Raw genomic sequence first — 144,179 nt, 5'->3', positions numbered from 1 at the left:
CTGTGACCTTCTCCTTACTCAGTCTGGTGGCGGGACGCCAGTGTGTCTGACTATGGAGTCACCAATGACTAGTGTGTCTGGCATTGTGTTTGGCCTTAAGGGCTGTGACTGTTCGACACTCTGACTGTGAGGTCTATGTGTTGCAGGTGCTGTGTTCTGAGGTGGTGGTTGTTTGGGTGTCTGCTTAGGTGGCCTCTGCTGTTTTGGTAGATTTTTGTTCAGAGCCTGTATGTCTTTGTGTGTTTATGTGTATGATTTGAGGTTGTGATGGTACTATGTGAGACTGGGTCTATAGTGTGTGTGGTAACCTTCTCCTCCTGACTGGTCTTGCCAGTCCTATGTTGAGAGAGCTCAGCCTCCAGTTATAGTTGCATCTCTCGCATGTATTTGTGTTTTGTGGGAGGAGGAGAGGGTTGTCTGTGTACATGAGGCAATTGTAACATTGCCTCAAAATTAGGTTCACCAGCTGAGCAGGAGAGGACACTAGCAACTGATCCGTCGACATGCTAGAAGGAATAGACAAAGACTTGAAAAAGATTCGGGACGTGGGTGACAGAAATGGGGTATCTATGACAAGAGTCACATCAAGGTAATAAGTACTGTAGGAGCAAGTGCTAGGTTTAACAGATAGAGAATATTCTACTTGGAGTCAAGTAGAGAAGATCTTTATAGTTATAGGATACGCTGATTGGATCAGTAGTATAGTCTGAGGAAGGTAGTTTTAAGGGAAAATTTGAAGAGTGGAATTTAGGTAGCACTAAATCAGTACACTGTGTCTATTACCTAAGCAGTGTACAAGGTTGAAAAATGTAAGGCGCACACACACACATATATATATATATATATATATATATATATATATATATATATATAAATGTGTAGATAAATATATATATATATAAATATATATATATACACACACTCACACACATCTATATTACATATATATATATATATATATATATATATATATATATATATATATATATATATATATATATATACACACACACACACACACACACACACACACATATAATAAACATGTGTCTATATACTAGAAATGGCAGGCAACATTCTTACACTCTAAATGTCCTCGTCTATTGACGGATATACCCCTAAAGGAGGATGCAGTTAAAGTCACCAGATCAGTGACACAAACCCATTCACCTGTTTTTGTCAGAAGGCTGGAATGCTAAGCTGTTGCTAAAATTATGTAACTCAGGAGAGATACATATACAATTGAAAACTGGCAGGTTAGGCTTGGAGGGGAGAATAGGCTTGAGTACCCAATGGTCAGCTGGTCTAAGTCAAAGGAGTCAAAGGGACAGCATGTTTTTTTTTTTTTTTAACAGTTCACTGCCCTCTAGCAGAGGCTACAAAGCAGGAAGTGCTAATTTGTAGAATTAAAGGGAAAAATAAGCTTCCTGTACAAGGGATGACCATTCTAAAGGGATGACCATTCTAAACCTTTCAAAGCTTCATTAATTTAAAAGCTTCTCTTCAGCCATATAGTGTAGAAAGCAAAGTGAGAAATCCATGTTGCTGTTGTGAATGTGAATATCTTGTGCAGTCAGGTGACGGGCAGCAACCCCACCAAAAGTTCTTTTTGCACCTGCGGTGATTACTACAGCAAATCTGTCATAAATGAGATCTGAATTGGGGTGACTTAAAATTTTGAAGAAAGGAAGGGTACACGTCCTATGTCCATTTTTTATAATTTTACTGATGACTGCACATACATTTCAACCGTCCAAGAGAGATTATATTTTGGTTGATGATTTTCCTGTTGGTGCTTGTACATAGAAGGAAATTTTACTGAATGGTTGTTTAGGGAAAATCTTTCATTCTGGTGCCTATGCATACATTATATTGAAGGGCTCACTTGGGTGAATGCTTCATTTTGGTGGTTGTACATACTAGGAAATGTTACATGCATTTCGTTTGGGTAAGCATTTAAGTTTGGTGATTGTGCATTCCTCAACATTGTACTGAAGGGTTTGCTTGGGTGAAGTGTTCATGCTGGTGGTAGAACATACTAGGAAATGTTACTGAAGGCTTGTTTGGTGAAACTTTTTATTTAGATGCATGTATACCTGGGCATACTAATGAGGATGTTGCTTGGGGAAATAATTAATTGTGTATCAGGGAAGTGCTTGTGCATACATGGTCTGACTGCTGAAGTGACCGCTGGGCAAAATAGTTTATTGTGCCATTTTGGTGCTTTTGTATACACAATGCAAACAACTGGAGGGGTTACTGGGGAAACATAGAAATTAAGTCTGAAAATTACATATGGTTACATTACTTAGAATACATCACAGAAATGTAATTATACTGTAATATGCCAGCATATAAGACATCAGATACACCACTGACTAATTTTAGATCTATTTTTAAGGATCTGATCCAATGATCTACTGAACTAAAGCATATATTAAAGAAATAAATTGATTCAGCATAAAAAGAACAAGACAGCACAGACATGTACCCCCATACTGGCATTCCCAGTTCCACAATGTTAGAAGGTGCCTGCTGAATGCAAGTCACTTGATTCACTAATTGTGTATCAGGGAAGTGCTTCTGCATACATGGTCTCACTGCTGAAGTGACTGCAGGGCCAATGTGTTTCATTTTGGTGCCTGTGCATACAGAATGCAAATAACTGGAGGGGTTACTGGGGACATATAGAAAGTCAGTCTGCAACTTACATTGGGTTACATCACTTCTGTTTGCATTCTATTTGTGATTATTACTTCTGTTTGTATTATTCTATTTGTGATTATTACTTCTGTTTGTATTATTCTATTTGTGATTATACTGCCTGAGTCAGATAAAGGTCATCACTAGGTGACTACTGACAGCATGGAGCTACCATATTTTTTGTGCATTTCTCCTGGCTTTGTCAGTCATGTGTTAAATTTAGGTGGTAGGAAGGCCTCAGTAATATCCAAGTGATATACTATTTGGCTGAATGACTCAGGTCTTCTCCTTACTGATAATACTGAGCCTGTGTTACATAACAGCTGCACAATATAATATAATGAATGCCTACTCAACAGGTTGTGTGCAGCAATTATCACCTGTGTCTCAGCATGCATACATTTACAGTACTGAAAGGAAGGTCATTATCACATTAGCAATACGTGCAGTTACAATATAGCAGTGAGTCATTATCACTTTTCTGGGAAAAGTCTCAGCTGCTGTCACTGTTATTCACATATGTAGCAGTCGTTATCACTTTGATGAATGCACAAGTCAGACTGTGTTTTTTCTCTGCTTGGAGTCATTGCAAGCAACCCCACCCTCATTCTTCATCAACTGCCTACCCTCCTAAACCCCTGATTTTTTTTCTTGCTGTATATATACACACACACATATATATATATATTTGTGCATGTGTGTGTATATGGATATATATGTATGTACAAAATGTATTTGCACATATATACATTGGTCACACGCATATATATATATAATTTAAGTGATTGTGTGTATCTCAACATTTTCCTGAAGGGGTCATTTGGGAGAATGTGCAACATGTACTAATGAAAATGTTGGTAGGGGAAATAATTCATTTGTGTACCAGGGAAGTGCTTGTGCATACATGGTCAGACTGCTGAAGATCGTAATACAGATACAGTGTAACCGGTATAGGTTATCTATAGCTCAGGTTTCAGTGATGGTTGTTGTTGATGTATTCAGCTTTCAAGAATAATTTATTATCTGTTAACAATATGCATATACTGCATTGAGGAAAACTGAAGGGTCTTATTGTAACCAGAGTGATGGTCGGATGCTATAACTGAAATGATTACTTTTGTGACTAATTCTGACATGGATGACCGAGATAAGTTAGACATTTCTGCTTGTATTACTGTACTTCTGCTTATACTCAGTAGCTGAGCATGTTTCCACGCTTTGTCAGTCATGGGTGGAAATTAGGTGGTAGGAGAAAGGGCCCAGTAACATCCAAGTGTTATATTATTTTGACTTGAATTATAATGATATAGTATTTCTATTGAATGATAATGAATGCCTCTGCACGCCACATTAACATGTATTAGAACATGCTAATGCAAAACCTGTGTGTGTGTATGTGTGTGTGTGTGTAGTAGTTGGTATGTACCTCTGCAGCGTCATCGCTACTTATGTACCTGGGGCTAGGATGGAAGATTTTCATGGGCTAACCAGGTAATGGATATGATATACATATATATGTAGTCTTCTGTCAAACATCAGTAGTAATCTGTTTGCATTTTTTTTCCTGTGCAGGTTTGTCCACCTTCTGACACTGACATGGCTTCACAACCAGGAGAATGACAAGTGAGAGTATGGGTATGTGGCCATTCCTACATTCATTGGGCTGCCAGCCATGCCTTCGAAACTGAAAACCAGTACAACTTGAGCTTCCCCACATCCAGTGTGAAGGTATACTGGATTGCAAGAAGAGGTATGCATTGGAGCAGAGTACTGTAGCTGTTGGAAGAGAAGTGTTCCCTCTACCCTGAGCCTGACATCCTTGTGCTGCACATTGGAGGGAATGATGTCATCAGTCAACCACTTGGAAGGCTACGGTTTCAAATCATAGCAATTTTTGAACACCTGCAGTCGTGGTGGCCACATTGTCATTTTGTGTGGTCTGACATAATTCCTCGACAGATATGGAAAACAGCAGTCAACTGGCAGCACACAAGGCCAAACGATTACAGAATGGGTTCATGCATGGCTTGATGCACAGGGTCGGTGGACCCACAATCTGTCATGACAGCATCACCGTAGAAGATGTTCACCTGTTCAGAAAGGATGGCATTCACCTAACTGAGGAGAGCATTGTGCTGTTCTTGACTGACCTCCACAATGGCGTGAGGAGAGCTATGCAGGATTGGTAATATGCAGCTTGTGAGAAGAATGGAAAGCATCCTTGACCAAGTACGGATCAGTATGGTAAGTAAAACTCTATTATGAAATGTGTTGTGTATAATATATTTTTCTGAGTTTGGCAAATAACTGTGGTAAGGAGCTGGTGAGGATACTGAGAAAGAACAACTGTTTTAGGAGAGTGCTACCACGTGCAATCTAATATGTCAATGACCATCCTGCAATACCTCTGTTTTTAGTCTGCTTTTATCAGGCATGTGTATAGTTTAGATGGCAGGAAGGGCTTAGTAATATTCATATTCATGTTTTGGTAAATAACTTTGCAAGGGAGCATGTCAGTGTGCCAAGTAATACCTCATTTTAAAGACAGTTTTGATAGTTCTAACATGGTAAAAGAATTGTGCCTGTATGATGCACATATGTGCAGATATCAAAGTTTGTTTTGGACTTAGGTTATGGAAATTATGATTTTTTCATATTTTGGTAGATAACTTTGCAAGGGAGCATCTGAATGTGCCAAGTAATACCTCATTTTGAAGACAGTATTGCTGGTTCCAACATGGTAAAAGAAGTGTGCCTGTATATTGGACACATGTGCAGATATCAAAGTTTGTTTGGAATTAGGTTATGGAAATTATGATATTTTTCATATTTTGGTAAATAACTTTGCAAGGGAGCATGCCAGTGTACCAAGTAATACCTCATTTTGAAGACAGTGTTACTCCTTACAACATGGTAAAAGAACTGTGTCTGTGCACTCTACACATGTACAGATATCACAGTTTGTTTAGTCTTGTACGATTATGAAAATTATACATTTACAATACTTTTCATTATTATGCCCATATCTTTTGCAAGGGAGCATGGTAATCACACAAATGATGCATCATTTTGAAGCTGACATTCAGATGCACAACTTCTACACTGATATGTAGGCTCTGTCTGTTACAGGTGATGAGATATTATGCTTTGTTTATTTATCAATTATGAATAATAATATATTAATCATATTTCTGTGAATATCTCAATAAAAGAACATCACACAGTAATGGTTAAGGTATCATTTTAAAGCAGACATTCATGCAAACAAACTACATTAAAATTGTATGTGTCTGCATGGTACATTAACCAAGATATTATGCTTTGTTTTTCCAAAAAGGTAAAAAATATGCACAATATCAGCATTCCTTTCCAAATATTTAATAATGAATTTGATATACACTATCAACATTTACACTGTTGGAAAGGTCAGTGTCTCCTGAACGACTTTCACTTTTACATTTTTAGTCTAGCTCTTATAATTAAAGAGTTATGAACATTTGTTTTCTGTATGGTATTACAAATGGATTTTCTGAAAATGAGCTCAGGCTGCACTGTTGTTCCTATGGTGGAATTAAGCAGGCAGCTTTTCCTGAGCTACTCCGGAGTGAATGAGTTAACACATTCGCCTGTTCAATAGCATATAGTATGCACATGTGTGCATACACAGGGTAGCATACTGTAGTATGCAGCATGTGTGTAAACATACCTTGCATATGATGTTACATTACATACTGTAAAGTGACACATGCAACTTAATGGGATATAATAGTCATATGTGCAGTAGTGACTTACCAGGCAATTCCAGGCTTATTGGTTGGGAGACATCCACCTCCACGATGGCAGCTAGTGTTTGTAGATGCTGTTCTGAGGGTGTCCCCAGGCTGGCCAGTAGCTCCTCAGTGTGTGTGAGTGGGAGCTGGGTTGGTGACCCACCATCTGTTCCACCTTGTTCCCTGGCGATTGCAGTGGCATGCTGTTTCGCATATCGTATCAAGTCCATGCAGTGTCTGCGCACCTGCTGGTAGGTGCGGTTATGGCCACCCACATCATTAACCCTCCTGTGAAGGTCCTGCCACAGGTCGTCATGCTGCTGGGCATGCTGTGGCACATGGCTGAACAACACCTCATAGTTCTCATGGAGGTATGGGATGAGGACATCATCCTCCTGGCGGCTGTACGCTTTCAGGCATGAACGAGGCATTATCTGGAAGACATAATGATGGTGACAGGTCACAGTATCACAGAGATGTACAGAGATACAACTGCACATACATTTGTAGTAAATCTAGTACATCTGCACAGTTATCTTCATCATGACACTGACACAACTGACATGTTTGTGTCACACATATGTAACACCCGTTATGCATTGGATATCATCACCATATATGTGTGTCACCTCTTTACATTGTTCATACTCCATGTGAATGCTTTCTTGATGTGGGCATGTCTGTTTGCCTGTACTGGTGTTCTTACCTATCAGCACATGCCTGGATGTGTCCACAGTGATGCTGTTGACCTTGATGCTGTGTATATGTCACATATCAACACATACACTGCCTTAATGGACATGAGCAGTGACAATGCACACATACGCATGGAACCTTTACATGCATGGGTTTGCCATATACATCTACACGGCACTGTACAGCAGTCCAACATCCTGCCATGGATTGCCTGTGTTGCACATGTGATAGACATGGGACAATGGCTAGCCGGACATCATTTGCAGGGATGGTTATCAACTATAGCATGTACTGGCAAGGTTTCCTAGCTGTATCTGACAGCCATTTTGCCACCGCGAGGTGCATCAGTGCCACATTACTGATCCAGACAGTTAATAATACATCTACCATGCAGTCATCACACCATGTATGACAGAGATATCATGTGCAGCTTTGATGGAAAGGGTTGCATGGTATGGCGGGAGTATGTAACATGTATGGCACAGGGATCTGTCCAGCATGTGGCGATCCTTGTAGTAGAACGGTGGCTGTCCATGATGTATGTCTTTCAGATCAGGATATGTACGTGTAGCATGTCCAACATCACAGTGTATCACATGTCTTTATGCAAGGTAGCCAGCATGCTGCATAGTGGAGGTGAGGATAGTGAAGGCTGGTATCGCCCATTCATGCATGGCCAATATCCCTTAAAGGTGATATGTGATCCGATATTGGTCACCCGAGTGCTGAGTATGCCTGTCCAATGATCTCCATGCTCATGGATGGCACCCTGTCATGACATGGGTGCCTCGTATGACTACCTAATAGGCCTGGAGATGTCACCAACTCAGGGAGGTGAACTGCACAGCACCATCCCTTACACAGTGTCCATAATGTTGACCGCTGCCTAGGTGGTAGTTAATGGGCACAGGGTTATTCACCTAGTGGTGACAATGCTATTATCAGCTGTCAGATTGTGCATATATGTCACACACCTCACCCACAAAGCCCATTCTGTATGTTGTCCACAACACTGAGACAGCTATTGCTCCTAGGTCATGGTGATTCACATCCTTACATACACAGATGCCTCCCATTTGTCTGTGTGGTATGGGCTACAATGAGGGAGGAGTACCAAACATTAACCCTGTTTTACTGTAGCTGCCACTGGTGTGATATGCACATGTCACTCTGACACCTTTTGTAGTGTTGATTCTGTCAACAGGCCACTGGTAGAACACTCCTGTGACATACGAAGGTACATCTAGTATACTCAGTGTAGCTGGAACACGGTATGGGTGATGATATCCTATGACCTGTCACAGGTATGCTATGCAGTGTGAAATCATCCGTACTGTCATCTACTTCTGTACTGCTAACATCTACGTTGATAAAGGTTCATAGACTTGCAGACCATACTCAGCAGGGTAATAGTGCAGTGCCTCCAATTATGACTGTCATCTCCACTTGTGAGTTGCAGTGGGTTGATATTATCCAACACCCTATCTGTATTGCATATTCATGCTCAGCACTTGTTCAGAACTTGTGAGCACTTCATGAGCTACTAATTACTATAACACCCATTCCAACTCATTTCTTACAAGTACACTGTCTGTCCTTACATTTCCAGCTTGCTTACAGTACAACAGCTGTTGTACACACGTAACTCACATATCTTGTGAGACATGGTTGAATATACAGGCATGTCCAACTGTCATGTACCAGTGCTATTGCCTGTCTATATGATGAATATGGTGAACATGTGGCAATAGAGCAATTGTCTCTTGTACACAGTCAATGCTCACCTCCCAACATACGACACTACAGCCTGTGGGAGATGCACATATGTAGCCATGCTGGGGGTAATGCTCTCACCAACCCAGACTGAACCTGACATTCATGTGGGGATGTGTAACATTTGCAACACACCCCACTCATCAGAGTCTCACAAGATCTCCACCACCACAGGCCACACATAGTATGAGTACAACATTTGCAGAACCTCTCCACACTCTGTGTAGGCACCAGAGGCAGCCCCCATCACCAAACACAACAACAATTACTTATAGCCCACAGAATCATGTGTGCCCATCAAATACAGACAATAGGATGATATAACATACCCAACACACCAGTCATAGGTGACTCTGTAGGCGGTCACACTGATATCCCACTCAGCAGGCTACACAAGGTGATAGTCACTTACATCTAGCTGTCGGGTAACTGGTTCTGCAACATAACCTATGCAACCATGCCACACCTCACCAGGTACAATTTGACTGTCATTCTCCATGTTAGTGTGACTGCTCTGAGATGTAACTTCCCAGACTACATGTGCAGGGACATGCAATAGCTCTCCGGTCTTGTAGCCCAGAAGGTATCGGCCAAGCCCTGGAGAGCATTCTGCATTCATCCAGACTAGATACCACTGTACAACAACTGACTGTTTCACTTCAACAGTTGCCTATGCTTCTGCTGTCATTCCACAGGCATCCAGTATCTGTCCGCTTTGAATGACATGGTCAACAAAACACGATGCTTTGGCACAGATGACCTGCACCTGTCAGCCATGGGAGTACAGATAACATGTAAGGCTCTTGCTGCTCCTATACTCCTGTCTTGCACAGTTTCCAATAACATTCACCAGCAGAATGGGAACAGGCAAGCAAAACATGGGGTCATGTGACAATGCTTGACATCATCTCTGACGCACACAGGCAAGACACTCCTTATAATGGACCACTTCAATATCTCTGCAGTGGCTGGGACCTGGCTCTAGGCTCTGCAGAGCACACCTGCACTGACAGGTTATACGCAGACCACACCTTTCAGTCATGTAACCTGGACCGGAACACCCACGACTGAGGTGTGTCCATATTTCACTATGTTGTACACACCTCCTGGCTGATTACTTAGCACAATGCATCAGAGGTGATCCATGTGCAACTAACTGTGGCCATAACTGCTATGCACATTGTAACATGCTATGGATTCAACAACATACCCCACGGTTACCGGCCCTCATTTCTTGGTGTACTGGACAGTAGGTTTCAGACAGGTACTACTGATGTGTGACTGACACTACCCCGCACTTAACTGGGATAGCTACTCATGTACTGACACATTAGGCCAATGCCGTCCAGGATTCATAACCTTCACTCGGCTGGATCAACCCATACACACCACCACCAAGACCAACAATATCCTAGACATGGACATTACCAACATGTCACTGGTGTTCCACACCTGTGGTTATCCCCACATTGGTAGTTTCTGAACATATGCTAATCACCCTTGTTATCCACATCCCTGCGCCACACCCTTCATGGCATACACCGTACAAGATTAGTACAACGCCTACTGCAGACGTCTTATGACAGCAGTAGTAAACATCATGACACCCGTGCATATGGACAATGCACATACAAATGCTGAAAAATACCCCAGTGCACTTCATTAGCACTTACATGACTGCATGGATCATGCTATTCCAAACAGAGCCATGATGGTACCCACCAGATAACGGATGCCACTCTGGGGGTCCAGTTCCATGGACATAATGTACAACAAAAGGTGGAGGCTGTTGCAAAGTTGAGTACAATCCCATGGGTGGGGTAGCTCACTGGTCAGCCTCAGTAGGGCTCCGGGATCCCTTATCACATCCTCCAAACCTAGCTACGTAAAAATTACTGTGACACATTCCAGGATGTGCCACAAAGCATTATGGAGGTATGTCAGTAGTCAATGGCAATACCCGCATCTGCTCTGACATACGACGGTTACTCAGGAACATTACAGAACCGAATGATGTTGGCAACATCCTGACGGATGGGTTCAATGCTAACTTTACACTCTCTCACTCCCTACAGGGCCATAATCCATGCAGGAACATTGCGCGGTCCCTGCGGTCACAACTACACAGTTCCAACCTGCACTCTCTAAGGCCTGGAACACAGACTCCATGTGACCATTCAACATCCCAGGCTGTGATTTACACAAACCTCAGAATGACATGTCTACTCACTTGGCCACCAGATTCACAAATAGCCTTGTATCAGACATTGTGGCCCCTGAATGGCACACAGCAACAGTTATCACATTCCACACAGGTGGCGCCACGATGAACCAGAGGGACTATTGCCCTATACGCCTGACTGGACTGTTCTGCATGGCTATGGGGCACATCATCATGGAAGTCATTCACAGAGACATTGGTGGGCTCCAGACCTTTGATGCCACCCAAGTTGGACTTGTTAGGGCCAGACGATGGCTTCTACACCTGGTGGAATCCTTTGATACAGTTACCAGGGTAGTTGATGATGGTAAGGGGGTCTACACAGCCTACATTGTCCTCTCATTGGCTTTCAGCACTGTTCACCATTCTGGTATTGACAAGATACACATCCACCTGCACATCGACCCCTACGTCTCAGGATGTTATGCAAAGTGGCTCATGGACAAGACCCACACAATGAGGGTAGCATACCATAGTACCTACTGTATTTCAGTTACACTTGGCATACCACAGTCCTCAGTCATAGGGCCCCTCATGTTCGGTATATGCTTCCCTGAGGTACAGGCTAGCACAGAGGGACTTTCCCTGATTAGGTTTCCAGACAACTGCATACAAGGCACCATGATTGATCCACCAGCTGATACAGACTCCTTCCATAAGGGTGTCACTGTGACAGATAGCCAATGTCGATAACATGGCCCCAAGCTGCATGACACATGGTGCATGAACATCCCCTTTGGATTACACCAATCACCCACTGACTATCACATAGGTGGTAGTCCCCTACATACATGTGACATTATACGGGCTCTTAGTACACACGTATGTAGCACCCACTCCTTTGATAACCATATTGCCAATATGGCGTGGATATCCTTCTACGTGGCCTCCCTTATCTCTACTGGGTTTGTAGCTGGAACAAAGGCACCCATTGTACCTCTAAACTCCTGACGTATACACACATTCAAGGGTACAACACCCTGTTTAGGGTGTACCTTACAGAACAGCAATGGCTTTACATACCACAATATTAACACACCATGAGGATTATTAAGGGCCGATGGTTGATGAATGCGGCAGAACTACGGACACCATGACTGTACACATTTGCATACTGCATACTCAGGGCTGACCTCTGCTGAACATACAGGGCCCATGTCCACAACAATATTCATGGATATACTCCACATAAGCAACATAAGCAAAAGCCACTGAGAGCAACATGCTCATGGATATGTGCACAAACGCAACGATGAGTGGGATGTTCTTGAGGATTACATTTCCAAACCAGACACTCACCATGCTTTGGAACATGATTCCTATGTACATCACGCAGGGACACTCAGTAGCACTGTTTATGAGATACCTCACTTGGTGGATGGGAGACACACATGTACGCCAGGGATCACTGCAGTGGCTGTACTGTGCAGAGGTGCAGGTAACACATGGCTCTGCTTTTCACAGACAGGATACTACCCTAGAGAGGTGCCGCTGGTGTAAACACTGTAGTTGGGCTTACACATAGACTTGCCAGACAGCATAGTACCTTACTATGAACCTGTGAAGCTATTACATGTCCTTTCTGCATGGTTAATTGAGTAGCTCTTCCATTTCGATTAGCTATCATGCTATTACAGTGTCCCATGACTACAAGCCATATGTATCCTGTTATTGTGTATTGTATATGCCAATAGACGATACCTTTTGTTTGCATGATATAACTGTTATGCTGTGTAGAATATCTGACATATCTACCTACAATACTGTACATTACACATATTTTACATATTATCCCATAATGCAAAGCATACTTGCACAGCAAGACCACCTTAGGCATGTTATTGTCGTTATATGCCCATACACATGCCTACTGTGACAGTTATATCAACATATACTATCCCCTGCTATGACACGTACTTGTTGGACATACCCTATCACTGACGGTGGGTGGTGTGGAATTTTTCTGTTTAAAGTCCTCCTGTAGCATCCCTTGTGGTGTCTGTGATGTTTACCTTGTGGCCCACAGCAGGACACACAATTTCTACAAGCATTACTATGCTCAGCAAGACATCACTACATAATACCTTTTCCCACTTTATGCATTGCGGACACTTTTAATTAATACAAAACAGGCTATACATACACTAACATACTGAAGTGTTCTACATACCTTGTTAGCATTCCAAACTTTTGTACATATCTCTCTTACACCTTTACTGTTTAAACGGTTCTATGGTATGAGCATACGGTTTGAATGTCTGGCAAGTCATCCTTATATATGTTGATACCTGTAACATGTGGTTTCCTGCCGCCAATTGGTGTTCCTGAGTAGATTATTACATGCACATCAGCTGTGTAGCTACTCCATTCACCAATTACGCGGCAACAGTGGGGTATAATTGAATTCTCCACTTGGGCGTTGCCCTTTTGCCCTACCTTCGGGGAGACGGCCTGTATGTGTTTTGTTGTGTGGAATTGCAACTGCTATTTGTAGAGACACAGATATTTTGGATTCATGTCCCCCGTGGATTGTGTGTGATGGCTAGAGTATGTGGTTCTACATGTGAGTGTACCTGTCATCTCAACCGTCTGATAAGGGACTATTGCAAACAAAATCTGTAACATCACCGTCTGTTCCATTATACAGCAGCTACAATTTCACATGGTGCCTTTACAAATGTGTTTCTCACAGGGTATGTTAATGCTTCTGCAGATGTAATTGAGTGAGTGGATGTTTGTGATGTTATTACAGTCTGTATTGCTATTATTTCATGTGTGGGAGATGTAGGTGGGTGCACATAGCATATACAGGTTTGTGGGGACTGCATTTCTACTTATTCCATATATGTGTGTGGGCTCCTTCCCTAATTGAAGACCTATCAGTTAGTAGACTGAAACTATGGTTGTTACGGGCTTATACATTGGGCTGTTGTTAATTGGTTTCTATATAGTATGCAGGTGAGGTTGATACTTCCATACCTCTGGAAATACAGTGATATGTAAAGGAATGTTACTAAATGACAGCTGTTCCATGTATTTCTGTCACAGATATTTGCACTCATTGCAGTTGTGTTGGTGACTGAACCTCTTTGGCATGGGTTGCCACCTTTTCAAATGGCCATAGTTGGACATTTGCAGGACACACATCAGTGTTTACAGGCCGACACATACCCATGGTCAGTACACAGGATAGCACATACTTATATCCTGAATACATACTTATTATTGTAGCACTTTAGCTACTTATCATGTTTCATGTAACATTTACATTTTTTAGATACAGGCATAACTATTTAATGCAACTATTACATACTATATGGGACATAATTATGTCCTACAATCTCGGACATTTGCCCTTTTTAATATTTCTTGTCAGGACACAACTGCCCAGGGAGGGGCTGTCCCTCTTAAAGTGGGACAGGTGGTAACCATATGCCTATGGCCAGCTATAACCACACCTACTGTAATGATCTACCTCCCAGTGAGCACTAACAGACACACGATGCAAACACACACACACACGCACACACACACACACACACACACACACACACACACACACACACACTACAGTCCCACGGAAATGCACATGGCACCCTCAACACACACATACACAGACTACGGCAATCACAAACACAGTTGAACACAGTACCTACGTGGACCGCAACACCGGCAGCGATAACTAAATGCCTCTTAATATCATGATAATATTACACATGATTCTAGTGTTCCAGTACTGTGTTATTTCGGTCTTTCAGCCTCGTGATTACTCGTGTCGGTATGTGACACATTTCATAGTTGGCAGTATCCTATTTATTTGTACCTCCATGGTTGTGTACATGCCGTTGACCTATCTACATATTTGCAGATATAGATGAATCTGTATATATCAACATATATCTCTCTATCACCCTTTCTATTTCTATTATGCATATGTGTATATATATATATATATATATATATATATATATATATATATATATATATATATATATATATATATGTATAGATAGATATGACAGAGAGAGTGACAGGCAGAATACACCTTTCATTGTGTACATGTCGGTGTATACTGTTACCTGGACTCCGCACGTTTGTGTTTAAACCTGTCACATTACACACCTGCCATTGGTACATCATGGGTAGCTTAGTGTTAGGTGATTGTGTACATGATTGCGTGTTCTACTTCTGGCAGTGGTCATTTTACCCTTCAGAGCAGGCACTATTAGTACAGGGGTGAATAATTCTGGTTTCACCTGTTCTGGACATCACTGACCATGATCTGCGCGATATTCAGAGAAGCTTAGCCCTGTTCCGCGCATATCCGTATAGTGATATTTAAATGATGCTTACCAGCACTGGGCAACGCATATTCCCACTAATATGTGCTAAACATGTTCTGATGACCTGCATCCAACATGCATTATTCGTGCCTTCTGGATTACGTTACATCCCTTGCAGGACGTGGGACCGGGAACATGCACGACAGTCACTGCATTTACCACTTGGGCATCTGGGATTTGTACACATGTTATGGCATTTTGTATGTGGACTGTACTATTGCTGTTACTCCATACTGCCATCAAATGGGTAACTCAGTTAGTTTACATATGGATGAGACCTATTAATGGTATGTCCAAGTGATGTTTAATGGATGTGCTCCAGCATTGGGTATGTATGTCACAGTGAACCTCACACTATAATGTGCTACACCTTCACACAACTGTAGGTGGAGCATGCTGGGGTGACAGATACCTGTCATGGGTACACCCCATGCTTTGCCACTACATCCATGATTACATTATATGGAGCCCCTCATTAACGCACCAGGGAATCCGTGCAGAGTGTGTGGGGAACAGTGATTACACACATGGATCCCGCAATTGGCTCTGCTCCACTGAGCGACAGTTGGTTACTCGATGTGGTGGCAACAGCAGACACTGTTTGCCTTGATTGATGAATGGCCTCTGACAATCAGGCGTGTACCTACCGATGTACCTAGGAACCTATACACAAATTGCCAACATATGCTGATAGGTGCGTGTACTGTTCAGATGTTGACATTTCTTGTTCCAATAGCTGTTCTATGTACAATTGTTGAGGGCTGCCTATGTAGGATTCACACAGTGGGCCACCTATACATTACAATTTACAGGTGGTCGTGTGTGTGTGTCATCCATTTTACTGTGTGTGCAGGTGGAGAGGTGTGTCAGTCCATAGAGGCCTACACTGTCAGAGTATGTGCTATATGTTCCCTCTTTGCCAAGGCATAGGCATATTGGGCACACCTCCGTCTGCCTACTAGGGCTGACACAGGGTGTTCTTGGTCTGAATCCCTCTGTGCCTGTGATGGCCTTAGCAACTGCGATGGGCTGTGAGGGCCTTCACCATTTTGTCCCTGCTGCAGCAGTTTCCGCAGGATCATATTATGTAGCATGGCACATACTATGAGGATGTGGGCACACGTGCCTGGAGAGTGCTGCAAGGCTCCACCAGATATGTCCAAGCAATGGAACCGTGATTTCAGCATCCCAAACACACATTCTATGATGATTCTGGTGTGTGCGTGTGCCTCATTGTGGCGTGTTTGCATGGGTGTGTGTGCATTTCTGATGGGAGTCATCTTCCACGGCTCCAGTGCATAGCCAGCATCCCCCACAAGGTGGCCAGTTGGGATGTCCCCCCTGACAAATACCTGATACAGCTGTGAGGCATGCCAGATGTGGGAGTCTTGGTAGCTTCCAGGGCTGCCAGCACACACATCCATGATAATGCCCTGGGCATTGCACACGACCTGGCAGTTGATGGAGTGGTATCCCTTGTGGTTTATGTAGCGCCTACCATGCTCACTGGGTGGTGACTTGATATGTATGTGTGTGCAGTCTATCACACCCAGTACCTCCGGGTAGTGTGCCACATGGTGGAAGAGACACATATTGCTAGCCAACTCTTCCTGAGTTCAGGGGAAGTATATATGCTCATTGGCATGTGGTAACATGGCATCCAGGAACTGGTGTAGTACCCTGGATGCTGATGCCTGTGAGATCCCCATTATATCTCCAGTTGGCCTTTGAAAGGTGCCTGTAGCTAGTATTCGCAAGCTTACACATACCTTCGTGTCCACTGGGATGGGTTCCCCTCTGTTGTTTCTGGTTCTCAGGCGTTGCTGGCACAGATCAACTATTTGCTGTAAGATGTCCCTGTCCACCCTGTAATGCTCTACTATCTCCAGATCATGTATCCCCTGGTAGGTTACCCTTGGTCTGAACACTCTTCTCCTCCTCCGGGGCCTGCGGTGGTTGCCAGCATCATCCTCTACAACACCGTCAGTCTCTAACACATGGTGATGAATCACAGCTATGGCAGCTCCCAACATGGACATTGTAAAAGTTCCCCGTATGTTTACACCTATGGTGCAGTGTTTGGGAATACACAGGTGTGTGTGCGGTGCTTTCACGCTTTATACTATTGTGCTGTGAACACCGATGATGTCATAGGGAGTGTATGTATGATTGTAGCTACAGGGTATCTTATGTGTTTTATGACAGGAGCTACTATTGTGGTGCCTTTGGTGTTGAATTACATTTGGCTGCCATGGATTACCTCTTGCCCTTCCCTTTACATTTCTTCACGCTTCACCTCCCGTTTTCTGGCATGCATCCAGCAGCCTGCTTTCATTTATACTTTCCTACACCTGGTTTATCTTGCGTAATGTGTTCTATGGCCGGTCTACTGCAGGTTTGCTTTGCTCTGCTATGACAGTTCTCTTTTCTTTGCAATCCAACACCTCCCCTATCCTGTTTTGCAGGTTTCTGCGAGCAGACTTGTCAGCTGCCGTCAATTGCCTGCTGTTAGTAAATAGGTGTTAATTGCTCAGTTGTACTCCAATTACCCTACTGTGGCATTTCCCTCTTTGAGCTATGATGTGTGATGTGTGCGTCTGCTTACCGGCTTTTGGGCACATTTTCCTCCCCGTACACATGCGCTTTTGGGAATCATATGTGCTCTCAGCTAAACGATGCTATACCTACCTCCCAACCCCTGTCCTGCGGCTTTGCTTAGCAATGGCCAGGCTGGATTTGCATTGCTCCAATGTGCTTACAGCTACAGTGGCACACCCCACTGCTGATGTCATGTATACCTCTAAGCCACTCCTCAGTGTTGTAGCGCTGCGCCGTATGGTACATCCTTAGTCTGGCGGGACGTTTGCGATTCACTATTGCCTTCCTCATTTGCATGGCATTGACTACTAATTCTTAGTTACCGTGCCGAACACTGTCACACACCCTTAGCAACCCTTGCAGCTTGGTTGTGGTGTACCATGCATACCATTGAGTATTATGGTGAAATCATGATTTGTATTACATTGCAATTTTATGACATTTGTATACATTTTCTTTGTGTTCCCATCTGCACACACATGCCCTGCGGTTGTATATTGCGTTACTGTGGACTTGATATTAAATGTTGTTTTTTAGGTGTTGTGCATCTTTTCTTATGCCATTGGCTGTATATTTAGCCATTGGCATATGTTAACTTTGTAATACATGAGTCTGGTCTGCTTTCATAGCTCCGATGTTCTGTTTGGAAAAATGTAAACCCTGTTTTTTGGTTTACATTTCTGTGGGCTTACGCTACGCCTGCACCATTTCATGAATCGCTATGTAGCTTCATTTGCATGGTGTGGCACTGTGCATGGGGTGATTAGCATACCTAAGCTGAGGGCTGCGCAGATCTGGCATACGCCTGTAGTGCACGTGGAATTGTATCGTACCTGAATCACTCGGCGGCCATGTTTGTCGTTATACCGCCTACACTACGCCTGCACCTGGCGCATGCTTCATGAATCTCGGGGATTATGTTTTTATAAGGATTGTGACATTATGAACCTTTGAGATTCATGCAACAGTGTGTGTTAGATCAGAGTTTAAAGTATGTATTTTATAGTTCAACAATACATTTTTTTAAAGTATGTATTTTATAGTTCAACAATACATTTTTTAAAGTGTAGATGTGTATAGCTTTAATTAGTTAATTAAATATACTAATTGATTAATGAAAATGTAGGTGGGTGTAAAAGTGTGTGAATATATACTGTTGGAGTGGGTTTGAGATATGTTATTTTCTGAAGACGTCTGTACATTAAAGACGAAACCTAAGTAAAATTGTCATTTTAATTTGTGTTGGTGCATCTTCGGTTCCAGAAATCCAGGTCTTGGCCAGTGGTTCTCTGTCTATTGTTCAATCTTGTAGACCTTCCTTTTCAGTGGAATTGGTCTGTCACACATCACTCCTTACATTCTTCTAAGTCCACTGCACCCTGCATGCACTGTCTTCTTTACTGCCCTTCCACAATCACTGTTGCACTGAACTTTGCTCCTGAGTATTTAACATATACACCTTTGCCAACACTGCTTCTTGCAGTCTCATCATTCCTCTGTCTTCCCTCTCATTCACACACATATATTCTGTCTTTGTTCATATACCATTCATTACTCTCCTCGGTATACAATAACAACACCTTTCTGGGGTTTCCTAAACATGTTTCTTACTGTCAATACAGATCACAATATCATCATCAGAAATCATAGTCCATGGGTACTCCTGTGTGATCTCCTGTGTCAACCTATCTATTACCATTGCAAAGAGATATCATTATGTTTGTGCATACAATAAAGGGAATCTCACTGTTGTTGGTCCTATACTGCATGAGGTGACATTTACCTGTGTTCCAAGCCAGTGTGTGCCCATGGCTTCTTGTAAGGAATATATATCCAATTATCTGATATAGCTGATGACATAAGCAGTGTCTGTTAGAAGACATGGGGACTGTGTCCCATAGGCTGATTTAAAATGCTCTGTATAACATCCACCAACAGCTCACATACATACATCAAGTTGACTGCAGTGAGATTAGACCCCTACCCAAGTTTACAGACTAGAGAACACAGTACTTAATGCACACGACATTGAACAAGTTTAACTTTAACATGACTGCAGGTGACAAGAGGTTGCAGGGCTGCTATGAATGGATGATTTTGCAAGCATAAAAAAAAACAAAACAAAACCATGCCACTTTCCAAGGAATTGTTGGATACATACCCACCAGGTTGACTGCAGTGAGATTAGAATCCCTACCTATCAAATTTACAGACTACAAAATACAGTACTTAATGCATGCACCACAACACAAGTCTAACTTTAGCAAGACTGCAGGTGGTCCTATAGTAGTTGACATCATCAGGCCCTGTGAGGGACAATAGGTTGAAGGACTGCTACACATGGATGATTTGGCAAGCACAAAAACAATGCAAAATCATATCATTTCCATAGGAAGTGTTGAATAAACACCCACTCTTCTTCAGGGAAACACACCCACACCAGGTTGACTGCAGTGAGATTAGAAGCCCTATCTATCTATGTTTGCAGTTGAAGGACTACTACACATGGATGATTTGGCAAGCACAAAAACAATGCAAAATCATACCATTTCCATAGGAAGTGTTGAATACACACCCACTCTTCTTCAGGGAAACACACACACACCAGTTTGACTGCAGTGAGATTAGAACCCCTATATATCTACATTTACAGACTACAGATCACAGTACTTAACCTACACACCACAACACAATTTTAAGTAGGGCTGCAGATGATCTTATAGTAGATGACATCAGCAGGCTGTGTTGGGGGCAAGAGGTTGGAGGACTGCTACATGTGGATGATTTGTCAAGCACAAAAACAATCCAAAACCATGTCATTTTCTAAGGAAATGTTGGATACATACACACACCAGGATGACTGTAGTAAGATTAGAACCTCTACCTATCGAGGTTTACAGACTACACAATACAGTATTTAATGCACATAGCATGACAAAAGTCTGATTTTAACAGGACTGCATGTGATCTTATAGTAGATGATATCAGCAGGCCCTGTGGGGGATAAGGGGTTGCAGAGCTACTACAAATTGCTGATCTTGTAAGCATAAAATAATTCCATTTGACAAGGAAGTGTTGGATACACACTTACAGTCATCTTCATGGAGATAGACACACACACACACACACACACACACACACACACACACACACACACACACACACACACACACACAGACACACACAAAACAAGTTAACTGCACTGAGATTAAAACCCCTACCCAAGTTAATAGACTAGAGAGCACAGTATTTAATACACATACCATGACACAAGTCTGATTTTAACATGACTGCAGGTGATCTTATAGTAAATTACATCAGCAAGTCCTGTGGGAGGCAAGATGTTGGATGACTGCTACACTTGGATGCTTTTCCAAGCACAAAAACAATGAAAAACCCATGCCATTTGACAAGACAGTATTGGGTACACAGTCCCACTCTTCTTTATAGAGACACACACACTACTACAGTCAGAACCAAACTCCTACCTTTCTAAGTGTACAAACAACAGAACATGGTTATTAATGCAAGCATCATTACACAAGTCTGATGTAAACAAGATTACATGTGAACTTATAGCAGATGACATTGTTAAGAGATGTAGGAAACATCAGCTTGGGAGGCATGGATAGGCACATTGCTCCTTAGTGTCATCTGAAGCTAGTATGCTAACAGTAGTATACTGTTTAGAAGCCATAGCTATGTAACACGAGTCCCTTATTGAGCATATTTGGATGTTTGACTTTGGCGGTACAAGCCTGTGAGCACAACTATATGGCCATGTCCATGAGAGAGCACACAACATATATTACACCTTTGTTTTCTGTTAGATGTATGTGTTGTAGAATTAAGGAGATCCCATGGTTGTACTGATTGTTGTTGAGGGTGGTTGTGAGGAAACACCTGGATGGTTATTATGTTTCTGTACAGATAGTTATACTGTACCCTCAGTTTGCAATACTTCCACATGTAGTCTTAGGTCACACAAAACATCTGGGCAATATAGAATAGTAAGAACACATATCTATGTATGCAACATAATAGTTAGCATACCTCTCAACCTTGTAGAGTAATAAATATGCACAAAGCCATAATCAGTGTAGGTGTAAAGTGAAAAAAATAGGGTCAATGTTTAAATATTGTCCTTACAAACCTAAAATGTTAATGGAATATCAGGTTTTGCATTAGCATGAGTTTTCTGAAGGGTATGACATCAACAAATGAAGCATACAGTATGTCATTATTTTCTGACTTCATTCTCAATGATTTAACAAGACTTTTGTAAAAATCAACATTTTATGGGGAACAGACTACAAATATCATGTAGAAATATGGGCATTCTTCATAAATATGGACAGTTGAGAACTATGATTGTTTGGCATAGTGAAAATGCTATGATTATTGCACTAAGTGCAGTACTTCTTTTACCTGTTTGTGAGTAGGTAAGCAGTGTGCAAAAGCAAGGTGCATTGCTAACATCCAGCCATCCTATTATGTAATGCATATATCCTACTACAGCTCACTCTATCACCACTCCAGACTGTGATTTCACAATTGCTATGGGCAATAATTGAACGCATCTGGCTATTGCCAGTCTGACATAACTCTTATCTACTTATTTCCTTTTTCTGCATTTTTGCACTTAGCACAAAATATTTAGGCACTGTTAAAACTGTTTTCAGCATGCGACACATCATATAAATTTGTACTAAAAATATGAAGATTAAAATATTATGGGAGATAGAGTCACAGTCTGTAAAAAACACTAATTATTGCAAAAAAATCTGAAACTTCAACATATATGAGGATTTGAACCATAAGCACCAGTACATCTTCACCAAGCAGAATGGCTGCCTTAGTCCTTTTGGTCACAGAATCTGCTTTCCAAAACTGGAGTCAATTGACACACAACCACCTTCAAAAAATGTACACTGCTAGCAAACCATGCACTGTATATTGTACAAGTACTCCTATGATGTATATTTGGACACAAAACCAGTTAGCAGACACAACACGTGTCATAATTATAACTATACATCTCTCTGTCTTACAATCCTGTTTTTGTGTGTGGGTGAAAAAACACATTTACTATTAGGATACAAAGTAGCCTGAAGTCAGAACTTGCAAAGGAGTAGAGTCACTTCCTAATTTTCTCTTGCATGATGTAACAGTATTAAGCTGTGGTTGGACTGTGTGAGTGTATCATGCCTAATGCATGCAAACTACATATGGTAACATAGTAGCAATATAAGTGTGTGCACTCACATGTTAACTTAAGTTATATACAATAGCACCACTATATACTTGCATATAGTGTTCAACACTACAGTCTAGGTTCAGGCCTTATCTTGCAAATATGGCAGTTGACATAGTATTAGCTCAGGGCTGATTCTATTTGATGCAAGCAGTACACAGCCAATACATGTGTGAATAAAGGTTGTGTGAGTTGTTTGGCATCAGTTTTAATATATGTATGTCAGTAGGAGGAAGGTAGTAGACCCTAGGTGGTCAGTGCATGTGCTATGCATTGTCTGTTAGCCAAAGCAAGGGCATACTAAGCATGCCCACATCTACCTACATGGACAACAGGTGAAGGTTCATCCTCTGATTTCTCCTGTGAGTGTGGCTATGGTGACCTAGGCATTGGTGGGGGGTGGGTCTGTTCCTCTTGCTGATCCTGCCTCAGCTGTTTCTGCATGATTAGATGGTGCAGCATAGCACAAACTGAATATTTGTGTACATATGCATGGATTATACTGCAAGGTTCCACTGGATATATCTAGGCACTGAAACCGTGACTTCAGAAGCCCAAACACACACTGTATGATGTTCCTAGTTTGTGCGTGAACCTCATTATGGCATTATTTCATGGGTGTGTGTGCATTTCTGATGGGTGTCAACATCCACAATTCCAGGATGTAGCCAGCATCCCCCAGTAAATGGCTCTGTGGGATGTCCTCCCTAGCAAACACTTGGTACAGCTGTGATGTGTGCTAGATATGGGAGTCGTGATAACTGACAGGGTTGCCAGCACACACATGCAAGCTAATACCTTAGGCACTGCACGTGACTTGGCAGTTGATAGAGTGGTATTCCTTGTTGTTAGTATAAATTCTACCTGCTCATCAAGAGGTGCTAGTACTTCAGAGTAGTGCACTACACAATAGAAGTGTTGCATATTGCAGGTCCTCTCCTCAACATTAAGGGGATAATATAAATGTTCACCGGCATGTATCAGTATAGCATCTAGGAACTGGTGGAGTATCCTGGATGCTGATGCCTGTGATCCCCACATAATTTCCCCAGTTTGTCTTTGAAAGTACCAGTAGCTAATATTATAAGGGCTACACATACTTTAGTTTTCACTGAGATGGGTTCCCCTCAGTTGGCTCTGTCTCTGAGTTGAGGCCAGCAGAGCTCACAGAGTTCTTGTAATGTGCCCCTGTCTACCCTATTGCACTCTATAATCTAAACATTATCTAGCACCTGGTAAGTTACCCTGGTCCTGAACACTTTTCTCCTTCTGTGCTTAGGCCTATTATCATCAACACCAGTAGCACTGACTACAGCCTCAAGCACATATAGATGTAGAATAGCTGCAGCAGCCCCTAGCATTTTGTTAGTTAAAATTTCCAAGTCTCTACTCCAATGTTGAAGTATTGAGGGAAAATCAGAATGTAGGCTGTAAGCATTCTTTATACATTTCTTGATTAGGAACACCATCTGACATTTGCAGATGACATTGTGATCTGTAGTGAGAGTACGGAACAGGTGGAGAAGACCCTGGAGAGATGGAGATATGTTCTAGAGAGAAGAGGAATTAAGGTCAGCAGGACTAAGACAAAATATATGTGTGTGAATGAGACAGAGGATAGAGGAATGGTGAGGATGCAAGGAGTAGAGGTGACAAAGGTGGATGAGTTTAAATACTTGGGGTCAATAGTTCAGAGTAACAGTGAGTGTGGAAGAGAAGTGAAGAAGAGAGTACAGGCAGGATGGAGTAGGTGGAGAAGAGTGTCAGGAGTGATTTGTGACAGACGAGTACCTGTAAGAGTGAAAGAGGAGGTCTACAAGAGGGTAGTGAGACCAGCTATGTTATATGGGTTGGAGACAGTGGCATTGACAAAAAGGCAGGAGTTTGAGCTGGATGTGGCAGAATTAAAGATGTTAAGATTTGCACTGGGTGTGACGAGGGTGGACAGGATTAGGAATAAATATATTAGAGGGTCAGCTGAGGTTGGAAGGTTTGGAGACAAAGCCAGAGAGGCACGATTATGTTGGTTTGGACATGTGCTGAGGAGGGATGCTGAGTATAATGGGAAAAAGATGCTAAGGATGAAGCTACCAGGTAACAGGAAAAGAGGAAGGCCTAAGATAAGGTTTATGGATGTGGTGAGAGAGGACATGCAGGTGGTTGGTGTGACAGAGCAAGATGCAGAGGACAGGAAGAAATGGAAACAGGTGATCTGCTGTGGTGACCCCTAATGGGAACAGCCAAAAGAAGATGATGATGATGATCTGGCATTGGTTGCTTTAATTGACATTCACCTGCTTAGGATGTAATCACCAGGATTTATAACTCTTGCTGTAGTGCGCAGTATTGCGTTCTGTGCACAGACATGCAGCAGAGCACAGCTATGCATAATGACAACACCTTATGTAAAACATTTTATAATATCATCTCTATTGTCATGATACATACAGAATATGCTAAGTACCAATAACGGTGCTTCATTTCTATAACCTACAATGTCAGCACAGTATGATTAAAAGTTGACATATCCTGTACTTGAACCCACAACTATCTGCACCCTAGTCCAACAGCTAGCAATTATCACCACAGCAGTATTCAAGAAAAGGTCTGTAACTAGAGGGAATTACTGGAGAGCAGCCCAGCTTACCAGGTTTGCATGATGCTTAGCAAGTCTCACCATTATTGATTGGATGCATCTGGTTTCTATTTTTGAATGTCTGGGCTCTGCTCACACAAATTGGGATTCCAGTAACACTGCTGTTTGCACAAAGTGGCGTACTGTACACACATGAAAAATACCCTATAAAATCATAACAAAGTTACCTGACACCCCCACCCAATGTCATCAACACCCATGGAAAGCATAAACACCATGTAGGAGCTTACATGGCATGAACAACCCTACACGGTCCCTGATTTTTTGTGATTCAACAAATCCATTGCTTTGGTGCATCATTTACATAATAACCATGCTGACAGCCTGGAAACTACATGGATAGTAGCCATGTAACGTGGGCAACAGCCAGGAGCATAGAGTTAAACACACATTGCAGGTTATTACTGTACCTGTTGTGGCAATACATCATACCCATCTTTTAAATTACACTTTTATTATTCATTTTCAAGCATTTTGCAACACTTTGCACCAATTTGTGGTAAAATTAAAAGTATATTTATAGTGATGTGCTTTTACTTTTTCATGGGCATTCTGTCCATTTTTCCAGACTTCTACATGCCCTTGCTTCCTTGTAGTCTCCTGTATGTGGAAAATTTTCATGTACACTTCCAGCATGGACACGGAACCTACATGGTTGTGTGTAGGGTTGTTGGATTGCTCCACCATGTTGGTTTGCTTCATTAGCATAAAATTCAGCTACTCATGCCAAAATATGCACCCTACAAAACTTTCTGTTGATGCGGGTGAATGCTCATGATGGTGTGGCACTACACAGGCTTCATTTATCTGTTAATAAATCTGTCCATTGGTCTAGTATTTATATAAGTATCATTTACAGATAGACAGAACATCATCCTATGCCTTGCACTTCTTAGTGAAGCATATGTTGGCTACCAAAATATCTCATTAATAATAATTATAAAACCAGCTACAAACAGTCTTCCCATAAATGGAACAGAAACATGTGAGATGTATATAGATTACTATGTCAGCATGGGAGATGAACAACCAAACTCAATACTTAAATCATGTTTATAGAGTATTATGTCATTTACTGAAATCCCCCAAGTCTTTCTCAGCTTTTCATATAAGACAAAAACTTGAGATGATAACGAGAAAAGGGCTTTAAATAGTAATATTACAAGAAGAGAAAACAAGGAAAACCATATTAAGTGGAAAAGAATAGGGGGTGAGAGAATTTCAAATAATACTGAGCACCCAGAGAATGATAAATAGCACTTTGGATTGATGTGGGTTAAGGTATTTTATTTATCTTAAATCATAATTTTCTTCAGAAAATTTTATTTTCTCTAGATAAAAAAAGAAATAGTAAATTAAAAAAAGCACAATTATAGAACAAATGAAAACAGTACTTGGGATTCAATAAACTCTGTGTAGGCTTTGCACGATGCCTACATGGAGTTTATGTGTTTGCATGGTGAGCAGCACCGGTAATTAAATATTAATGCTGCATACTGTGTATAAATGTAAACAAGTGTGGTTTTGTGGCTAGCAACCGTGTCGCTTGCAGAAAACCATGTAAATCAACACAGATAGCAGCAGACATGTAGACATGTTTACCTATGGGCAAACTAGGTGTGTGGGATTGTGCATTATGCCACAATGATTACCATGGTTAATAATATAGCAATGTATTTGCTACAAACACATTACACAACAGTGTATACCATGCAGAGTATTGTGGAGTACCATTTCAGGCATTCTGAACAAATGTTGTTTAAATGATCTGTAATGGTACATGGACTGACATTTAAAATAAACAGTGAAGGGATGTTTGTGTATCGAATAGGGACACACTTATGAATTATAGGAATGAACACAAGGAAAGAGGACAGGTGAAACATCCTGATGTACAGCAGATGAGGGCTTGTAAATGGAAACAGTTGTAGCAGGAACTTTAATTATATATTGCCATGGTACAGTATGGACTGCACAGTGAATGTATATTATGTGTTTCTCACACAAAGTGACATAACAATGGAGAAGATGTCTTTGGGATATAAGCAACCTGACATGAACAATGGAGAGGACATCTATGAGGGCTGTTATATATAATCGGGCTTAGGTACATATTGAGAATCTGTGCAAAATGATTTGCCTGAATATGACTGTAATGTCAGCAGAGGTCTCCACCAAGTGGGACACAGTTACAGACTCATAGACAACAGTAAACAAAATCATGCACAATCATGGACAATATAAGAATAATACTACCATTAATCCCATGTCTATGACATGGGAGAGTGGGTGGCTTAATGACTAACGTGTTTGCCATACAAACACACGGTGCAGGGTTTGAGTCTCACAAGGAATAATTGGCTAGGCTTAAAATGGCTTGCAAGGGTAGTTAGCTTAGTACTAAACTATGAACTATAACATACGCAATACTAAGTTATCATAGATGGTTCTGCATGAACACACATGTACAACTATTATGACATGTTCGCAATCTGTGACGATAATCAAGCACACCGTCCTGACACTGTACCATCTGCTGGAGGTGTTAGGAGAGACACTGCTATACCTGTATGTGACATTATGATAAATCCATGCTAGTTGACTGGTGTGCATGGCATATATATGTCAAAATCCACACTGTCTCAAATGTAACCCATAGCATCAATGTTGTCAAACAGCTAAGTATGTACTGTGTGCATCACCGGAATAGGTATTACACATGCATCTGGTATAATACCTTGATGAGGGTTTTGCACCAGCATACAATAATGTTTATGCAACAAAAAGAATACTTAGGTATGGCCAGTAAGATGTGTGGGAGCTCACTGTAGCAAAGGTGACACACTTCAGTTAAACATAATTTGAAGATGTGTAGGGAGATACATGAAGAAGTGTGCATTGTACTTAGTTATTAATGCGATAAAGGCTGTGAACTATGAGGTATTATGGCATTTGATGTGGATGTTCCACACATACTTAGGAGTTGTGTTACATACAAGGAAATAGCCACCACTGTGGGCACATGCTGGTGAATGTTCCACTTACCATCTACCTCAGGACACAGGTCAACTACCAATTGATCTGCTCATAGGTATATGATGTCTACATCATCACTGGGTTGTGCATTTGTTTTCATAATGTAACCAATTCCCCCATGTATCTGTTTCATCTCATGTGTTGTCATGGCTGTGGCAGCATTCTTTGGTATGTGTTGATGCTGTCTGTATTATACTAATATCACAATTGGAGTCAATGATTGCCCACAATCTTTAGTTCTCCAAACAGCTGTTTGTAGTTTGGACACAGGATGTGTATATCATTGTTCACATCTGTGACTTAAATATTTGACAGGAAAGGGCATGGCAGACAGTCCTGATGTACAGATCTGACTATTGAACTTGAGATATAGGTCACATTACACATATCAACATATTTAGACACAATGCATATGATCCAGTGGTCTACCCACTTGGTGATCGAGGTATTTATAGCCACTTGTGACAGTGGTGAGTTAATACCTCAGTGTGGGTTTGTGTCAAATGCAGTGGCCTGGTCAAATTCCACAGGATGATAGTGTTGTCATCATCCATGCCCTTGATGACCTTTTTGAGGGCATCTAACAGATGTAACAGACATGGATGTAGCTTTAACAACTCACACATGTATTTTGTACACAGCTGGGATATTACCAGTGTCCATTTAGGAAAAGTCCATTATTACATGTTGGTCTACCCCACTAATGAGGAGAGTCAGGATGTGTCAATACATGCATGCATCAGGTGTTGCCCCCCCCCCCACACACACACACACTCAGATGGATGCATTTTGATGTACACTCTTCTATGGGAACATATTCCATCTAGAGGGTGTGTTGAAGTGTGGATCCAACTCTGTCAGGTGTTATGTTCTGTGTCATGCTATAGATCATCTGTAATGTTGTCACAGCCCATTGATTCTGTGTGATAGGCATTGATGAAGGTAAGACCATGCATACTGCTTATCTTGATCTGGCTTAGGGTTTTGGCACAATTCCTCACTGAGATATCCTTGAGAAACTCTCCCAGCTAGGAATTAACCCTTACATCACTAGATAGTTAACTGACTGGCTCACTGACAGAACACATACTGCAAAAGTTGGTGAATCAACCTCTACCAGTAGAGCTGGCACCAGTGGTGTTTCTCAAGGATCTGTCCTGACCCTTCACCGTTTGGAATCCATTTCTCGACAGTCCAGGCTAAAGTGTATGGCCTTTGGCTTATCAAGTTTCCTGATTATTGCATATTGGGTGCAATCATTAAGTCCACTGATGATGTTAGTATATTACAGGAGGGGCAAACACAAACAAATGTTTAGTGCCAAAGCCACATGGTTTACAACAACACGCAAATATTTGTCATTATGTGTGCCTTCTATAAAGTGGAATTCCCCACTAATTACAGCATTGACAACACCCCCTGCATGTTAACACCCAGTGGTGCAAGATCTGGGAACACAGATAGACAGCAATCTGAACTTTGGCCACCAGGTTTCCACAGTCATATGGAAAGGTTATGTCATGTACCTCATAAGTCAGGCCATCATATCCAGATCTGAAGATGTTATAATAGCACTGTACTCGACCCTCATCATAAAACTAATAGAGTACAATGCTTCCTTTTGCATGTCCCTCACCAGACAACTGGAGCAGCTGGAGAGACCATTTCTCACCAAGAAAATAGAGGGCCATGGCATATGTGGATAGACTGAAAGCCCTGTCACTGTAATATGTATCATACAGAATGAGGTGATTTGTGCCTGGCTTACAGGCCAGTCTCTAAGCCTGCCCTGATGGAAATACTGAACATCTGCAAATCAGCTATAGCTGATGACATCAGCAGAGTCTGGTGAGAGGAAGATGGTAATAACAGTGTCCAACAGCTGGTGTAAAATGTCAAGCAAGTGCACAAACACACACGAACATACCCCAGTTGACTGCAGTGAGAACAGAACTACTACCCATCTAAGTACACTGACCAGAAAACTCAGCATTTAATGCAAGCACCACAGTGCAAATCTGACTTGGAGAGTGTCAGATGACACTTTATAGGTAATGACATCAGCAGTATCTAGTGAGGAAAACATGGTAATAGCAGTGTCCCACATGCTGGTGTAAAATGCTCTCTCTAATGTCAAGCAAGTGCACAAACACATGCACACACACACACACACACACACACACACACACACACACACACACACACACACACATTTAATTTGGAGTCTAGATGATATAGGGTTCGAATCCAGGTGTAGGTAATACTTTCAAATAAGTAGTGACAATGCAATGAAATAATTCCTTAGATTACATTCACCATGCATTAGTGGGTGTTAACGTAGCATTGCTTGTTTAATAGGCATTGCATAGAGGTAACTGCACCATTGAAGAGTGGTTCATCATCACATAACATCGGTGTGCAATGCCAAGCTCCACATAAACATAGAGGCCAAAAAGTGAAGGGCTCCATTTTTTTGTTACTTATGTGATTCTATTTTTTGACCAGATTATAGGTGTTAAAATGGGGTAGATATGAAAGTATTGAAATGGTGGGCAAGCAGGGGAAGACCAAAGGGAAAGAAATATAGAAATGTGCAGGAAGGAGGTAGGAAAGAACTATAGCTATCCATTTCTTCAAAAGTATAAAATGAAAATGTGTACAGAATATTAGCTGAATTTGGACTGTCACCACCACAAAGAGGGGTGACAACAACACAGTCATGTTGTATACTCAATTGAACAGGATCAAGTGTGTCACGAAGACATGTATGCAAAGTGGAGAGCTATGTATCGGACTAAGTATTTTGGTGGGTCAGGTGGCTTTTCTAACTTCAGTAAGAGAAGATTGCTGGGTAAGGGACATTGGTACTTCTGGATAAGTAAATTGGGTAAGGGAGGAAGCAAATGCAAACAAACAGGACAAACAAGACAAGACACAGTGATGGTGAAGGACATAAAAGGTTGGTAAACATCATGATTGGGGTGAGGGAGGGGACAACAGAAGCCCATGCCCATCAAACATGAGAACAGTGAGAATCTAGTCCTCACTTTCAGGACTGTCATCACTATCCACTTACTCTGCTGGCTTTTGGAGTGCTTGATGTTGCCTCCTCCTCCTCCTATGGGTCATGAAGGAGAGCAGCCTCTGTATCTAGTGTAGGCATACACCAATGGTGCTATGCATGCCCTACACACTGAACCTGACATCTTCTGGCTGGTGATGAAATCCCCACCTCTGCCAGTACTCCCAGAGGGTACCACAGCACCAGCTGCTGGGGTAGTTTGACCAGAAGACACAGGTATTGCAGAGGAAGCAGAGGTAGTACTTCCAGGTTGGGTCCCAGCTGTGCTGGGCATCAATGCTGGACCTGATAGAGTGGGGATAGGCTGAGCCTATAAGGTTGTCCTACCTCCCTGTGCTGTGAAGCATTTAGTGATTTGTTAGAGATGGATGACATGGAGACATTTTGATAACACATAATAAAAAATAAAAAACAAGAGATAAGGGTTGGGGTGAGGGAAAAAAAAGAGACAAAATTAGTACCATCATATGTGACATACAATGCATTATCACAATAATATAAATATTTTATGTAAAGTTTTACATTTAAGTATATTTCTTAACAACTACAAAGTATAATTATGGATTGCTCAAAGTAATTCTTGCAATGTGCCGATATTGCACATATGCTTGGTCCAGTTATACAGATTAAAGTTAACAGCAGGGCATTTATGCCGCTTGTGTAAAATTTAATTTATGTACTATTATTATAGGATTGCACTATTTTATACATATTGCTACAGTCTTACACTTGACTCACAAAGTTGTTTTGTGCTACAGACTGATGCATGCATACTTGCTTTTACACTTAGGGTATGCATGCTTAAGCTACAATAATACTTTTCGTGTGCTGTATACATGCCACTTGCTTCCCTCAGTCTCTCTCGATGCTCAGCATGGGCTTGCCTATTTGCATCTATTTCAGAATTAGGTGTGAAAAGAAAAGACTAGAAGAGCATTATGCATACCAGTATTGCCTATATTTAGCTTTGTATGTGTTATAAATTCTCTTTATTAGCATACTTACACAAGTGCGGGATGTTACTAGTTCAGAAACCATCCAACTACTGGTTGAATGTGTCCATTTTGCACCTTTTTTGGTCAATAAAGTGCTGCCTTCACTGTTCTCCGGTGTGTGTGGGATGCCAGTCACACTAGATAGAGCCTTGGTCAGATTATTCCAAGCTTCAGAATTGTACTGGGAGCCAGTATATTCCCTCTGTAAAGGCCTTTGGTTGTGGAGCTTTACCAGGTCCAGTAAAGTTTCTGGACTCCTCAACACCTCACGTACGTGCCCCAAATTGGGCACCTTCCCCTATAACAACAGACATGTCTAACCCAAAAGCAGTGCAATAACAAATAATTGTTTCCTGCCAATTACTGATAACCCATTTATTGGTAGTGCACAAACCCAAGCACTGATGGCAACTACATTTGCACAATGTTAAGCAGAGAGCAGCAGTGCAAACAGAGAAGAAAGCTGTTTTGGAAACTGGAAGGTTAGTCTGATACTTGATATTAATTTGAGGGGTGTGTGCTGCTGTAACTGTTAGGTGATTTAATTTTGCAGACATACACATGGGGCATTCATTTTCTGACCTGACACATGTTTGGTTTGGCTTTATATACTGATTAAATTGATTTTTACAGTGTGAGATTCAAACTTATGGATAAGGGACAAAACATTTTCTTTCTCAGCAGTGCTTTTTCCATCTTTGCCACAGAAGAACTGCTTCTCAGACATAGTCATAAAATATTTATAAATACAGATGACAGATTGAGGTTTTAACCATGTATGTGTGTGACATGATAAGGTCCTTGAATATATGAAACTTCAATACACAGTAATGGTGTCTTATCCCTCATATATATAATTCATATCAGCTCCACTGCTATGCATAATTATTGCTATTTATTATATATGCAATTATTTGTTTCACTGAATATTGATTGAATATTGGTGGTCTCTATCTCTCTCTCTCATCAGTTTGTTTGTTTCCTCACCCTCCTGCCTAAGTGTTGTTATATTCTTAAACCTGGTGGCTTTGGAATTGCCCAACCATGCTGTAAATTTGGCTTTGGACACTCCCTCCAGCCCCATCTCATTTGCTCACTCAACTGAGTACAGTGAGATCATTTGGGAAGGACTACCCCCTTGCTTCTTTGATTTCAAACACTCCAACCAGTCTCATTTCTTCAGCTCAGTCTACTGCGTACAGAGAGAGCATTTGGGAAGGCCAACCCCCTTAATTTCTTAATCTTGAATTATCTTCTGTTTCTTCCCTCTCCACTTAAAAATCTTTATTCAGCTGCTCTTACTGTAATAGTGTTCTACCTACTTTATTACCTTATTTTGCTTTGCTGTGTGCTCTTAAGTGTTCAAGTGCTCTTATTCTGCTGCATTTATTACTGCTTGTTAGTAACCTGATTAAAGTTATTTGCTATTCTAAGCATCTTAGTTGTGGTTTTAGCATTTGTGGTTCAGGCCAGTTATTTTGCATTTCAGAAGGTTTTTGTGGTCTACAGTCTTGTGGACAAACCTTATCAAAACCCTCTCTCCATAAGTATGCCAAGTATTCAGAACACTATGGCTGGACAATTCCCATCAGTTTCTTCTGCCAGCCTGGTTGACATGAGCATACTGAGAAAGTGTAGCAACTGCCTCATGTTCACTGACAGCCCTGTTCTCCTAGCACATAATTCTTATACTTGAGAGAAATGCATCTAAATCAGTAACCTGGAATCCCTGATCTCTCGCACCACAGTCAGTACTCCTGACAAAGTGGAGATTGTTAACACAAACATTATACCACCCATATCACATAGCCAAGCACAACATACACACACCTATGCAAAAGTCCTCAATAAAAACTTACCTAAACAGCAGAGACCTCCAAAACATAATCACGAGCATTCCACACACAACGCCAAACAAATCACACACAGCAAACACACCAGTGTCCCACAAACACAGCCCATAAGGCATAACATTAAACCAACTCAGCCCATAAGGCATAACAATAAACCAAACATACTAGTCACTGGCGACTCAGTTGTGAGACACACTGATGTCCCCCTCACCAGGCCCAACAAGGAGACGGTCACGGTCAGTTGTCTGTCAGGTGCCAGAATCCACAACATCATGCATGCACTTAAGTCCCTCCACAACAGGTACAAATTTGACTCTATCATTGTCCATGTTGGTGTGAATGACTTGAGATGTACTATATGAAGACCAACATGACTGAGCTCTCAGAGTATGTGTCCCAGGCAGGTATGACCCTAGCCCTAAGCAACATCCTACCTTCACCAAGAATGATACCAAAATACCAACTAAAAATAATGGACTTCAACAATTGGCTTAGTTTCAGGTGGCTTTCCAAGGGGATCCAGTATCTGCCTGGGTGACATGGTTGACAGGCCCCGATGCTTTGCCAGAGATGGCCTCCACCTGTCACCCCTGGGATTCCAGATCCTGGTCAAGGCTCTTGCCTCCCCCACTGTGGCTGTTTTAAGTTATGTCCCAAAGACAAATCTTCCAACATAAAAGATCTGTCAAAAAGCAAAATGAATGTAATACTGCTTAATGCTAGTAGCCTTAACCTGAAAATGTACTCACTGGAGGCTCTCCTCACATTTGAAGATGCCAATGTCTACGGAATCATGGAAACTTGGGTCAGGGCTGTGGAGAGCAACCCTCCCTTACCAGGCTATACCTCATTCCACAAATTCTGACCCCAAAATGAGGCTAGGAACACTAAGTGTGGTGGAGTCTCTATATTCATTAAGGACAGGCACACCTCCAGACTGGTTTTGCCATCATGATGCACTGGAATTACTCCAGGTGCAACTGACATTTGGCAAGACAGCCATCAAATTATAGCCAGCTATAGACCCCCCTCATGACTTAGGACACCCACTCCTCCTACCTGGACCTATTTAACTCCATCAATGTACCCTCTAAAACCCTGATCCTTGGTGACTTCAACTACCCCACCATAGACTGGGTGAGCTATTTCTGCATTAATGCACTTGCCCAATGATTCCTTGGCTTCATCAGTTCTAACACACTAGACCAGCTTGTCTCATCTCCCACAAGGGGAGATAACATTCTGAACTTGGTTCTCATCAACATGGGTGACCCAGCTGCACCACTCCCATAGTATGTTCTTCTGTGGTGAGATCAGATCATTGGTCTGTTTCATTTCAAGCTTCTAGCCCACCCAACCACCCCCAGCCATAACCAGGCTAAAAAACCTCAAAGGCTGACTGCAACCTCCTAAGCGAGGGTATTAGTAGCTTCACACCACCACCTACCTAAAAGAATACAGACAACTATGCTGAACAGTACACCAATGCAGTATACAAGCACCTGCACAACTGCATGGACTCAGCCATACCCAATAGAACTAAAACCTGCTTCTCAAGGAAATATAAACCTGTCTAGTGGACATCCTCTATCAACAGGCTTTACAACAAAAGGAAGAAACTGTAGTCCAAGGGTAAAAGAAACACATTCCAAATTGGAAAAACTCCCTCCTCAGCCATAACAAGCAAATTAAATCACTAGTGAAGACCTCCAAAACTAATTATGAATTGAAACTAGCTTCCAAAAAAAGGGAAACCACAAAGCCTTCTTCAGTTACATCAGGAACCTTCATGGCAAAGCCTAGGTTTGTTCTGAATTAGGACTTAATACTACCACTTACACTGATCTTGTTGACTTAGCCAATCTGCTAGCAGACAGGATCGGCAAAAACCTAACTCCCCATCCCCCCAAAGGCCCATTCAACATCCCCAATACTGGTCCCACACCTCACATCTCTGTAGATCCAGTGTTAAAGGCCCTATCCAAGACAAAGAACACAGCTTCCATGGGACCTGATAGTATCCCAGGCTGCATTCTGCACCATCTCCAGCAAGAACTAGCTTTGCCATTGAGCAACCTATTCAACCACAGCCTAAGTATAGGCTTCATTCCAGCAGAGTGGAGAACAGTCACTGTCATCCCCTTGCACAAAAGTGGTGCAACTACTGATCTTGGAAACTATTGCCCCATTAGCTTGACAAGTCTGATTTGTAAAGCCATGGAGCATATTATTATGAATCTCATAAACAAAGGCATAAGAAATCTCCAAGCATTTGACCCCACCTAGCTCGGATTCATCAAAGGCAGATCTTGCCTGTTGAACCTGGTTGACATCTTTGAAACTGTCACCAAGGCCCTGGATGAGGGAAAGTCAGTACATACAGCTTACCTTGACTTGGCCAAGGCCTTTGACATAATCCCCCACTCGGGCATCATTGAAATGCTAACACAACTTGGCGAAAATCCCTGTCTCATCAGGTGGGTGGCCAAATGTCATACTGATAGGACCCACAAGATCAAAATAGATGCCTCCACCTCTGACAGCAGACCTGTCACTAGTGGTGTTCCCCAGGGATCTGTCCTGGGACCCCTACTGTTTGGCATCTACTTCTCAGAGGTCCAGGCAAAGACAAAAGGCCTGTGGATGACCAAGTTTGTGGATGACTCTTACTTGGGTGCTGTCATTGACTCCCCAAATGATGCTAACATACTGCAAGAGGGTTTCACAGCAACAAATGACTGGTGCAAAAGTGATGTCCTTAAGTTAAATACAAAAAAATGTATTACCCTACATTTGACAAAAATACTGCCCCTACTGATGACCACATCAACAGCAACCCCCTAAGCACACAGCCTATGGTGAGAGACCTGGGTACTCAGATTGACAACAATCTCACATTTGACCAGTATGTAGCAGCAGTGCTCAGAAAAGTCTTTTACTTGGTTCATCTCATAAGTAAAGAAATTGCATCCAGAAAAAAGGAGGTTATTACCTTTTAGTACTCCTTCCTCATTAGGCCAAAAATTAAGTTTAACATCCCATTTAGTATGTACCTCTCTAAACACCTGTACCACCTGGAAAGGCCACAGAAATACCTCAGAAAGAGAATCCATGGCCTTCAACACCTGTCCTATGCGGAGAGGCTCAAATCACTATCACTCTACTCACTATCATACAGATTGCTCAGAGGTGATCTGTGTCTTGCCTACAAGGCAATATCAGACTCTGCCCTACTAGAGATGCTCCATATCAGTAAGTCTAACTCCTCACGCATTACCCACTTGAAATGTCTAAATCTAATATGCAACATCAACAATACCTGCTGGAGAGACAGGTTTGTCTCCCAGAGGCTGCCCCATCTTTGGAATAGACTTCCCATACATGTCAAACAGAGTACCTTACTGACCCTCTTCAAGTGCAACCTTGATGAGTGGATGGGAAACCACAAATTTGTCCGAGGGGTTCCACCTGTGTCCCTCATTGGCAGGGGTGAAAGGTGCTGACAAAGGTTTCTGTTCTGGGGATAAAGTCTGGGCTAGGCTTGTAAGGACCCCAGGGCCATTAGCCTAGTAAACTCCTATGATCCTATGATCCTATGATCATACTGCTACCTTTGGCCTATGGTAATTATGGGTCTATATTATAGCATCAAAGTCTTACAACTTTGAATGTTATAATATTTAACCCTATGCACCGAATGCTAGAAATAGCGAAGCTGCAGAATATCAAATACTTTCCTAGGGAAAGTATTTGGTGGGCTGTTTCTGCAGCTTCGCTATTTCCTCAACTGTGGAGTGAAGGTTACGGACCGGGTTAAGGTAAGTGTGTGAACGAAGGTGAGTGTGCGATAGGGACCTTAGGGTTAGGGACCGGGTAAGGTGAGTGTGTGATAAGGACTTTAGGGTTAGGGGGCAGGTAAGGTGAGTGTGCGGCAGTTACGGACCTTAGGGTTAGGGTTGGGTGAAGGTAAGTGGATAGCTAGTAGTGTATGTATGGTTTAGTGTAGGGTTTTGTGAAGGGTATGTGTGTTGATTATTTATTTTGGTGTGCTTGTGTTGTGTGTATGTGTGTCAGAACGCTATTCTGAGTGTTTGCTGTTATGGTGTTTTGATGGAACTGGTTCGATATTATAACACTCGAAGTTATAAGACTTTAATATTATAATATAGACCCAGTAATTATCACAGATCTGGCAGATATGTTGGAAAAGTATACTCTTTGGAAACAACTCTCTCCTACTATTAATATAAAAAGCTATATAGTCTAAAGCAAGTACACCTACCGTGATGTGTCTCAGTTGCTCCTCCTATGTAGCTGTTTATTCATTTTAGTTTTTTTCAGGAAATATAAACATAAACAGAGCATTGGGTAATAATTATGGAGAGGTCACAGTGGCAGGTTATATTTACAACTAAGATAAATTATACTTACAGTAAGGAGATGGTCACTGCTGTTCATAGGTTGGCACTAGGCTATCGGCCCTAGGGCCTATACAAGCCTAACCATAACAACTCCCTGGCTATTTTTTCCCACACTATTTACTTTCCTGGATCCTTGTCTAACAGGGTGACTGACGTGATCCCCGGGGTGAATTTCCTTTCTCCCATCCAATCGTCAAGGTTCCTTTTGAAGAGGGCCAAAGAGGCGCTCTGCTTGACATGTATGGGCAGTCTATTCCAGAGTCTGGGGAGTCTCTGGGTTAGGAACCTATCCCTCCAGCATGTTTTGTTTATTGTGATGACAAGGTTTCAATCCCTGGAGTGTGTGGTTCTGAGGGATTGGGATTTCTTTAAGTGTAGCATGTCCAACACCTCTGGGTTTAACATGGCCTTGTATGTTAAAGTAGAGATCGCCTCGGAGTAGACGATATGCAACAGAGTATAGCTGGAGTTTTTTAAGGCAGTCAGTATAGAGCATCTGCTTTAGGCCTGTGATTCTTTTAGTGAGGTATTTCTGCAGCCTTTCCAGTTATTGCAGATGTCTTGAGCGGTACATACCAAATGGGGCGTTGTATTCTATAATGGGTCTAATGAGGGATGAGTACAGTGGGACAATGACCTCCTTTTTTCTTGATGAAAAGCCCTTAGTGATGAGGTGTGCCACATAGAAGGATTTCCTGACTGTTGTGGCGATGTGGTTACTGAAGGTGAGACCACTGTCCACCTGTGTCCCTAACCCTCTTATTATACTTTCGGTGTTTAGTGTACTGCCACCTATGTGGTAATTCACAGGTACATGTTTTTTTCCCAAAGGGGATAACTATATATTTCTTAGCACTGAGCTTGAGCCCATGGCTCTGGCACCAAGCATCTGTTTCTGTATGTCCCTTTTGTAGAGTATCCACATAATTTGGGGATTCAATAATGGCTCCCAGTTTGTAGTCATCTGCAAACTTTGTTAGTCAGAGTCCCTTAGTGTTGGCCTGTACTTTAGAGAAGTAGATGCCAAACAAGAGAGGTCCCAGGACTGAACCCTGAGGTACTCCATTTGTCACTTGTCTGGAGCTGGATCTGGAGTCAGCTACTTTTACAGTGTGGGTTCTGTCAGTAAGCCAGTTGGCAACCCATCGAGTGATGTAGGGATTAATGCCCAGCTTAGTAAGTTTATCTATGATACCAGAATGGGGGATGGTATCAAAGACCTTGGCAAGGTCCAGATTGGCTGTGTGGACTACCTTACCCTCATCCACGGTTCTGGAGACTGATTCGAAGAAGTCAATCAGATTCAGGAGACAAGATCGGCCCTTCACGAACACAAACTGGGTGGAGTCCAGTGTTTTAAGGTTGCCAGTGTCTTTGTTTATAAGTTCCATGATAATATGTTCCATGGCCTTGCAGATCAGACTCATTAGACTGATGGGGTAGTAGTTCCCGGGATCCAAGGTGGATCCCCCCTTGTGGAGTGGGACAACTGTAGCTATGCACCGCTCAGTGGGCATGAAGTCTGAGGTGAGGGTATGATTAAACATGACACTTAGGTGAGGTGCCATTTCATTTTGTAGTTCACGTAGTACACAGCCTGGGATGTCATCTGGTCCCATGGATGCTGTATTCTTAGCTTTGGAGAGTGGGTTTTTTACCTGTGTGACCGTTCTTACCAGAATTTGGCAATCTTCCGGTATTGAGATGGGCCATTTAGGAGGTGAGAGGGGGGTGAAGGTGGCACTGAATCGATCTGCCAGGATATTGGCAATATCCTTGGGATCAGTATATTTAATGCCATTCTGTTGCAGCTCAGAGAAGATCTGAGCATTGCCATTTAGATTCTTGACATAGTTATAGAATGCCTTGTGGGTGTCTTTGGAATCTTTGGCAATTTTATTTTTGTAACTAGCTTTGGAGGATTTTATGAGGGATCTGAGCTTCTTACTGAGGCTGGTAAGGGAGTTTTTTGCATCCTGGGATTTTCCTCTTTTCTGCAACAGTTTCTTCCTTTTGTTGTAAAGTTTGTTTATGGCAAAGGACCACCAGATTGGCTTCCTTTTTTGGGGGGAGAGAAGCTTGGTTCTATTTGGGATGACACGATTCATGCATGAGTGGATGTGTTTGTACACTGCCTTAGTGTAGGACTTAGCAGTCAAACTTTCAGTTCCCATCTTCATGGGTGTCAGGAAGTTTGTAACTTCTAACTTGAGTAGCATGATGTTGGCTTTGGAGAAGATTTTTATGGAGGTTTCCTTACTGGGAGTTGGGGGTGGGATGTGGATGTTAAGGGTGTTTAGCTTATGTTCTGACCTGACCAATGAGAGGTTACCATAGGTGTGGAGCATCAGTTTCCCATGTTGGTAATGACAAGGTCTAGGATATTGGAGCCCGTGGTGAGACTATGGATTAGTTGATCCAGGACATTGGAATTTATGAATTCCAAGAACCACTGGCAAAGGTGCTGGTGTTTAACTTCATCCTTCCATTGGTATAGAAGGTCAAAGTTGTGGAACTTCATGTTACTCTGATGGTTATGGCACTGCTCCCCTGTGTGTTTGATGCCAGCTGCATAGGTGACAGCCTGGGCTAAACTACTCCAGGTTTCAGTCTTATACTGAGGCCCCTTATAGCCCTCCTGCAGGAGACTCTGTCTGAAATCCCTGTGCGGGAGGTCCAGGAAAATCTTGGAATCTTCCTCACACTATGTTGAGCTCTAAAAGGAGAACTGCAGTCTCATAAAACAGCCATAATGTCTCATCTTGAATAATGTCAGTGAAAGACGCCAGAATGTCACTTCCCAAATCAGTACTTATGTCTCCTATCTGTAGCACACCATCAAGTATTACTGCATCTTATTTGTGCAACAGTGGAGAGATAGGATAATATACGTACTGTATTAATATAACCTCATGTTTCAGTGGCACTTAAACATGTGAAATATGGCATTCCTTTATCTCCTTGTATGGTGGTAACAAATCAGGAACTAACAGCAGCTTCCTTTCACAACAGTTAAGTTTGGAATTACAAATCTTCCCCTAGAAGCATGTAGTGGACCATACATGTGCAGTGGTCCCAGCAGGGGCCCAGGCATGTGCACAGCTTTAAGTGCCATTGAACATAATGATTAGGAGATGTATTCATTGTGCAAACTGAGTGCTTTATACATAATAATGAGTTGGGCCCTAATAAGCATACTAATTTTGCCTATCAAGGTGAATCTGCTTGATATTAGCTTGAAGGCAGGCAGAGACCCCTATCACACTATGGTAGAAAACTATAGAGAACTGCGTTCCGAACCTTCCAAAAATGAATTTCAGAAGATTAGTACAGGAAAAATATCTCTGGTTGTACAAGGTAACTGCTGTAATGCTTTAACTGCTATTCATCCTATTCAACCTGTTGACATAATAAGATGTATGTTACTCCTTACTTCTAAGCATTTTGGTAAAGGAGTATTAAAAGGGGTACTGCAAGGATACAGTAGGCGCTGGACTGCAGGATTCTTTAGCTTAATGGGAGATGCACCCATGAGCAGATACACAGTGCACAGTTCCAAGCATTCATGCAGTTCATATGATGACACTTTAAGAAAATAATTTTCAGTATTGAATATATTGCACGTATCTCAGTAGCACAACTATTTGTAACACTGAGAGAAACAGTCGTTACATCAGTCAGTTACAATTCTATGTGATTATTTTGTGAGAGATATGCTCATTAAACCTATGTCTGACAATACTTAGAAGAGTGTGTGCATACAGATCAGTAACTATAGATAAAAAGTCAGCATGCTATTTGGCCTAGGAAACTGGGGTGATAGGATTAGTCAGGGTCATGCAGAAACAAGGTCAGTAATATCATTGCTTCCTATGCTAAAAGAGCAATGCCTAAAATGCAGGAGAAACATTAGCACATTACTAAATCTGCTGGGCCATCCATGCATCAGCCCAAGTTCTTGGCTGCAGAGAATATAGGACGGCAGCAGGCCCTGTATCTGCAGATAATGGCTCTTTGGCCTGCTTACAGCCAGTCAGGCCTATTGCAATCATACTTAGAAAGATATTGCGACAAACATTAATGCTATTGGTTGCCACTGATATTATCCTTGGTGCTCAACAAAGATCACAACTCATGGCATGGAAACACAATGTAACAGGTGTAGTGCCACCAGATGTAACACCTCTCAAGGAAACAGAGGAGTTCCTGGCCTTTTTTAGATGGTGTGGCACCTGTACAGAGTTCCCCAATGCAGTGTTAGATGTTGGGGCAGAGTTGAACTAGACCAAGAGACATTCCCCTGGAGATGTCCAAGAATGTAGGCCTATTTCTGTGTATAAATACTTGTAAGTCCACTGCACCCCTTAATTATTATCAAAGTTATTAGAGTTAACTGACTTATAGAATGCAGATACATCTGTGGTTCAACATCAACAGCCATCTGCATAAGACATGCACACTAAGTATTACTATTTATCATGCTTATATTTGTAAAAGTCATTTGCTTGTATACCTCTGGTGTTCATACTATCACTGGATATTTTGTTTGCTGGTATATTTACAAGTGATTCTTTATCTGGTACCTGCATGATATTGAAGAATCTGCAGCCTCTGATAATGATGGTAACGATAAGTTGGTACAGTCATGAAGAACACTGTGTTGACTGATATTAGGAATGTGACCAAAGCATCCCTAGCACAGACCACGGGTTGCCTGTGAATACCTAGGTTACCCACACCTCAGAGAGACGACAGGTTTGTGGGGATATGATCAATTATGGAAGTGTGTTGACCTGTAGCAGACAGATGAATCTGCCCCTAACACTTATGGACAGAGGATCACATTGGAAGTAATGGTGCTTTCTGGGGACATTGCTGCCATACTCCCCCTCAAATAGCAGTGTCAGTCATCCCAACCCAGCATATATACAGGGCCATTATGGAGACACAGGCTAGTACCACCTCAAACATGACAGAGATAGAGTTATGCAGGGTGTGCATGATGATCTACAGGAGTGCATGTCCCATATGTCTGATTGCTTGGAGTGACACTCACACTGGAACATGCAAGTGTCTTTTCTGACTCATCTGCCAGTGGCAAGACTTCATCTATAGAGCCAGTCAAATGTGGCAGCCACCTATAGTAGCTATTGTGTTCTCTGATGACCAAGATCCCAGTCCCACAATGTTACACCTCCATTGTGACATTTGTTGATGAGGTGTCTACTTCCAAAAGAGGTTATCTCTGTGATCATGGCCATCAACATAATGCTACATCTCATAGCAGACATTGATCAAGTTCACACGGTGCACCATCATCTACCAAGGACATGGTACATTCAGTGCAGATCTCATGGTTAGGGGTGTGCACTGGTTGCTGAATACATTGTCATGTATGTTCTGGACATGCCCCATAGACTAAGCTGTAGTGCTGCAACTACTGCTGAGGCTAAGTCCCCGCAGGCCCACACTTACACCACCACAGCTCCTGCTGACAACAGCCCTTCTCAACAAGTGTTATGTTAAACAGCCACTTCTCCAGTACTGATATTTCACATAAAAGCACATTTTACTTTCATAGTCCTTAACACTCACACTCAAACAATCCCCTGCAAGAGGCTTGCATTCATGTGCTCTTTTCTCCACCTGCACAAATTATGATAACTGTGTCCTGAAATTTGTACATTGTCACTTCGGCTGCCTATGTCAGATTCGCAGCATGAGTGGTCTATACAGGGGTAAACATAGCCTGGTGCTAGGTTTGCATGCATCACTTTTACTGCAGTGTATCTGCTTTACTTACAGTCTGCTATGCTTTTAAGTTATGTGCAAGCTGCTTCCTCTTTACTAGTTACAAAGCATACTGTGCCTCCATCTGCCATGACCATCCCCTGCTGCTGTCTCTTCCACTGATTCCTCATCTGACTCGATCATCACTGCATGGTTGTTTGGGAACTGCTGCCCCTGCAAGTGCCCACCCTGATGTAACTGTTTTTTAAGTATAATATTGAACATCATTGCACATACTGACACTAGTTTTGCACATGTACTAAGGTCATACTGCAGGGCAACACCAAATTAATTTATATAACAAAAGCATGACTTTTGCAGCCCAAACACACACAATCAATATTGTTTCTTGCTAGCGATTTGGCACAGTTGTACCTATGCTCTGTTTGATTTTGTATGTTTCGTATGGGTGTCATAAACCAGGGATTCAGGGTATATTCAGCATAATCAAAAAGATGCACCTGTGGGAAATCAGTCATCATAAACCATTGGTACAGGTAGCAGGTGTGCCATATATGTGAGCTATGATAACTGCCTTGGTATCCTACACACTTCTTGTACATGATATCATGTGTATTACAGACAACTTGGAAGCTAATGGAGTAATTCCCTTTGTGGGTCACATACCTCCTTCTGAGTTTATTAACTGGGACCTTTACTTCAATATTGGTACAGTCTTTGGCCCAGTACCTCAAGGAGGTGAGCTGTATCATAACATTCTTGCATAGTGTTGTCTCTGTCTTTTGTGATACATAAGAACCACTCCTGCTTCCCCACATGCTGAAGCATGGCGCTGAGAAACTAATGTAGTTGTCTTGAGACAAATGCCTGAGATACCTTCAGTGAGTCTCTGTTTACAAATGGTCCTTGCTGCTGATATATATATATATATATATATATATATATATATATATATATATATATATATATATATATATATATATATATATATATATATAAAGCCTCTCATACCTCAGTATGCAATGGGATAGGTTCTCCATGAATCCCATGAGGCTGTAGATGAGGCCAACACATATCTGCAACTTCTTGAGATGTGTCCCTATCTATATACAGTCATTTCACAATGTTATCATGCAGTCCAAAAAATGTTAAGTGAAGTTGGATGACATGGTTCCTTTGGGGGTGATGTCATCCATCACTGAGTATGGCAGCAGCAATATGAGCATTTTGCAGCAACACATTTACTAATGCTGCGGCAGTCCCTAACACTTTAGTCAATATGGACATGAGCATTCAGTTGGGTTCAAATATATAGTGGGTGCAGCTTTGCTGCGAGACATTTATACATTTCTGAATAACTATACCATCTTGTTTTGCCTCTTTACCATACGCACAGATACCCATTTTAATAATGTTACACATTACAATGTCATTATAAGGTAATTAGTCTAGCAATTAGCACAGAGGTTTAGGTTTCTGAGCTGTTAATGAACTGCTTCCAGTGGTGCAAGATTTGACTCCTTCAGCCTTCATTTGCCTACTAAGTGACCTTAAGCAAATCAATTAACCAGACAGTACTTAGGGTAAACCTGGAATTTGAGCTACGCTCTTTAGTAGTTGCCTGGACTGCATGTCTAGTAACTACCTACGAACTTATTAGCACATGCCACACCTATTTGTGCTGCTTCTCCTGGGTATGTCATGGGACACATTGCAGCTCATTATAAAAAGTAACTTTGCAACAAACACACCAAGTGAACTTTGTAAAAAACACAAAGACGAACTGGAACGCAATAAGAGTAGGCTGGAATATTAAAATAATTTAATGAACTCACAGATAAAATTAGCGCTTTCGGCGGATAAAATGACCCGCCTTCTTCAGATTACACAGCGGAACAGGAGGAACATTTATTTATACATCAATGAGTATTGAATGCCCAATGGACATGAAATGCATTGTTTAAAAACTTCAGTTGTCATAGCGACCTAAAAGTGAAATCACTACCCATGAGTTTTTACATACATTGCTGTCGGGTGCAAAAACACATGCAAAAACAACAAGTCTGAAATGCATTTCTTACTTGTTACATTGTAAATAAACAAAAAGATATCTTCTATGACAATTAAGTAGACTATATCCAGGTTATCTAGATATTAAAATTAATATTAATCTTAATGGAACGATCGCAAGCTGGGATAGACCAAATTCGCAAAACTGTGCGGTGAATCTGGTACAAAATAACAGCAGTTTAAATATCCTTCTGGCTTGCCAGATCGCAAAAATAATTATACAAATACCATCAACTTTAATTATAAAATAAAAATTAATGAAAAATATGTTTTATATGTAAATATATATATATATTAGTATGTATATATAAAATAACATTATTTCTACAAATCATTACTTTTACAGCTGTATGATTGTATAAAGCACATCAAATAAACCCAAGCTGAAATACTGTATATAACTAGTTATTATAAGTATATATACATAAAAAACGTGCCTACATTATAAGGCCCAAAATATGTGTATTGCTACTAAATTGAAACAAAACTATGATATGAAATTCACAATCCTGCCAAATGCTAGAATTTATCTATTATAAGCCAACCATTTCAAAACACATTTAATAGAAAGGGCCTCATTTATGCCTGGTATGACATGTGCCCTGGTACGAATTTGCCAACATAGTTCGTCTATTTCAAGACGAACTTGCCAGGGTCCCCCTCTAATGTCTTGTGTTCGTTGCTGTAAAATGGCAAAATTAAATACGTGCCCACTATTTTCCACAATATGTCGAGCTAGAGCATTGTTTTGATCATTTTTAGAAACTGCGTTCATGTGCTCATAAATTCTGATCTTTAATTTACGCTCGTTTTTTCCTATGTAGAAAGCCTTACATTGGTTACATAGGGCCACGTAAACCACTGACTTTGTTTCACAAGTAAAGTGGCTATTGATCTTGTATTCTTTACCATTAATAATACAACTAGTGCCAGTTTTAATGTGCATGCATTGACTGCATGCTCCACATTTATACATCCCTTGTGGACGATTGGACATATGTTTTTTCTTTGTTTTTTCCAAAATCGATTTGAGGTTATCCCCTCTTCTATAAGTTATTTTTGGTTTTTCACCTAAAAAGGTAATTAATCCCTTTTCGTGTTTAACAACTTCCCAGTTTTTATTAATGATTTCTATTATCTGTTGGAAATCCAAAGAATAAGTATGCAGAAAACTACTACAGTAATTAGGTTTAAGTTGATATAGTGTAGGTGTTTCTACTGATGTAATGGGAATACCAGAGTTAACATCTTGATCATTACTATTTTTAAAAGGAAGCAAAGGAAAAAAATGCCCTTCGTCACGTTTACTAGTAACTTCTAAAACAATGTTATTGACCAAGTGTAAAGGGTAACCCCTTGATGTAAACATGTCTATCAATTTTCTACATTCTATTTGAAAATCACAATTGTCTGTTACCATCCGTGCTGCTCTAACTAATTGACTCTTTATAACTGATCTTTTTTGATAATATGGATGGTTGCTTGAGAAATGTAGTAGGGAATTAGAATAAGTGGGCTTTCTGTATATAGTGCTCTTGAATCTATTATTATTAGTATCTTTAGATAAAAGGATGTCTAGATAATTAATTTCAGTATCAGCTATTGAATATGTGAAACAAAGAAATTCTGTCATACTAGTCATCCTCTCAATAAAGTCTGGAATAATTGATTTGTCCCCTTTCCAAATGCAAAAAATGTCGTCCTGGTACCTTGTATAATAAGAGACATGTTGTTGAAAAATATCATCTTTAAACAGGAATTCATCCTCCCAGTAGGCCATTACTGCATTTGCAAATGAACCACCACATGGGGAGCCCATCGCCACCCCTGATGTTTGTAGGTAAAAATTGCCTTCGAAAGTGAAAAAGTTATTCTTTAACACTAATTCTAGGAGGGTTTCAACTAAATAGATGGTGTCATCTTGTATTTTTCTAGCTGACATGAACTCCCTGACCCATGCTAAACCAATGTCTTGAGGGATGACCGTATAAAGGTCTTTAACATCTATTGTTAAAAATACTGAGTCAATGATGTAATGTTGATTGCTAATATCCCTCAAGAAGGACCAGGAGTCTTTACAAACATGCTTGACTTTTCCTATAAGGGGCTTCAAAATATTGTCTACGTACTTAGCGCATGCATATGTAATGGAACCTCTGCCATCAATTATAGGTCTAAAAGGTGGGGCTTGTAATCGCTTATGCAACTTAGGTGCACCAAAAAACGCAGGAATTCTGGGTGCAGACATCTCCAAATATCGAAAGACGTCTAGATCTATAAATCCCTCCAAGAACAGATCGTTAAGAATACCATAGATTTTTTTGTATGCACCATGTATTTCATTTAGTGATACCTGCCTATAAGCCATTGTGTTAAGATGTTCCATCATATATTCAACATATTTGTAATGATCCATCAACACCACCCCCCCACCTTTATCGGGTCTCATGACCCGGACATTACAATCCTTCAGTAAGTGTAGAAAATCCCATTCCAAACTAGACATGTTGTTAACATATTTTTCTCTGTTATATGTAACATGATTTTTAATAGCCCATAAGTCTAATTCACACATTTTTTCAAAAGTTAATAAAATGGGATGTAACGGTGGATTGTAGGAACTTGACACTTTTAAGCTGTTAAGAACCAAGGTATTATTTCCCATTAGAAAATTCAGATTTAGTTTTCTGACATAAATTTTTAAATCAATTATAGTCCTAGTTATGTCCATGTGTCGAGTGGGAACAAAGGTAAGGTCCTTGGCAAAGAAGTCGACCATGTCCTGTTGTATCGCCAAAAGAGTATAGTTGTATAAAACAAAATCACTATATGAGCTTTTCAACAGAATAGGGTCAGTACCAAAATCAGGGTTCACGATCATCTCCTCCTCCCCCGTCTTTTGTTCCTCGTGTTGTTCTGCCTCTGCGTTTGAGGGGGATTCTTCCTCTTGGAATTGTTGACCATGTGAAAACCCTGGTTAGTTTGCTGATTCTCCTCTTCCATAGGGATGTTTTGTTGATTGGTATTCACTGACCCTGCGGCTTGTGCATATCCCTGGTTTGGGACATGTAAGTTAACATTGTTATTATTAAATCTCGGGCTCCTTCTTGGCCCCTGCCTTTGTTCAGTTGAATAATTATGACTATTAAAATTATTATTTGCCCTTTGATTAAATTCACCAGTGTTTTGAAGCTGGTCTGCAACCTCATCAGGAGCCGTTGGTACTGCCCTAGAAGGTCTTGGGTAGGCACATTTATTATTATAATCAGTTATATCTCTTGTAAGTTTCTTTTTCTTTGTGGCAAGAAGTTTCTCCATACTAGCTTCAATACTCGTGAAGATACGACAATATTCATATTTATACCGAAAGAACTCCCTATCAGATATGATAGATTGTTCTAAATTTTCAAGTTCCTCAGATAAAGCCACTATGTCTTTAGAATAATACACTATCAAGGCCTGTAGGAATTCTGTGCTTTGTCGATCAAACAAATCAATGAGTTCCTGATAAAAAGGGGAACTCTCCAAAAGGCCAGCGGGAAATCGCCACTGGCGCAAGCCCTTTGGAATTACCTTATTCCTGATGCATTCAGTTAGATATGAAACTTCAAGTTGTAATTTTTTGCATTTGTACAATTTGTTGTCAAATAAGTCTATTTTTTCAGTTAACATGCCACTATTTGGAGCCTCCCTTAAAAAAGGCATTGCATGTGAATGAAACTCTTGACTGAAAAAGTTATTATTAGACAGAAAATTAGACATAACCGGAATCCCCTGCTTATTTGGGATTCCTTCCGTATTTTCACCTAAATGCGTGTTAATAGAGTTATTACCTGGTTGCACACCGTTAGCAGCAAGTGGAAAAACTCGATCGCTAGACACTAAAAGTCTGTTGTTACCACCTAGTAATCCACCATCCGTATTACGAAGTATTGGAGACTGTTGTCCATTCGGTGGAGTTGAAGAACTTCCATTGAATGTAGTAAATCCAGGTGGTGGTAACTTATTACCGGTTCCTGAAACAGGAAACGCCATAGCGTCTACTTTCTGTGTCAAGGCGTCTACCCTGCCCAGTAGAGCCTCGACAAGTGCTGTCAAATTACAGTTAGAATTGCCACTAGTATCATTCTCCTCGTTCTGCTGTGTAAATAGTGGTGGAGAAGCCTCTCCGGTTCCGGTCGCCATCAACGTAACTTTGCAACAAACACACCAAGTGAACTTTGTAAAAAACACAAAGACGAACTGGAACGCAATAAGAGTAGGCTGGAATATTAAAATAATTTAATGAACTCACAGATAAAATTAGCGCTTTCGGCGGATAAAATGACCCGCCTTCTTCAGATTACACAGCGGAACAGGAGGAACATTTATTTATACATCAATGAGTATTGAATGCCCAAATGGACATGAAATGCATTGTTTAAAAACTTCAGTTGTCATAGCGACCTAAAAGTGAAATCACTACCCATGAGTTTTTACATACATTGCTGTCGGGTGCAAAAACACATGCAAAAACAACAAGTCTGAAATGCATTTCTTACTTGTTACATTGTAAATAAACAAAAAGATATCTTCTATGACAATTAAGTAGACTATATCCAGGTTATCTAGATATTAAAATTAATATTAATCTTAATGGAACGATCGCAAGCTGGGATAGACCAAATTCGCAAAACTGTGCGGTGACTCTGGTACAAAATAACAGCAGTTTAAATATCCTTCTGGCTTGCCAGATCGCAAAAATAATTATACAAATACCATCAACTTTAATTATAAAATAAAAATTAATGAAAAATATGTTTTATATGTAAATATATATATATATTAGTATGTATATATAAAATAACATTATTTCTACAAATCATTACTTTTACAGCTGTATGATTGTATAAAGCACATCAAATAAACCCAAGCTGAAATACTGTATATAACTAGTTATTATAAGTATATATACATAAAAAACGTGCCTACATTATAAGGCCCAAAATATGTGTATTGCTACTAAATTGAAACAAAACTATGATATGAAATTCACAATCCTGCCAAATGCTAGAATTTATCTATTATAAGCCAACCATTTCAAAACACATTTAATAGAAAGGGCCTCATTTATGCCTGGTATGACATGTGCCCTGGTACGAATTTGCCAACATAGTTCGTCTATTTCAAGACGAACTTGCCAGGGTCCCCCTCTAATGTCTTGTGTTCGTTGCTGTAAAATGGCAAAATTAAATACGTGCCCACTATTTTCCACAATATGTCGAGCTAGAGCATTGTTTTGATCATTTTTAGAAACTGCGTTCATGTGCTCATAAATTCTGATCTTTAATTTACGCTCGTTTTTTCCTATGTAGAAAGCCTTACATTGGTTACATAGGGCCACGTAAACCACTGACTTTGTTTCACAAGTAAAGTGGCTATTGATCTTGTATTCTTTACCATTAATAATACAACTAGTGCCAGTTTTAATGTGCATGCATTGACTGCATGCTCCACATTTATACATCCCCTGTGGACGATTGGACATATGTTTTTTCTTTGTTTTTTCCAAAATCGATTTGAGGTTATCCCCTCTTCTATAAGTTATTTTTGGTTTTTCACCTAAAAAGGTAATTAATCCCTTTTCGTGTTTAACAACTTCCCAGTTTTTATTAATGATTTCTATTATCTGTTGGAAATCCAAAGAATAAGTATGCAGAAAACTACTACAGTAATTAGGTTTAAGTTGATATAGTGTAGGTGTTTCTACTGATGTAATGGGAATACCAGAGTTAACATCTTGATCATTACTATTTTTAAAAGGAAGCAAAGGAAAAAAATGCCCTTCGTCACGTTTACTAGTAACTTCTAAAACAATGTTATTGACCAAGTGTAAAGGGTAACCCCTTGATGTAAACATGTCTATCAATTTTCTACATTCTATTTGAAAATCACAATCGTCTGTTACCATCCGTGCTGCTCTAACTAATTGACTCTTTATAACTGATCTTTTTTGATAATATGGATGGTTGCTTGAGAAATGTAGTAGGGAATTAGAATAAGTGGGCTTTCTGTATATAGTGCTCTTGAATCTATTATTATTAGTATCTTTAGATAAAAGGATGTCTAGATAATTAATTTCAGTATCAGCTATTGAATATGTGAAACAAAGAAATTCTGTCATACTAGTCATCCTCTCAATAAAGTCTGGAATAATTGATTTGTCCCCTTTCCAAATGCAAAAAATGTTGTCCTGGTACCTTGTATAATAAGAGACATGTTGTTGAAAAATATCATCTTTAAACAGGAATTCATCCTCCCAGTAGGCCATTACTGCATTTGCAAATGAACCACCACATGGGGAGCCCATCGCCACCCCTGATGTTTGTAGGTAAAAATTGCCTTCGAAAGTGAAAAAGTTATTCTTTAACACTAATTCTAGGAGGGTTTCAACTAGATAGATGGTGTCATCTTGTATTTTTCTAGCTGACATGAACTCCCTGACCCATGCTAAACCAATGTCTTGAGGGATGACCGTATAAAGGTCTTTAACATCTATTGTTAAAAATACTGAGTCAACGATGTAATGTTGATTGCTAATATCCCTCAAGAAGGACCAGGAGTCTTTACAAACATGCTTGACTTTTCCTATAAGGGGCTTCAAAATATTGTCTACGTACTTAGCGCATGCATATGTAATGGAACCTCTGCCATCAATTATAGGTCTAAAAGGTGGGGCTTGTAATCGCTTATGCAACTTAGGTGTACCAAAAAACGCAGGAATTCTGGGTGCAGACATCTCCAAATATCGAAAGACGTCTAGATCTATAAATCCCTCCAAGAACAGATCGTTAAGAATACCATAGATTTTTTTGTATGCACCATGTATTTCATTTAGTGATACCTGCCTATAAGCCATTGTGTTAAGATGTTCCATCATATATTCAACATATTTGTAATGATCCATCAACACCACCCCCCCACCTTTATCGGGTCTCATGACCCGGACATTACAATCCTTCAGTAAGTGTAGAAAATCCCATTCCAAACTAGACATGTTGTTAACATATTTTTCTCTGTTATATGTAACATGATTTTTAATAGCCCATAAGTCTAATTCACACATTTTTTCAAAAGTTAATAAAATGGGATGTAACGGTGGATTGTAGGAACTTGACACTTTTAAGCATTTGGGCATTCAATACTCATTGATGTATAAATAAATGTTCCTCCTGTTCCGCTGTGTAATCTGAAGAAGGCGGGTCATTTTATCTGCCGAAAGCGCTAATTTTATCTGTGAGTTCATTAAATTATTTTAATATTCCAGCCTACTCTTATTGCGTTCCAGTTCGTCTTTGTGTTTTTTTCATTATAAAAAGTCACCTGCCACAATGCAACAAAGTTGTCTGAATCTGGCAATGAGTTTAAGTGATACAAATCTGAAATACAAACATTTCAGAAAACAATTTTTTATTTAATATTTGTACCAGGAAAGTTCAACAAGCCAATTTTCAGCAGATGCCCAGGGTGAAATACACCAGATGCATGTCTTAGGAATGTGGGTGGAAACCAGAGCTCCCAGAGTGAAGCCACAGAAACATAGGCAGACTCAGCACAGAAGGCACACCGACCAAGAATTGAACCGGAGAACCTTTTGCTGTGAGGTAACAAGGCAAACCGCTGCACCACTGCACCATCCAGACAAGATCAAATTCTACATTATATATGTGGTGAACAAAAAAGAAAAAAATGACTAAATCTCTTATTATTAGACTGTAAGTTCTACAGCAATGTTAAGACATGTTTTTTGAGAATATTTTTGATCATGCTATAGAGAACTTCTAAATGACAGCAGATAAAAGCTAATGCACTTATAGTATAAATCAATATGTTGCCATTAAAGAATATATATGTATATGTATATATATATATATATATATATATATATATATATATTATAAATGAAAATGACCCCATTAGGGGTCATCTACAAAAATGCATTAAGAAAGAAGAACGCTGTTTCATGTTAGGGGCTGAGAACTCAAAAGGAACTTGGAGACTATTAAGTTTAGACAACACAGTAAGTCATAACAATTTAGCTTCTTGTATGCAGTTCCATAAACTTGTTGAGAGAATACTTCTGTTTTATAAGGATCAAATAAACTTTGACTTAGAAATCTGGCTATCTGTGAATTAAAAGAGTTGAAAGTGGAACAATGATATCAGTTTCACAGTGTCTGCAGTCCATTATTGTGTTGGTCATTCATGTCTGTGGCATGGTAGTGGCAGACCTGCAGTGTGTGCCATGAACCTCTCCCCCATTCACACTAAAGACTATGCACTTCCATGTACTGTCTCACTATCCATAAGAACTTGATGAATCTCACTAACCATCTACAAAAGAACAGCTTACAACATTGAGCACCCAATATACTAAACTCCCAGACTTGCCCTCCTTTGAGACCCATGTTTTAATTTGTTCCGGGGTTGGGAACATTAGGGACTTTTGGAATTCAGTGTTTTATGTTGTTTGATGTGTTCAACATTGTAAGAGTTGGTATAGTGTAGCCAGCATTGCCTTTGGTATAGGCAGTGTCGAGCATCTGATTGTAAACTATCTGTAATACAGTGACACACTGTATCTAAAAAAAAATGAATCAAATTTCCTTTTCCAGTGTATTACACATTACTCTACTACACATTCAGCTCAAATTTGTCTAAATATTGATAGGATTATGGATCAGGCTTTTTAGGTTAAGCTGCATGTTAGGGTTAAAGGCAGGGTTAAGTTTAGGATTAGCACACACTACTAAGGTAGGCATGTGTTTGACTTAACATTATGGCCTCAAAATAGATAGATCGATAAATAGGTAGATAGATAGATAAACAGATTAGATATTTATGTAAAATTATATAAATTTATCATTACAGTGCATCATGATGAAGTATTAAAAGTATTGCATTAAGATGACCTCATGTTTCAGAAAATAACATACTATAATTATAAATATATAATTTAGTATGCATTCATAGCAACATACAGCAGAAACTAAACAAACAACCATAGTAGTAAGCATAAAACACCTTACCTGAAAATCAAATACATTCTACCATAACTTCACAGCAGCAACATTTAGAGTCATTCACCTTGCATTGATCATGAACTTTATTGGCACAGAATGTGTTATATTTCTATAGTGTAATTGTAAAGGAATGAAGCCTTGCTGTGGTCTGAATAGTGGTCCAGTTGCTGCAAGAGCTGGCTATGGACAGTGGGAGTGAGCAGTCAACACTCACTTGCCCATCCTGAGAGATGTGTGGGTGGCTGCCTGGCCCTCAGTCTTACTGATGTTTGGTAGTATCTGACCATCACAGTAATTTTCAAATGCATCATTTTGACCTGTCATGCACATACCTGCCAAGCACTGTATATACTGCAGGTAGACTTTAAGCTTTTGCACATGTTTCAGAGGAAATTATATCAAACGGTGCTGGGAAACAACTGCAGGAATGAGGGGAAAGGGCTCACATACAAACATCTCACCTCACTCTCAGTAGGAGCTGCAGGTAGATCTGTGGCCTAGACATAATGTAGTGCTCATTGTTAAACATAGCTAGCCTTATTCTAGGGGTTGAACCCAGGCTATCCACCACAGGTATAATGACAATACTCAGGAATTGTGGAGCAGAGAACAATGTGTGGGTGGCACTGAGAAAAGGGGACAAGATTGCTGTTTATAGTTGTCTGGGGTCTGGCCTTTCTGGGTGCTCAGAGGTATATCAGAAGGGAGCTCAAGGTCATCACAGACAATAGAGAAAGCATATAGAAAAAGACTCTATGAAGCAATTTGCTACATTTCAGACAAAGAAGCTCTCTAATAGCAATCAATGGACAAAGAATTCCACAACCAGGTACAAGCAATCATCAGAGGATAGACATTTCTTACTTGTCCTTCATAATGATGCAGCATTTCATGGACCACATTCTGAATACTTGGCAGTAGGTCAGAATGTAGTGCACATTATAATATATATCCAGCAGCTCAACATTATTTCAATCTCTTATTTACTGCTCTGCCCTTTGTCTTGTAATCTTGCTGGATGTATTACAAATGTATTTTTACATATCCAGGTTTCGGTAGTACTACTGCAAACAGTAGAGCATTGAGTTAATATAGTGATATCATTTACTCATATGTTTATATGTGCGTGTGCGTGTGGTGTGTGTGTGTGTGTGTGTGTGTGTGTGTGTGTGTGTGTGTGTGTGTGTGTGTGTGTGTGTGTGTGTGCGTGTGTGTGTGTGTGTGTGTGTGTGTGTGTGTGTGTGTGTGTGTGTGTGTGTGTGTGTGTGTGTGTGTGTGTGTGTGTGTGTGTGTGTGTGTGTGTGTGTGTGTGTGTGTGTGTGTGTGTGTGTGTGTCTGTGCATGTGTGTGTGTGTGTGTGTGTGTGTGTGTGTGTGTGTGTGTGTGTGTGTGTGTGTGTGCACGTGTGTGCTCGTGTGCATCTGTGCAAGTGTGTGTGTGTTTGTGTGTGTGTGTGTGTGTGTGTGTGTGTGTGTGTGTGCGTGTGTGTGTGTGTGTATGTATGATGTGATGTGATTGAAAGATACAAGCTTTAACAATGCATCCTATAATATTTTTAGATGTAATTTTTTTGTGCAGTGCTTCTGAATATGCAGTTCTTAACTTCATTTCATATGCTTCTTTTGTTATGATCCATTCACTGTGACCTGGTGATATTTAAGCAAAAATCCAGTACTGTGTGTGGGTATATCAAGATTTACCTAATGGTTGGTGTGGTTTGATCATGAAGGCGAAGTCCAAGTTATTAAACAAAGCTAACTGTGAGTAAATCTGACATACCCACAAACAGCCCTGGATCATTGCTATTACACAATAACATTATTTAACAAAGAAATTGCTTACCTTTCTTAATGTCTTTGTATAAGGACAATGGAGTGTTCCTCCCTGTTTATCCTTCTTTGCTGATGTATTCAACATCAATGAAAGTCAATAGTGTAGCCATTCTGAATTAACTCCCTCTCACACCAACGAACAAATTTTCTTCACCAAAATGAATCAGAGGGAGAAACACGGCAGAAATCATATAAAAAACTTTAAAGAGACACTGCGTGACATGAAAAATAAACTCGAATTGAGAGAGTTGAAATGGATTATTGAGTTACAGGCAGAAAAAGACCCAGGGCTCAATGATAAAACATCGATTAAGCCCTATCTAAAAACAATACATTTATAAAATTTGCTTATAGTGTTCATGTTTTATTCAAAACTATGTACCTTTTTATGTATATACCTGTTTTAATGATTTTTACTTTAGTGATGAAACGTCAGTTTGTGTATTAAATTGTTTGGGGTTAGCAAGCTGTAGTATGTTTTTGGCTAGATACCTATTAATATGCTGTCTCTTTAACTTGAGTGCTGAATAGATGTAATCAATTACAGCAACTTGTAGAGCTTAGGAAGTATATTAAGTGGTTTTAGCTTATATTTCATTCATGGTCTGAAGAAGCATCTGTGATGTGAAAGTGCTAACCGTATTCAAGTTTTTTATATTATTTCTGCCGTGTTGCTCCCTCTGATTCATTTTGCTGATGTATTCAACATGCATATGGGACTTGCACAGTACATCAGAGAAAAAACAATTTTTGTTGTAGTTTTTTTTGGTGGGGGCATTTTATGAGAGACAATGCAGAAACAGAAGGAAAATCAGGTACATTTCTGTTTATTTATTTTTGAGAATGTACATGTGTTTTTCTTTTATTTTGCATATTCCAATAGAAAGTCTGGCCACTCAGTGTTACTTCAGTGGCTGTACTTTATTCCATTGTTATATGCTCGATTTACAACATGCACACTGATTGTGCTGTCTAATCAGCATGCTCATTATTAAATACAAATGAGCCATCATTGTATAATTAATTGTATGGACCCATTTGCAGGTCACATTTAGCAGAATTGCATACAAAGCTCCATGATAACCATTTACCGTAGTACTATGCAATATACAGATTGCTCAGGCAACATTATTAACATTACATACAAAGTGAGGAGAAAGAAAACAGATAATTATTTAAAGAACAAGTATATTTTGCATCAACATAAGGTGTACTGAGTGCAGTAAAGTGACAGAATATCAAGTCAGATATAATAATAAGTCGTTTGTCTTAAGAAGGGTAATAGACAGAAAAACAAGAGAAGAGATGGAATGTATATGTGTACATAAGAGAGGTAGCTTAGGAATACTCTGGCCTGAGGAATAGCAGTGGCACAGTTAAGTGTCAAGCAGGAACAGTTTTAATGTATCTTTGAAGATGTGTGCATTGTTGAGGACTCTGATTGGAGGTGGGATTGAATTGAATTGAATTCCAGGGTTTTGAAATGCAATTAGAGTGAATATCATTTCCTGCTTTGCTTCGAGCTTTATGAACTGAGATGAGATGTTTGCCAGTAGAGTGGAGAGCCCTATTGATGGAGTGGAGTTGTAATATACCACTTTGGGCAGGTCATTTGTCAGGGTTACAGACTAATCTGTGTCCAAACTGAAGTTTAGAGGAGGTGAGGTAGCTCAAACCAATTCAGGGTGCTGAAGGCACTAGAGTGATGTGTGGAATATGGCTTGTTGGGAGTAAATTTGGGTATTTTATTATAGCATTGCTAGAGTTTAATTGTCAGAGTGGACTGAAAATTAATGAAAATAGGAGAAGCATACAGAAGTGTAGCCAGCAAGTAGGTGGATTTCAATCAGATATTGTTTGGCTCTGTATAGCAGACTTAACTTTTGATGTGTTTTTATTGCTTCTTGGATGTGGAGATTGAATGTCATGGTGTTGTCTACTATAATCTCTAGTAATTTAACATTGAAAACTACCACAATGCTTACATTATTTGCAGAGATGATTTTAAAGTTAGCTTTGCATTTGGTATGAGACTTAGGAGTGAAAAGGAGGCATTTTGTCTGTTTTGGGTTTAGTATTAACTAAGTCTGATTTTGCTAACCAGTTTTCAATGGAGAATAATGAATCTTGTGTGAGCTGTTGGAGAAGAATAGGATTTTAAACAGAGCAGATAAGGGTTGTGTCACTGGCATACTGGACTAGTTTGGCATGTTTTGAGGCAGTGTGTAAATTATTCATAAATATATTAAATAGGGGTTATCCCAGTATGGATCCTTAGGGAATACTGGCAGAGAGTGATAAAAAGTAGAGATGCTAGACTGCCATTTAACAGCTTGAGATCTGTCAGACATGTAGCTGAGGATCCAGAAGAGTGGAGCAGAACAGATCAAGGGAGGCTAGCTGATGGAGGAGTTTATTATGAGATGCAGTGTTAAATGCTTTATATAGGTTCATAGGTTCATAGGTAGGTACTAGGCTATTGGCCCTAGGGCATAATTAAGCCTAGCCAAAAATGTTGTGCTATAGCCTCCCTCCCAAGTGGTTTAGTTACCTGCACCCCTGTCGAGCAGGGCCACAGAAGTGATTCCCGGGGTGAATTTCCTGTTTCCCATCCACTCATCAAGATTTCTCTTGAAGAGTGCTGATGAGGAGCTCAGTATACATATATGGGGACCCTATTCCAGAGCAAGGGGAGTCTCTGGGACATGAATCTGTCCCTCCAACATGTCCTGTTTATTGATGATGTCAGGTTTATATCTCTAGAGCGTGTAGCTCTGGTGGATTGTGTTTTCTTAGGTGGAGCATTTTTAGCAATTCAGGGTTTGACATAGCCTTGTATGTCAGGCAGAGATCACCTCTGAGTAGCCGGTATGTGACTGAGTACAGTCTGTGTTTTTTTAGCCTCATGGCATAGGGCATCTGTTTAAGGCCTGTTATCCTCTTTGTGAGGTACTTTTGAGGCCTCTCTAGTTGTTGCAGATGTCTTGTTAGGTACATCCTGAATAGGGCATTATATTCAATAATGGGTCTAATGAGTGATGAGTAAAGGGGGACAATAACGTCCTTATTCCTAGATGCAAACCCCTTTGTGATAAGGTGGCCCATGTAGAAGGATTTTCTAACCACTTTAGCAATGTGGTTGTCAAAGGAGAGGTTACTATCTACCTGAGTCCCTAGGTCTCTTATTACACTCTCTATGATAAGTGGACTGCCAACTATGTGGCAGTTCATAGATACTTGTTTTTTCCCAAAGGGGATAACAATGCACTTTTTGGCATTTAGTTTGAGGCCATGGTTTTGGCACCACATATCTGTATCTGTAAGACCCTTCTGAAGGATGTCTACATCAGTAGGAGTCTCGATTATGGCTCCCAGTTTGCAGTCATCTGCAAACTTTGTTAGCCATAGTCCCTCCATGTTTGCTTGTACCTCAAAGAAGTACATACCGAACAGGAGGGGTTCCAAGACTGAGCCCTGTGGTACACCACTAGTTACAGGTTTGGAGTCTGATCTAGTTTTTCCTATTCTCACTGAATGTGTTCTATCCATGAGCCAGTTTGCAACCCATCTTGTTATGTAGGGGTTTTTATTCAGGTTGGTGAGTTTGTCTACAATTCCTGAGTGGGGAATGGTATCGAACGGCTTTGCAAGATCAAGGTATGCTGTGTGAACCACCTTTCCCTCGTCTACTGCTTTAGTGACCATTTCGAAGAAGTCAACCAGATTTAGGAGAAATGACCTTCCCTTCACGAACCCAAACTGGGTGGGGTCCAGGGTTTGTAGGTTCCCAATGTCATTGTTTATGAGTTCCATGATGATGCACTCCATAGCCTGACGAGACTTGTGAGCCAGAAAGGCTCATCCAGACTCTGCTACACTTTGCTGTGAAGGAAAGGTTAGTTTGCTGTTATTTTTTTGTATTTCTGTATTGCCTTTCTGTATTTTGAATACTGTAGTTTGTTTTCTTTACCTTGTGTTTTGCTTGCATTCTGTTTTAACAGCATATTAAAACTTCAAAAGAGACCACAGCTCTCTCTGTTCTGAGTCAGGCAGAATTTTTCCCGCCTTCCCACCCATTTAAGTTGTCTTGTTAAATACCACTGTCTTTCTAGTTGCCCGCCTCTTATGTTAATCTGACCATATATCTCATTTCTCTCTACTTTCACTGGTTTATGTGAGTAATCACAAAACCATCACTTTTGAAATCCCACCCCTTCAATTATTTAAATTTATTGGCCATCCTACAGTATTTCATAGTACCAAAATACAAAAGAAACCACCCCTTTCAGTCCATCTTGCTGTTTTAAAAATAGTAACTCTCCACTAAACCTTAACTTTTTAAACAGGTAAAACTCAAGTTACCTACTTTCATATCTAACTTCTCTAGTGCACACTGCAGAGTGCATTCTTTTCAATCTTACCTTTAAGCATCCCTGTTACTAGCACTTTCTCTAATACCTAAAAAAGATCATCTCTACTTGACTCCAAGTAGACTTTTCTCTATCTGTTAAACCTAGCACTTGCTCCTACAGTACTTATTACCTTGATACGGCACTCTTATAGATAACACCCCAAAAAGGCAAACCCCCATTTCTCGGTCACCCACGTCCCCCGGAATCTCTTTTAAAGTTTTTTGTCTAGTCCTTCTAGCATGTCGAGGGATCAGTTGCTAGTGTCCTCTCCTGCTCAGCTGGTGAACCTGGGAATATTGAGGCAATGTTACAATTGCCTCATGTACACAGACAACCCTCTCCTCCTCCCACAAAACACAAATACATGCGAGAGATGCAACTATATGGCCAAACTGGAGGCTGAGCTCTCTCAACATAGGACTGGCAAGACCAGTCAGGAGGAGAAGGTTACCACACACACTATAGACCCAGTCTCACATAGTACCATCACAACCTCAAATCATACACATAAACACACAAAGACATACTCGGGCTCTGATCAAAAATCTACCAAAACAGCAGAGGCCACCAAAGCAGACACCCAAACAACCACCACCTCAGAACACAACACCTGCAACACATAGACCTCACAGTCAGAGTGTCAAACAGTCACAGCCCTTAAGGCCAAACACAATGCCAGACACACTAGTCATTGGTGACTCCATAGTCAGACACACTGACGTCCCGCTCACCAGACTGAGTAAGGAGAAGGTCACAGTAAGCTGCCTGTCGGGCGCTAGAATCCGCCACATAACGCAAGCACTCAGGTCTCTCAACAGCAGGTACAAATACGACTCAGTCATTGTCCACGCTGGTGTAAACGACCTGAGACGTACCTCCTTGGACTACATGAAAAGAGACATTGAGGAGCTCTCTGATTATGTAGCCCAGGCAGGTATGACCCTGACCTTGAGCAGTATCCTACCTTCACCAAGAATGATGCCACAATACAGAGATAAGATGATCAGCTTTAACAATTGGCTTAAACTCTGGTGTCATTCAAAGGGGATCCAATGTCTGTCTGCCTGGGATGACATGCTGGACAAGCCACGCTGTTTCGCAAGGGACGGCTTGCACCTGTCACCCTGGGATTCGGATATTGGCAAAGGCTCTTGCCACCCCATAGTGCCTTTTTAGGCAAGGCTCAAATTCTAAACCTACCACCCTAGAACACAAAAAGGAAAAAACTAAGGGTAATGCTGCTCAATGCCAGAAGTCTGAATCTCAAAATGCACGCACTCGAGGCCCTTCTCAGTATGGAGAACATCGATGTCTGTGCAGTGACAGAAACCTGGTTCAAGGCTCCTGAGAGCACCCCAGCACTATCAGGTTTTACCTCTTATCATGCGTTCCGCCCCAAAATCCGGACAATACCAAGAAAGGAGGGGTATCCATATTCATCAAGGACACCCACACCTCAAGACTGGTGGCAACGCACGATGCATTGGAGACCATCCAGGTGCAATTAACCATAGGCAAGACTGCTCTGCAAATTGTAGCATGTTACAGGCCACCCTCACAAACTCAGGAACCTCACATGGCCTTCCTGAAAACACTAGAGGGATAAATGTATCACCAAACACCATCATACTAGGTGACTTCAATTACCCTAATATAGACTGGGAACACTACTCAAGCCCAAACACCCTAGCCCAAAAGTTCCTGGAATTCATAAACTCAAATGCCATGGAACAACTAGTCACCATCCCCACAAGAGGAGAAAACATACTTGATCTCATCATCACGAACATGGGAGCACAATGTTCAACACCGGAAGTATACCCCTCACTGGTGAGATCAGATCACAAACTAATCTCGCTGGAGGTCCTCATCCCACCCCCACCTGAAATAAAAAGACCACAGTAAAGAACTTCTCGAAAGCCGACTTCACACTTCTAAAGACTAGTCTGGTCTCCTTTAAGGCCCCGAGCCGGTGGAAAACAGTACTCAAGCCGCTGAATCACTTACAAATGCCTTCTACCAGCACCTGCAGGACTGCATGGATAAGGCAATCCCAAGCAAAACAAAGACTCTTTGTACCAAAGGCAAGCATCCAGTCTGGTGGACCCCAGCCATAAACAAACTCTACAACAAAAGGAGGAAGCTACTACAAGATAGAGCAAAATCCTTAAAAGGTAAGACACCCTTGATCACTATAAGTAAAAACTAAGAGCTCTCATAAAATCATCCAAAGCAAATTTTGAGAGAAAAATAGCTAAAGACTCAAAAGACAATCATAAGGCCTTCTTTAGCTATGTTAGAAACCTGGGAGGAAACTCCCAGATATGCTCAGAACTAGTTCAAAATGATGTGAAGATTACTGATCCTACAGACATTGCCAACATACTGGCTGACAGGTTCAGTGCAAACTTCTCTCCCCTCCCCAAAGGAGAGATATCTATACCAAGCGATTGCAGCCCCCAAACATCTCCAACGCCCAAGTGAGAACTGCTCTCTCCAAAGCAAAAAACACAGCATCCATGGGACCTGATTGTGTCCCCGGCTGTGTGCTCCACGAACTCAACGAGGAATTAAACCCACAGCTAGGACAGCTGTTTAATCATAGTCTTACCTCTGGATACGTACCCAGCGAGTGGCGCACTGCAACTGTGGTCCCACTTCACAAAGGCGGTGCCTCCACCGACCCTGGAAATTACCGGCCCATTAGCTTGACAAGCCTTATCTGCAAAGCCATGGAGAGGATCATAATGGACCTCATAAATAAAGACATAGGGAATTTGCAGACTTTGGATCCATCCCAGTTTGGCTTTGTCAAAGGCAGATCATGCCTTCTAAACTTGGTTGACTTTTTGAAACAGTCACCAAAGCCATTGATGAGGAAAGGCAGTCCATACAGCCTACCTCGATCTGGCGAAGGCCTTGATACAATACCCCACTCGGGTATCATTGAAAAACTCATCAGCTTAAATGTTAACCCATACATCACAAGATGGGTTGCAAACTGGCTGAGTGACAGAACCCACAGGGTCAGAGTTGCTGGCGCCATGTCAGACTCAAAGCCTGTCACAAGTGGTGTACCACAGGGCTCAGTCCTGGGCCCACTCTTGTTTGGCATCTACTTTTCCGAAGTACAAGCAAACACAGGAGGGTTATGGCTGACAAAGTTTGCAGATGACTGCAAACTGGGCCATAGTAGAAAACACATCTGACACAGATATCCTTCAGAAGGGTCTCACAGAAATGGATAACTGGTGCCAGAGCCATGGCCTAAAGTTAAATGCCAAAAAATGCATAGTCATACCCTTCGGGAAAAACAAGGTTACCTAGCTACCAAATAGGTGGCAATCCACTGAGCACAGAAGAAGTTATCAGGGACCTGGGGACCCAGGTTGATAGTAGTCTGTCATTCGACACCCATGTAGCTAAAGTAGTTAGGAAGACCTTCTACATTGTCCACCTTATCATGAAGGGATTCTCATCTAGATCAAGGGAGGTCATAGTCTCCCTATACTCATCACTCATCAGACCAATGATTGAGTACAATGCCCCATTCGGAATGTATCTGACCCGACACTTGCAGCAGCTGGAGAGGCCACAAAGTTCCTCACCAAAAGGATAAAGGGTCTCAAACATCTGTCCTATGCTGCCCGACTGAAAGAACTCCAGCTCTATTCAGTCGCTTACCGCTTGCTCAGAGGTGACCTTTACCTAACATACAAGGCCATGTCAAACCCAGATTTGATGAATATGCTTCACCTCAAAAAATCTAGATCCATCAGAGCCACAAGGGCGGGAGACTTAAACCTCGACATGGCTATTAATAGGACGTGCTGGAGGGATAGATTCATCACCCAAAGACTCCCTAAGCTGTGGAATAAAATCCCGGTATATGTGAGGCAGAGCACCTCGCTGGCCTTGTTCAAGAGAAATCTTGACCAATGGATGGGAGATCGCAGATATACCCCAGGGATTACCTCAGTGTCACTGCTCGACAGAGGCACAGCAAAATAATGGGTATAGTTCCCCATACTAAAGGGGTGGCGTAAGCCACAAAACTATGGGCTAGGCTTGTAAATGCCCTCGGGCAGATAGCCTAGTATGAACCTATGAACCTATGAACCTATGATGGGGTGGTAATTCCTGGGGTCAGTGGTTGCACCTCCTTTATGGAGTGGTATGACTGTTGCCATGTGCCACTCTGTGGGCACATAGCCTGAGGTGTGGTTAAACATGGCATTAAGGTGAGAGGTTAATTCATTTTGGAGCTCTTGTAGCACGCAGCCTGGGATGCTGTCTGGTCCCATGGGATGCTGTGTTTCTTGCCTTGGAGAGTGCTGTTTTCACCTGGGTGTCTGTGATTTTCGGGGCAGCACAATTTTCTGGTATGGATATGAGCCCTTTGGGGGGGAGAGGGTGGGGTGAAGTTTGCACTGAACCTATCTGCCAATATATTGGGGATATTAGTTTGTTCCGTGAATTTTGAACCATTATGCTGTAGCTCGGAGCAGATCTCAGAGTTGCTATTAGGATTTTTGACATAGCTAAAAATGCTTTGTGACTGTAGTCAGTGTCCGTTGCAATTTTTCTTTCAAAGCTTGCTTTAGAGTTTTTTATGAAGGTACTTAGTTTTTAGCTAAGGTTGGTCAGGGAAGCACCTCCATTCCTGGGTTTTTACTTTTTTTTGCAGTAATTTCTTCCTTCTATTATAGAGCTTGTTTATGGCCGGGGTCCACCAGACTGGTTTCCTATTTTTGGAGGAGTGGGTCTTGGTCTTGTTCGGGATAGCACAGTCCATGCACTCATGTAGGTGCTTGTAGAGTGCTTTTGTGTAGGGTATAGCAGATTCAGTCATATTGACATTCTACGTAGGAGTAACAAAGATTGCCACCTTTGTCTTGAGTAGCATAAAGTTCGCTTTGGAGAAGTTTTTCACTTTGGTTTCTTTTGGGACGGAGGATGGGGGTGGTATGTGGATATCTAGGGTAATGAGTTTATGGTCTGATCTGACCAATAAGGAATTTTCCACAGGTGTGGAGCATTTGTTCCGCATATTGGTGATGACCAGGTCCAGTATATTTTTACCTCTTGTGGGGGTGTTTACAAGCTGGTCCAGATCATTGGAGTTAATGTACTCCAGGAAGTGCTGAGCAAAGGTATTAGTACTTTCGTAGTTTTCCCAGTTGATGTTTGGATAATTGAAATCACCTATTATAAGGGTGTTTGGTTGGACTCTTGTGTCTTCCAATAGTTCGAGGAATGCGGAGTGAGTGTCCTGGGGCAGGGAAGATAATCTGTAGCAAGCTACAATCTGTATTGCAGTTTTGCCCATTGTCAGTTGCACTCGGATGATCTCCAAGACATCATACTTTAGAACTAGTCTGGAGGTGTGGTTATCCTTGATGAATATGGATACACCTCCTCCCTTTGTATTTTGGTCTGGGTTTTGCGGCCAAAATGTGTGGTATGAGTTGTAGCCTGGAATCGCTGGGGTGCTCTCTGGAGCCTTGAACCAGGTCTCAGTTACTGCACAATTATCAATGTTCTCCATGTTGAGGAGTGCCTCGAGAGAGTGCATTTTGAGGTTTAAACTCCTATCGCTTAGCAGTATGTCCCTCAGTTTATTATCGCTAGTACTTGTTACGGTGGTGGATTTGTTTTTTGAGCCTTCCCTAAAAAAGGCACTATGGGGGTGGCAAGAGCCTTTGCCAGTATCCTGGATCCCAGGGGTGACAGATGCAAGCCATCTCTGGTGAAGCATCGAGGCTTGTCGAGCATGTCATCCCAGGCAGACAGATACTGTCTCCCCTTTGAATGACATCTAAAACTTAGCCAATTGTTGAAATTTATCCTTTTTTCCTTGTACTGTGGTATCATACTTGATGAGGGTAAGATGCTTCTCAGAGCTAGGGTCATACCTGCCTTGATTACATTGTCATGTAGTCTAGGGAGGTACGTCTCAGGTCATTCACACCAACATGGAGAATGACAGAGTCGTATTTGTACTTGTTGTGGAGTGACCTGAGTTTGTGGGTAATGTGGTGGATTCCAGCACCCGACAAGCAACTGATAGTGATCTTCTCCTTATCCAGCCTGGTGAGAGGGGTCATTGGTGTGCCTGACTATGGAGTTACCTATTACAAGTGTGTTAGGTATGGTGTTTTGCCTTAGGGGCTGGGGTTATGTGGTCATGTGATGATTGCAGTGTGTTTGTGGGTGTAGGTTGCTTGCGTGTCTGCTTTGGAGGTCTCCGTTGTTTCCGCAGATTTTTATTTAGAGCCTCAAAATATGTCTTTTTGTATCTATGTGTGGGGTTAGCAGTAGTATGTATGGTGGGTCTATGTGTAGTAAGTGGTGTACTGCAGGTTGGTACCTTCTTCTCTTGACTATTAATTCCAGTCATGACTGGAGAGAGCTTTGCTTCAAGTTTAGCTAAGTAAGTGCATCTCTCACAGATTTTGGTGTCTTGTGGTAGGAGGAGAGGGTTGTCTGTGTACATGAGGCAGTTGTGACATTGCCTCAGGGTGCCAAAATTCATCAGGTGCACAGGAGAACTCACTGGGAGCTGGCTCTTGGGCATTCTTGAATGGGTTAAGGAACTTATTTTTGTTTGCTTGGTGGGGAGAGTAATTAGACTGTTCTCTACAGACAACTGTTGGGGACTGAGTATTATAACTTATTTAGTGCTTCTGACTCTTTTTGCGCCAAATGCTAGTCTAAAAGCACTGATTTCAGTGTTAAATCTGGAAGACCTGGCTAGTACCAAGGGAAAAACTTAAAAGCAGACTCAGTGGAGCCAAGGATAGTTTAACCATAGCTAACCACCACTGCGTGATGCGCAAAACTGCGCAAATGCATTTTTTATATCAGAAAGACTAAAGAGATAGAAATTAGCCCAAAATGGCCAATAAAACTACAGTTTTTGGGTAGAAGCCACTCCTCCAAGGACAGGTAGGCTGTTCAGAGCTCCCCACTCTCACTGGGGAACAGAAAACTTCCTTTTTTCCCAAGTAAGGTATGGCCAACACAAAAGCTTAAACACAGTGCATGTATCAGCAGGTATCTGAAGCTGGACTTTTCTAGCTTAGTAAGGCAGGAAAATACAAGATTTTTTTTTTCAGGAAAAACAGTAGAAACAGGTAACAGACAACTTTTACAGTGCATTAATGGCTGTCGCAAGTGAGTGGGAAGTCAGAGACAATTAAAAAATACAATTTACAGCAAAAACAACTTATTTAAAGTGCAGGCACAAATAAATGCCCCCCAAGAAAAGGGCAAATGCAATATTACATGTATTGTGACTATGATTAACGCTGTTATAGAAATCTATTAATGGAGTGGTAATACTGTGGTTTGGTCTATAGCAATGCATGGCTATTGATAAAAATGTGGTTGTGGGGCTAACAACTGAGAGGGAAAGTATGACTGCAATGGTCCAGAGTTGTACAGATCAGTTTTGTTTTCCATTTGTGCAGGGGTAGGTTTAATGATTTCTTCCATAGGGAGGGGACATAAGACTGTTGGATGGGTCTGGTAATGACTGGGTAGCCAATGGCATTTACTGCAATTTTCAGGTATTCAGTGGGTAGGTTATCTACAGCTAGGGTGGTAGGTTTTAGTTTTAGTAGATGCTTTTTAATCAAAGCAATAGGAGCAGTGTTGATAGAGAAAGTGCTATGGTTGCCAGTGAGTTGGATGTTAAACTGAGGTGAATGTTTAGTGTCTATGGTAAGTACTGATTTGATAGTGTTGATAAAGTGGGAGTTAAGTAATGAAATGCTGTTGTCTGGGTGCATGTCTGGATATGGAGTGGGCTGCTCTATTCTACCTGGGGATAAGAATTGTTTTGATGGAGCTCCAGAGAGTAACTGGATTTTTTGTTGCTCATTTTATAAATGAAAATAGTGATTTATTTTATTGTTTTTAACTTTTATTTTGGTTAGATTGCCAATGTGTCTGAAGTTTTGGAGATTTTGTTGCATTTTGTTAAATTGCTATGCTTTCCATGCCTTGTCTTTATACTGCATTAATTTTTTGGCTGTTGCAGATAGCCAGGGGCAGTGTTTCATTTGACCTTCTTTTTGAATATGGCTGCCGGTTTGTTTAGAGCGCTGAGGAAGGTAGTATTAAATAGGTGGACTGCTTCATCTAGGGAAATGGTTTTGCAAGTACTCCAGTTCATAGACGTAAGAATGGTCAAGAAAGTTTCTTTATTCAAATTTATTATATTTTGCACATCTTTAAAATGGTATTTTTTGGGTTAAGGAGTTGTTTGTCTTTGATTAAGTATCAGTGGATGATCACTAAATACAGCTGTTAAAGTACATGAAGATGAAATGTTATCATGTTTCTTTGTTAAAAAACAGGCAAGTGTTGATTTTTTCCTATTAGAATTGTTTAGTTTGGCTGTGGTATGAATGAGTTGTGATTAATTGTATATGTTTAGTGACACTGAGGGAGAGGGAGAGGGACAGGTTAGGGAGACACAATGTATGTTTATGCCACCCAGAATTATTATTCCATTGGGAATATTTGATATAATCCAGGAGAGAAAACATTCTAATATGTTCATGTTATCACCAGGTGAGATACATAAAGCTATGATACAGAGGCTTTTCCTTTCATTTAGCCTGAGGAGTGAGATAAGTATCTTGACATTACTGAAGGTGGGGGAAGTATTTGGGTAGAGAGAGACAGAGACAGTTCCAAGGTGTTATAATACATTATACTTATGACACCACCTTTTTGCCGTTCCATCAAGTCTATATATATATTGCAACCTGGTAGGGTAATTTCTTCATCATTGTTTGGCTTCAGCCAAGTTTCAGAGATGGTTAGGATGTCAGGAGCATGGGTACTAACCATGCATGAAGTTCACTTGTTCTGTTGCTTATGCTTCTGATGTTGATATGGTAGAACTTTAGTGTAGGCTGAGCTGTAGACTGAGTATATACGTGCAAAGGTGGAGACCACCCAGGCATATGTATACTAGGTCCAGGGTTAGGGTAAAAATCACCACAGAGTTGTCTTTTTTTAGGGGAATGGGAATAGAGTTATCTATGCAGGCGCTATTATTCAGGTTTGGCAATATATATGGGATGTTGTCAATAATACTGTTGGGTCAGACTGGAAAATTGGTGAAGAAAAAATGGGTATGGTATAAGGATGAGTGAGTATGACAAGCACAAAGGAAAGCATAAACTGTGGTATGAATAGGTAACTTATTCTTTGTGTCATGATGTAGGGGAGGATTGTTGGGGAGGTGAATAAAGACATTCAGAGTGACTATTTACTCAAATCCTAAGACAGTTTAGAGACTAAATCTGTCTTTGGTCACTATTTAGATTAAGGATTTAGTAAGATTTGTTTTCTTTACACTGTGTTTTAATTGCATTTTGCTTTTAACGGCATATTAAAACTATGAAAGAAACCACAGCTGTGTGTCTTGTGAGTCATACAGAATTTTTCCCACCCTCTCACATTGGTGCTGTTGGGTTCTTAAACTCAAGTGAATTTCCAGTTGCCTGCCCCTTATGTTAATTTGACCACATATCTCCTTCCTTCTCCCTTTTCATTGGCTGTTGTAAGCACAAACTTATAATTTTGTGAAATCACTCCCCTTCAAATATTTAAATTTATTGTGAATAACAACTGAGTCGGAGAATTAAGCACCTCAAAGAGTCAAACACAGTTGTTGTGTCTTTCGGCTTTTCCTGGTTAGGAGTCACCACAGCGGAACTCCGGTCCGCTAATGATTGGCAGTAGATTTTTACGTGCCGAGTTGCCGGCCCTGACACACGACCTTCAACGAAGGTACGTCCATTCACCCATGTCTCCACACAGAAAGTGCCAAACACCGTAAAATCCAATAATCCAACAATGAGGTAGCAAACACTGTCTCAATGGAGCAGACTGAAACTTTAATATAAGGCAAATAAAACAAAAGACGTAAGCGCATTCGCGTTTGCTGCTAGACACTTCATCAGACTTATCAAATAAGTTAATCTCATTCGTTTAAATGCCATCAATTATAATTATTTAATTATCCAATCATATCAATGCAGCAATTTAAAACTGATCAAAATACTTGGCATACATCAGACTCAATCATTCTACGTAGTATATAATGCATAAACATATATAAAGAACAACTCTATGATAAAAATATGTATTAAATCTAGTTTAAAAATATTAGAATGCATGAAAAATATATATAAAAAAGGACATAAATACGTAATGCATTAGATAGATGCATTACTTATTTGTATATAATATAGGATATCTAAAGCCTGCTACCATGCTCCATGAAAAATCTCTATCACAAGCAAACATTATTATAATATGGACAATGGCAGTTATTAGCTCACAATTAATGAAGCAAAAAATACATCAAAAGAAAAAGAAAAATGTTCTAACAAATCTAACGACATATGGACACAAGACCAATAAAAATCAATGTATCAGAGGTCTATATCTATTAAGAAAGGCTTTAGACACACTCTATCATTCAAGCCATATCTCTTATCGGCTTGTAATCTAATTACCCATTTTATCTCAAGTTTGTCTGTAAAATTCTTATGATCACCTAACCTAAAACTTTTATCAACAAGTTCTGAATACATGGCTGTAGCTACTGATGTATCTTATTTTAAAGAATTTATGTAAGGATGCAGCTAGCTTTTTTTGTTAATGTTGTAAAGGGACTTTAACTGGTGTTTCTGTGTGAATGTATATTTTCAGAGTTAATGTTAAGTTGGGGAACATTTTTACAATTATCTGAATGATTTTCTCCCACAATTCCATTGGAATGGGTGGAGTTATGTTATTATTATATATGCAAATTTTATGTTGATTAGTGTCAAGATTTTTGAGTTGTACCTACTTTTCATGGGCCTTTGTCCAGTTTTTTGATGTCTCCAGGTTGAGAGGTATGATCATTGACTAGTTGCATCACTAATAAAAACAGTATTCCAGTCACAGCTTCCAAACCATTTCTCCCTGTTGATTACAGAAGCATACTTATATCCAAGTATTATATCAGTTCTTAACCAGATAACAACACCTACAACACACTTACAAGTATTCTACGTCAGCATCCCCACCCCCAACAGTGATTCCATCCCTTGATCTACATCTGCCTCAATTTCTTCAAACAAATTTATTACAATAGTGTACTGAAAGTTCTTAAACATCTTGATATGAAATTAGAGGCAACATATATTAAAATACATCTATAAATGTTCGTAATTCCAGCCTCTTTAACTCAAAAACATTTAACCCATATATTAAATATGCCTGTTACAACAGATATTCTCTGAAAATTCCAATTAGCGTGTAATCATTCTGTCGATATCTAAGGTTTCTTTTTCATCCTCCCATCATTATTACAGACCAATAACCAGTCTCTGCCCTATTAAAATTATTCTTTAGAACATGGTGTATAAAAATATATAACCACATCAACAAATATGGTTTTCAAGAGAAATTCAGCACCATAACTAATCTGTATACCTCAGTTGATACTATCTGTAATAATATGGACAATGGTCTGCTCACAGTAAGAAATTCATTGATATGACAAGCATTTGAAACAGTTAATATTCTGTTTACAACTCTTACTTTTTCAACTTGCTCTTACATTAAAGTACAGTTTTTGGTTGGTTTCCTTGTCTGAGTGTAACTTTGCTTAGGGCAGTAGTGGTTATTTAGTGTTAGGGAATAATTTGCTGCTGTTAACAATTTTCATAATATTGATTAGAGATTTAATTATTTTCCTATTAGTCCCGACTCCAAAAGAGGTGATTTCAGTGTACATTTGCCCTGATACTGGAGCACCTGCACTCAGTGTAAGTGACCTACTTAGATGTAAGCCTTATCTGTAAACAGGCTTAATAAGGAGACCAGATTCCAAAACACCTGCTCTCAGTATATGTAGTCACTTATACTGAGATTATGTCTTTTCTAATCAGGCCCAGTGATTCTTTAATTTCCTTCACCCAGTTTAAACAGAGGGTGACAGTACTCTATACAGTGCTGCATTATGCTGTATTTGATAGACATAACTGCCTTCGCTTTGGAATTATCTCATAGGAACTTTTGTTAAATCCTCCTCCCAGTTATAGCTGTATAAACCACTGAGTTAAGCAGTAGTACATTACTGCATGTCAAAGGTGATCTAGATAAATTATTTTGCTACCTACCTACCTACCTAGTGTAGTGCTGAACACATTTTTTTATACTTACACATATTAGTTGACTCCAAAATTAAACAAGGAACTCCAGACTCTGATTAAATTAACCAAGTCCAGATATGAGGTAAAATTAGTCACCCAGGTGAAGAATAACCATAAAGCTTTCTATAACTGTGCACATACCTCAGAAACAAAGCCCAGCACTAAGAAGATCTAATAATACATGATACCACATTCTTGGACTCAGAGGACATACTCACTATACTAGCAGACACATTTAGCTCTAACTTCACCCTCTCTACTCCCTCTTATACGTTGCATACTCATATCTACGCTCCTCCCCCAGTTTCTTCAGAACCTGTCTTTAAGGCACTATCCAAGTATAAAGACAACACTTCAATGAGGCTAGATAGCATACTGGGTTCCCTGCTGTTCAGCCTGAGACAGGACTTGTCAGAGCCTGTACAGAGGGTTTTGAGTATCAGCCTCCAATAGGCTTTGTGCCCATTGAATGCAGGACAGCTACAGTCACTCCCATGCACAAAGGTGAGGGATCAATAGACCAGGGTAATTATAGGTCTATAAGCTTGACCAGCTTTATCTGTAAAGCTAGGGAAAGGATAATTACGGAATTAATAAATAACAATACAGACACTTTTGACCCAACCTAGTTTGGTTTTGTCTATGGAACCTGCTTGATTTCTCTGAGAAGGATATATAGGCAATAGACAAGGACAAATCAGTGCATACCATATAAGTAGACCTCACCAAGGTGTGTGACTCTATCCCATACTTAGCTATCATGGATAAACTGTTCCAGCTAAATAGAAATTCCTGTGTAACTCATTGGATAGCAAGTTAGCTGACAAACAAAACTCAGAAAATTATGGAGGCTGGCTCAGTTTCCTCCAAAAGACATGTCACTAATGGGGTACTCCAGGGTTCAGTTCTTGGGTCAGTACTCTTTGGCATTTACTTCATGGAGGTTAAAGCAAATGTTATAGGTCTGTGGCTGACAAACTTTGCCGATGTCTATAAAGTTGGTGTCATTATAAATTCTCCAGAGGATACCAAGACCCTCCAAGAAGGCCTTTCTTAAACAAATGGCTGATTTTAAGACCATGGACTCAAACTAAAGACTAGAAATTTATAGGTCTATATTATTTGAACAAAAGTTCAAAATGTTGATCGCTGTAAACAGCAAAAATTCCGATAATCGATGTCTGCTTTGTGAGATCGCAGCACAGTGAAGATCTGGAAATTTGCCCTTTCCTCACAGTAGTGCAATCTCGGAGTTGGTATATATAATTAGCAGGAGGTGTGGGGGGTGCAGCCCCCCATAATACAGGATTCAATAATCAACATTTTTGCTGTTTACAGCAATTGACAATTTGAACTTTCATTCAAATAATATAGACCCAAATTTATAACATGCCCTCTCTTGTAACATCGACAACACCATCCTGAAAATTGATCACATAGTCAGGGATCTGGGAACTTGTGCTGACAATAAATTGCCCTTTGATCACCACTTATCTACTACCGTAATTAAATTTTTCTTCATCACACAGCTTATACCTAAAGGTATGGTGTCTGCATTTAAAGATATAATCATTCCACTGTACTCAGATCTCATTAGACCAGTCATTGAATATAATGACCCTTTGGCATGTATCTGTCAAAACACTTGTCTGAACTGGAATGACCATAATGCTTTCTCACAAAAAAGGGTCTAAATTACAAAAATCTATGAAAACCATTTCAAATACTATTAGGTCTATGAACTACTACTAAGACTATGCCTCATATACAGACTGCCATCTGACCCCATACTGTCAGACTTATCACAAACTGCAAGTCCAATAGCAGTGTGAACACCTGCTTGAAGGATCTGAATCGCTGTTGTAACATTAATAGCATATGCTGAAGGGATAGGTATGTATCACAGAAAATACCAGTTCTATGGAATAGTCCTATACTTTTAAAAAAGTAAATAACTTCCTGAAATGTAATTTGGATGAGTGGATGGGAAACTAAATTTACCCATGGTTTATCACCAATGTCCCTCATGGATAGGGGAAATAAGTAAGTGTCTCAACCATCTGGGTTATCCATACACAAAATATAAGGGCAAGAAAAATGGGAATGTAAAGTAAGTTTTTTTAAAATCTTCACAGATCAATAGCATAGCAAGTGCCTATGAAACCTATCTAGGGAAAGATGAAGCAAGCACGGGATATAAGATAATGTGAGTAAATATGGAATGAGCAGGTTGGAGATGGGACAGGTGCCTATATTTCCCAACTTCCTTGAGAAATGTTAGAATAGTGTTGTTGACTGAAAATTAAACAGAGGACAACAACATATCAACCAACAGGTGACTAAAACCCACCTGCCAGTGTATTGGCAATGTACATGTCACTGCACCAGCATACTGAGCCAGGGATGCTGTCACATGCATGCATGCATCGTGTTTACCTTGTTGTATATTTGCATGCTACATTTTTAGTATGTAATAGTGATTGTTTGCCAGCCTGATGTGATGTAGACCTCAATAGATTTGCACCTCTGTCTACCTGAATTATATAGAGCAGCATAGTAAACAGTAGCACCAGAAACTTATGACAAGATCATAAGAAAACACACATTTCCGGGGAATGTTATAACACTGAGGAAGACTAAAAAAAAATGGCCATTGCCAAATTGCGTACGGCAATTAGAGAATCAAACCCCACCTGCTTATAATACTGACAATGACCACATAGACAACAACCTATTACATGCACTATACTTAACCCATTTATACATCGTAGATAATTATACAAGGTTTGGATTGTTTATCAGACTTCTATAACTTAGACCTCAATGAATGTGAAATTCTAACTGTAAGTAATCTCCATGGTATCCCCAAAGTCTCAAAACAACCCACTAAACAAGTGTAGTGAGTCCAAAAACAAAACAGTGTAAGAAACTTCTCTGTGTGGAAGATTTTCAGTCCATATATCTCTAGTTAATCACTGTATATTAATCAGATCAGACAAAAGTAGTAAAAGTAGCAAACTTAAACTCGTCTTAAGTCAACAAAAAAAAAAAAAAATAATAATAAAAAAAATATAATTGAACAGAATTACTAAGTATTCAAAAGTAATCCAAGCAAGGCAGGCAGTCTGTTTCCAGTCAAAAATCCTTTATTAAGTACACAGACAAGCGATCCAAGTAAAACAAAATTAGAGTAATAGTTTCCTCACAAGATTTCTAAATATATATGCACTTTTTATTAGGCAAGGGAGTGGTTTATTGTGCTGTAAAACAAAGTGTTATTGGTCCACATGTTAAATTCACATCCCTCCCCCCATCAGTGTGACATTTGAGCTGGTCCTGCCCTACTTAGTAGCTGTCATAATAATATAACCCTTATGTACTTTAAATAAAATTTATAATGATGTGATACGTCTTATTTAACCAGATTATTAAGGAGATTATTAAGTCGGTGATTTTATCCAAGACAATATACTACATGGCAATATATCAACCATAGTCCATTTGGCAATCAAAAAATATATATAAATATATGCATATACACTTTGCATGTAAAAAATCAATATTTATTTATTTATTTATATGTTTTTTTTTTTACTTAAAACGAGTTTAAGTTCACTACTTCTACTACTTTTGTCTGATCTGATTAATATACAGTGATTAACTAGAGATATATGGACTGAAAATCTTCCACACAGAGAAGTTTCTTATACTGTTTTAAAATTCTAACTACCTAACATCTGTTCTCTAGACCACTGCATTAGCAAAGGATACCACAAAAGAGCTTACAGTAAAGTTTATTAGAAAGTACACCTTTCAAAGTAATATGTTAGAACACTGTGGAAGACTAAAGAAATACCATTGCCTAACAGCATACAACAATCAATGGGATCAAAGCCCATCTCCCTACTGTACAGGCAATGTCCACATCAATGACAACCTGTTGTATACTGTGTTTACCCTTCTCCCATATAATCAGTGCAAATATTGCAAGGTTTTAATTGTTAGTCACCTTCCTGGATAGGAACCCCTGCCTGCCTGACAAATATTGTCTAGTCCAGTGCATTAGTAAATAACACCACAGAGGAACTTGTGATAATGTTTTAGACTGAAAAATAAGCATTTGTAGACAATATGAAATAACTGTCTACACCCTAACGCATTGACAATGTACACATACAGTTTTGATTACAAAGAGACATGGAAGGTGCTACAGTGCAATAATTAGTGTCACCTTATGTCAGCATTGACCGATGTCTCACATCAGCAGTCATCTCAGGTGCACAAAGGATGGTAAAGTCTCAGCACATTAAGAGGAGTTTTCTCAGTTTTTGCCACAGGAAGCAAAATGCCATTCTGTGCACTGATATATGGGAAGCAAAGTTGTTCTCTGACAATGGTTGTATGTAATGTGTTTATGATAACGGTAAAGGGTACAGGGCAGACATGAAAGGAACACTAATCACAAGGAATGAAAAAAGGTGAGGAGATAAGGACTGAGCAGGATGAAGGTGGGTGAAGAAGAAGCTAGACATTAATGGCTAAAAACCCATGATACTCACATAGATATGCCACGTGGCAATGCATTAATAAGGACAGCCACTGAAGCTGTATGTCTGTACGAGTAATTAAAGAGATGCAAACATGTAATATATAGCATATATGCAGAGACAATAACAAACAGTGTAAATCAGCCATTCACTTAACTGCACTTTGGTTATCTGTGTGTAATGTGTTTGTGTTTAAACCAGGAAGTAGGTTGTATATGGGAATATAGAATGAAGATTAAGATTAAAAGAGGATAAACAAAGAGAGTTGTACAACAGTTTAGCCGAGAAGCATTGAGTCAGATGGAGTTGGTTTAGGAGCATATCTATTATCTTTTTAACTCAACAATGATGAACACTCCACACTTAGTCTGGTTTGATGATACCAAACTCCATGACAGAATGTATACAATGATGATATGTATGTTTTATTTCAGAGGAAAGGAATAGATCGTGAGCAAGCCAGCATGATTACATCTGCTTGAGTTTGGAACCATTCCTGTCTCCCTCACAGTCTCCAAAACACAGCGTTGACAGGATATACTGCAGAATAATGGGAAAGGTATTGTTAAAACATGTATCAGGGTAGTGGAACATAAAATATCAACAAAACTATGCCTGTGTTATTCTTATCATCTGAACTAGTGTATTAGGCAGGGATGCCATCAAGGCCTTGTAGGAAAGGCTTTAAAATAAAATAAAGCACTGCAGAGGAATGACATGCAGTTTTATGCTGACAACATAGTATTACATAAAGATAGCCCAACCTCAAGGGATTAGAATCCTGCATTTGGTGCACTAAGAAAGTACTCATCAAATTATGACTATGTTGAGCCATAGAGGCCATCACAGGGACAACATTATCATATTTCACTATTTCTTGGTTATGCTCATGTGTGCTTAGCTCATTTGCTGACAAGATCTTAGCATGTTCAATATTTCCCTCAGTTTTTGCCAAAGGATAAGAAGTAGCTTTCCCTGCATTTCTACACGATCACCAACAGTGCTCACTGTCAACTGTTGTGCAATGTGTGACCACAGAATGATGATTATATTATCTAGCCATTTTGGGGCATGTTTGTCATATGTTTTTATACATTTTGAGCAGATTAAAGCTTGGAAATGGATGTATAGAACAGTGATGAAAAAGGAAAGCAAGAAGTGGGTAGAACAAAGGATGAGCAAATGAAGAATGAGCAGGATGGAGGTAGGACAGAGACATACTTCTCAACTTCTTGGATGACTCATCTTTATGAAATACAATTATACACTTAATTATCTACTTACTGAAATACTTAATGATTTGCCAGAGGTTGATGATGAAGTCCACTAGCCAGTCACTGTGTATATTAATTAAAGGTGTGTAAAGCTGAGAAGTATGGCCAAGAGTATTTTTTTGGGGACAGGTGCCCTAGTTAGTTAGCTTGTTAGTTAGTTAGTTAGTTAGTTAGTTAGTTAGTTAGTTAGTTAGTTAGTTAGTTAGTTAGTTAAAAGGGGAACATTGCGGAAGCAAGTCAAAATAGTCACTGGTGGGTATGAGGGGAAGTGAAGGGTACATCGCAAGGGATGACAGATGTGACTGATGGGGTGGTGGGTAAAACAATGAGTGAGGGGTGTCACAGTAATGATGGACACTTTTTCTCAAATGGAAAACAATGGTAAGGATATGATTTATATCAGATAGAAGTGGGAATAAATACAAAAGGGAGGGGACAAACATGTTTGGGGATAGGAGTGGGTGTTTGCAGTCTATGCCAGCCTTGAGTCATCTGGGACCTGTCCCAACTGGGTCACTCCTCTGGACCAGGGGACAATATTCAGCAGGGAATCAACTCAACAAGTCGATGGAGCATCTTCTATGTATGGTCAATGTGGGCATTGAATCTCTTGTCCTTTATCTCCCCCATAAACTCTGCCATTTCTTGATGGGTAACACAATTGTTGTGTACACTTGCATTGCTATCAGTTGGTACTTGTGTTTCAGCCTCAGTGCATGGGTACCTGATGAAGGTGGTGCAGGTAGGGCAAAAGGTGTGTAAGTAACTCTAGCAGGCTGGTACCCAGATATGCTGGGAACCTCACAGATGACAGGCCATGCCAGAGTGGTCAGTGTCTCTGTGCTGCTGCATATAATAGTAACAGAAATGGTGAAAAAAAAACAAAACAAATGAACAAAATAAAAAAATGATAGGTACAATAAGGAAAGTGTATTCTGAATCATTTCTTCATAATTATAAAATATAGTGAATGACATTCATGTTTTATTAATAGGACCAAATCTATTAACCATTTTATTTAAAATTGTTATTAGTTAACTGTTTTGACTGGTAAAATGAGGTCATGACAACTGCAATTTTTGTTTTTATCTTTATTTTTTGCTGATGGGTGGACTGAGCACACAGACTTCCTAACAATTTCAGTGCATAGGAATTAATGTGATGAGCCACTTCTACAGCTCTTTGGGGGAGGTATGGCTTGCAGAATTAAAACTTTGTACAATTGTACCAATACTTGCAAGGAATTCCAGTACCAAAAGATTTTTGTCCTGCTGTTTACCATTTTTTAAATGTTACCTATCACTCTGCAAACAGACACATCTCTCACAAAGACATATATAGTTACACTGGCAGTCATCCAGGTGCTCTTTTCTGTCACCGTACGTCTTCCATTTCCTTTTAATCTCTACAGGATTTAGAGATAAGGAAAAAGCAGAACAAAAAAGATGTATGGTATCATGCATTAGCACAATATTTGGCTACTGACAGAATTCTATACTTACAATATGGTAGTGTTGATTGTGTAATGAATTCAGCCTCCCATTGGCCAAGGAGGTCAGGCTTGCAGTCCTTCAGGTCACTATAGTGGTGACAGAGGGGTCCCCCCATGTGTACGATGGCAGTAGCATGGGTGCCATCCTTGGCTGGTCTATTCTAGGCATCAGCTTTATACAGTAACCTGGTATATCACTCTGGCAAGAGCCTACAGCTGTATTGCTTATGGGGGATGTCCAGAAAAATCTTGGACTCCTCCTCAGACCATCTCTCTGCTCTAAAGGGAGCACTGCCCTCATGTTCTCTAGACATGTTTGTCTCTCCTTCAAAGATGTTATGAAAAGTGTCAGGGAATTAGTACCCAAATGGCTTCTTGTCTGTTTCATCCTCTGTGCAATAACAGGCATCGATGGGCACCTCATTTGTGTGATGGGTGGCACAATAATAAAATATAGTTACTGTATTATTATGGCTCTATTTGCACTTTAAGGTATGAGACATGGCAGTCCTCCATCTCTGTGTTTGCTGCTGAGAATGAATGCTTAGCAGTGACTCCATCATCAGATAGCTAAAGATAGTATGATCACTGGTCTCAACCTTCCATCTGTGCAACTGTGGTACCCCATCTCCTTTACTTTTTGTGGAAATGGCCAATATGTTTAACACTTACTTACAACTTATCTATAGCTTTAATTTTTAAGATAAAAGCAAGCATATCATATATAATGCTATGGCTATAAAATGTTCATTTGATGAATGTGTATCATTCAGTGTAATTTACCATGGATATCATTTTAAAAAGTACAAATACTTTAATTTGTATCAGATCCTTTCAATAAAGAAATGTGAGACGTGATTCTTTAAAACATAAATTATGGAACATTACCCATAATGGGGTACACTTCAGATGTATGTGCATGACAATTCCCCATTCTTTATCATCTTGTCTTCCTACCAAGCATGTGCACTGTATTGTGCAGAACTCAACATGATGCTTATCAGTTTTACATGTCACACAAATTGAGTGATTCAGAACCAGTAATGAAATGGTCCCTAGTGAGCATACTCATTCAACTCAAAGGGGTAATTTTCATGATAAAAGCATGGAGCCAAAGCCAATCATTCTAGGAAAGAAGGAACGTTTTTTTCTTTAATTTTGAGCAGTCCTACTCCAAGTAATTTTTGCTACATAATGCCATTATTTCCATCAATAATGTATGTTGTTCCTTTTAGACCTAGTTATATTTACAAGAAAATAGGTTTATGTGTGCTATTTACTATAAGGCCAAGAACTTCAGTTAATTTTTTTCTGAGTGTATCTGTCTGTCTGTCTGTCTCTCTATCTATCTATCTATCTATCTATCTATCTATCTATCTATCTATCTGTCTATATCAGCAATCTCTCTCATGGGGTATACTACAAGTGTACTGGCTGTAGTAGACTACAGTCATGTCACTGTGGGGTGCATCAACATTAAAAGTGTGTCATACAGTACTGTAATGTCATGTACCTTAAACATATGTGATTACAGTTTAAGAAAATTTTAAGTTGTGGCAAATTATATTTTTTCTTGTCAGTTTGGATGCTTGTCAACTTGCACTTCTGTACTCGTATTTTTATAGTAGGGAAGGAGGGGAATTGTGGTTATGACTTTGCTTATGGCTAACATTCAGGCACAAGTTTGTTTTGTAAGATGCATGTTTTGGAGTGTCAGGTCCTACTAATTTGAGGTAGCTGGATTATTATTATAGTATTCTGTTATGATTTGTAACAACCATGTAAAGGTAAAGTTGTGAATCCCAGTGTGTTTTCCATACCAACAGATATATACCAAAGAAACCCACAAAGAAGTCCATGTTGACTGTAAGCCTAAGTTTGCTGAACTGAAAAATGAGGAGGAACCAAATGCCATCTATATCCTTGGTAGTCAGCTCTTTGTTGCTTTTTCTACTAACCATCCCTTCTTTGACTTTGTGTGGTATAAAGTTGACATCAATGTAAATGGTGGGTGGTCAGGACAGAAACTATAATCCACAACTTAGTGACCAGTATGACCCATGCTGACATAATACAAGCAGTGGCATGGGAATGGAGGATTCATCTGTGTTATTTTAATATTTCCTGTGATTGAACCTCAGGTGTTTATTGTAAATAGAAATTTCGTATTTTCATGTTCTTTTATTATTTATTACTAAATATATTTAAACTCATGGCTGTTCCTTTAGAGAATGTTTTAACTTTTGAGAGTACTTATATCAATTTGGTGAATCTGTGGCCACTCCAGAAAGCCTTGCTGGATTGGTCAAACTACCATGCTACCATGGGTGTTAATATTAATTTCTCTCAGTATAAATGGGTGTCCTTATAACAACCTTAGAATAGCTGGCTATGGAGTATCTGTTGGCAGTAACAACCTTATAGTCTCACAGAAGGGGGCATAGCTAGTAAATCTGTGTCAGCCTTTCCCAGGTGTGTGTGTGTGTGTGTGTGTGTGTGTGTGTGTGTGTGTGTGTGTGTGTGTGTGTGTGTGTGTGTGTGTGTGTGTGTGTGAAAATCAAACCTCAAAGAGTATGTGTGTCAGCTACTTGCAGGGACACAGCAGTGGTTTCACAGAGGATGTTGGAGAACTTGTCTTGGACACTCAGGTGAGGACTCAACTCTACAGCTATGCCAGTGGGAAGTCATACTGGGGACCTGGAGAGAAAGAGATAGAGATCCAGACCCCAGACTGTGTGTGCTCCCTGTGTGTTCTTAAGGGAAATTGTGCTTGATGCAGAGAGCTGAATCTTGAAATACTGTGTGCATCTATCTTTGTTTCAAGTGAACATCTGTCTCTATTGCCAGTGGTGAGGATCCAGGCTCCTTGATTACTGGCCCATAGCCTATCCTGTATCTATCCTGATCAATAGATCAATTCAGGAATCCCCTGTCCCTACCCTATGGAAATACTTCTTTACTATTCCCCTGCATAAAGGTGGAAACTCTACAGACCCATCTAACTACCACCCCATAGCCATCCTATCTCCCCTCACTAAGATCCTTGAAAAATGCATGCACACACAGCTTCTTAGCCATCTCCTCCAGCACAACCTCCTCACTCCCACTCAGTATTGTTTCCATCCTAACCATAGCACAACCACAGCCCTCTTATCCTTCACACATGTCATTGTCAAGGCCCTAGATAACAACACACTCATATATTGTCTCCTCCTTGACTTTCCAAAGCCTTTGACACAGTCTCCCATCTTCTACTGCTATTTAAACTTGCAAATCTAAATATTTCTTCTTCCTCCCTTACCTGGTTTTCCAGTTACTTATCCTGCATTCAGCAATCTGTCAAATGGCTTTCTTCCACTTCTCCATTTTTACCTATCCCTACAGGTGTACCACAAGGGTCTATCCTGGGTCCCCTCCTGTTCAACATCTTTACCAATAATCTGTACACATCTTGTAAAGAATCCTCCCTCATCCAATATGCTGATGACTCCACCCTCATCTCCATCTCTGACAACATCTCTGAACTTTACATTCTAACTCAACATGCATTTTATCCAAAGAACAGTGGCTGTCAAATAATCTACTTAACCTCAATCCCAAAAAGACCAAATTCTTACTCTTTCTTCCCCAGTCTCTCACTCACCACATCCTCTAACCAGACTATAGTACAACCAGAAACTCACACAAAACTCTTTGGAGTCATCATTGATGATGGACTTAAATTCAATATTCACATGCTCCAATGTATAAAAAAGACACACCAGAAACTTGGTTTACTGTACTGCAATAAAAAATTTCTCACCACAAATGCTAGACTCTGTCTTGCACATGCCCTACTCCTCTCCTCCCTCCTATATGCTGCTCCAGTGCTCACTAACATTCAGCTGTGAACAAACTCCAACAAACTTACCATAAGATAGCTAGGTTTGTTTTAAACTTTCCTTTCAATTCAGATCACTGCCATGCCCTAAACTCACTCCAGTGGCTTGAATTCCCCCAACTTCTACTACTATCTCAACTTCATATGCTACACTTTATTCTTTATGTCTTCATCTTGTCCTGCTCTCTCTTGCTTCACCTCTATCTATACTCCACCTCAGACTCAACGCACATCTAACCAGCAACTACTGCACAATCTACCAATCTAAAAAAACTGCAGGCAAACTCCTATATATATACTCCATTGCCCAAGCTTGGAACAAACTTCCAATAGATATGCGTTCCATCATCCATGCATCTCACTTTAAAGAAAAACTCAAACTTCATCTAATTAACTTCAAAACTTACCCTTGTGAAGCACCAACATAGTGCCCCTCCATTATACCTCTCTTACTCTCTTGCCTCTCATTTAAGTTCTCCATTATTTTGGATTCATACTAGAAATACTAAATCAATACTGTTGGTAAAATTCTTCTTGTATATATGCAAATATATGTTTGTGTTTCACTATAAAAAATTATGTGCATGCATTGCTATTCTATTTTTTTAACTTTCTTGTATAACAGACTTCTGTTACATTTTTGATTTTAAAGTTTGAATTTCTGTAATCTGTTTATGTGTTGGAGCTTTTCTCCTCAGGTCTCCACTGAAAATGGGCCTCAAGCCCAGCTGGACAAAACTGGTTAACAAATGTCAATAAATAAATAATAATTTATTTTTCTTTGTTAATTTAGTTTAGTCAGGGAAAGCAGGCCAATATGTCAACAGAGGATTATGGCAAGCTGAAAAAGTACCAATTGGCCAAGGTGTGCAAAGACAAAGGACAGATGTATGCCAACCTGACTAAAGAGGAAATGGTTTCATCCTTAGTCACAGTTCAGACCAGCAACCAAGAGGATAACTAGAGTGGTGATGGGAATTTGCAGCCCTCAGAAACAGGACAATTCACCTTTTCCTCAGAGGACATAAAAATCTTTCTGGAGTTAAAGTGACTTGAACTGGAGGCAAATATTTGGAATTAGAATCAGCAGAGAGACTGCAGCATCTGGAGGCTTAAGAAATGGAGAAACAGATGGAATTAGAATCAACAGAGAAACTGCTGCATTTGGAGGCTGAAGAAAATGAGAAGAAGCATCAACATGAGAGGGAGATGTTGGTGCCAGGGCCATGGAGGTAATGGGGAAGGGAATAACCAAACCTCAGAAGCAATAAAGGTCAGTATATGTCTTCCACAATTTACAAATGGTGATAATTTTGATAGTTTTATTTGAAAGAGTATGTAAACAGTATAATATTGACCAAGAGCATTGGGTACAGTTCCTGACCACCTTACTCCATGTGAAAGCTGTAACTGCTGTTTCTAAATTGTCTGATATTGATTGTTTAAATTATGATATAGTTAAGCTTTGTTTACTAGAATGTTTTAAGTTAACACCCGAACCTAACAGAAAAAAGTTTTGCAAACATAGAAGCAAGGCAAGTGAAAGTGAATGTAATTATATTGCGGAGCTAAGCACTTATTTTCATAGATGTGTGAATGGGTGTCAGGTCACCATTTTTGAAGGGCTTGCAGACTATTTGGTGAGAAAACACAGCCTTAGCACTTTGCCTGAGGACATGAGAATCTGGGTGGCAGAACTAGACTGTAACTCAGCAGTTGAGCTGGGAAAAAAGGGGATCTCTACTTAGCAAGAAGGGCATCCCTGTACAGGAAGGGGTTATCCAGTTTTGCACCTGGATATGAGGAAACCCATGTTGGGCAGCCGGTTCCACCCAGACAGAGTCCACCAGTAACAGGAGAAGCCACTAGTTCAGGTACATAGCCAGGATCAAGGGTTACATGTTTTAAATGTAACCATTGAGGCCATGTATGATATAGGTGTGCATGGAAGCAAGGTGGGGAAAAAAAAGGTGGGAAGCCAGAAAGTGGGAATAACAGTATGCCAGTGGTAAGCTGTCTGGAGACAACAGGGGTACCAAACTATCACCAGAGTTTATCTCTGATGTTAGTGGATGGAAAACAGGTCACTGCTAAAAGAGACACAGCCTCTGAAAAAACATTGTGAAGCCTGCAGTGGTTAAATAGGAGCAGTACTTGCTTGAGCAGTCCAGTCCAGCCAGAGCTTTAGGAGATAGCCTATTCAAAATGCCTTTGGCCAGGGCTTACCTTGACTGGGAGGATGGAAAAGGAAGCAAGTAGGTGTGTTTGAGGATATTCCTGAAGATGTCCTGATAGGGAATGATTTTGATACTGCAGTACCTTGTGTGCATGCAGTTATGCACAGTTAGGCTTGGAGACAGGTATGTGAAGCTGGTAGCCTAAGGGAGACACAGATATACCCCACACCTGAAGACAGAGCTAGTGAGATGACTATTTCAGGGAGGGAGATACCTTTTAGCAGTGAGCCTGAAGGTGATCCACAGTTGCTAGTAGGTACTGATGTTCCCTGGACAGAGTGACTGCAAGGGCAGAGGTGAGTGGTAGTACACAGGCTGACAGTGAGGCACCACTGTCAGAGGATATCAGGCTTCCTGTGGAAAGGGAGCTGAGAAGAGTCACAAAAAAAGTGTTGAGACAGGCTCAGCTCTCAGACTTACATTATGAGGCTTGAGGGAGGTGGCTAACAAGGTGACTGATTCTCAAGGAAAAGGGGACTCTGTATACTGGAACAAAGATTACTGTATAGAAAGTGGACCCCTGAAGGAGGGCTAGAGGATGAGGTAATACAGCAGTTGGTAGTGCCTAGATCATACCATCTGGTACTTCTAGCCATAGCCCATGACATTTTTTGCAGGTCATATGGGCATAAAGCATGCCAAGAGATATATTATGCAGAACATTTACTGGCCTGGGATTGCATGGAATGTAACAGCGTACTGCAGGACATGTGAGTAGTGCCATAAAGTAGGCAAGGCAGGCGACACGTTCAAGGCTCCTTTGATGTCTTTGCCTGTAATTGTGGAGCCATTACAGAGGGTAGCTATGGATATTGTGAGGCCTCTGAGTACCGCAAGTTCTACAGGGAAGAAGTATACCCTGGTAGTAGTAGATTATGCTACTAGACAACCTGAGGCAGTGGCTTTGTCCTGCATTGAGGCAGAGAAGCTGGTAAATGCTTTGTTAGAGATTTTCAGTAGGGTATGTTTCCCAAGAGAAATACTGACTGACATAGGTGCCAATTTCATGTCAGATCTGTTGGCTTGTCTATGGAAGCACTTTAAGGTGACGCACCTAAAGACCATCCTCTACCATCTCCAGACTAATAGTCTTATGGAGAGGTTAAATTCTACACTAAAGACCATGCTACAGGCATTTGCAGAGCAGTTTAAGAGAGAGTGGGACAAGTATTTGTCCCATCTGCTGTTTGCATATAGAGAGATACCCCAGGAATCCACAAGTTTTTCACTCATTGAGTTGTTGTATGGGCATAGGGTGAGGGGGCCTTTAAATATGAATCATGATGAGTGGGAGGGTGAGTGTGAATTCCATAAGGAGTCTGTTGTGACATATGTCCTAAACCTCAAGACAAGGCTTATGAGGCTCATGGGTTTGGCCCAGGAGAACCTGGCAGGAGCCCAACAGCAGAAAAAGGTCTGGTAGGACAGGAATGTTCAAGCCTGAGAGTATGCTGTGGGATAGCAGGCTATGGTTCTCATTCCTGTCAGACACATTAAGATTCAGACAACTTGGGAGGGAGATTTCAAAGTGGTAAGAAAGGTCAGTGATGTTAACCACATGGTAGAACTGCTAGGCAGGATCCAGGGGCACAAATTGTACCATGTTAACATGATGAAACCTTAGCATGATAGGGTGGCCCTGATTCTGAGTATCTGTAGTGGGTTACAGGATGAATCTGAGGTGAATCTTTAGCTACATCAAGCCAGCAAGGGAAATGCCAGATTACTAAGGTAAAGACTATGGTTGCAGGCATATGACATGACACTGCAGCACTGTAGTGGGGTCAGCAGTGCCAGTGCAGATGGGATCTTAAGACAGTGTATGGGTAAATGTGCTCCCAGACAGGCCCATTCCTCTCAAGCAATGTTTTTCAAGGGGCACTTGAAAAACTAGCTTGAGTCTTCAAAGGGTGGAGAAATGTGACAATGTGAGGTGTTGACAGCTATGCCAGAAGAATTAGGGTAGTAGATGTGTAACATATGCCAGCATGGCTAGCTGAAATTTTGTAAAGAATTATATGTCATTTTTATATCACACTGATTTGTGCAGATGCTTGTGTTGAAAAATGTATTTGTAAAGCTGCATTTGTTAAAAATGTACCAACAGTGGGTCCTGACTGTATTGTAACTGATTAAATGTGTATGTTTTAACAGAGGATACTGGAAGAAAAGAGGTTAATCTCAGTCCAGCTAACTTTGAAAAATAGTAAGAAATTAAATTACTTAATTTAGGCTATAAAGATTGTATCTTACAGTTCTGACTGCAACCAGAGATGAAATGCCTATACCAGAGAATGGTTTATTAGCTCCTGTAGGAAGAGTGGAAGTGTATAATAATACTTCCAGAAGCTGCAACAAATCTTAGCAAAGCTCTATGTGGGTGTGTATTATTGACACATATGTGTGATATTCTGGGTCAGTTGCTTGGAAGGGAGGGCGGCATGGTAACCGGAAGTCAGATGACCAGATGTATGTGATGTCATTCTGTAATCCTTCACTGAAATGATGTTTTGTAATACTAGGTGAGACTGAAATCCCAAGCACTCAGTTTTTGGAACCTAACAAAGAAGGACCCCTCACCTACTTCATCTTGCTTTACTCTAGTAAGTGACCAGGGAATAGTAATTCTTTAGATCTGTCAGAAAATATACAGTGAGATTAGTTAAGTATTGTTTTTCTGTATCTGTGTGAGTTTATTCATCTGTGTTGTTTTAATGTTTCCTGTGATTGAAACTCTGAAGTTGATTGTAAATAGATACTTAGTATTTTCATGTACTTTTAAATTTCTCATTGTGGCTGGTCCTTTAGAGAATATTTATACCATTGAGAGTACTTATACCTATTTGATGACTCTGTGGCCACTCCTGAAAGGCTTACTGCATTTGTCAAACACTACCATTGGTGTTAATATTAATTTCATTCAGTATAATTGTAAAAATCTTAGAGTAGCTGGCTTTGGAGTGTCTGGTGGCAGTAACTACTTTATTGTCTGGGCAGAAGGGGGCATAGCTAGTAAATCTGTGCCAGCCTTTCCCGTGTGTGTGTGTGTGTGTGTGTGTGTGTGTGTGTGTGTGTGTGTGTGTGTGTGTGTGTGTGTGTGTGTGTGTGTGTGTGTGTGTGTGTGTGTGTGTGTGTGTGTATGTGTGCTTTTGAAAATAAAACCTCAAAGAGTGTGTGTGTCAGCTACCTGGAGCTAGGTCACAGATCACTGGTTTCACAGAGCGGGTGTCAGAGGACTTGGCTTGGACACTTGGCTGAGGACTCAACTCTACAGCTGTACCAGTGGGAAGTCTTACTGGGGACCTGGAGAGAGAGTGAAACCCAGACCCCGGACTGTGTGTTCCTTGTGTGCTCTTAAGGAAAATCGTGTTTGATGCAAAGAGCTACATTTGGAAATACTACATCTATTTTTGTTTCAAGTGAATGTCCATCTCCAGTGTCAGTGCTGTGGATTCAGGCTTCTTTTTTACTGGCCCAGAGAAGGGACATCACAGTTATATTGATATTGGTTGCATGTGTGGTTTTGGTGCTAGGTCATACACTGGATAGGTTTTCTGTTGGTGTGCTTACAGGTGAAACTTTGACTGGCAACAGCACTGTGGCAGTATTAACATTTATTTATTTATTTATTTATTGCATTTGTTAACCAGGAAAGTCTACTAGGTCTGAATTAGCCCATTTTCAATGGAGACCTGGGTACAAAAGCTCTACATAAATTCATACAAAAAAAGTTATTAATACCGATAACAAAAATCGAGCAGTACTATTACATTGAATGACACTAATAATGAAACAACAGTGAAAAGATTACAGTTGTCTCACAGCAAGAGGTTTTCTGGTTCAATCCTCAGCTGAGGTGCGTCTGTGCGGAGTCTGCATGTCCTCCTTGTGGTCGCTTCGGTTTCCTCCGGGTGCTCTGGTTTCCTCCCACATCCCAAAGACATGCTGTAGGTGGATTGGACATTCTAAATTGACCCTAGGTGTGAGTGCATGCTTGTGTGTGCCTTCTGTGAAAGGTTGGGTGCTGGGCTGGCAACCTGACACTGTAAAACTCTACTGCCAATCATGAGCAAACAGGTGATCTGCTGTGGCGACCTCTAACCGGGAAAAGCCAAAAGAAGAAGAAGAAGTGAAAAGATTACAGTCATGGACATATAGAAGCAATAAATGTCTTGTATTCAGATGATACATGAGAGAAATATGTCCACATGGTTCATAGTGTGTATTGAAATAACACACACATATGATATAGCTGCAGGTTCATAGCCATGAGGAGTTAAGTAGAGTGCAAGAATAGTAGGAAATAGAAGGAGGGTAAGGACAGGTAAGAGTGACAGGAGAAGCAGTAAGTAGACAAAGTGAAGGGAAGAGAGTGATAGTTAAAGGTATAACACTAGGGAGGGAAATCAGGAGTTGGTATTGTGTGTTGGGGAACAGGAGAATAACCATTGCAAGGAGAGATGTAGTTTGAGCGATTGTTTAAAGGAGGCTAGGTTGCTGATAGTTCTGAGTGACGGAGAGAGCTTATTCCATGCCTTAGAGATAGTATTTGACCAGCTGAGAGTTTAGATTTCTCTACTGATAGCAACATTTTGTTTTCAAACCTAAGGTATTGGTTAGGATGGTACATGGTCTGTATGGAGGACAGGAAACAGCAGGTTTCTGGCTAGTAGATGAGCTTATGGGCTGGAGTTAATTGCAGAAATGTGAGATAGTGTGGGGATTCTAGCCAATTTAGTTGGTGCAGAGAGGAACAGTGATGGGTAGAAAATGTTGCATTTGTAGCAAATCTAGTGATCTTGTTATAGCAAGAGTCTAGTTTTGTTCTTAAGGAGGACTGTTGATTGGCACAGATGGGAGTGCCATATAGAAGTGTTGGAAGCAGGAAGGATGAGGCCAGAGCTTTTCCTTTGGTGAGACTAAGAAAATAGTTGTGCCTATACAGGGCACCTAGTTTTTGATTTTTTTTTTTTGATGTTACTATAGATGTGAAGGTCGAGAGTTAATTTGTTGTCAATGATGACACCTAGTAATTTGATGCTGGGGACAACTTCAGTGATGATGTTATTTAGGTGATGAATGGAGAATAGTGATTTGTCAGCAGGGCTAGATTTTGTGGGGGGAAATATTAAAAGTTTTGTTTTACTGGAGTTGAGAGCGAGATGATTCTGGGACATCCAGGTTTTGATGGAAGTAAATGCTTCTTGGGTGAGACATTGTAGTGTAGGGGCAGATTTAGCAGAGCAGATGATGGTAGAGTCATCTACATACTGGATGACAGTACTGTTGATGAAAGAGGAATGAAAGTTATTGACAAATATGCTGAATAAGAGGGGTCCCAGTATTGAACCTTGGGGGCACCTGTATTTGTAGTTATGAAAGGGGAGGAAGAATGTTGCCATTTAGTAGATTGTTGCCTATTACTGAGATAGTTAGTAAACCTCTGTAGGGTAGGGCGACATAGCCTGAGATTAGAGAGTTTAGTTAGCAGGAGGGAGTGGGATATAGTGTTGAATGCCTTTGATAGATCAAGGAAGAGGGTTGAGACTAAGGAACCAGCATCTCAGGCTCTGTTTACTGTGTTGAGGAAGAAAATGAGGGCAGTGTCAATACTATGTGTGGGCCTAAAGCCATATTGAGTGGGGGAGAGGATTTGGTGTTCTATTTGGTGACTGAGAAGCTGAGTGTGAATACATTTCTCCAGTATTTTGGAGATTGGGGAGAGAATGGCAATGGAATGGAGATTTGAGATGTTGGAGTTGTTGCTGCCTTGGCTCCCTATTACGTTGTCGCAGATGCAGATTGTTGAATGCATCTTTGTCGAACTGAAAAGCACGAAAAGGCAAAATAGTGAAGCGGCTTTTCAGTGAATTCTTTCCCTGGGAAAGAATTTACTTGGCCGCTTTCGCTACTTTGCCATTTTTGGCACTGTAGTGTGATCTCAGAGTTGGTATATTTAAGTAGGGGGTGGGGGGACAAAGCCCCCAACATTATGCAATGTTTTAAATATTTTTGTTTTTTTTTATTTTGGAACAGCGATTTTTTTCCTTTGGAAAAAATCGCTGTTCTGAGATTTTGACATTGTAAGCTTCCACTTACATGTGGTTGATTATGTGTCGTTCACTCTTCTGAGCATGCAGTATCATAATATAGACACGCCGCCTTTGTGGAGTGGAAGGATAAATGCTTTTTTCCAGATAGCAGGTATGCAGAATTCTTAAATGGACCTGTTGAGGAGGATGCTGATAGGATATGCAATAGAGGATGCTGAGAGTTGTAAGTTTTCTGTGTGTACATTATCAGGGGCGTTAGTACAGGGCTTGAGTTTGTGAAGAAGTTTTTTGATAGTGGATGTGGGTATGGGTGTTAGTATGAAAGGAGGTAGAGGATTTGAAGGGGATTGCACATGTGGAGTTCCTGGTGGGTCAGCAGTAATAGTTGGGAAGGTGGTAGTACTTTTTTTATGGTGTCGATGAAGTATGTATTAAAGAGGGAGGCTATCTCAGAGGGTGTTTTTTCCTGGGTTTGGACACGTGTTTTAGCTCCAGAGTGGAGTAAGGAGTTGATTGCTCCACATAAATTCTTAGGGTTTAGTTTATGTTGTTCTTGGATAGACTGAAAGTATTCTTTTTTGTTTTGATAACTAGGCATTTAGCCTTATGATGAAGTTGTTTATGCTGATTGAGACTAGACAATGTTTTTTTTTTCCAGGCTTTGTCCCTAGAGGACATAACTTGCTTTGTGGACTTTGTAAGACAATTTGCATGTTTTGACTTAATCCTTTTTAACCCGAATGGGGAAAGACTATTAAAGATCCTAAGAAATGTAGAATTAAAGAATTCCACAGCTTTGTTTAGTGGGAGAAATTTTAGTGGGCTCCAGTTTACATTATGCAGGGTGTCATTGAAGGTGTTTATAGAGAAATGGGATAGATCTCTGGTGTTTCTATATTGGTGTAAGTTTGGTATGGAGGTGGGCTTATGTATTATGAATACCACCACAAATTGAAACTTCAGAACCTTCAAACCACAACATCTCACAGCACCAAATCAGGTGAGACAAAAGAAGTTGCAAATAATTGCCAAACTTTATTAGTAACAGTTAAGCGCTTTCTTCTCCTTCAAGAGACTTCATCAAAACAAATTTCATTACAAACCCAGCCCTTAAATACCATTGCTAAATGATGTCACATGTACCATAGAGGTCCCACATGGTGTTTGTTCTCTCCTCTGAGTTACATGGAAACACACACATATATCCTTCCACATGCTGAAGCATGGCATTAAGTGATAGGTTACTTTTGAGGCAGATGCCTGAGATATTCCCACTGTGTTGCTAATGAGTTGCTAAAAGGTATCTAGTTAATATACGTATAGTCACACATACATTTTTATTCACTGGGTTGCATACTGCATGACTCCCATATGGCTACAGATGAGCCAGACACATGCCCATGATTTCTTGCTTGGGATCTCTGTCCACATGGTACCTTTCCATCATGCCTCTGTCATGCTGGACATGAAATATTAAAGAAGGTCGAAAGACCTGGCATCTCTGTGGGTGATGTCATGCACTATTGACTGTAATGGTTGCTATAAGAGCCTTTTGCAGATTTAAGTTTACAATAGCTGCAGCATTCCTGAGCATTATTCAGTAGCTTACACTATCTGAATGTGGTCATCTGGTTATGCAAAAATGTAAGGTGGTACAGCATTTTTGGCCAATGTTTAACCATTTACTAATCACTCCACCTTGGTGTTGGCCTCATTAGCATTTCATTCACTTCATTATATGGTCCTTAACATAATAACATAGCCGGCCATGTTTTTTGCAACTATTCAGTACTTTTCCAGTGTTTCACCTGCATCCAGAGCCATTCAAACTAATAATATTTTCTTGATTGACTGTACTTGTGTTTGCTGCATACAGTGTTCACTATTGTTTTTGTGAATTGTTTAAAGCTTTTATTTAATTTTATGGCAAAGATAGCCATATGTCTCTGTTTGTTGGCTTTTATAGTTTACATGCCTTCAAATCTCTTTGGAAAAGCATAAATTAGCTAGGACTTAGTTGTTTGGTAGTTGTTTTTAGCTAATCTGCTCTTGAGAGCTGCTTTTCCTGTGCTTTTACATTAACAGATTCCATGTTCAGACATCTTGCAGCAGAAGGTGTTTACCTGGTCTCCCTGAGTTGGAAAGCACTACTACATGTTGTTTAATCTGCACTTGAGAGTTGCTTTTGCTGTGCTTTTACTTTTAACATATATCAGGGTCAGACATCTTGGGGCAAAGGTGTTTACCTGGACTCTCTAAGTTGGGAAGCACTGGGGGAAGCTTAAAATGTGGATATGTATTGACTACAGCACATAGGAGTCACTTTTCAAGCTTTTTTTTCTCTGCGTGGAGCATTCCACATGGCCAAAGCAGTTAACAGTGTCTTGTATAGTCAGGTTTTCCAGATGCCCCTTTTTGAGTGTCTCTGTGGCCATTTTGGTAGATTTGGCCATCCTAAGACAATGTATCAATTGTCTCATACAACCTGTTACTCATTAAAGAAAATAACACAGTATGTGAGAGATGTAAATACACAACTTCCTTGAAGGCAAAAATCTTGCATACAAATGAGGTTGTCAGGAATACTCATACTACATCCGTCACACATACCGTTCATGACACACACACATTGTCTTATGCTGAGGTTCTCAAATGAAACTGTCTGAAATCTCAAAGACCTCCAAAGCTACCTAATGGCAGCACTGCTTCTCAGCAGTTACCAAAGCGCACACCAAAAGCAACACCAAAAATCTCACATAAGCCTACACCTAATGGTCCTCCAAGTGCAAAGTTCATGAGGTAAGCATACACTTTACATAGTACTCTTGGTATTGGGGACTCCATTGTGTGACACATAGATGCCCCACTGATGAGGTTGGACAAGGAGAAGATAATGGTTAGTTGCTTATCTGGAGCTAGGATCCCCAATATCATACAGACACTGATATTACTGCACCCCAGGCACCATTATGATTCCATCATAGCCCATGTGGGTGTAAATGACCTGAGACATACCTCACTGGACTATATGAAAACAGACATAATGGATCTCTAGGAATATGTGTCTCAGACTGGTAAGAATCTTGCTTTGTGCAGCATTCTACCTTCATCAAGGATGATGCCACAGTATGAACATAAAATGATTGATTTTCATAATTGGCTTATTTTCTGGTGTTGCTGTTACTCCAGGGGGATCCAATATCTAATAACATAGGAGAACATGGACAAAAAAACACATTACTTTGCAAGGATGATGTGTTCCTGAACCCCCCAATACTTTCCACCCTCATAGAGCTTTTTTAGGCTATACCAAAAATAGGAAACTACAAATATTATGAAAAGTCTATAAGGAGTCTTAAGGTGTTACTACTCAATGCACTGAGCTTAAACACAAAACTCCATGCCATTCAAGCCTTTCTCATCTTGGAGAATGAAGGCATCTGTGCTGTGACTGAGACTTGGTTTAAAGCTGTAGAAAGTACTCTGGAAGTCAAAAACTACAGTGTCTTCCACATATTTAGACCAACAACAGCACAGACTGGGGACGAAGGTGGTGATGTTTTAGTCTATGTTAGCAACAAACATATATCCAGGTTGGTTAAACAGGATGATACTATGGAACTCTTCTACTTGCAAGTCACCATAGGTAAGGTATTTCACCATATCTTGTCTAGCTACAGGTTACCATCTATGCCCCTAGAGTCTCATAGCTCCTATTTATTTATTTATTGACATTTGACTACTTGGAAAGTCTGACTGGATAGGAGCCCATTTTCAGTGCAGACCCAGAGAGAAAAGCTCCAAAGTATTACAAAACATTTTAAGAACGATATATTTTACTGTCTTTAAAATAACATAAAAACAAATACAGTTCATATAGTTATACCAAATTAGTCATAATATGAAAACATTGGTTAAGAATAGATGCAAATTATATGATAATGACTTAACAGTTACAGAAATTTTTGTCAGTTTATAGAGAGATTAAAGGTAAGTTAGTATAATATAAACAGGAGTTTACAATATAAAGTGAGAGAAAATCAGTCTTATGGTATATTGAGAGAGAAAGCCAGCAGAGAGAAAGTGATAGAAGTAAGGAAGTGAGGAAAGAAGGGAGAGTAAGGAGATGTAAGGTATGAATAGGGATTTGTTCACATTTAGGGGTATAATTTATCCTGGTGTTGAGCAAGAGCTTTTGAGTAGGAAGTGATTCAGAATGGTTTGAAAGTATGGGAGAGAGGGTACTGACCTGATGGATAGAGATAAGGCATTACAGGTTTTAGCAACATGGTACTAGTACAGACAATGTCCAGCAGATTTGACAGGTTTGTGGACAGACAAGAGTTTTGCTCTTACTTAAATCTAATAGAGGCACTCATCATCCAACCAAACACCCTCTTCATGGGTGGCTTTAACTACCTGTCTATAGACTGGGAAACGTAGACTGCCTCAAACTCCCAGCCACAATGCTTCCTGAACTTCACTAACACAAACACACTTAAAAAGATGGTGCATGCTCCAACCAGAGGATCAGTCATACTGGATCTGGCACTCACCAACATGGGAGAGCGCTGCTGGGGCCTGTAGAAATAAGTAGTTACAGGTCAACAAAAATAAAAGAAATGTTTTATTCAAACATACAAAACAAACCTTGAAATAAGGCTTCTTTAGGATTTGGTGTAGCATACCAGAATAACCTACCTCAACAATTGCAAGAAATACTGTCCAGTGCAACACTGCAAATAATAAATTCATCATAAACTGTCAAAATGCTATATATAAATATGGCAACAAAAGTAATGCCAGTATCTGCTTACAGCACTGATCACAGGAAGCTATTACACAAATCAAATACAGAAAGCAGACCAAATGTGACACAGCGTAGAAAAAAAATCTATAATGCATGGTTCTGTGATTGCTACCCCTTTTATCTATTCTTTTATGTGGAGCTTTTCTCCCTTGGCATCTGCTGAAAAAGGACTTGTGTCCAGTCAGACTTTCCCAGTAAACACATGTAAAATAAATAAATAAATAAACAATTTGAGAGAAGTGCAGCACTTATGTACATTACAAACTTTACTGCCACTGGAAATATAATTTTTATATAGTCCAAATTCACAGTAAACTGACAAATGCTATAAGCATGCTGATATCTATCAGAGGCCATGGGCAATGGAAATGTACACAAGAGGGGACTGCAGTGTAGAAACAAAACAGCAATATGTATAATAAAGTAAATCACACTTCAGTATATGGGTAATGTCAAGATGGCAGTTAATGTAGAAATGTATTTATTTTACTTTATTTTACATTTGTTTACCGGGAAAGTCTGACTGGACACATGTCCTTTTTCAGAGGAGGCCCAGGAGAAAAGATACACCTAAAACATGTAGTACAACAATATACAGAGTATGTTAAGCTGTAAATATGTAATTTCAAAGTAATTACATGATAATGTCAAGACAGTAGACAGGGGATATACAATGAACAAAGACAGACTGAAATGCATAATCGTTACAGAGTAGAAGGTACAGTCAATGCATATTTCCTGTGAACATTCCTATTTACAAACATTAGACATACATATCTCATATTTATAATCATCAGCCATTCATATTTCAATATAAACATCACTTTATGGTAAATCTTTTACCATTTATTACGTGTGGCAAAATAAATTATATGGTTAGGAAGATTCCCTATGTCAGGGGGTGAGTGAGTAAGTAGTATACTTCTTTTGGGGAGACAGAAAAAGAGATTGATAGAGAAATGATAGGTAAACAGAAGTAGTGGTGAGGACATTGACATATAGTGACAGGGTTCATCCATAATCTGCATAGCAAAAACATTTATTAATGCACAGTGGTCAAAGACAAAGATGGTATGCTGTTCTGTAACTCATTCATAGAGATCATACTGTTCCATCTCAACCATGACCCTGAATGGGGAAATAATGCTCTACTGCCTACTTACCTATACCTTTGAATGGAGGAGAAGAATACAGAGGACTGACTGTCTCCCAGCATCTATGTGGTTTTGTTCTTGGCATATTACCTTAAGTAGCTCATGCATGCTAATGGTCCTCAGGTTATGCATGGCCCAGAGGCAGGAATGTCTTCTTTCAATGCTGCTCTTTGTTAAGGGAAGGGATGTAGTTGTCAGCTCCAAAAACCACAATGTTGGTGGGAAAGACTGTGGCAACCGATGAGGCTGTGAAACACGTGTCACATCTCCATGGACTTACTCTGTTATGGTTTTCACAGAAACACTAAAAAAAAAGCAGGATAACATCCCAATGGCACTGCTCCCACATTAACTTGGGAGCAGCCAGTATATCAGCTGGTAACTGGCATGGTGATTATTAGACCATTTTGACTTCCAAATGGAATGTTAGATATGCTATGTACTTCAGCTGCAGCCCCAGTTTTTGGATCCTTTGCTGCAGTCCCTGTCGAGGGTGGAACTGACATCTGTGGGCATGTGCTTTAGGAAATACACTTTTCACTGCATTGATGGAAGCCCTCTCATAGTTGAGGAGTATAAACTAGGCAACAAAATTGTAACTAGGTCATTTGGTGCCTTGTGCAATGCTACCATTTTCCCCAGATAGTTTCAAGGTGAGGACACAAACAAACAAACAAGCACACAAACAAACAAACAAAAAAACAAACAAACAAACAAAAAAACATCTACAGGTACTGTCATTTATGCTTATAAGAGGTTTCAACCTAAGTAAGAAGATATTTGCTTACATAATAGATATTTGCTAACCTGTAACACAGTGCTATTCAAGTACCATGCTACTGTAAAGTCTTCCCTGGTAAGGTCAGACGACAAAATGGTCACCTTTGAAGTAAAAATAAAACCTGAACCCCCAGCTAAATTTGGAATATTCAGGAACTATTCTAAGGCTAACCTCCTGCTGTTAAGTGATAACCTGGCAACATTTTGAGCCTCCATAAACCCTGAGAACACTGTTGCCTATGCAGAACTTTTCAAAGAAACTCTGTAAAAGCATGTTAATAGTTGCGTAGAGGTAGCTATACCCACCAGGAAGAAGTACAGAACTAACTCAAAAAACAAGTTGCCCTGGTGGCATCACAAAATCAATAGGCTGTATAACAGAAAGAAGAAAATCATGGCAAAAATTAGGAGGTTCAGTGCCCAGCAGGATAAAAGCATTCTCATCAAACTAAACAAACATCTCAGAGGGTAAATAAAGTCTACAAAAGCTAATTTTGAGGTGAGTCTGGCCTCCCATGTCAAGGGCAACCACAAGACGTTCTTTAGCTATGTCCGCAACCTCAAGGGCAATACACAATTGTTTGCAGAGATCATTGTAAATGGAGTCACTTATACTGAGCCAGACGATATAGCAAACCTACTGGCAAATAAATTCAGCTCCAACTTTACCCCTGTCTCCCCCTCAATCTTCTTTCAAGAAACACCACCTAATATAGCCCCCTCCCAGCTATCACTAGGGAATAGGTCCTTAATACTCCCTTGAAGGCCAAGAACACTGCATCAATGGGCCCAGACAATATCCCAGTATGGCTTCTAAACAGCATGAAATATGACCTACCCGGACCTCTGGAATTGCTATTTAACTATAGCATCCAAACAGGCTTCATGCCACATGCATGGAGAACAGCAACAGTCATCCCTCTGCACAAAGGTTGGCCATCTACAGATCCCGGAAACTACAGACCCATAAGTCTCACTAGTCTTATATGTAAAGCCATGGAAATGATCAATAGTGATATAGTAAACCTGCAGACACTGGACCCAAACCAGTTTTGTTTTGTCAAGGGCAGATCATGCCTACTCAACCTAGTAGACTTCTTTGAGAAGGTCACCAAAGCAATGGATGAGGGCAAAATGGTTCAAACTGTCTTCCTTGACCTGGTCAAGGCATTTGACCCAATACCTCACTCAGGGATTGTTGACAAACTTTAAAGGTTAGGTACAAACTCATATGTCACCCAGTGGATAGCCAAATGGTTCACAGACAGGACCCAGGAAGTTAGAATTGGGAGTCCACCCCTACAAAGTGGCCGGTCACAAGTGGAGTCCCTCAGTGATCAGTCCTTGTACCATTCTTTTTTGGCATTTACTTCTCTGAAGTCAAGACCAATGTCACTGGTCTCTAGCTGACTAAATTTGCAGATCATTGCAAATTAGGAGCTGTCTCTGAATCCAAATTGACACAAATGTTCTCCAGGACAGGCTGACACAGACAAACAACTGGTGTCAGAGCCATAGACTAAAACTAAATGCCAAGAAATGCATAATAGTATCCTTTGGGAAGTCATCCACCCCTGGTAACTATCATATTGACAACACACCCCTTAGAGCTGACCCAGTAGTCAGGGACTTAGGGACACACATAGATAGTAACCTAGCCTTTGACCATCATGTGTCTACAGTAGTGAGAAAATCCTTCTAAATTGCACAACTTATAAACAAAGATATGGCATCTAAGTCCAAGGAAGTCATTGTTCCACTGTATTTGGCATTCATCAGACCTATCATTGACTACAAAGCCCCCTTTGGTATGTACCTAACCAGGCATATGCAACAATTGCAATGTATACAGAGGTTCCTCACTAAAAGAATATAGGGCTTAAGTAAAATGTCCTATACAGACCACCTCAGGGATCTATCTTGTAATCTGTCTCCTACAGGCTTTTGAGAGAAGATCTATGCCTGACATACAGGGCATTGTCAGACCCCACTCTGATGGACCTCCTGCATATCCCAAAACAAACAGCACAAGAATTTCCCATTCTAAAGACTAAAACCTTGCCTGTGATATGAATAGGACCTGCTGGAGAGATACATATGTATCCCAGAGATTATCCCATCTCTGGAACAGGATCCCCATCCATGTGAAGCAGAGTTCCTTCTACCCACCCAATTCAAGTGCAACCTGGACAATTAGATGGGGAACAGAAAATTCATCCATAGTTTGGCACCTATGTCTGTAATGGACTCAGACAACCTGCAAATGGTTCATCTCCCATGCCTTAGCTTGTAAATGTTGCCTCTACCAAGCCCCTGCTTACACTTATCAGGGTATCAGAACTTGTCAGAGATTTGGGATGTATGACTAGGCTTAAAAAGGCCCTTGTGGTCCTTAGCCTAGTAAACACCTATGAACCTATGAGCCTACAGTTCCTAACACACAAACACTTCAAGCAGTCATAACCACACTTTTTAAATGATTGATTGTTGATATTTTTAGAGACAAATCAGCACTTCTTTCACAATGCTAGCCATGTCCCAACAGCTTGAGCCTGAGATAGTTGCCCCCTCTGCCCCACCCTTGCGGCAGTTTTGCTGTGTGAAGAACTAATGGAATATGCTGATTTTTATCGCTCATTATGCAGTAAACTTAGGGACCATTCTTGGATTCATTCACTGATTGGATGTGACTATGAGCACTATATAACTGCCAACATACACCCCGGGGATCACTTCTGTGTCTCTGCTGGACAGTGGCACAGAAAAATAACTTTCTTGGGTGGCGTAAGCTATGGTACCTTGCTGGCTAGGCTTATGTAGGCCCTTGGGCCGATAGCCTAGTACCTACCTATGAACCTATGAACCTATGAACATCAAGTCATCCATGTGAGGAATATTGCATTCATTAACCAAATGGGACTGTGTGCCAGGCAAGCAAGATTACCATCTGTTGTGAGCCGGCAGATGTGGTGTTTGCATCCCTTCTGTAATATGAAACTTCCTTGGTATAAAGGAGCATCCTCAAGGGAGATAGCCATAACCAGGATAAAGGTCTTCTTCTCACTTGCCATCCCTCCAGCACTGCTTTATCGGGTGCTGTGATGCTATATTCTTTGAGGTGCTGGACTGCCTACTATTTACTGTACTGTAGATCACTACATAGTTGTAGCCAGAATATCTACAGACTGTGTGACCTCTGTTTTAATGGCAGCAACCAGTCATAGAGACTGTACTTTATTGGCAGTTGGTTGACGATAGCAGTTAGCAACCTTCCGGCTCTTCGTCCACTGTACCAAAGATGACAGTCCTGTTTCTGCATTTGGTCATCCTTTTCTGGACCCATACCTGATTGGAACAGCCATTACACATGCATTCCCTGTAAAACTTGATGCCTGCCTTCATGTAGGAGAGGTTTATCCCTCTGTGATAATATGACTCCATACACATTTCCTACCTCATCAGGTGCCAGTTACTAGAATTCACTCTCTCTGAATGACATCTCATAAGTCCATATGTTCATATGTGTATAGTAGGTTAGGAATCACTGGGGCCTTTATAAGCCTAGCCATACCATCCAAATGTATCTCATGAGTTGTTGTGCCTTAGAGGTTATTTTAAGGACTGTATGTTAGTTAGGGCATATTTTAATGTCCATCAAAGAGATTGGTGTCAGAACAGGGGTGAAATTTTGATTTCCCATCCAATGGTCCAGGTTACACCTGAACAGGGTTAGTAAAGGGCTCTGCTTCACATTGATGTGAAGTCTGTTCTAGAGAATAGATACATACCTATCCTTCAACATATCATATTTAAGTTGCAAGCCAAGTTTAAATCCTTAGATCTAGTAGTTCTTGTGCCATTCATTTTATAGATAAGCTAAAGGTCAATAAGAACGAAATCCAAAGATACCTTGTATGCAAGACATAAATTGCCTTTCAGAAGTCTACAGGAACAGAGTATAGAAGTGATCTGCATAGGCCATTGTGTTTATACTCTGTATTCTTTTTGCGAGGAATCTCTGTGGACATTCTAGTTGCTTAGATACATTCTGAAGGAGGCATTATATTCAATGATGGGTCTGATGAGGGCTGAGTACAGTGGCATGATGACTTCCATGGACCTAGATGCCATGCCCTTACTTATAGGTTGAGTGACATAGCATGATGTTCTTACAACTGATGGAATGCCAGGCGAGTCCACAAATCTCTGCCTACTGTGTCAATGTTTAGGAATGTTTTATCAATAAGGCAGTTTCCCTGGGTGGCTGACTTCCCAAAAGGTGCTATTATGAATTTCTTAGCATTGACTTTCTAAGCCATGGCTTTGGCAGCAGTCACATATCTGTGTTAGAACTTTCTGTACGATGTTAGCATATTGGGAAGGGGGGGGGTTCTATGATCACTCCCAGCTTGTAATCATCTGCAAACTTGATAAACCAAAGACCGTTGCCATTGGGACTGACTTCTGAAAAATAGATGCAAAAGAGTTGCAGACCCAGCAGAGGCCTATAAGACACACACATATGACTGGCCTCTTTTTGGAAGTGGAATCTCCAGTCTTAGCTTCCTGGCTCCTGTCTGTGAGCCACTTGGCTATCCATTGAGTTACTAGGGGTTTATGCCTAATTCCTTCAGTTTGTTTACAATGCCCAAATTAGGTATTGTATCAAATGCACTTAACTGAAAAACAGGATACTCTGGTACCAAAGGCTGATTTATTATACCACTAAAAAACAAAACCAGCCAGTCCAAGAAGACAATGTTTAATGACAAAGTTTAGCACCTTCATTCCACCAAATAAACAGGAACTCCTTCAGAACTGAATATAACCTATTCAGTTCATTTAATTAGGTAAAAATCACATGACAGCAATCACCAGACTGCCACAAACCTACAAGAACTGTTAATAAAAATATATTTTAAAAAGGGCTGCGAAGAATCCTCATCTGCAAAACCTTTATATATACATCTATATATATATATATATATATATATATATATATATATATATATGCTTTTATACTATACACACACACACACACACACACACACACACACACACACACACACACATAAAGAAACATCTTTTAAGTAAGCAATGGAATATAGATATATAGAAAATATATAAAATATATAGATATAATAATTGCATTAATCATAGCCTCTTTGCTTTAAAACACATTTTATGATAACAGATTATGTCAGGTTATCCTGTTTATAAATACCTTAACTAAGTCAAGGTAGGCAGTGTGCACCATGTTGTCCTCATCCTTTACCACGATGACCTTCTCAAAGAAGTCCACCAGGTTCAGTAAGGCATGACCTGCCTTTGGTAAAAGAAAAGTTGGGTCCAGTGTCTGAAGATTTCCTATGTCATTGTTAATCATTTCTATGATAATTTTTTCCATGGTTTTTCATATGTGAAGGAACTCCAGTGCATCATCCTGTTTAACCAACTTGGCAGTATGCTTGTTATTGATGTAGATTGAGACACCTCCACCTTTAGTCCCTATATGTGCAGTTGCTGATCTAAATGTGTAGAAGGGACAGAATCATTACATTGGTGAGGTACTCTCTGTGGTTTTAAACCATGTCTTTGTAACTGCACAGATGTCCATATTCTCCAAGGTGGGGAGATCTTAGAGGGAGTGCAGCTTCTTGTTTATACTCCTGGCATTGACCACCTTTAGATTTCCTTGGGTAGATTTTATTTTACTGGAAGGTGTACTGATTTGGCAATGCCTAAAAAAGGGCTGTATGGGCAATGAGACTGTTTAAGCCAATATTCAAAAGTCTAAAGGGGACAGGTGCAGACCATCCTTGGCAAAGCAACATGTTTTGTTAACCATGTCATCTCACACTAACAAATAGTGTACCCCCCTAAAATGACACCAAAACTAAGCCAGTTATTAAAATCAGTCATCTTCTACTCCTGTTGTGGCATCATCGCTGGAGAAGGTAGGATGTTGTTCAATACTAGGAGCATACCAGCATGGGATACATAGTTCAGGAGCTCCATAATATCTCTATTCATATAGTCTAGGCAGGTACGTTTCAGGTCATTTGCACTTACATCAACTATGACTGACTCATACTGGTACCTGTGGCACACTGACTTGAATGCATGCATAACTTAGTGGATCCTGGCCCATTAAGGAACTGACTCTTATTTTTTCCTCTCACATTCTGGTGTCTGGGCTATCAGTGCACCATACAATGGAGTCCCCTATGAATAGACTCATGGATGGTGTATTAGCTTGCCGTATGGCTTGGTAGCTGAGGTTCTACTGGGTATGGTTGTATATGCAGCATTAGATGTTGTTTCTGTTGAGTGCTTTTAGGTTTGCTGAGAATAACTTTTACAGGTAGAATGTCTGGGAGGCCTTTGAGGTCTGAGAAGATTGCATTTAAGTGTCTCGGCATAAGTAGATCTATGTGCGTGGGGTGAGTACTTTGTGTGGTTGGTGTTGCATGTATTTCTGACAAATAGATTAATATTATGAGTGTTTGTGTGACAGAGTTTTGCCTCCAGAAAAATTGCGTATATAAATTCCTTGCATACTGCATGTGTTTCTTTGAGGACTAAATGGTTGTCAGTGAACATTAAGCAATTAATACATTGTCTTAATATACCCATATCCAGCAAACTGCCTGTGGTGAAACTCTGAAAATGCATATCCAGGATGTCAGGCCCTTTATTTGGTGAGCTAAAAGGGTGTGGTGTATCAGTGGTTAATAGCGGTCTGCCTAAAGGTGCTTTTTTGAGCCTGAGACTAGACTAGGCTATATAATACTAAATTCAAGGGGCAGTGTTCCTCAATGTGCATGTGCCAACCCACCACTTGACCAGTAATCAAGGAACCTCAGTCCTCACCATTGGCAACAGTGGGGGCTATACACTGGGAGGATGACATGGTACACACACACAGTATTTCCAGATGCAGCTCTCTGCATCAAATGCAATTTCCCTTAAGAGCACACAGAGACCACACTCAGTCCAGGGCTATTCCCCCCTTTTTCTCCAGATCACCCATAAGACCCCTGCCACTGGCACAGCTATAGAGTTGAGATCTCAGATGATCGGCCAAGCCAAGACCTCCAGCACCCTCTGTGTCCAACCAGTGCTTCATGCCCCTGCCAAAGTAAATTAATATCTTTAATATTACTGGTGGGATAACTTGCAGAATGACATCATTGCTTGTCATCTGACTCCAAGTTCCCATGCTCAAAACAACGATTGATGACAGCTGGTAGCATTTAGCATCTACCTGTAAATGTACATAGACAAGGGCTTTTCCTCAGATCTTTGGCAAATGCTGGAAGTCATAAAACAATAAAACACTTCCAAAATAATTCAAAAATTTCCCTAGTTTTAGACATTGTGTCTCCTTGCTGCCATAAAGTAATTTAACTTCAGCTATTTTTCTGAAATTTATTAGACTGTGGTTAACCTCCTGTATCACGGTTTCTACTTTTAAAATATATGCAGTACATTTACACAGTTAGAATAGTGCATGTACATTTCTGTTCTTTCCAGCAGGGCACACTGTGGACACTGTGGATCCATTTTAAACACAAGCATTTTGCAAACCCTTTTCAACATACATGTCTGTACAAACAAGTTTGATATACATATAACATATAGTTCTAATACAGTTGTAACGCAAGCATCTTACACAAATCATTTTGATATTCACCGATGACATATAATTATTTACAAAATTCCAGATAGCTGTGCTGGCAGTATCTCCTTTTGTGACAGTGCAAGCTAGCTGCTTTATGCTACTCAGCACACAGGGTAGTTGCAAGATATTGGTGCAGTTTCAGAGGTGGTCTTATAAAGAAAATGTGGTTTCTAGGTACATATGTCTATACAGGGCACTACTAATCACCACTGCATGATGAGTAGTGGCATGCAAACACTGCAAATTATACAGGCATTTAAAGTACAGAAAACTGACTTCTAAGCCGTATGGCCATAGCTTTCCTATTTGTTTCCCAACTCATTTAGATTAGGCCCCCTCCTGCTTCCACTAGATGGAATATTTCAGTCCTCTTAATGTAGAAGTGGAAAAAAAGATTACTTGAGAGTGTAAGGCTACTACAAAACAATATAAACAAACTACCTGGACAAGGCAACTTCAAGTATTTGAGACTTTTAAAATCATTTAAAGTGAAAAATCCACAAATAAAAAAAACTAAGTAATAGAACTCTAGAGCACTTAACTGAAGTGCAATAAAATAAAGCATATCTTCCAAGGATGGAGCAGGATTAATTTAGGACCCCTCCCCCCAGAGTGTGGTGATGGCAGCAACAAATGGGAGCTCTGGGAAAATGAGCAGGAGACAATTTGTAGTAAGGGAAATTTATTCAATAGTAATACTGTCTTGATGAGTGGATGCTCAGTATTCTGGATCTATGGAAAACAATGGATGGGAAAAATTAAAGAGGGGAAGGAGGGAGGGACTTTGGAAGTCAGATTTCCATAAGGGCAGAGACACATCTTTTTAAAACCACAACAGGGGAAATCAGTAACAAGGTAAACAGAAAGGCATTGGAATGTAACTTTAAGCAGGCAAACAATAAGCAGAATATAGACTCTAGCAGTAAAAACCGGAATATAAACAGCTGTAATAGCACTGAAGCATCACTTGTAGAGCTAATTTTGCAATACTGCCACTACTGCAATTCTACCACAATCTAAGGCACCAGACTACGGAGACATTTACCAATAGCACTGTTTGTAGAAAAATACAGTAACCAATGACTATTCAGAGTCAATGCACTGTAACCAATGTTCTTTCTGCAATGACACTTTCTTCTTAAGCTTCTACAGTCTCTGTGTCTCATAGTGGAAGTGCTCATAGGCACTTTCTTACTAGGCTTTTGTATCTTTTTTTTTTTTTTTTTGAAGCTGGAGCTCAGTATTATTTATGCAAATAAAAGTTAAGAAAGGACAAAGAAATACAGACTATAGTTAAATTTTTCATACTGAAATAATACAAGAGTTAATAATCATATCTGCAGTTATTTGAGTATAACTAGAATCTCAAGACTGCAGAATTATTAATGTACCAAACAAATTCGTATTACTGACAGAATGGTTCTGCATCAAAGTCCAGCTTTTGCCTTAATAATAACATGATTTTCCATTTCCAGAAACTCAATCAGCAGCTGAAATACAATGATTGGTTAAGCTGGTTGTTTTAGAGAAAGATTCTTTCTAAAATGCTTATCTGGACTCTAAAAGCAAATGAAAGACTTAAACACAATAATAAAACTTGAATGTCAAAATAAAATAATAAAAATAACGTTCCTATTGTACCGCTTATTTTGTACAAAATAATGCTTAAGATTTTTTTTTTTAATGAATACATAGACTCAGATATAGACTAAAATATATTCCTACTCTGAAACTTGTTTGCCCAAGCAAGTTTATGATCATAAAACTTGAGAAAGAGCTGAGTCAGATACATTGTAAAATTCCCATAATGAACAGTGAATTTGTTTAGGATAGTTTGTCTTTTAGTTTGGGGTATTATATATTAGCCGACACATTACATAAACTGATTGCAGGTGAAAAATAAACTATTGTTACTGTTTTCTAATTTTGGCATTTAAATTTGAGATGCTGAAAAACTATTTGAGTGTTTTCCCTGTTTTTTACAGGTTTGATCAAGTGAACATTTATTCGCCCATGGTGAAAGTATGATTTGCTTATATTCATTGCGGAAATTTTTGTTGAAAATTCCATAAATTATACCATTCACACAACTATGATTCCAAGCACAAAAGTGACTCACAAAAACTGCTGTAGGAGAAATGTGTTTGCTGGCCAGGACAGGATCAATACCAACGACAATGCCAAGCACACTGTATGGCCCCCAGAAAAGCCAAAATATTGCAAACACTAAAAACATTATAAAAAACTGTCGCAATTCAGTTGGTTTCAGTTTTTCTTTGCTGTCCTGTCGAACACGATACTTAACTTGTATGATTAGGATTGAGATGTTTATATAACAGAAACATACTACAAGAGATGATACTATGAAGTGAACTGTTTCAAAAAATAAGCTGTAGGATGGATTTACTGGGCGTAGAATGGTGCAAGCATATACATCTGGATCATACTGAATCATATTTAAAAATAACATAGGAATTACTGTAAAAAGTGCCATTATCCACACAATGCACACATGGTACAATATGTTCTTCTTGCTGTAAAGTGTCTCATAGATGCTGCTATGGCAGATACAGCAGTATCTGTTAATAGCAATTGCCGTAATGTTAAAAACAGATGCAATGTTACATACAACCATAATAGCACCACTGGCAATGCAGTGTCCTTCTCCCAAGGTCCAATCCCTGTTAAGGATCGCAGTCATTATTGTTGGATATGGATATGATGCTACAGTGAAATCAGCCACGGACAAGCTAACAATGAGATAGTTACCTAAAATGCAAGAAAGAATAGTTAAAATTCTCAAGCAATGCTAGAAATACTCAGTTGGAACAGTTGCTGATAGCAAGGGAAAATTAGAACTGCGAGGAAATGCATTTGAGTATTCAGTGACATTTTAACAATAGATTTCTGCAAAGGCATTTATTTTATTGAATATATATGGCTTTTATATAAAATTAAAAACCTAGGGGATATCAGTTATTGGAAAGTAATGCATGTTTCTGAATAACTGTTCTAAAGGTAGAGGTTGTGGCCTTGCAATTCCTATACTTTGAACAACTTGATGAATAACAATTGCTGATAAAGTGATTTACTTGTCATACAATAACTGCATGAAAATAATTTTAAAGTACAAAAAAACCCTGCAGAAGTGTTTTCAGAATGTTTACTAAAATAAAAATGCCACTGTCATTGGTCCAAAAGCTTACCCACTTGATTTGAATGCTGGAAATTCCAGGAGATTCTGTGTTCTGTCACTACACCCGATACTTTGATTATTATTCCTGTACCAACATTGTAACATAGAAAGGTTCTCCACACATGAGGTGCTGGACCACAGACGGCATTCTAAACTGATATACCATCTGCTCCCTATGGTTGTACAGATGGTACATTTTTAATAGAAAATTTATGTTAACATTTCATCTAAATATTATTAACATGCCCACTTTAATTAACGAGATAAAAATAACCAGTTAACAATAAGTCCTCTTAAAAGTGAAAGAAAGTGAAAGAAAGCACTACATTCTCATCAAACATTATGAATCAGCCTTTTTAATCCGTGATGTAACTGTTTAATATATAGTTCACAATTTGTATCCCAATATTTATCAAATAGCTATCTCATTTTCATATTATTCCATTCTCTTTACATTACTTTCCTTTTAGGAAGTTCATGAACAACTTTCTAGTGTATATTTTGCTTCTTAGTCTACTGTTTATCTCTAAAATATCTTAACTTGAACTGGGATGAAAGAAGTAAACATGTAAAGAAGAGAGATAATGGGGAAGTGGTTAAACTTTGAATTTTTTTCAAGGCAGTTTTTTGCTATTCACCTGTGTATGGAGAAATAAAATAAAACACATGGACACCAAACGCCTTGTATTAAACTGTAATAAATCTGCAAACACAAAAACATACAATACATTCATTCTGTAGTACTTTGACTTTACCATATCCATTTTTAAATAAGTAAACTACAGGGATTTTTATAACAACTGTTTGAAGTTAAAACAAGTGATACTCTATGATGATTGGCAACAATATGCTCTGTTGTTCTGGGATAGTTAATCAAAATGAGGTTTTGTACTTGGTATGACCTGTGATGTTGTTCATACTGATCACTGCTGCAGCAGCCTTAGCTATATGAGTTATATCCTGCCAAGGGTATAACAGCCAGCCAGCTTCCAAAGATTCAAGGCACCTTCCACCCACCCCAAACTGTCAAGCAGCTCGAGCTGAGCTGACTAAAAGATAAGTATTGTTACAGAGCCCTTCAGCACTTTCCATGCATCAAAGAGTACACTCCTTTGATGCATGTGAGGATCTATGGTCAGCTTGTGCATTGGTTAACAGGGCAGATAAGTTCACTTTGGTGAAAAAAAAAAATCTATTTTTTTATTTTTTACTGATGTTTTATTACTTTCCTCTTCAGGAAAGTTATTTAGATAGGAGTGTTGTGTTTTAATGGATTTTCCTGACATACTTTTAAAGTGAGTACTCATTGTTTCTGTTAGTTTAAAAGTAGTATTAACTAGCTGTTTCTGTGGAGAAATTGTGAATTTTTCCATTGTAGGGATGTTATAGTGATTTAAAGTGTTTTTTTTTTCTGTAAAAAAGTAACTTGTGGAATGTCAGTTGTTGCTTGCTTTCACCAGGACAAAGGCACAATCGTTGGCTTGACTATGGAACAGATTGTCATTCTCACAGTCAGTCCTTCTTCTAGCTACAAAATAAAAAAATAAGTAAACAGCTTTTGCCATCACAGTAGGCTAGCAATTTGTCTCATCTGCAGCTTGTGACTCTGCTGTGACCATTTGATGTACCTCAGACCATTCATTTTTTTTTTACTCCGAATCCATCTTGTGTAGCACCTATAGCCAGTATGGACTGGAAATTAGTCACAACCTCTGCAACTGTTGCGGTCCCCTCAATGGGCAAGGTAGAGCTAATTGTGGTCATGGAAAAGCGAACAGGGAACAGGGACCATTTCCTTGTTGTGTCAGAATGCTGTGCCCATCCCTGGAGAAGCAGCAGCTACCATTAGTTACATGGTTAGCTTCATTTTTCCTGTCAAAAAGAAATGGAAAACCAAGCATGTATCTACTCCTCCTCAAATGTCTTTGGATAGGAGTAGTTTATTTGAACTGGCTCAGGATTCAGGTTATTGATTCTTCTTGTAGAGTAGTTTTTGGTGAAAGAAAGATGGATGCTGCCTTTCCAAAAAGATTCAAGGTCCTGAATCTGAACAGGAAGATGCAGGGATGGTTTCAGGTTTTGTCCTCAGATTTCTGATTCAGACTCAAAGGAGGGCTCACTTTCTGATTCTCCTGGAGGGGGTTTCTCTTTCTCTGTGACTATTGATAGAATGTCCCAGTGTTTTCAGTGGGAGAACACTAAGGTTTATCTCTCTCTCTCAGAAAATAAGTTTTGCAGAAGTATTTTCTAAAACCTACACCCATTCCTCCTGTCTAGTCTGATTCAGGGGATGTGTATCTTACTGTCTGAATTTTCCTGATAGTCAGCCATCTGTCTCTAAAAAGGCATATAGGATATATAAAGTTCCTCAGTCTTTTTACATTTTCATATACTATTCCCAAACCTGTTCCAGCAGCTGTAGCCTTAGTGGGCTCCTCTGCTGCTAAGCACTTATATAATTCTAATCCTATTTTTTCTAATAAGTATGGGGAAATGATTGATAGGTATGGGAACTTCTGCAAGTTTGAATTTCAGAATTTTAAATTGTAATATGCTAAAGTTTAGTCTGACATCTTGGGAAAGTATGATGAATGTTTAGCTACAGTTTTATTCTTGTGAAGAAAATCTGCTTTAATTAACATTGTTTCTTACACTGCACAGGTCGCTACTCATTGTTTGCAGTGTGTGTATGACTCTGTTGATACTATTTCCAGGGCTATGGACATTGGTACTGTTTTAAAGAGATTTGCTTGGCTGCATTCTCAGAACCTCCCAGATGATGTAAAAATGAAATTTAACTTCTGCCTTGGATAGAGATATAGTGCTTGGCCCCTCTGCTGCAGAGGTGATCAAAATGTGTGATGAAAAGGGCAAGCTGATCCAGGGATTCTCTAAGATTTTCATTTCTCCTTTTCCAAATTTTACTCATCCAATTTTGGCATAAAAAAAAAAAAAACTACAGAATAATTAGTATTGACAGAATTCAGGTAAACAGATTTTTAAGAAGAAATGGCAAGGGTGTACTGTAAAGAAGTCTCAAACCTCCCAAAATCAAAGATATTCTAACAAGTTTGAATGACTGTTCAACAGACTTTGTAACCTCCTCCTACTCTGGCCCTTTTTCTCTTCTATAAAGTCTAAATCTCCATTTTTATCTTAGACAACAGGTTATTTCCCAGGTGGAGAGGAGGTTTTATTCAAGTATGTCTCATTCCCAAAGAAAGAGAATGCTTGGAGACCAGTTCTGGATCTTTCCTTCCTAAACCCGTTTGTGATAGTGATAGCAACCAAATTCAAAATGGTATTGCTTCACAATCTGTTGCCTCTTCTTTTTCTTTCAAGTTTCCTGGTAATGCTAGACTTAAAAGATGCTTATCACATTTCTATTCATCCAGATTTCAGGTGTTTCTTAATATTCCCTGTGTCTGGATTGCATTATCAGCTCTTTGCCTTACCCTTTGGACTATCCACTGTACCAAGTGTTCACACAGTGTTTAGCTCCAGCTATAGGTCATTGCAGGCTACAGGGTATCCACATTTTTTCATATTTAGATGACTTGCTTTTCTTAGCAGAGCCTGTTTTTTTTTCAGAACATCAGGAATCTTTCTTTTGGGTGAAAAATATCTTGCACAAGTTGGGATTCTAAGATAGCATTCAGCTGTCTTTCTTGAATCCCTCTCATAGGATTGTGTCCCTGGGAGTTCAACCAGACATCTCAGTCAAAGAGCTTTTCTGCCACATGAAAATAATAAATCTTTACTGACTTTACTGAGATATATTGCTAAGGGTCTCCATTCAGACATCAGTCACTGTGAGGAATACCTCAGGATTTTGTCTCTCATGGCATCTATAATTTTCTTGTTATCCCTGGCAAGACTCCACATAAGAAAGATGCAGTGCTATCTAAAATCTCTTTGGTCCCAGCATCAACACACTTTATCTTTTCAGATCCCAGTATTAGAGTTTGTCAGAAGAGAAATTAGTTGTTGGAGGCGACAGCTATCCATAAATCAAAGTCTCTTCTACTTCTTTCCTGCTCCAAAGAAGTTGGCCAACACAGATGCCGCAGACTTTGCTTGGAGAGCAGTTTCAGGAGACAGAAAAGTGTGGGACACAAAGGACAGATGCAAGCACATAAATAAGGAGATGCTTTCCCGGACCAAGGCAATAATTTCTCTGAACCATTTTTGGACACAGGGACCTCTTCAAATTGTCAGAGATAATACCAGAGTGATATGGTGCATCCATCAGCAAGGGAACCATGTCATACTCTCATTGCATATATCCTGGGATATAGCTTCACATCACAATCTCACTCTGCAGGCATTCTATATCCTGTCAGAGTAAAAGTGTGTGGCAGACAAGCTAACAGGACCAGGACAGACCCTCACACATGGAAACTAGATCAGGGCTTTTCCAAGATTTGATATATCTGTGGAGAGTTCTTCAAGTAGGTCTCTTTGCCTTCTTTCTGAAAAATCAACTGCCAAAATTCTATACCAAGACCCCATGCAAGAAGGCCTGGAAGACAGATGTCTTCTTTTCTTTGGACAGGAATGTTTCTGTATGCCTTTCCACCCTTTCCATTAATATTCAGTGTGCTTCTGAAGATTCAAATGGAATCCCCCAAGATCAGTGTGGTGACTCCCTTATGGCCCACATGCTTCCACAAAGAATGGATCTACTCACACACCCCAACAATAGTCATCTTCAAATGACTGCCTGGATAATTTTCTGAGGATAAACAGCAAGTGCTAATGAAGGCAAGTAGGTCTGCTACTAGAAAATTATATATTAGAAAATGGAAATAGGGATACTGTAATAATCTGAAGTACCAACAACATAGCCATCACCCATTCAGGGCTACTTGTCTTCTGGTTTTACAATACTTGTGTGAGTTATTATACTATGGCCTTTCTTAATCCTCTGTCAAGGTTCATTTCTTAGCCATTTCAACATATCTGCCCATGGAGCCTCTCTTTCAAGGCAGCCGCATGTCAAAATGTTCTTGAAAGGGGTTTTGCATGAGTGGCTTCCAAGTAAACTAGTGGCCCTCCTTGGGATCTTAATTTCATGTTTTTTTTTTCAGAACATCAGGAATCTTTCTTTTGGGTGAAAAATATCTTGCACAAGTTGGGATTCTAAGATAGCATTCAGCTGTCTTTCTTGAATCCCTCTCATAGGATTGTGTCCCTGGGAGTTGAACCAGACATCTCAGTCAAAGAGCTTTTCTGCCACAGGAAAATAATAAATTGATTTTTACTTGATCCATCTGAAGCAACTAATCTAGCTGACTTGAGGTTCTTAACATGAAAAACAGTTTTACTGATTGTTATGACCTCTGCAAGAAGGGTATTTGCTTTACAAGCTCTTATGTTGAGTAATCCTTGCCTCATTTTCCATAAGGATGAGGTTTTCTTTGAGAACTAATCCTTCATTTATGTCTAAAATGGTGTCCAAGTTTATTTTAAGCCAAACTATCCATATCTCTGTTTTCTTTTTTGAACCTAAAAATAAGGGAGAAAGGATACTCCATACCTTGGATTTCCACAAGCAATTCAGGTACTATCTTGAAAGAACTAAATATTTCATATCAACTGTTCATTTTTTTTGAAGTTAAGAAGAAAGGACAGCTTGTGTCAATATTTCCAAATGGTTGCCTGTAGCTATTACCTTTTGTTATACCCACCATAACAAATCTATTTCAGGCAGAGTCAAGGCCCACTTTTGAAGGACCTTGGCTTCTTCTATGACTTTTTGGAAAGGGTTGGATTCTAGAAGTATTCTAAAAACTGCTACTTGATCTTCTGTACATACTTTTACAAAGTACTATATGCTTGATTCTCTAGGTCTACATCTTACGTTGCTAGGACCATTCTCCAGGGGCTCCTGGACCCTTATATTTCCACGTCACAGATGTAATATAATATGGTGATCTACTCATATAGCTAAGGCTACTGCAGCAGTGATTAACATGAAGACCATAGTACAGTTGTGTAAGATTAACTCACCATAACATTAGATGTTTGAATGGTCACTGCTGCAGAGATGCTCCCTCCCTCCATCATCCTTGTTTTTGTAGCATTTTTTATACCTAGGTGTAGACATTTATTTTTGTTATTACTAAGTCTTGTAGTTTCAGGGCTCAGCCTCCCTTTCTCTACTGGTGGGATGACCCTGAAAGGTTTTGCACCCAAACTTGTCTTTTAGTCAGCTCAACTTGAGCTGCTTGACTGTTTAGGTGCATGGAAGGTAACCTGAAGCCTTGGAAGCTAGCTGGCTGTTATATCCTTGGCAGAATCTAACCCATATAGCTAAGGCTACTGCAGCAGTGATTATATGGACATCTACTGTTATGATAAGTTCAACTTACACAGCTGTACTTTCTCAGAGGTGATCATTCTAGGTGAAAGGTGAATTTCAGGAGCCCAGTAGCTTGAGAATAATTGGTTAAATTCTGGTTTAATAGAAAGAAAAAAGATGAGAATCATATCTCTTAATGTACAGATTTTTGCAGACTATTCAGATTTTTGCCTCATAGTTTTCATTTTTCCTCATATTTTTTTTCTGGCAAATCAGTGAGGATTGAAGTCATTAAATAATAACAGACATTTGAGTTTCAGACTTCCTTTCCTGTAGAAAATACATGACAATACAATCCCATTCATTCTAAAAACGTTCTAAGTTAATAAGAGCAGTAATTAAACTTTATCCCTATTTTTGGGCCTTTGTCCCCCATTATTTTTGGTTTTGTCCAGATTTCTTGTGCTCAGAAGCTGAGAGGTATGAAGCAAATTCAGGTTTCATCTTCCCAGTCATAGAAATGGAAGTGCACAATATAGGACAAACCTGTGTTGCACTTTCATTTTCAGCTTTATGTGAGACTTCTTTATATCCAGGTAAGAAAGAAATGCAGTATATAAAAATTTAATATGAAAATAATCATGGTAAAACTAGGATGATAGCTAAAATACAGTAGGACATGAATCATCAAATCATACAAATTTATTTGCATTTGTTTACCAGGAAAGTCCACTGGACCTAAGTGAACTCATTTTCATTGGATGGCTGGGGAGAAAAGCTCCACAGAAAGATATACATATAGTCAGAATTTACATTTTACAATCAAATGTACATACAGTGGAGGCCTGGGGAGAAAAGCTCCACAGAAGGATATACATACACTCAGAATTTACATTTTACAATTGTAAAGCTGTTTAAAATGATGTCACAGGTTACAAATAATGTCAGAAAATAATAACAACTGATAAACAGTAAACTGAGTTGAGCCTTATAAACTGGAACGTGTTCAGTGTGAAACAAGAAATTAAGGGTAAAAATAGTGAGAGTGATTATATAGATAATGAATGGACTAACACATGGCAGACAAAAGGATATAGCAGTACTTAATTCATAATGACTTAGTAAAATCATTTTGGAGTTAGAAAGTCACAAAGTGTGAAAGCTTACAGGTGAAAGCTTGTGGCCGAGCTGACATTGGCTTTTTGAACCTTCAGGCTCAGAAGGAAAAGTCACGGTGCCTTTAAGGTCCAAATACAGATACACAGTAAATATATTCAAGGGACCACTCCAGTTAATGGTTGAGAGAAGATCCTGACATATGCAAAGACAAGTGAGTGTGAAAGCAGAACAAGGCTGTCCAAAAGCAGGAATGAACATGTCTGGTGGTCCAGTAAGCATATTAGCATTCTTATAGTTTCATAGGTAGCTACTAGGCTATCAACCCAAGGGCCTAAGTAAGCTTAACTAACAAGGTTCCCTGGCTTACACCACCCAAGAAAGTTATTTTCCTGTGCCCTGTTCAAGCAGAGCCACATAAGTGATCCCTGGGGTGTATTTCCTATTTCCCATCCACTCATCAAGATTTTTCTTGAAGAGTGCTAATGAGGAACTTTGCTTGACATAGATGGGTAGCTTGTTCCAGAGTATTGGAAGTCTCTGGGATAGCAACCTATCCTTCCAGCATATCCTGTTTATTGTGGTGACAAGGTTTAGGTCCCAAGAGCATGTAGCTTGGAGGGATTGGGATTTCTTTAGGTGTAGCATGTCCAACAGCTCTGGGTTTGATATAGCTTTATATGTTAGGCAGATTTACTTTGGAGTAGGCGATATGCTACAAAGTAAAGTTGGAGGTTTTTGAGAAGGTAAATGTAGGGCATCTGTTTGAGGCCAGTAATCCTCTTCTGTGGCCTTTCCAGCTGCTGCAGATGTCTTGTGAGATACATTCCAAAAGGGGCATTGTACTCTATAATGCGCTTAAGAGTGTCGAATAGAGGTGAACAATGACCTCTTTTTTCCTGGATGAGAACCCTTTTGTGATGAGGTGTGCTACGTAGAAGGACTTCCTGACTACTGTGGCAATGTGATTATCAAAGGAGAGACTAATCTCCACCTGGGTCCCAAGGTCTCTTATCACACATTTGGTGTTAAGTAGACTGCCACCTATGTGGTAGTTCATGGGTACAGAGTTTTTACCAAAGGGGATAATTGCACTTTTTGGCACTGAGCTTGAGGCCATGGCTCTGACACCAGGCATCTGTCTCAGTGAGGCATTTCTGTAGGATGTTCACATCATTTGCAGACTCAACTATGGATCCTAGCTTGCAGTCATCTGCAAACTTCATTAGCCAGAGGCCTTCTTTGCTACCTTGTACTTCAGAGAAGTAGATACCAAACAGAAGAGGTCCCAGGACTGAACATTGTGGTACTCCACTTGTCAGTGGTTTGAAATCATATTTGGAGTCTGCAACTTTTACAGTGCGGGTTCTGTCAGTGAGTCAATTGGCAACCCATCTTGTGACATAGGGATTTATACCTAGTTTAGTGAGTTTAGCTATAATTCCAGAATGGGGTATGGTATCGAAAGCCTTGTCGAGGTCAAGATAGGCTGTCTGAACCACCTTACCCTCGTCTATGGCTTTGGTGACTGCCTCAAAGAAGTCAATCAGGTTCAGGAGGCATGATCTGCCTTTCACAAACCTGAACTGGGTGGGGTCCAGAGTTTGGAGGTTACCAATGTCTTTGTTCATAGGTTCATAGGTTGGTACTAGGCTATCGGCCCTAGGGCCTATACAAGCCTAGCCATAACAATTCCCTGGCTATTTCTTCCCACAGTATTTACTTCCCAGGACTCCTGTCTAGCAGGGTGACTGACGTGATCCTTGGGGTGAATTTCCTTTCTCCCATCCAATTGTCAAGGTTCCTTTTGAAGAGGGCCAAAGAGGCACTCTGCTTGACATGTATGGGCAGTCTATTCCAGAGTCTGGGGAGTGTCTGGGACAGGAACCTATCCCTCCAGCATGTTTTGTTTATTATGATGACAAGGTTTAGATCCCTGGAGTGTGTGGCTCTGAGGGACTGGGATTTCTTTAAGTGTAGCATGTCCAGCAGCTCAGGGTTTGACATGGCCTTGTATGTTAAGCAGAGATCGCATCTGAGTAGACTATATGCGACAGAGTATAGCTGGAGTTTTTTAAGGTGGTCAGCATATGACATCTGCTTTAGGCCTGTGATTCTTTTAGTGAGGTATTTCTGCAGCCTTTCCAGTTGTTGCAGATGTCTTGAGAGGTACATACCAAATGGGGCATTGCATTCTATAATGGGTCTAATGAGGGATGAGTAAAATGGGACAATGGCCTCCTTTTTTCTGGATGAAAAGCCCTTAGTGATGAGGTGTGCTGCATAGAAGGATTTCCTGACTGTTGTGGTGATGTGGTTATTGAAGGTGAGACCACAGTCCACCTGTGTCCCTAACTTTCTTATCACACTTTCGGTGTTTAGTGTACTGGCACCTATGTGGTAATTCACAGGTACATGTTTTTTTCCCAAAGGGGATAACTATATATTTCTTGGCATTGAGCTTGAGCCCATGGCTCTGGCACCAAGCATCTGTTTTTGTAAGGCCCTTTTGTAGAGTATCCACATCATTTGGGGATTCAATAATGGCTTCCAGTTTGCAGTAATCTGCAAACTTTGTTAGCGAGAGTCCCTTAGTGTTGGCCTGCACTTCAGAGAAGTAGATACCAAACAAGAGCTGTCCCAGGACTGAACCCTGATGTACTCCACTTTTCACTTGCCTGGAGATGGATTTGGAGTCAGCTACTTTTACAGTGTGGGTCCTGTCAGTAAGCCAGTTGGCAACCCATCGAGTGACGTAGGGATTAATGCCCAGCTTAGTAAGTTTATCTATGATTCCAGAGTGGGGGATGGTATCAAAGGCCTTGTCAAGGTCCAGATAGGCTGTGTGGACTGCCTTACCCTCATCCTCAGCTCTGGAGACTGATTCAAAGAAGTCAGCCAGGTTCAGGAGACAAGATCGGCCCTTCACAAACCCAAACTTGGTGGGGTCCAGTGTTTGAAGGTTGCCAATAACTTTGTTTATAAGTTCCATGATAATACGTTCCATGCCTTTTAGATCATGCTCGTCAGACTGATGGGGCGGTAGTTCCCGGGATCTAAGGTGGATCCCCCCTTGTGGAATAGATAACTGTAGCTGTGCACACTGAGTGGGCACAGAGCCTGAGGTGAGGGTATGATTAAACATGACACTTAGGTGATGTGCCATTTCATTTTGTAGTTCATGTAGTACACAGCTGGGATGTCATCTGGTCCCATGGATGCTGTATTCTTAGCTTTGGAGAGTGAGTTTTTTAACTGTGTGGCCATTATTACCAGAATTTGGCAATCTTCCGGTATAGAGATGTGCAATTTAGGGGGTGAGAGGGGGGTGAAGTTAGCACTGAATCGATCTGCCAGGATATTGGCAATATCCTTAGGATGAGTATATGTAATGCCATTCTGTTGTAGCTCAGAGCAGATCTGAGCATTGCCATTTAGATTCTTGACATAGTTATAGAATGCCTTGCGGTTGTCTTTGGAATCTTTGGCAATTTTATTTTCCTAACTAGCTTTGGAGGATTTTATGAGGGATCTCAGCCTCTTACTGAGGCTGGTAAGGGAATTTTTTGCATCATGGGAATTTCCTCTTTTCTGCAATAGTTTCTTCCTTTTGTTGTAAAGTTTGTTTATGGCAGGGGACCACCAGATTGGCTTCCTTTTTTGGGAGGAGAGCATCTTGGTTCTATTTGGGGTGGCACTATTCATGCATGAGTGGATGTGCTCATACAGTGCCTTAGTGTAGGACTCAGCAGTCGAACCTTCAGTTCCCGTCTGCATGGATGTCATGAAGTTTGTCACTTCTGACTTGAGTAGCATGAAGTTGGCTTTGGAGAAGTTTTTTATGGAGGTTTCCTTACTGGGGAGTGGGGGTGGGATGTGGATGTTAAGGGTGATTAGCTTATGGTCTGACCTGACCAATGAGGAGGTGACCATAGGTGTGGAGCATCAATTTCCCATGTTGGTAATTACCAGATCTAGGATATTGGAGCCCCTGGTGGGACTATGGATCCAGGACATTGTAATTTATTAATTCCAAGAACCAGTGGGCAAAGGTGTTGTAACACGTTTATGAGTTCCATGATGATACTTTCCATGGCCTTGTGACCAGGCTCATCAGACTAATAGGGTGATAGTTCCCAGGATCAGTGGTGGCTCCCCCTTTGTGGAGTGGGATAACTGTTGCTGTGCACCATTCAATGGGCACAAAGCCTGATGTGAGGCTATGATTTAACATTGTCCTTAGGTAGGGAGCCAGTTCGTTCTGAAGTTCATATAAAAAGCAGCCGGGGATGTTGTCTGGTCCCATGGATGCTGTGTTTTTGGCTTTGGAGAGTGCAGATTTTACCTGTGTAGTTGTGATTACAGGGATTCTGCATTCCTCCTGTATAGATATGGGCCCTTTAGGGGGTGAGAGGGGGTAAAGTTAGCACTGAGTCTATCTGCCAGGATGTTGGCAATATCAGTTGGTTCTGTAATTTTCATGCTGTTGTGCTGTAACTCAGAGCAGATCTGGGTGTTGCCATTGAGATTCTTTACATAGCTATAGAATTCCTTGCTGTTGTCCTTAGAATCAGTGGTGATTTTGTTTTCATGTTTTCATAGCTAGCTTTGGAGGATCCTATAAGGGATCTCAACTTCTTACTGAGGCTGACCAGGGAGCTCTTCCACTCATGGGATTTTACTCTCTTTTGCAACAGTTTCTTCCTTATGTTGTCCAGTTTGTTTATGGCAGGGGACCACCAAAGTGGCTTCCTTTTTTTGGAGTATAGCATCTTGATTCTGTTTGGGATAGCATGATCCATGCACTCGTGTAAGTGCTTAAAGAGTGCATTTGTGTAGGATTCAGCAGTCATAAATGTATTGTCCATTTGTATGGGTGTCTTGAAGTTCATCACTTCTGTCTTAAGAAGCATGAAGTTGGCTTTGGATAAATTTTTACTGTGGTTTCCTTAATGGGAGGTGGGGGCAGGATGTTGATATCTAGGGTGATTAGCTTATGGTCGGATCTGACCAATGAGGAGTTGACATCAGGTGTGGAACACCAGTCACTCATGTTGGTAATGACTAGATCTAGGATATTGTTGCCCCTGGTGGGGGTGTGGATATGTTGATCCAGGGCATTGGAATTTGTGAATTCCAGAAAGCGTTGAGCGAAAGAGTTGGTACATGAGTAGTTTTCCCAGTTAATGGTGGGGTAGTTAAAATCGCCTATTATTATGGTGTTTGGCTGAACTGTAATATTTTGCACTATATCAAGAAAAGAGGAGTGGGAATCATGGGGAATGGTGGGAGATCTGTAGCAAGCTACAATGTGGATTGCAGTTTTGCCCAGAGTTAGTTGCACTTGGATAACCTCAGATGCACTATGCTGAGCAACTAGCCTGGAGGTGTGGATATCCCTAATGAATATGGACACATCCCCGCCTTTGGTGTTATGGTCCAGGTTAGATGGCTGAAAAGTGTGGTATGAGTTATAGTCTGGTAGTGCAGGGGTGCTCTCTGAAACCTTGAACCAGGTCTCAGTCACTGCACAGATATCGATATTCTCCATTTAAGGAGTGCCTTGAGTCAGTGCATTTTGAGATTTAGACTTCTAGCATTGAGAAGTATTAGCCTCAGTTTTTGCTTGCCTGTTCCTGTTACGGCGGTGAATTTGTCATTTGAACCTTGCCTAAAAAACACACTATAGGGGCGGCAAGAGCATTAGCCAGTATCATTTTGGGCAATGGCAGGATGCTACTCAGGGCTAGGTTCATACCTGCCTGGGCTACAAGATCGGAGAGCTCTTCCATATCTCTTTTCATGTAGTACAGGGAGGTACATCTCAGGTCATTCACACCAACATGAACAATGACAGAGTCATATTTGTACTTGTTGTGGTGTGTCCTGAGTGTGTGGGTTAAGTGGTGGATCCTGGCACTTGACAGGCAGCTGACAGTAACCTTCTCCTTGTTTAGCCTGGTGAGCGGGACATCAGTGTGCCTGACTATAGAGTCACCTATGACTATTGTGTTGGGTATGTTGTTTTGCCTTATGGGCTGTGGCTGAGTGGCACACTGAGTCTGTGGGCTATGTGTCATTTGGATTGTGTTTGGGTGGGGTGGAGGTTGCTTGCGTTTCTGCTTTGGAGGTCTCTGTTGCTTGAGCAGATTATTATTGAGAGCCTCCATGAATGCTTTTGTGTTTCTATGTGTGGACTTTGATGGTGTAGGTTTAGTGGGACTATGTGATGAGTGTGGTGTGGTGCAAGTGCTACATTGCCCCAAGATGCCCAGATCCATCTGATAGACAGGAGAGAACAATGGGAGCTAACCCTTGGACATGCCTGAATAAAAAAACAATTTTCTTCTAGACAAGTGAGGAAAGTTCGTACAAGAGCTGTTTTTCTCTAAGCAAGTGAGGAAAATAAGTACAAAAACTGTTTTTCTCTAGGTAATGAGGAAGGTTGAGTGCTGTAGTAATTTGTAGCTTATTTAGTGCTTAGAACAAGTTCTGAACAAGTGCTGAGCATGAATAAGCAAATTCAAGTGCTAAAACGTAAAACTCTGCATCTGGACTAGACTAGTTACAGGAAAGAAACAAGTGGAAATGTGGGCTTTTAAATCAGAAAGTTGAGAGAGATGGAAAAATTGCTCAAACAGCCAATAACTACAATTTCTGGGCCAGAAAACACTCCTTATGTGGTAGATAGGTTACCACTGATAAGCTAGCAGGCTTCCCTCCAACACAGAAAGGCTTGGGAGACTCAGAAGCTTACAAACAGCCCTGGATACAGCAAACCTGTATCTGGACTAGACTGGTTGCAAAAAAGGGGGGAAGCAAATACAAATGTGAGCTTTTAAATCAGAAAGTTGAGAGAGATGGAAAAACTGCCCAATTGGCCAATAACTACAATTTCTGGGCCAGAACCACTCCTTATTGGTAGATAGGTTACCTAGTGCTTACCACTCCCACTGATAAGCTAGAAGGCTTTCTACCAACACAGAAAAGCTAGAGGTTTGGCAGAGTTACTTTCTGGAGTCTTAGCATATGCTTATGGACATAGATTTTGTGAGTGCTGGGTAGTGGCAGGCATTGATCCAAATGCAGCACTTTTATTCCTTCTTCTGAATAAGGACAGTGTGTTTCCCCATTAGAAATGCTGGTTTACTTGAGTCCAAATAATGGAGGAAAAAACTTGAAAACAATTCTTGTTGGTGATACTGTTTTCTCTAACACATTGGGTCCTAGTTTTATTATCATAGTACACAGGTGCTTAAACAGATGCTTTTGTTGGGTTCTACTTGGTTTACAACTATAAAGACATCCAAAAATGGAAGTCTTGTTCAGGCAATTGATATGGGTAGTGTTACAATAACTTCTGGTGTGGGATTTGTAAACTTTCTATTTATTGAGGCAGATCAAATTTGCTAATGTGTTTGTAGTACCTGCAGTTGTCATAGACAAAGGCCAACTGCCACCATCTCTCTTGATTCAATGCCTCTGTCCTACCTTCTTCAGTCATCATGACTGACAGTCATAGGTCAACCACTCTTCCCAAATCCTTGAAGTAATTAACCTATTCCGCTATTTTCCTTTCTATCTTAATTTTCAGCTTTTTCTGATTTTCTCCATTTGCTGTCATTACAACTGTCTCACCTATACCCACTTTCATCCCTTGTGCTTTCAGTTTTTCATTCCATTCCCCTATCCTTTGCTGAACGTCTTGCTCACAGACTGCTTGTAATGCCACATCATCTGCACACACAACTTTGTTGATTTGTCCAGTCCAGCCTGTTTGCTAATGTAGTCCATCACCAGTATGAACAGCAGTGGGCAAAGAGCTGAACCTTGAAACACATCCACTCCCACTAATAACCCATCTGCGAGACTGAACACTGTTCATACTTGAGTCATTGGGTCCACATAGATAGCCTGCACTAATTCTAGCAATGCCCCTGAGACTTCAGACCATTACAGTATCCCCAAATCAGCTTTTCTGGGACTTGGTCATACCCTTTTTCAAACCTAGGAATGCCCAGTTGGATACTTTCCTGATCTCTAGCTTCTTCTCAACTATTTCTGTCACTGCAGACACTGGCTCAGTTGTGCCACATACTGATCTGAATCTGAACTGGTCATCTCCCTTCTCAATTTCTACTACTTTGTGTATTTGTTTATCAATCACCCTCTCTAGAGCTTTCTTGCAGTGAAACAGGAGTTTGATACATCTGTACTGCACACAATTTTGAATGCCCCCTTTGTTCTTGTGCACTGGCAATTGTATACTTATTCTGCAGTAATCCTGGATATGCCTGTCTTTCAATGCTGTTATAAATACATTCAGAAGCCAGTTCTCCACTAACTCACCCAACATCTTGATCATATCTGCCGTGACCTCATCTCAGCCTGATGTTTTCCCTGATTTCATTTTCTTTAGTGCTGTTTTTACTTCTGTTAGGGTGGGCTCATCCTCCTCTTCCACTGTAGGCTGTATCAGGGGCAGAACAGCTTCTGTGGGATTTTCTTCATTCAGAAGCCATTTGAAGTACTCGCTCCATCTGGCTTTGATGTTCAGTGGACTGCTGAGCAGATTGTGGCTGGCATCCCTTATGAAGGTTGTCTTCTTTATCTTTCTGTCTTTGCCTTACAATCTAATAGTTTCTTTGTGCCATCTACTAACATGCTTTCCAGAAGCTGGTAGAGCACCTCTGATGCCTTGTTCTTTGCTATAGCAACTGGTCTCTTAACCTGTCTAATAGCAAACCAGTATTCCTTCTTTGCCTGGTTAGTATTTTCTACCAGCCATTTTTTTCCTGCTCTACTTCTTTCTTTTGATGATTTCCTGGACATCTGCATTCCCCCACCAGCTTTCGTTATGTACCTTATTCCCATCTTTTTAATCTGCTTATTTTTTGGCAGAAAATGATGAAATCATTTTCCAGTCATTTAAATGATGTTACAGTAACTTACAACAGAAAGAAACTTCTGGAAATCAAGTATTCAACTGTGCCATTGTTCTGGTTGGATTGTCTGTGTACTATGGATCATCTTTGACCTACAATACTCACAGAACTGCTGGAACTCAGCATCCTAACCAAACAAGCTTCAAAATACCTACATCAGGAAATGGAAGATTCTGAAACAATCTGGAAGAGACTCAAAAGGAAGAGATGCAACAGAACCAGGAAAGAGGCCGTGGAGCTTGAATTGCTGCCAGATTGAATTCAAACCCTTACAGGCCTGCATTTCCCTCAGTTTTGTTAACAAATGTATACTCATTAGACAACAAGATGGACTTTATGGACTTTCTCAGGCTTGAGTTCAACACCACAAACAAGGTGAAAAATTCCTGTCTTTTAATCTTCACAGACACTTAGTTAAATAACAGGATTAGTGGCAGTGCTGGGTGCCTTGATGGTTTCACTTTGTTCAAAGCTGATAGGAACCTAGCTCTGTGTGGAAAGGCTAAAGGAGTTGGAGTGTGCATTTTTTTGTGAATGATAGCTGGTGCAAAAACTGTAACATTGTGAAAGAACATTGCTCTGTAAATGTGGAATTTCTGATACTGAAATGCAGACCTTTTTATGTGCCTAGAGAACTAAATGGTGTCTATATAGCAGCTGTATATATACCACTGAGTGCTAGCATTACTGAAGCACTGAATATAGTGCATAACATTATATGTGACCTGCAATGCAAGAATTCTGACTGTTCATTTATGATAGCTGGTGACTTCAACAAAGCAGATCTCAGGGAGGTGCTACACAATTACAACCAAATTGTGGATTTTCCCACAAGGGAATCAAATACTCTGGGCAAGGCTTACACTAACATAAAAGGGGCATACAGAGTTGTACCTGGGTGGGTCTGATCATATCTCCATAAAAGTAATACCAGCTTGCAAACATCTCTTGATGAGAGATAAGCCCATTGTGAAACAAATCAGGACCTGTCATGAAGGAGCCATGGAAATTCTCAGGGGCTGCTTTGATACCACAAACTGGGATGTCTTCAGGGAGGAAGCCATGGTGAACAATCTGATGAACATGGATAAATATACTGAAACAAGTATGGCTTACATATCCAAATGCATGGAGAATGTAACGGACATCAAAAATATTAAAGTAAGAGCAAACCAAAACCATGGCTGAACAGCAAGGTGTCTGAGTTGCTGAGGGCAAGAAACACTGCTTTCAGGGCAAAGGATAAGATGGGGGTCTAAGTATGGCAAGGACTAATCTAAAAAAGGGTATCTAGGAGGCCAAGAGGGAGTACGGAAAATGTATGCAAGGATGCTTTGAGGATGCGAAAGACTCAAGAAGTCTGTGGCATGGCATTCAATAGCTAACTGACAACAAGACCAAGTCAACTCAGTGTGATGATAGCACTGAATTTCTGGACAGTCTAAACACATTTTATTGCAGGTTTAAGAGAAAAGCAACCTAGAGGTTGTAAAGCTTCTCAATGACCAAAAGGAGGCAGTACTCAACTTCAATGCTGTGGATGCAAGGCTGTTGGTACTGATAACATTCTGGGGAAAGTATTGAAAGGCTGTGCAGACAAACCCTGCATAGTCCTGACAGACATCTTCAATACCTCACTTGTCCAGGAAAAAGTACCAGCAGGCTTCAAAGTTACCAACATAATCCCTCTGCCCAAAAAGCCAACCCCACTTACCCAAATGATTACAGGTCGGTGGCCCTTACATCAAGTGTAATGAAATGCTTCAAAAGACTAGTTAAAAGGCATTTGACTACAGCACTACTCCTGTACTTTGACCTGCTGCAGTTTGCCTACAGGGCAGATACCTCAACTGCTGATGCCATTTCAGTGACACTTCACCTCGCATTGGAGCATCTTGATGAGAAGAAAAGCTATGCCAGGATGTTGTTCATAGATTTCAGCTCAGCATTCAATACGGTGATTCCAATGCAGCTTATAGAAAAGCTAATCAAACTTGGCATAAATAAAGGGCTATGCAACTGGATCCTTGATTTCCTGACTGGAAGACCACAAAGGACATGTGCTAGTAACAACACTTCATGGAGTATTACAATTGACATGGAGTACCCCAGAGTTGTGTGCTGAGTCGTCTACTCTTCACAATCCTTACCCATGACTGCTCTCCAAAAGCCAGCAGCAACCACATCATAAAATTTGCAGATGACATCACAGTGGTGGGACTCATAAGTGGTGATGATGAGAGTGGGTATAGGAATAAGGTCAACTCCTGGACTGATTGGTGCAATAACAACAATTTGGACTTGAAAGGCAATAAAACAAAATAAATCATTACTGACTTCAGGAAAAGTTCTGCCATGCACCTCCCCTCAAGGTCAATGGTGAAGAAGTGGAGAGAGTCCAAACTACAAAGTTCCTAGGGTACATATATCAGAGGATCTTTCTTGGAGTACCAACAGAGTTCAGCTAATTATAAAAGGCCTCCAGTGACTACACTTCCTGAGAAGGCTTAGAAAAGCAAAGCTCTCTATGAATGCTATAAATACCTTCCACAGAGGAGCCATCAAGAGCATTACCACTAGCAACTGCAGTGTATGGTTTGGTAACAGCATAATGGCCAAACTAAGGAAGCTGCAAAGAATAATAAGAACAGAAAAGCAGAGGAGTTAGTGAGCACTAGTCTTCCTACCTTACACGAGCTCTTTGAAATGAGATGTAAAAAGAGGTCCCGCAAAATACTGAGTGGCACTTCTCATCCAGAATATGATTGGTTCACTAAACTTGCGTCTGGTAGAAGGTTACGGAGTATCCACTGCAAGACCAACAGATTTATGAACAGTTTTTATCCAACTGCAATAAGACTCATTAATGTAGATGTAAATCTGGATGTATCAACATATAATAGACTGTTATGATCTCATTTTTTTCTTTTTTCCATACAGCAATTCTATTTATTTATTGCATACTAAAATTAATATATTCTCATTCAAGTGCAATTCCAATCACTTCCTTATGTGCAATATCACACTATCTCACCTCTGTGTATAGTGTACTTTTCATGTGTTAATCATCTAGTAGTCAGTGTTGTCTAGTGTATATAAATAGTGTACAAGCATGTATGTCGGCTAACTAGACATATACTTTTGTAGTATAGCTATTGTTTGTTTTTTCCTGTAAAAGAGTTGACAATCAAAATTTTTGTTTAGGTAGCACTAGTGTTTCTTAAATGACAAAAAGTTTATTTTGAATCTTTTTGAATCTATGAATCTCCTTATTCCCATCTTCTGATGACTTCCTGGATGTTTGCATCCCATCACCAGCTTTCCTTATGTACCTTATTTCCTTACTTGTCACAGCTGTATACATGCTCTCACATATGCTGTTTTGAGGTGCTGACATTCTTCTTCAATTTCATTTATTGCAATCCAAGCCAGATGGCTAAAAAGAAGAAATCAGCAGAACTTTTAAACTTTAAAGATTTATTTTGTTAGCGCTTTTATTCACAAAATATGTGAACATCTTTACAGTTCTGCAGTTTGTTGTGCTTCTTAGTTTTTTCAATTTCATTTATTCCCTTCTCTTCCTAAAGTGCTAGAGCTCTGAGTAATTCCTTGGACTTTTGGACTCTCTCCCATCAACTTCCAGGTTTTTAGCCTAGTTTTTGTTGAACTTAGAGCTTTCTCTGACCACTGCTTGCAGACAATTGTGGCAACCAGTAGTTTATGCTCTGGGCTAACTGTTTCACTGGGATGACTTTGGAATTGTTAATTCTACCCCAACTCCCTTTCCTTACTAAGACCAGGGATAGATATTGACTTTATATACTTTGAAACTTGATATAATAAGCATGCTTTAGATTAGCTGCTTTTTAAAGGCTGTTTAATATGAAACAAAATGTCTGCCATTATTATTTAGTGACTCCCATCTTTATTCATTTGCTAGACAAAAGCACAAACTTTATTAGTGACAGACCAAAATATGAGCCAAAAAATCAAAATGTTAACTTGACTTTTAACATCTGCAATAAAAGATGTGAAGTAATTGAGTAAACCCTCTTTTCTTTAGTATTATTGCTAGTCACAGAGGAAGAATGCATGCGAGCATAGTGAGATTTAATTGGTCAACCCATTACTACATGAATGTGGCAGTAGAAGAAAGCCTAGGAATGTGGACTGCATGTACATCACTATGTTTCAAAATGAAATTAAAGTGTCCCCTTCAGGTGATCTCCTTCTTTATAAGTCAACATATCCAATGCTATGGAAACCTAATTTCTTCATAACTATTATTAATATGTACACAGTACTAATTTTATTTTTATTTTTCTCACAGTGATGTTCACTGAAATGCTTCCTTGTTTTTCTTTTTGAACCTGTATCTACTAGAAAACTATACTGAATACTACTTTGTATAGACAAACTAGATGATGTGTATTTTCCTTCTAACTGTATGTATACTATTGTACTATCTAATTATTGCATTTTGCTTATATTTCTGTGGAACATTTCTCCCCAGGCCTTTGCTTAAAATGAGCTTCTGGCCCTGTCAGACTTTCCTAGTAAATACATGTAAATAGCTAAATAAATAAATAAATAAATAAATAAAATGCTTGCTTGCCTGCTTTTACATCAGTATTAGGGTGCTCATAGGTGGTCTTCAGCAGCCAGGAAAAGAAATACTATATGCTGCAACATTTTACAAGTTCAGCTTTAGATTCTGATCTTAACATCATATTTATTTTGAATTTGGTCTTTTTAAAGGGTCAAAGTGTCTCCAGTGGAGTGGATGATCTTTCTCAACTTGAAACTGTCCATTATGTTGATCAGCCAGAGACCTTTAATGTTAGATCTGACAGCAGAGAAATAGATGTTAAATATAAGTGGTCCCACAACATATCTGTGCAATACAATTACCTTGGAGGACAGTGTGCTATTAACTTTAATAGAGTGGTGCCTATCACTCAGCCAATTGGCAATGCAACATGTTACATAGGGATTTATATTGAGTTTGACCAGTTCATTGATGATGCCATGGGGGGGGGGGGGGGGGCTAAATTGAGGTAGGCTGTCTACATGGAGTTATCCATATCTAGAGTTTCTGTAACTCTTTCCAAGTAGTCTCCTAGGTTTAATAGGCATCATCTACCTTTCATGAAGAAAATTAGTTAGGGTCTAGAGACTGTAGATTGCCTCTCTGTCTGTGTTTAACTTTTCGATAACTAGCACTACACTAACTATAGTCTCATCGAACACCACCAAAATAGAGCAAGTCACCGATACCAAGATATTTTGTGCCATCACAAATAGCAAACTTAAATGTGACCACCACATCAGTAATGCTGCCCAAAAAAAAAAAAACACACCGTAGTTTAGGACTACTTTACAAAAGCCAGGCCATTTTTCACTGCCATTTTCACCCCCCCCCCAAAAAAAATGAAACATTTTATTCGTTTGTAGAACCAGAACTGGTTAGAACTACCACAACACGTATCATATACACATCTCATAATGTTACATAAAATAGTACACCATCCATCAAAAGCCCCCAGCCATCAGCAATATAGTACAACTGGCACAAACCCAAAAATGAGTCTTTGATCAAAAGACAAACACCCAATAGAATACCAAATATTCAGCAACTCACATAAGGACTCATACTCAGTAGGCATAGCTAAATTATGTAACAGCATTCCATATACCATCACACAAATAAACAATCTCCTCACTTTTAAGACCAATCTCAACCTACATCTAAATTATACTAGAATTTGCAAATGTCCTCATCCTGAATCTCTAGGTTAAAAATATCCAAAATACTCTTACTCATGATTTCCTTGTCTTACCATCTAAATAATTTCTGGACAACTAACTCTTTATGTCTTTCTTTAGTGAGTTTAATGCATTCCTCCCTTGAGAAGCATAGTCATTTCTGTTCTTTTATTAGCTTACACATCAGCATGCTTATAGGTGCATATCACATTACAAATCAGCATGCTTATAGATGCATATCACATTACAAATCAGCATGCTTATAGATGCATATCACATTACAAATCAGCATGACTATAGATGCATATCACATTAGAAATCAGCATGATTATAAATGCATATCACATCACTTTAGCTTCCAGATGTTGATGTTCTCTACTGCTTCGTAATGTTATTATATTTATACTGATAATGTCCTGCTTCAGTGTACCAGTGTTACTACTTAAGATTTCCTACACTTTATATCTCTGTGAGATATTTCTTGTTTATTTGATTTCAAAGAATTTCATTATTTTTGTACATACTTTTTAAACCTTGTTTAAACTTTGTTATATCATTCATTTAGCATTCCTCGCAGCTTTTCTTCTAGAGACTCTGCTGAAAATGGGTGTTTCCCCTAGATTAGCTTTCCTGATAAAAAGGAGATAAATAAATAAACAAACAAATAACTATGATGTCCAACTCCTTGCAAATGATAACTTGGGAGGCAAATCAGTCTATAGCTGTTGGAGTTCATGATAGGGCCTGCACTGTGAAGTGAAACTACTATAGCTTATCTAGTGGAAAGGGAATGGTTGAATACTTTAAGGAAGAGATTTAACAGGGAGTGTTTCATATTGACTAGGAAATAGCCCAAAATGTTATCTGGACCAATACAGCTGTATTCTTGATCCAAAGAGCACTTTTAATATTAGTTCAGAGGTGATTGCAATGGGGCTATGGACTGGATACTTTGTAATGGAAATCTCAAGGTGATAAATGTGAGTAGCTGGAGATGAAGTTATCTGCAAGGATGTTAGATGTACCTTCATGTTTGAGTGGGTAATATCATTAGAATTAAGCTATGAGCACTCAAGTATTATTTCTAAGGATATTTACATAATTAAATAATGTGTTGCAGTTAAGGTTTGCTGACAAAGGAATTTTTTGTTTATAATTACCTCTGAAAGATTGCATCTTGCTCACCAAGGTTTTTGCTACCACTTTTGATTGGTTATAACATGCTGTGGCTTTTATTCTATTCTTTCAAGCTATTAGCTTTTTCCTTTTATTTAGAATTTGCATATAATTGATTTCCAAAAGGTGTCTTGGCAAATACGACCATGAGCATCTATATAGCAGTTTAGTTGAGAGTATAAACATTAGGTATATGTGCTAGCATTATTGAATTTGTTTGCTAGGATGCTCAAATTGAGCCTAAAAGGTATTTTGGCAAATAAGACCATGAGCATCTATATAGCAGTTTAGTTGAGAGTATAAACATTAGGTATATGTGCTAGCATTTATTTACTTATTGAATTTGTTTGCTAGGATGCTCAAATTGAGCCTAAAAGGTACATTTTCAGCAAAGACCCAGGGAGAAAAGCTGCACAGAAGAAAAGTATAGACAATTTGCAAAAATACAAATATGACAGATTTGTTTTCTTTAAAATTTAAAAAATATTAGCAATTTCAGTTCTATGAAACTATTTTTACGAATCTATTATGAAGTATTTGTTGCATCTCTTCTCTTTAGGGAAGAAAGAATCCCGGCTATTTGGGCACATCACTCTTCAGTTCAGGACAAGAATGGATGTTTCACCACTGCTGTCACACACACTATGAATGACTATATTTTCTACATACAGTAACGTATTTATTTATGTATTACTTTTGTTGACTGTGAAAGTATGACTGGGTAGAAAACCCATTTTCAGCAGTGGACTGGGCTTAAAAGCTCTACAAAATACATAGAGAAAGTAATATATATGCATTATCTGATAAATCATTTGAGCATAGAGTAATAAGAAAAAAAACAATGATGGTTTGAGCATACAACAGTGACAAAACAAAAACATTTGCAAGATACATATAAAAAGTAAACATACAAAAGTATAGATCATATCATACGGGCAATATTATGTTATAAAAATCATTCCAAGGTAGATCAAAATGAGTTTTTAGAAAAACAAAGTTTAGATATCTAGTATTTTATAACAATAGGACAGAAAATGAACTTCCTTTACAAAGGCTGAGGATAAATTGGTGCAGTGCATAGCGGCCAAGTAGACAATAGTACATGACAAGCCAGAAGTATACTGGCCAAGTGGTCATTTTAGAGCAGGATGGGACAGAGTAAATAAGGACAGTTTAGGGTGATTAGCCATGTATGGTGCATGAGCAAAGCCATTAGATCTTTAGGTATAGCTTCAAAAGTAACTTGAAGGATTTCAAATTGTTAGTTTGTCTGAGTGAGAGGGGAATGGAATTCCAAACTTTAGGAGACATGGGGGGAGTAAAGTAAATCATCTGCAGTATTGTTTGGGTGTAGTAAGAATTTGTCAATAGAATGAGGATACTAGATGGAAGGTAAGGCTGGACAATATTTTTTAGGAGTGCTAAAAAATTTCCAGTTCATTATTGTAAGCACTTTCGTTCATTCGCACTATACAATGAACTTCTTCAGACAAAACCCTACCCAACATTTAATGCCTTATATAAAACACTTAATTAGTTAATAAGTTAATAAGACAATCAACAAGCTTGCTCAAGTTAATCAAACCGTTAGGTGTTATAAGAAATGCCATTACAAATGGAATTTAAAATGCTAAAAAGCACAAAGAAATTTAAACATTATAATTCCTTGTATAACACAATAAAAATAAAACAAGTAAAGGTCATACTAAAATGTATTCATTATCGCATTGAGCATGTAGACAGTGCAATGACAGATAAACATCCTCCACTTCCTATCTAAATGTTAAGCTAAAAGAGTGAATCAACTTTACCCCCTTTTTAAAAAAATAATATACATAATATATTATATAGAAAACTGCTACTTAAATTAAGTGGTATCATCATGGTAAAATTTAACTGAGTACATGTATACATGTTTCATACTACATATTACCTATCCAATGATTTTAACTTTAGAATACATTTAACTGAACTAAATTCATTCAGCCCTGGTGGAACATGGGCATTGGTTCTTAACTGCCATAATAGTTCACATTCTTCCAACTTCAGTTCCCACGAACCACCTCTAATATTTTTACTTATTTGATCTATGATAATAAAATGGAATTTATGTGTGGGATTGTCTATAACATGCCTTGCCAAAGCATTGGTAGTTGACATCTTGCCAATCTGGTATTGGTGTTCGTAAATCCTCTGTTTAAGTGCCCGTTCTGTTTTTCCTATGTAAAAACCTTGGCACTACTGACATAGGGCAAGGTAAACTACCCCTCTTGTTTAACAGTTAAATCTTCCTTTTACACTGTAGATCTTGCTGCATATACTAAAACAGTTCCCTACCTTTATAAATTGGCATTGGTGACATCTGCCACAATTTTTCCATACCTAAATTGCTTTTGGATATTATGGTGTTACATTCTAATATATTCTTCAAATTTGGGCCTCTTCTATATGTTATGTTGGACTTTCCACCCAAATTTCTGTACACAGTACTATCTTCCATAACAAGGGCCCAATCTTTGATGATAATATCCTTGATATATTTTGCATCCATAGAATAGGTAGTTAAAAAACAAAGTCTGGGGTTAAACTGTGTGGGAAGAATATTAGAATTACTATCTTGTGTAGTTAAATCATGTACTACTTCATTATAGCCTTTCCACAAGATGGGCTTAAAATGCCCACTGTTCCTTTTCCTATGTACTTCATTAAAAAGTTGTTCAAAGAGGTATATCGGCTATCCTCTTTTTGTGAACATATTTTTTAGAAGTTCACATTCAACTTGGAAATCATCATCAGATGACACAATTCTGGCTGCTCATACCAATTGTCCTTTTATTACAGCTCTTTTTTGATAAAAAGGATGGTTGCTACTGAAATGGAGAAAAGGATTAAAATAAGTAGGCTTTCTATAAATGGTAGCCTTGCGTCTCCTATTCTTTGTGTCTTTAGACAATTGTACATCTAAGAAGTTAATGGTTTATATCTTAAACTGGTAGATAAATTCTAGAAAGTTAATAAACTTTGTAATGGTGTTTAGGACTTTCTCCACTGTTTCAAGTGACCGTTTTCATATAAAAACATGGCATATTGATAGCAAGTGTACCAAACAATGTTCTCCTTGAACATGGCATTGTTAAATAAGAATTCCCTTTCCCATTAAGCCATCATGCAATTTGTGAAGCTTCCACCACAGGGGGAACCCATGGCAACCTCTGATTTTTGCAGGAAAAAATGGTTACTGAATAAGATGTAATTGTTCTGTAATACCAGTTCAAGTAGTACTTCTATCAAAACAATTTTATTGCTATCCATGCATTTAATTATTAAAAGCTCACGTACCCACTGCAAACATAGTTCCTGGCATATGACAGTGTATAAATCCTTAATGTCTACTGTCAAAAAGTTGTAATAAGCATCAAATTCTAAATGGTTTATACCTTCCAAGAAACTCTAAGAATCATGGCAAATTTGCTGTTCTGTATGCATGAGTAGTTTTAATTTACTATCTACATACTTGGCAGAGGCATATGTGATGGATTTATGCCCATCTACTATGGGTCAAAAAGGCGGATTGGAGAGATCCTTATGGATCTTAGGAGATCCAAAAATAACAGGTGTTACAGGTGCAGGCATTGTCAGGTAATATATGTGTCAATATTCACACAATTCTCCAGAAACAAATCATTGATAATACAATTTACCCGTCTGTATGCACTACTGACCTCATTCAAACTAATTTTTACATAATTGTCACCTTCAAGGATAGCTGACATTTTCACATGATAATCTATTTCATCCATGAACACAAGACCACTCCCTTTATCGGGCTTCATGATACATACTTTCTGAAGTTTAAGAAAATTCAACAGTTCTTTTTCAACCATAGACATATTTCTATTTACATAATTAAACCGTTTTTCCCAAGATCAGCCCTAATATCCATTTCACAAATTTTCTCAAAAACATTTAATGCTTCATGCATTGGGGGATTAAATACACTAGCAATTCTCAAATCATTGTGCATACTAGAGTTATTGCCCAGCAATATAGATAAAGTTTACAAACAAACATTTTTAAATCCACCAATGTTTTAGTATTATTAGCTCTATTATCTGGCACAAAATATAATCCTTTGGAAAGAATGTTCACTACCTCAGTGGTGACTTTAACAGATGAAAAGTTGTATATCTTAAAATCACCCTGAAAGTTAGTCAATATCTCAAGCTTGTTATCAGAAGCAGTATTTACCTTCTCCAACGGTTCTGCTTCTTTTTTTGTTGGCCTTAAATTGTCCTTTCCATAGTTGCTGCTGTTATTTTGAGTTGCCTCCCTGAAAAACCTGCTGGTTAGAGGTTCAAGGTTCAGGGCAGTTAGTGGGAAAATAGGCATTGTTCTTTTGTTGATTTCCCCTAATTCATTCACTCCATCTAATGGGAGATGTCTGTACTCCATTAGCATCATCATCTGGGTGGTGACATTCTGTTTCTGCAATCTGTTGGGCGCATTGCTGATCGGTGGTTGCCTTGGTGATGGGAATTGTTCTTCCTTGATGTTTTGTGGATCTGGTGGAGCTCAGTATGTGATTTTATTATGATAGTCCCTTTTATACCTTAAAATCTTCTTTTTGATTTCAGTTGCATTAGTTATTGCACTGTCTATGCTCAAAAAATACGAGCATAATCAAACTTGTATCTTGGGAAATCACCGTCGCACGTAATGTTCCGTTCTAGCATTTCTAGTTCCAGCCTTAAGATGTCAATTTGAGTACTATTCTGCTGAATTAAGGCTTCTAAAAATTCAAAGCCTTGTTTGTTAATTAGGGCAATGAGTTCTTGGTGAAAGACAGAATCTTTGATTAGACCAGTTGGGTATCACCATTGGCATAACCCTTTAGGAACCAGCTTCAATTTAATGCATTTTTAGAGGTAAGAAACCTCGAGCTGTAGTTTCTTACATTTATACAATTTTTGATCGAACGTTTTTAGGTTAGTTACAATGGGTATCTGCATCAAATTATTAAAATTATGATCAGCTAAATTATCAGTATCTGGTGAACAAAAAACTGTTGGTGTTTTCAAGAAATCTGCCATAGAAGGCACTGAGCTTTGCCCAAGTTAATTTAAGGGTTGTAGTTCGCCTTCAACAATTATGTTACTGCCAGCATTAGAGATTGAAGATCTCTGTCCATTTACATATCCACTTAAGGGTACAGTAGACATAGAAGTATAAGTAATATTTTGTCTACTTACACCCATATTCATATCAGAAGCAGAGGCTGACATGTCAGCAGTGGGATTTACTGAGTCCAATTTAGAAATTTGTCTCGATAGGACATCCACTTGGCCAAGCAACTGCTGAACCAACAGGGTCAGATTGCCCATGGCATTCCCCTTGGTAGTCAATCCTCCTGTTGAAGTATTTTCATCTTCTTATTGGGAGAAAAGAGACTGGGATATGGCAGCAACTCCACTAGCCATTATACACAAACCTACCAAAAGACACTTGCGAATAACCACTGAAAGTAACAAAAGCACAGCTGAGGAGTGCTAAAAAAATTCCAGTTCTTTATTGTAAGTGCTTTCATTCATCCACACTATACAATGAACTTCTTCAGACAAAACCCTACCCAACATTTAATTGGTTTCAAATCTAAGCATAGCACTGATATAACCCTTCTTAAGGATGAATGGGGCTTCCTTAGGCCACAAGATTAACAGCTATAGTCTGTCTTTGCCATCCTTGAGATCTCAGTGGCTTAAAATGCCATGGATGCTGGTATTTTGAGTCAGCATTTTAGATCACACCCTGGTCTTTATAGCACTATCAGTTGATGGTTTGGGGAGTTAACAGAGGGCAGTTGCCATAATGGTTAAGGTCTTCCCCTCCTAAGCACAAGGTACAAGGTACAATTTTGACCTCCTGCCAGTGCTTGTATGGAATTTACATGTTCTCCCTATGTCTTTGTGGGACTCTGTCCACCTCCTGTGGTAAGACTGACAGGAGATATAAAATTTTGCTAAGAAATTTTCAGATATGCTATAACAAATTTACTCAGAAACTAGAAGCTGCTCCAGGAAAGATTTTAGTTACCATCTTCTACATATAAAACTCAGAATAAGAAATAGCATTATATAAATCTATTAATAAAGTGAGTCTCAATATATATATATATATATATATATATATATATATATATATATATTTGTTGAAAACTACAAAAAAAAATCATTCAGTGTAGAAACTTAGTATCTGAAAAGTATATGTCCTTATCATGCCATGTTATTTCCTTACATCTGTAGAATGTAATGTCTAGATTAAAATAAATGCAACACAAACCCTGGAGATATAACTTAACTACATTTCCACCTAAAGCACAAAAATGCAATTAAATGTAGTATATATATATATATATATATATATATATATATATATATTTATGGTTCCCTATCAGAAGCCTGAAACACTATAAGTCTGAAAATCAAAATCCTGAAAACTTTAGACTGAAAGACCAAAATCCTGAAAGACCAAAATCCTGAAACTCAAAATCCTGAAAACACAAATAATGCTAATATGTCACTATAAAGACACTAATATCTACCAACTGACCCTGACCCTAACCCTAACCCTAAGGTCCGTCACTATCGCACACTCACCTGACCCGCGCCCTAGCCCTAACTCACTTAAACCACCCCTAACCCCAATATTTGTCACTATTGCATACATGCCTAACTTGCGTCCTAACCCTAACTCACTTAAACCGCCCCTAACCCTAACATAAAACCAACCGCACACTTACCTGAACCCAACGCATGACCCAACACCACAGGGCTAACAATAGCAAAGCCACAATGACGTCAGTATGTCCATTTTGTGTTTTCAGGATTTTGAGTTTCAGGATTTTGGTCTTTCAGGATTTTGGTCTTTCAGTCTATAGTTTTCAGGATTTTGATTTTCAGGCTTATAGTGTTTCAGGCTTCTGATAGGGAACTATATATATATATATATATATATATATATATATATATATATATATATATATATATATATATATATATATACCACTTTCTGTATTAAATATTTACTGCCTTTGTAGCTAGTGTCTTCTGCCTCTTAAGGTAAATTGTCGTAAAACAAAATCTGCATTTTTTTCTTCAAACATATGACTAGAAGTAAAAAGCTTTTGCAAAACTAGTATTATCACCATTGTAAATACATATAATGTTTTGTTTTTTCCATAATGCAGAAAACACTGTTAATAAAATTACCTTGACGTGCTTGTTATGGTTATGAAGAGAACTTAAATATCTGATTTGTTAAATGATAAATTATCTATCATGCATACAATTTCTGCTACTTGAATTTAAAGTATGATTTTTGTTTCACTCATCAACTGTACTTTAATAGGTTGTTCTTGCCTGCAAGAGAACTGTTGGTTAACCAGACAAAGCCAGATAATAAATCCTAGGGAATGTCATGATAATATATTACTTCTAGTTTTAAATTTCTGTGAACAATTCAGCAGAATTTGTAGGAACTTCTAAATTACTTTCCATATATATTAGGTTTCTAAATGAATTTACTCTGGAATAATGGCACAGATCGCCAACAAACTAATTAGGAGTGTAGCAAATACATTATGTGATGCACCAGCAGTAAAATAGAGCATTTAGGTATATAAGCCTGACACCAACATAAAAAAGTTCAGCTGACTCCATGATTTAGAGAGAAGGGACATTGATTATGACCCAGATAAATCAAGTGTTGTTACTGATCAAGAAACAGAGGAGCTTCGCTTACAAGGGAAGGAGAAGAATGAAGAAGCAATACCAAACAGCACCTCCCTGGATATTTAGACAGTAACCTGCATCACTGTTCCATATCTTGTTGCCCCTTCCCTCTGGAAGCTGGGACCTTTTGTGAGCCATCTACATATAAGGGGAGGATCAGCTCAATGTGAGTGGTTTCTTCCCCCAAGTGATCAATGTATCCATGCTACACCTATGACAACCCCATCCCTTGCATTCTTGTTGCAACATGCAGAAAAAGATATGGTACATATACAAAAAAATAAATATATGATAGTACTTTTAGTACTTTTGAAATGCCCCTCCTGTCCTGAGTAGAGTAGTAACATGTGACCTGCTAGCCAAGAGGTTTTCTTCCCTAAATGGGGAAGATGCAACTGTCAAAAGTTAAATTAGGAGTACACAGATTAAATGAGGGCCACAGTTAGACTGGAGTATGGGGAAGCAGGTAACATGTCCAGAAGTGTGCAGCAACAGGCCAACAGGAGAAAAAAAAACAGAAAATACAATTTAAGTATGCTATGATTAATAGCTAAATGTTTGTCCAAATAGGCAAAAGGAAATTTTACAAAAATGTTACCCTTTCAAAAAGTTTTCTTGTGTTACTTGCACTGCCCTCAAGCCAAGCAAATAATCAACTTCAGATTTTTAACATTGCCAAGGTTTTACATCATAGCTGACAGCACTGCAATAATAGATTGATTTATCCAGCCCTAAATGTGTGTGTTCAATGGTATCATTATTTGAAGCTCTATTAAACTGGATCAGCACCAACCACAGTATAGCATAGAGATCAATACATCTGCTACAGTTTCCATACAAAACCTATCATGCAACTTTTTATCAACAATAATATTAATACTTAAATACTGACAGCATAAATAACATTGCTATATTATTCTCTACAGCTGCCTAGTACAGATGCTATTATTCTACTATCACATAATTTCAAATTCTAACAACCAGTGGATTTCATATTCAAAAGCGTTGGTAGTATATGATAACAAAATAAAATAATGTTTCTCCTGACTTAAGAAAAACATTATAAATGCAGGATTAAATCATTCCCAGGAATTAGTAAATGCCACATCCATAATCAAAGCCAAGTCAACAGAGTTTACAGTGCATGCATGATGAGTGGTAATGCTAATCAGATATGCATGCAGCCAGGCCAGTGTGCACAATGATAATCCTCTCATCTC

The sequence above is a fragment of the Protopterus annectens genome, chromosome 8.part0 (assembly GCF_019279795.1).
Source record: "Protopterus annectens isolate FY-2018-M chromosome 8.part0, PAN1.0, whole genome shotgun sequence".
Taxonomy (NCBI): Eukaryota; Metazoa; Chordata; order Ceratodontiformes; family Protopteridae; genus Protopterus; species Protopterus annectens.
Note: the sequence above shows the minus strand (reverse complement) of the source record.